At 43.2% G+C, this 130,346-nt stretch overlaps 2 protein-coding genes across 10 annotated transcripts; one reads left to right on the top strand and one right to left on the bottom strand.

Annotated features, from left to right (window-relative positions):
• Window positions 1-13,947: 13,947 nt before the first annotated feature.
• GIT2 (GIT ArfGAP 2) lies at window positions 13,948-93,554 on the bottom strand. 6 transcript variants are annotated; one of them, XM_069961350.1, is made up of 21 exons: window positions 93,333-93,554; window positions 77,003-77,114; window positions 76,756-76,889; window positions 72,982-73,094; window positions 68,701-68,806; window positions 67,764-67,850; window positions 65,444-65,574; window positions 59,352-59,446; window positions 59,228-59,273; window positions 55,832-55,883; window positions 55,665-55,737; window positions 54,693-54,790; window positions 54,405-54,516; window positions 52,623-52,765; window positions 50,907-51,056; window positions 38,754-39,002; window positions 37,864-37,953; window positions 33,194-33,276; window positions 26,687-26,875; window positions 16,088-16,151; window positions 13,948-14,614 (listed from the first exon to the last, which is right to left on the bottom strand). In XM_069961350.1, exons 4-21 carry the CDS (start codon window positions 73,092-73,094, stop codon window positions 14,402-14,404), a joined length of 2,094 nt encoding a protein of 697 aa, XP_069817451.1. In that variant the 5' UTR covers window positions 76,756-76,889; window positions 77,003-77,114; window positions 93,333-93,554; the 3' UTR covers window positions 13,948-14,401. The 6 variants fall into 6 exon arrangements, with proteins under 6 accessions (XP_069817451.1, XP_069817448.1, XP_069817449.1 ...); XM_069961347.1 differs by lacking the exon at window positions 77,003-77,114; XM_069961348.1 differs by lacking the exon at window positions 77,003-77,114 and having other exon boundaries at window positions 55,832-55,880.
• A 10,363-nt stretch (window positions 93,555-103,917) lies between these two features.
• Window positions 103,918-130,121, top strand: ANKRD13A (ankyrin repeat domain 13A). 4 transcript variants are annotated; one of them, XM_069961345.1, is made up of 16 exons: window positions 103,918-103,994; window positions 104,417-104,661; window positions 113,429-113,561; window positions 114,753-114,877; window positions 116,115-116,160; window positions 116,769-116,912; window positions 118,459-118,648; window positions 119,518-119,584; window positions 119,693-119,774; window positions 120,287-120,348; window positions 122,744-122,874; window positions 123,328-123,485; window positions 125,007-125,117; window positions 125,211-125,371; window positions 128,184-128,251; window positions 129,734-130,121. In XM_069961345.1, the coding sequence occupies exons 2-16, from the start codon at window positions 104,563-104,565 to the stop codon at window positions 129,927-129,929; spliced, it is 1,773 nt and encodes a 590-aa protein (XP_069817446.1). In that variant the 5' UTR covers window positions 103,918-103,994; window positions 104,417-104,562; the 3' UTR covers window positions 129,930-130,121. The 4 variants fall into 4 exon arrangements, with proteins under 4 accessions (XP_069817446.1, XP_069817447.1, XP_069817444.1 ...); XM_069961346.1 differs by lacking the exon at window positions 103,918-103,994 and adding an exon at window positions 104,033-104,106; XM_069961343.1 differs by lacking the exon at window positions 103,918-103,994 and adding an exon at window positions 104,108-104,144.
• Window positions 130,122-130,346: the final 225 nt, after the last annotated feature.

The following is a 130,346-nucleotide window of genomic DNA, read 5'->3' as shown; positions in this document are numbered from 1 at the left end:
TTATTATGCCCACTTTTTGGTTCAAAATATTTTTTCCCTCCTCTTAAAGCGTAACTTTAAACAGCCAAAAAATGAAATTGCTCAAATAAAAAGCCTACATGTCACTCTTTTAAAGAGCCCTAAACTGTGTTCCTATCTTGTGCGGTTGCTGAGATATCACCAGTTGAATAAATGAATTTCACCAGAAGCACCAGAGTAATAAATGAATTTTCCTTCTGGCTGACTGATAGTGGGCATGGCCTCCCTATCTTTCTTATCTTGCTGGATCCCTCCATCCTCTGGCTGCTGACCAGCACCTTAGCCGATGGTATCACACACACTGGACTGTGAAATTAGATACAGCACCACCTGCAGATGGTATCACACACAGTGGGATTAGATACAGCATTCCCTGCAGGTTGTATCCCACACAGAGGGATTAGATACAGCATTCCCTGCAGGTGGTATCACACAGTGGGATTAAATACAGGGCTGTATACCAGTAAGGTGTGGGACACTATGAAGGGGAGTGGGGGCTGGGGGACCACAGCACTCTTCCCTCTATGTGCTCTGATACCTGAATAAACTTTAGGCACTGGAGCACATAGAGGGAAGACAGCATTGCCCTCCTGCTTACTACAGGAGTGAGGAGAGCACCAGCACTGAAAGGGTGTCAGACTGACCAGAGGAGGGAGGGGACCAGAGCGCTTCTCTTACTGTGTGCTCCAGTGTACAGATACCACAGCACATAGAAGCAAAGTGCAGGAATCGGGGGAGGGGGCATAACAACCGAGAGGAGAGGTACCTGAGCTGTGGAGGGGGCTGCCGTCCAGTACAGGGTGAGAAGAAACAAGGGAGGGACTCTCCTCATGCTATGCTTCTGTGTGTGCTTAGGTGTTTAGCCGCAGCAGTGATCAGCAGGTCTGGTACAGTCTATTGTGAGGGATGGGAAGAAAAGATGCTGCAGCATTTTACCAGCACTAGACCCCCCTTAACCCCTTAATGTCAAAGCCAATTTTCGTTTTTGCACTTTTGCTTTTTGCACTTTATGTTTAAAAGTCCATAGCACTTGCATTTTTTCACCTAGAGACCCATATGAGCACTTATTTTTTGCGAAACCAATTGTACTTTGCAAGGACAGGCATTATTTTTCCATAACATATGCTGCGAAACCGGAAAAAAATCATTTACGCTGTCAAATAAAAAAAAAAAAAAAGGAATTTGTTTTGATTTCGGGGAGTTTGGTATTTACGCCGTTCGCCCTATGGTAAAACTGACTTGTTATGCATGTTCCTCAAATCGTTACGATTACAACGATATGTAACATGTATAACTTTTATATTATCTGATGGCCTGTAAAAAATTCAAACCATTGTTAACAAATATATGTTCCTTAAAATCGCTCCATTCCCAGGCTTATAGCGCTTTTATCCTTTGGTCTATGGGGCTGTATGAGGTGTCATTTTTTGCGCCATGATATGTTCTTTCTATCGGTACCTTGATTGCGCATATACAACTTTTTGATCAATTTTTATTACATTTTTTTGTGGAATTGATGCAAGCAAAAATGCGCAATTTTGCACTTTGGAATTTTTTTGCGCTTACGCTGTTTACCGTGCGAGATTAGGAATGTGATTAATAGTTCGGGCGATTATGTGTGCGGCGATACTAAATATGTTTATTTATTTGTTTATTTATATTTATAAAATGGGAAAAGGGGGGTGATTTGGACTTTTAATAGGGGAGGGGATTTTTTTATTAACCCTTTAAGGACCGTGCTAACTTTCGTTTTTGCGTTTTCGTTTTTTCCTCCATGTGCTTAAAAGGCCATAGCACTTGCATTTTACACCTACAGACCTACATGAGCCCTTATTTTTTGCGTCACTAATTGTACTTTGCAATGACAGGCTGAATTTTTCCATAAAATATGCTGCGAAACCAGAAAAAAATTATATGCGCAGTGAAATTGAAAAAAAAAACGCAATTATTTTTCTTTGGGGGGGCTTCATTTTTACGCCGTGTGTCCTATGGAAAAACTTAGTTGTTATATATGTTCTTCAAGTCATTACGATTAAAACGATATATAACATGTATAACTTTTCTTGTATCTGATGGCCTGTAAAAAATTAAAACCATTGTTAACAAATATACGTTCCTTAAAATCGCTCTATTCCCAGGCTTATAGCGCTTTTATCCTTTGGTCTATGGGGCTGTGTCAGGTGTCATTTTTTGCGCCATGATGTGTTCTTTCTATCGATACCTTGATTGCGCATATGCGACTTTTTGATCACTTTTTATTACAATTTTTCTGGATTTGATGCGATCGAAAATGCACAATTTTGCACTTTGGGATTTTTTTGCGCTTACGCCATTTACCGTGCGAGATCAGGAATGTGATTAATTAATAGTTTGGGCGATTACGCACGCGGAGATACCAAACATGTTTGTTTATTTATTTATTTTTATTTGTAAAATGGGAAAAGGGGGGTGATTCAGACTTTTATTAGGGGAGGGGATTTTTTATTAATAAAAACACTTTTTTACCTTCGCTTACAGTAATATGAAGTCCCCTGGGGGACTTCTATATACACAGAACTGATCTCCCATTGAGATCAATCCTGTGTATATAATAGAGCAATGATCAATCAGATCGGTGCTCTATTCTAATGGTCTGCTGCAGACCATCTAAATAGATTGCCGAGCCGGGAACAGCTCAGTACAACGGATCTCCCCGCCGCAATCGCATCGCGGGGGGGAGATTCCCCACTAGACACCAGGGAGAGGGGCCACATTCACTGTTCAAATGCAGCTGTCAGCTTTGACAGCGGCATTTGAATGGTTAGCCGGCCGCGGCGGCTAATACACGCGGTCCCTGGCTGCACTTAGCAACCGGGGACCGTGCGCTGCAGAGAGGGCTCACGCCGGGAGCCCTCTCTGTTTACTCTTAACGGCCGCATGACGGGTATACCCATCATGCGTCGTTAAGAGGTTAATACTAAATATGTTTATTTGTTTATTTATTTATAAAATGGGAAAAGGGGGGTGATTTGGACTTTTATTAGGGGAGGGGATTTTTTATTAATAAAAAAACATTTTTACTTTTATTTGTACTTTAACTAGAAGTCCCCCTGGGGGACTTGTATATAGACAGCACTGATCTCTCATAGAGACCAATGCTGTGTATATACACAGCAAAGATCGATCAGATCGGTGATAGATTGCTTTGGCCTGCTGCAGGCCATAGCAATCTATTGCCGAGCCGGGATCAGCGCCATTGCGACGCTGAGGCCCGGCACGGGCAGAAGAACGGATCTACCCCCTGCGATCGCATCGCGGGGGGGAGATCCGTCCCACTAGACACCAGGGACATGTGGATCAAAGCCTCTAAGTGCAGCTGTCAGGTTTGACAGCTGCACTTAGAGGCTTAATTAGCCGGCGCGGCAACGGGACCCACGCCGGCTAATAGAGGGACTGCCCGGCTGCACCTGTCAGCCCGGGATCAGCGCCGTCCAGGGGTCCGGCTACCAGAAGTATGGAAACACAACTGTTTATGACAGAATGACTTCCTGGTATGTGCCCCAGCGTCTGAGCACATAGCAGGCAGAGCGGCCACACACCTCCTCACTGCCTGTCATGTGACTTTATTATTAAAAATACATATATACACACAAGGAACAGGAAAAAAGCAATAAACCACTACTGGAAGAGATGTTAAAAGAAACAACGATAACGGACATACAAGCAGGGGGTAATACAGGTGGACCACAAAGAGTGTATTGTAAATAAAGAAAAAGGATAATACTCTGTCTCCTGTAATCAGACAAACATATACACCTATGTGTTGAATCAGAAATAATAAACATCCATATAACACATCAAACTAATAAAGGTATATTACCAAGGTAGTGCTGGAGTAAAGTGTCCACCGGCAGCCCCCACCCCGACGTACGTTTCGGCTATGCCTTCTTCAAAAGGGGTGCTAGCTAATAGAAAGGCCCCGATATAAATACCCATACTCAACTAGATGGTAACCAATCACTAGATCCCCTAACAGGTGTAATGGATAATTACCCAAACATGTGTCCCTAAACGCGGTTATACCGCATGTTACCGGATCCAGCGCTTGTCCGCCCCCTACTTGTGACGTACAATCGTCACATGGGCACGTAAGTCACATGGCGCGCGTCCAGATGACGTAGGAGGCGCCCATCATGTGATGTGTGTAAATCACGTGACACGTCACGTGCGCCGTGACGCAACGACGTCACAAACGCGCGTACGCAGCATGCCACACATCGCGTGTGCGCACTGCTGCCATCAAGTGGACATCAATGCACACAACAGCTGCAACCTAATAGATGCTAATATGTATTGAACATCACTGCCTTATAATGGAGAAGGAGGTGCCGATTAAATATTGAAGGTGCCTATAAAGCCCAAAAGACTGTATTATATCAGAGTAATGAATAATTAATTAATAACCATAAATATTACACAATTGTATCAATAATATATAATATAAGTGCCTAATTGCATAAAATACAGCCACCCATCATGGAATTTCATAAAATTATATACATTATGTAGTTAAATTGAAAGATCAAAAAATAAATAAAAAATAATAAAAATTAAAAAAATTACTTAATAAATTATTTTATGAATGTGAAGTGATCATCAAGATATCGTATAAATACTATCAAACAATAGATATCAAATGCAAAATATACATCAACCTATCATTGCATAGTAAAAATTTATAAAATTATGTACAATTAATGGGTGTATATACATGATCAAGGTCGACAACAACATCAAATCCTAAAACATGATGATACATTATAATAAGAATGAATATAAGGATGGATATAAATCTATATCAGAATAGTGATAAAGTGAAAACAAAGGTGAAAGTGCAAGTGCTGCCCGCGTGTAAAGTGAAGTGCACACAAAAACCAAAGTGCTAATTACGAACAACAACTGAGTGAGTGAATGAAAGTGCTTACGTGCGAAAATGAAATTCAATGAGTGATTGGCCGTACAGAGAGCGCACCTAAAAAATGTCGCATGCCAATGCTAGTCTATTGAAACTATGATAAGACCATATTACACAGTACAATACAAAAATGCCAATATATAAAATGCAACATTAGATCCATTAGGTGTTCAAATATCGTTGCCGCAACGGTTACATATAGTCCATATAGGCTAGATGCCAAATATAGTTGTTGTATAGAATTGTTGCATGGAACAGAATACTGAAGACGTCTAGAGGGAACTGAGGATCACTTTATGACGGACCAGGGTTACATATCACAATCTAAAGTAAGGGATAGAGAAACAGATAATTAATACATAATAAGATAAAAAAAAGGGGGGGGGGGGAAGGAAAACAGTATAACATACCTAAAAATGCAGATACTATCACATACTGATAAACCTTAAAAGCAAAAACAGAAAACCTGTTACAGGGGCCAATCATGGGCAGAGCGGTCAGATAAACGGTGCAAAACTCAAAGTCTCATTGAGACCATAGGGGGCAACAGTCTTAAGTTTCCATATCCAACGGCTTTCACATTGGGCAAGGCGTTTGGTATTGTTCCCGCCCCTAATGCTCACATTGATTTTGTCAATCCCTTTAACCATGAAACCAGTAGGGTCACAGCCATGAAACTGCCAGAAGTGCTTGGCCACTGGTTTTAGGCCCTCTGGGTTATCAGTCTCGCCTGCTCGCAGAATGTCCCGGACGTGCTCTCGGACGAGTTAGAGAGCACGTCCGGGACATTTCTGACAAGCTTGCTGCTCTACAGTCTTTTTTTTTTGTTAAGAGATAGCAGCAAAATCAGAGCCCCCACAGCTAACTCTGGACTCCTGAGCACACAGACCTCACATCCAGTATGTATTACTGGGAAGACACACCCATGTGATAAAAAGGCTGAAACTGGTGACTGGACAGGCCAAGAAAGTGTTGCAATCTGGTGGATACTTAAAAAAAGTCAGCAGAGCATTAGAACACAGAACAAGCGAAATAACCCTCCATCATGTTAAACGGCCCTTTCAGTAGCCAGAATCCTACTCCACACTGATGAGGGGCAACACTCCAAAACTGCTGTCTGTGGATGGATACCTGGCTTTGGTAATTCCCTTGTCATATCATCATACTCGTAATTAAGTTGGATATTGACTGAAAGGCACACTTAATATGGTGGTCTCTACAGGAGCTATCCCTTTGCTAGGTCCTTCCCTAGAGGGTTACTCCCTGACTATTTCCATGTTTTCAGGTTTGTAACTGAGGCTCCTCTGACTTTTTTTATTTTTGCATATTCATGATTCCCAGGGGGCAATGCATGTAGGATTTTACTGTACTGAGTGCTTTAACTAGCAGCCGACAGTGTCTTCTATCGTTGTGTCCCTGAGATCGGTAATCTGTGTACTGCAGCAATCTGGTAAAGACATTTCTGGGAACACTTGCTAGGAGTAGGCAGGCATGAATGTCTGCCATGCGATGGTATACATGTGGCATTAGGATGTCCTGCATATATCACCAAGCTGTCAGTGTCCCCTGTATCACTATTATGGGTGGGCAGCCGTCATATGTAATGATCCAGAGCATCACCCCAGAAGTTGGGGCAGTTATCGTTTCACACCAAAAGGCAGGATTTAAGCATTCATGAGGCCTACATACTTAAAATCAGACTGTAGTGGGATCCCAGACATAACCAGGATTACGGTTTTAGGGTCGGTTCACACGTACAGACTCACACAAAACTCGCATGAAAGTAGCTGCGTTTGTTGTGTTGAACTTGCCTGTGAAAATCAAAACTCGCATGTAAAAATCGCACCAAACACGCAGCAAGAATACACATACATTGACTTGATAGCAATCAGTATCGCTGTGGATTTATGTGCAAGAAACTCACAGCGATAAATACGCAGCGAGTCTGTACGTGTGAACAGACCCTTAGTCTGTAGCCATCCTGGATTCTTTTTCATGACTAGTGTTAAGTGAACCTGTCAAGATTTTCATGACTGAACAGACTGTATCCATGTTTTCCGGGCAACCCTAGCACTTTAACCAACTTACACAGCCGTGGGGAATCAAACACAGAGCATTCAGGTCCGGCTAATGTTACCAAACGTTGGGACACATGGGCAGTGAGACATCAAACGGTCTTCTCCTAGGCACCTGGAAATGGTCTGAGCAGAGATGGGTATGTAATGAAGGTGCCGTTTGTGTCTGGATGGTGGACAAGAAAAGTCAGAGCTGTTTATGCTACTGGGGGCCTGTCTGTGTTATCTGGTACCTGTTCACTCTATGCATGTGCTCCCAACAGGTAAGCACTTGTAGCAAGACCCAGTGTCTAAGCAGACCATACCTGTAATCAGGTGTGGGCCGCTCATTTGTTCGTTTGTTTTTGTCAATGAAAAGGAATGAATTGTGTTCAAATAAAAATTCAGCCTACAGAAACCATGTTCACCAACTTGATATGAGAGAGAGAGTATAATACCAGTTCACTCAAAATAGTCACTTAAAACAGTTTATTGCACAACTAAAAGTTGAAAATAAAAACCCAAGGTAAAATTCACAAGTAAATTGTACAATAATAAACAATGTATACAATATCCAAAAGGCATGGTTTAATAATACCACATAAATACCGGCCTGAAAAAGCCTTTACATTTCCTATGCCATAAAGAGTAGTATGAAGAACCTTTAAAAAGGAGAAATCCAATTCAGCTTCACAGTGTAAGCTGTCCAGATTTATTGATTTTCCAATCAGTAACCAAGGCAACCACACATCTAAAAAAATAAATTCAATATTTAGACATGTACGACGCTTCATATCGTTTGGCACTGGAGGTAATAACAATGCAAGTGGTTATAGTAGAAAAAGGCTTTTCCATTCAAAAATACACAGTGGAAATGGGAGAAAAAGTGCTAATAATACTGTATAGTTCCACAGAAACCTGCAAACAATGGTTAACCGGCGGCATTCCAAAACATAGAATTTCAAGAGGAAAAATGGAAGAGAATGAGGCTTGTTAATATTTTACCACAGTGGTAACATGTCACGTACCATATGTATTCTACACCAAACATTGACCTCAGGAGAACTAAAGCGAACAATATGCAGCTGTTACTGTGCCAGGGTGAAAGCAGATTATTCCACCACTCATGATGGATGATAAATTATGGTTCTATTACTTTATTTTGTATAATACAATTCTTCCTATCATAGCAGTGGAAGAAGCAATATCTTTAAAAGGGGTATTCTGCTCAAAAATAAGTTTTGATACATTGCTGCCCAAACAATTACTTCCATACTTGTCACTATGTATTCAGTCTCCTTCCCCCAGTTCTGAGCTGCAGCTTTACTCTGCCCCCCCCCCCTCTAACCTTCCGAGACAGCTGGTAAACAAGCTAGCCCCTATCTGCAGCTGGTAAACAAGCTGGTCCCTATCTGCAACTTTGTAATGCAGAGAGGATTTATCACAATGCGGTCATCAGCAACTTGACCTCAGATTAACCCTACCAGCATTACATAGAAACGACAGAGCTGCAGATAAAGCTGTCTTCCGCAGTAAGCAGCAGCTCGGAACTGGGGGAAGGAGACTGAATAGTTAACAACAAGTATGTAAGCAATTGTTAGTCTCACCATGGGCAGCAACATATGAATGAAAAGTTATGTTTGAGTGGAATACCCCTTTAAATATATTTTAGGATAATAATGTACTCAGCAAGAAGGAGCCAACACATCAGCTGGCCAGACCTGATGCTAAAAGCCAAGTAAAATCTTCTAATATATTGACATCTTACAGTGTCGGTAGCCCTAGCTAGTCATTGTGGTGACAATCTCTTCTTTCTTAAAGGGAACTGGTCATTGCTATCTTGCTGCATCAGCAGATTCTCTCCACCCCACCCACCTGATAGATCTTGCCATAAACAGGGAGAGATTTATTGATCAAGGCTGGTGGAGTGCATAGGAGCCACTGGGGATCAACTTACTGACTCATTACACAGGCAGCATGAAAGTGATGGCAGGTTCCCTTTAAGAACTAATGGACAGAAAACTAGACAAGTTCATATCAGGCATTTTCAAAATGGATCCCAGAGAGGGAAGAAAACCTTCAACAGACATTGCTTCTCAAACACATGTGAACTCACTTTTCCATTATAACTTTCTATAAGGAAGTCTTTACCCTTCCTGAGGGTAAGATGTCACAATGCAGAATCTGGTGGGTCATGATTAGAGATGAGCAAATATACAGTAATAACAAAGCAAATCCCTGGGAAACTGGGAGAAGTCCTAGTACTGGATCCAGCTTTTCCAGGCACCCAGGGAGGAGCGGAACGGAGTTAAAAGGTAGGCAGCTGATAAGCTGACTGCCAAGCTAACAAAGCGATTCGCTTTGTTATTACTGTATATTCGCTCATCTCTAGTTCTAATGCAGCTGAAAACCTAGCAGCTGAAGTCACTGCCCTGCAAAATCACACAACCATTATGAAAGAACACCAGCCAAGTCTAAGTCTACTACCAGTCTGTCTTAAAGGTGTTATCCAGCGCTACAAAAACATGGCCACTTTTCCCCCTACTGTTGTCTCCAGTTCAGGTGCAGTTTTCAATTAAGCTCCACTTACTTCAATGGAACGGAGTTTCAAAACCCCACCCAAACTGGAGACAACAGTAGGGGGAAAGTGGCCATGTTTTTGTAGTGCTGGATAACCCCTTTAAGATTATAAATGTGTCTAATTTGACCATAGCAATCAATGGCAGCACAGGTTTCATTTTACCAGACCAATATGGGAAATGAAAGCAGAGCGAAGACTGGTAGCTATGGGCAATCTGGATCGCCATATCAGTTTTCAACTGCATCTCGCTAGCCTGGATTATGCATCTTACCCCAAGACTAAGATCCAGTTTAAGGTGCAAATTTGATGCAGTTCTTTTAAGCCAACAACAGAAACGAATACAGCTGGAACTACTAAGTCCTCTCTTTATATTTCCCATTTGGGGTACATTCACACGTACCATAAAATCTGCTGCAAATCTGATTACCATTGAAGTCTACGGCACTCCATGCTTGCAGCGGGTTTTCATTCCACTGCAGTGTCTCAGAGTCCCCACTTAGTGACAGCCTGCTCAGCCATTTACTGGCTGAGACAAGTCCAACAGCTACTGATTGGCTGAGTGGGCTTTCACTGAGCAGGGGACCCAGAGATGCCACAGGAGGGCACCGGGGTAAGGTAAGAAGGGAGTCTCTATTATTTTTTAATATAGCAGCAGCACAATATCTGAAGTGTTACAATGCTATGGCACTCTATTCTCCCAGTGGAATGAAAATACATTGCAAGAATGGCATGCCAAAGACTTTAATGGTAATCAGATTTGCAGTGGATTTTAGTGCAAGAAACCTGCTGCGATACAGTACGTGTGAACCTACCATTAAGGCTGAAGTCAAAAAAGCATTTTTTGGGTTTCTTTTGGGCGAGGCATGAAGTGGATCATAAAAGACATGTAAAGAAACAGGGTAAAAAGAAATACAGATATTGCAAGTTGAGTTTGCCTCAACTTAACGCATCCTTGCAGTAAGAGTGTACCATAGGAATTACAGGAAAATGTTTGTTTTCCTATGGCACTACACACCATATTATGGCTCCATAGTACATAGTAACTGAGCTCACATTAAAGTGGGCCTTTACCCTAAAGCAAACAAATAGTAGTGGCATAATCCATCACATACACAGAGGCATGCTTCTAGGGGGAAATAGTTCCACATATACAGGAGCCAACGGAGGCTACTAGTCATCACATGAAGACCATGTGTGTGCTCTATCGTGTGGAGCTATACAGCCTCTGAACACTTACATGCAGGCTCTATTTACACTGTTCTGTATGCATATGGCTTCCCACAGTGCACAGGGAAAGGTAAGTAAAAAAGTCAGTTAGACATTATAGACATTAGAGTGATACAAAATACAATGGACCATCATTTGCTAGTAGAGATTAGCGAATTTACAGTGTTAGTGTTCCTGGAGCCTGGAAAAGCTGGATACGGTCCTGGAAGAATTTTTCCAGGACTACATCCAGCTTTTCCAGGCACCTGAAGTGGAGACCAAAGACAGCAGGCTGACAGTAGAGTGTAGCTAAGCGCTTCGATATCATCATCACTCATGTCTATTTGCTAGCTTTACACACCATGGCCCAGATTTATCACTGAGCTGTGATTGGTTGCTATCTGTTTAAATATAAAAAGTGTCCGACTGATAAAACTGGGCCTGTGTGTGCTATCAAACACCACTAGGCAGTCATTCATAGGGTAAATGATACGTAAAGCAGGCTCTCAGGAGTCTGGTAGCTGCTGCTACACCCATAACAATGATTATTTAGTTAGCTTTAGCGAATGGAATATAATTTGTGTTGAGAGGACATTGTCAAACTGTTTAGGTTCTGCAAAGTTCTTCAAACCCGAATGCTCTGCTTTTCATTCCCCGTGGCTGCAAAAGTTAGATGAAGCGCTTGGGCTGCCAGAAAAACATGGATACAGCCATAGGTTGTATCCATGTTTTCCTGGCAGCCCTAGGGCAGCATTCCACCTCTGCAGCTGCGGGAATCAAATGCCATGCGTTCAGGGTCGGAGAACCTTGTCAAACCCAAACAGTTTGACAATATCCGTTTAACACTTAATACTGTCATAACACCAATAATATTGTAGTTCATGTATAGACCAGCTTTCATCATCTTGATTTTTTTTGTCTAACTTCCTTTACATTTTTTAACTTACCAGTTACTTTTTTGACCAACTCATATTCTGGTACCAAGTCTATGATCCCTTAACTAAAGAATAAATTAAAAAAATAAAAAAAAAAAAGTCAGTTACTACCTTCACTTTGAACCTGGTCTTTGTCAGAATTCATGAATGGCCATTTTATACATATTTTGGGGGAGATTTATCAGCAATGGTGTAAAGTGAAACTGGCTCAGTTGCCCCTAGCAACCAATCAGATCCCACCTTTCATTCCTCACAGACTCTTTGAAAAAAAAAAAGGTGGAATCTGATTGGTTGCTAGGGGCAACTGAGCCAGTTTTACTTTACACTATGTTTGATAAATCTCCCCATATGTGTTCTTCTACTACAGTCAACATTGTAGAAAGGTTAATGGATACTGAGAAGAAACACTGTCAGTCTCTGCAAATGTTAGTGGTACAATGGCACTTTATCATAGGCCCGAGCGATGGCTCCTACAGTGAAGCCTCATACTTTGAGCAAAGATAGCAAAGTCAGCAAAGATGGCGTCCCTTAAAAAACCCACTGAAACCCACTTTTATCTACACTCATCAGTCATCACATACATCACCTTTATTTCCTAGCACCATTTATATGTATTCTCAATGCCTTTTAAAAATATGCTCAGTATAAGTCCATTGGACCAAAGCACAAACTTTGTTTTTCCCCTTTCATCAATTGTGTCGATCTTTTTAATATTGAATCCCAAAGAGATCTCAAAAGAGCTGTAACAGAAAACGTACTGTCCGTCTGCAATTCACACACTGTGACAATGTGGCATCTCTGTAGCATGTTGGTGGATGGATTGTAAAGTTCAACTATGAAAAGATGTGACCTATGCTTCATTACTACCATCATCTACATGCTTAGTGCTGAACGAACTGTAGCTCCATATTTCAGTATGTGCAGGACTTAACTACCAGGGCTCCACACCACACTATGAACACTTACAATATACTTCAGTACATTTGTCACAAATACATAAATGCTCAAGCTTTTAATTTAGTAAGTTCACAATAATGTCCTCTGATCTGAACAAGTTAGCTTTTGAGAAAAAGCTTGAGAGATTGACGTCAGTACAGGCACTTATATAGTTAGAGAGAATCTGCCATCTCTCCTGACATGTCTGCAATAGTAAATACTACTATTCCCTTTCTAATAAAATTATCGGACCAACTATTTTAGAACTCTGCGTTGTGTCCTTCATCTGATATTCCTCCTGGAAACTTGAATAAATTGACAACTGGGTGTTACCATGTCCCTTTGTCAATAAGGTGCATCTCTACAAACTCCGACATTGTCGGCATAGATGGGACAGTGTGTAGGGACACCAATCAGGGGTGTAGGGACACCAATCAGGGACAAAGGGAGTGGTAACACCCAGCTGTCAATGTATTCATACATTTCCAGGAGGAATAACACAAAAGGTCTAAGAAGATTCTCTAGCATTGTTATTTCAAGGACTTAACGAAAGACATGACAGGGGATCTGACAGATACTCTATAAAAGGACTGTTTTTATACATCGATAAAACACCAAAAAAGCAAATCTATGGGAATGGAAGTTATACCCTATATCCTTGATGATTATTCTGAATAAAACTCATGACAGCTGGACCAGCAACTGTACAGACAAGCAATGCTGGACCCTTTAGAAGCAAATAAAAAACAACATTAAATTATCAGGGTTACACATGTGAAAATATTATCCATTTTATAAGTTACAGCTCAAATGATAAAAAAACAGGATCACATTGTAGAGTCCCAGCAATATTCTGTATGATGTGCAAACTGAGCCAGAAGTTTGTCACAGTGATGATGATAAAAAAAAAAAAAAAAAAAGATACAAATAGGATTTTCCAGAATTAGGGTCCAATATTTAGAACAGACCATCAAGATCAGATTGGTGGGGCTCCAACTCCTGGCAGCTGATCAGCTGACTAAAGGTTCGACAGCGCCTTTCTAAGTTTACCAGGTGCAGGCGCCATACTATGGTTAGTGGCTGTGCCTGGTACTGCAGCTCACACCGATTCAAGTGAAATTAACTGAGCTGCAGGACCAGGTGCAGCCATGCCTCATAGAGATGGGTGCAACTTGATACTGGTGGCTGAAGAAGTTGGATGCAGCCCTAGGGAGTCCATGAAAACCTGGATATAGGCCATAGGCTGTATCCAGTTTTTCCTAGACTCCCTAGGGCTGCATCCAACTTCTTCAGCCACCAATATTCAAATGACGATTGACCGGACTCCAGCATGTGCTCATCTCCAGTGCATGATAAACTTTAAAGGGCAATTGGTGCTTGTTGTAGCCCCTTCTACTAGCTGATCACTGGGGACCCTCACCAATCTGACATGTGATAACATAAGCAAAGAAAGGCCATGAATTTTGTAGTCTCAGAAAACCCACTAAGGTTCTCTGACTCATGGACGGAGTTCAATACTTTTTCAACTGGCAGAAAAGTTTAGCTATAAGGCAGTGGGGTAAATTAAGATAGTCTAGAGAAACACTTACAAGTAAAACATGCAAATAGTAATACTGATAGTCTTAAGATGAACCTGCCTAATTATCAAATAAAACTTTATGAAAAGAAACAAAGTTCCATGTGTCCTTCAGTTAAAACAAAAGGTGACCACAATTTCTTAGTTTGTGTTTTCTTTGGTTGTAATGGTGACCAATTGTTTAGCTGCCTTGGCGATATCGTAGGCGCACTGAATGACTTGCTGTGTCACCAGTTGGATGTCGGTGCCCGGACTGGACTCTATGGGCAGGGTCTTTTTGCACTCTGTTTGCAGCCGATAAGCACTGCACGTAAGAAGTCGGAGCGCTGTTCTCACCATGTCAGACTTGGGTTTCTAATAAGAGAAGGAAGCACAAAATGTTATAAACAGAAACGTAAACCTGTGGAAATGTATTCGTAGCCTGGAACCAACCAAAAGCTTGTTCTGAATTATCCTCAACTCTTCTCACAATAGCAACAGCATACTCCCCAGTAACGGGGGTAAGTAGGTGGCCAATCCATGCTTCTTTTTGTACCCGTGTCTGCACTACCCGAGCTGTACACCAGGCATAACACAATTTATGGTAAACAAACATAGCAAGGAATTGCTCAGGGTTAGAAAAACTTGTCTGCTTTATGAGATATTGAAGCTCAGCCCCATTCACTTCAATAGAGCTGAGCTGCAATGCTAAACACGACCCTCTGTTTTTGTGCTATTTGGGTAGCAATGCTATAACGTACATAATAAAAATATATCAAATGACTTTCTGTCACGATAATGGCACACCTGAATGCACTGCATTGTTTTTCACTTGACGTCATTGTTCACAAGAATAGTGCACATGCAAATGGCCGCTTTTATCCCCTAGTGATCATCTAATGCTGCTGATCACAGAAGGAGAAACAGGATGCAGAAGCGGTGTTTCCTGCTCATTCTGTAGGGCGTTCATTGACTGCGGTCACAGTGAGAGATCAAAACTGGGAATGAACCGTATTTGTTCTGGTTCTGGGCTACAAGGAGTTAGAAAAATGTACGTGTACTCACAGTTTTCTGCAGAAACACTTAAAGGGTATTCCGGCAAAAATCGAGAAAGTTATATAGATTTGTAACTTACTTCTATTAAAAAAAAAAACAAAGACACTCAAATCTTCCCATACTTATCAGCTGCTGTATATCCTACAGGAAATCGTTTTCTTTCCAGTCTGACACAGTGCTCTCTGCTGACAAGTTACTATTTTTAAATAGAAGTAAATTACAAATCTATATAACTTTCTGAAACCAGTTGATTTAAATTAAGATTTTTGCTGAAGTACCCCCTTAAATGGCTGCTGTCACCAAAAACAAAAAAACAAAAAAAAACAAGTGTTCGGGCCATAGCTGATAAGAACAACAAGCGAGGAGTCGTAGTCTGAACACTCAGACTCTGACCAATAAAATTTTTGACATTTCTCTGACAATTTTTTTTTTTTTTTAAGGTGAGCTTCATCATTGAAACATTGCTTAAAAGGGGTACTCCAGCAAAAAATAAAAAAAATCTTTTAAAAAGAGGAGAGCAGTTCCTGTCACTGACAGAGGCATAAGCAGAGGGGCACAGTGTCAGACTGTAAGAATACACCCCTTCCTGCAGGACATACAGCAGCTGATAAGGATCTGAAGAATTGAGATTTTTAATAGAAATAAATTACAAGTTTCTGACATTTTTTGGCACCAGTTGAAAGAATTTTCTGGAGTACCCCTTTAAGTTGGTCTATAACCTGATTGCTCTGGAGGGACATATGGATTTCATAATAACATCCTAAGGATTCAAGTGCACAGCATGAAACTTACCTTTGGAAAGAGCGCTGCCATTTCTGTCACTGCAACGTGTATTCTTTCTGAACATGGTAAATAGCTACAAAGGATAAAAGAACAGAAACTATGAAAACTAGGTCTCATTTATGTAATAGATATCCAGTCTTTTCTTTGGACCTGTGCTATCTGCAAAGCATTTTTGATCCATTTTTTATTACAATGGAAGTCAGGCGAAACGCAGACCCAAACTGATTAAACACAATTGCATCTGTTTTTGTATCAGTCCCACCCCCATAAAAGGTATACGTTAAATGGACTGCAAAAACAGTGTGAACCTCGCCTTAGTCTGGATAAACCCTCTGGGACCAACAAATACCAACACGAAAGGAACGTTTCAATATTTGCTTGTGACTACAGTAACAAATAGTAGGCTTTCTGGTCATATACAAGACTAAGGCTGGGTCCACATTGCAGTCCATTTAACGTAAACGTTTTATGGGGAAAAAAAAAAAAAAAAAAAAACGGATGAAAGATGCGATCTGTTTTTCCATTGACTTCCATTAAAGAAAAAAAAAAAAAGGGATGCATTTTTCTTTTTCTTTTTTTTTTTTTTGCGTACACAAAAACATGGTTGACCACGTTTTTGTGCATGTTAAAAGTAACCATTAGAGATGAGCGAACCGGCCGAGGTTCGGGTTCGTATAAACCAGAACTCTCAGCTTTTGTTTCCCGCGGTCTTCCACCTCTGTGGAGAGGGTGGATACAGCCTGAGAACGCCTAGAAAACTGAGATACAGCCATAGCCATAGGCTGTATCCTAGTTTTCTAGGAGGTCCTCAGGCTGTATCCACCCTCTCCACGGAGCGGGCAGACAGCGGGAATCAGAAGCCGAGAGTTCAGGTTCATACGAACCCGAACCTCGGCCGGTTCGCTCATCTCTAGTAACCATATAGAAACGGATCCATTAAATGGACAGCAAAAGTGCAGTGTGAACCCACCCTACCTATTTTAATCCTCCTATACAAAACCAGCACTGAATAGTAACACACTAGATGCAAACACCTCAAACACACACAATTAAAAGCACAATACCAAGAGCAGCACTCCAGAGCAACAACATGTCACACATTATTTTCACTGGGATTATTATTAATATGCAAGGCAAAAACATATATACTATTAAGACACAATCCCTTATTCGTTTCCTAGAAAATTAACTTTCTATATAGTCTTTCCTAAAAATTGTACACAGCAAGTGTGCACAGACGGGAGAGCATACAAGGAGGGCAGCTTACACAGGATATGGAAAGCAAAGAAACAAAAAAGGCAATTTGCAGTGGAGACGAACCAACATGAGAAAAATCTGAAAACAGTTTTGGGAATCTAAAATGAATAAATAAATGGAAATGGCAGGAATATAGTGCAACATTTTAACTCAAGGTGCCTATTAGAGTGTAACCACCCTTTTAAAAAACTTAGCGACATGTCAGAAGTGTATCAGTCAGGGTCCGGCTGCTGAGAATCCTGCCAATGGCTAGAACAACGGGCCTGCCGCCCGCTCCTGCTGATACAAGCAGTCTGCGGACTTCAGCTCCTCATAGCAGAGATTTAGGGGCATAGCCTGCACATCAGCCCCTTCGTTCTAGCTATCAGCGGTGTTCTTCACAACCAGACCCCGACCGATCAGCACTTCTGACATGTTGATATGACATGTCAGAAGCTTTTTTTAAAATAGTAGTTACAATTAACCTGTAAAAAAAACATTTAATTGGAAAGTGGTCCATTGCCTTTAAATCCTAGCTTCAGTCAAAATCAAGAAATTCAGATGAGACTCGTAACCTCAGTCCTCCACGCCTCATATGACAGTTATAGAGACTCATAGAGGGCTTGTTTGAGAAAGTCAGGCCTGACTCACACATCCATAATGATGTCCACGGCCACACACCTGCAACTACAGACAGGACTGCAAATGTGCATCCGCAGTGGACTGCATTAGAGATGAGCGTATGGCATTTGAATACCAGTGGCTGTATCAATGTTTTTCCGGCTTTTCTAGGGCTGGATCCTACTTCTTCAGCCACTGGTATTCAAATGCAAAACAATCTGACTCCAGCTTGCTCAAACTGCACTCTTCTCTAGCGTGGACCCATTAATTTAATGGGTGAATCCTGATTGTCACCCCCACACTGATCTGTAACAGTTACGGATGTGTGTATGGAGCCATAAAAAAAACATATGGGTTCTTATTCTGTCTGCATGTGCAGACAGAATAAATGGGCGTGTGAAAGGTGCCATTAGGAAAATAATTTTATCAAAAAACATCATTGGAAAGTTTTGGCTTAACAACTCAACATTCTTTTTTTTTTTTTTTTAGCTAAGTCGACCTGTAATTCTCTGTACGTAGTGGCGGCAAGATACTGTGAGTCACACTTGATTTGTAGGAGCATGAATTTAAAGGGAATCTGTCCCTAGGTTTATGCCACCTTAAATGTGGGAAGCATTAACTAGTGATATAAATGCTGAACAGATCGGTGTATTACTTACATCATTCTGTTCAGTCGTTCTCCTAATATGCAGGAGAATAGGATTCTTGCCACACCCCTCCCCCCGCCCTCCAGCTGCTGATTGACAGTTGACTGCCTATACACAGCATGGATAGATAACTGCCAATCAGCAGTTGGTGGGCGGAGTTTTCTGCTTCTTATGAATATCAAGGACTACTGGGCTCATGCACATAATGAAGAGGACTACATATTGTCCATGTTATTCAGGAGGAGATCTCTGGATCAGCTGCACAGAACAATGTAAGTGATACATCATTCTGTTCAACTTCTCTTAAACATTCTGTACCAAAACTGCCAGTTTCATGGTTAATTTTGGAATATGTCCAAAAAAAGGATATACAGTATTGTCATACAGCGTCCATGATTGGGAATAACTGTCTGTATTCTGTGTATACAGGACCCGTATGTAGGAAGCTATTTATTAGTATGTCACTCCAAACGATGCATGACACTTCCCTTAACTACTATATATAGCAAAACAATGCAGATAGGAAAAGCCTGAAATTAGTAACCATGGGGAATAGAATGTCAGGAAACACTGTTATAGACATGCAATGAGTGTTTAGAACAGAGGTACAAGGAGAAAAAAAAAACAGGACACACATCATTCATTCTGCCAGTGTGAAAAGCAAGATGAAAGCCTGCTATCACACACAGAGAGGATGACTGTCATATTACAATTCCATATAACAGAGTGTAAGGTGTATGGGCGTTATGGGTTAATATTTACTTCCACCAATGGGCATGACAGCTTGCAGCAAAGAGAGACAGGCAAAAATAAAGAAATAAAGTGGTCACTGTGCCTGGGAAACAGGGACAGAGGCCGGAGTACCAGGAGGTAGAGTCTGGCTGCTGGAGGGTCAATGGCTGCAGTGGGGCTTTCTCTGCCCAAGGAACCAATGTGCTAAAACAACCAAGGCTATGCCTCAGCCTACGCACACTCTCACGTTCAAAGGGCCTGTGTCAGAATAAGCGGAGGACAGCACAGAAAAACAAGAGGTCAATATAGTAAGGCAGATATTCTTCTAGGATGAAAAGGAGTTAGTAGGAGATAGCAAAACACTAATAACATGGCTCATAAATACAATATATGAACAGTATATGAGAGTATCTGCCCTATCTATTAAACAGATATAGGGTAGCTTTACACGTACTGACTCGCAGCGTTAATAACGCTGTGAGTCGGCTAGGTCCTGGCAGATCACTGTCACTACATATACGCGTGTATGTAATTCTGCCGGCAGCTTAACCCCTTCAGCTGCCGCTCTGTATACATTACCTGTCCTCACTGCACAGGGTTCCAGCATACTGCTCTCCCGCCCAGCCAATCAGTGGCTGCGGCAGGGCAACACACTGATTGGCCGGGCAGGAGAGCAGGACGCCGGGACCCCGTGCAGCGAGGACAGGTAATGTATACAGAGCGGGAGCTGAAGGGGTTACGCGGCCGGCAGAATTACATGTATGTATGTAGTGAAAGTGATCTGCCAGGACCTAGCCGACTCGCAACGTTATTAACGCTGCGAGTCGGTACGTGTGAAGCTACCCATACTGGTAATTACATATATAGTACATAGTATTCTATTCAACACAGACACGTATTCAGCATGTTTTGGCCATATTATATAATCCTGGATCGAGGAACCAGGTAGACAATTGTATTGCCAGAAGTGACTCCAAATCAGCTGTTTCTAGAAATGTGCTTTACTTCTATTAAAAAAAATTCTCAAGTCTTCCAAAACTTATCAGCTGCTGTAAGTCCTGCTGGAAGTGGTGTATACTTTCCAGTCTGAGGAGCAGGAGAGGTTTTCTATGGGGATTTTCTGCTGCTCTGGGCAGTTCCTGACATGGACAGAGGTGGCAGAAGAGAGCACTGTGTCAAACTCGTGAGGATACACCACTTCCTGCAGGACATACAGCAGGTGATAAGTGCAGGAAGACTTCAGATTTATTTATTTTTTTAATAGAAGTAAATTACAAATTTCTGGCACTTGCTCTGGCCAGTTGATTTGAGAGAAAAACACTTTTTAGTTTGTAAAAGGGAACAGAAGATTCTTAGACCACATTTTGATCAAAGTTTGCTAAACAGCAATCAAGAAATCTATTTCTACAGTGCCACAAATAATATTACACTGGACAGATTACATTATGATCACTATGTTAAAGTGGTTATCCAGTGCCTTCTTAAACAAACAGCATTACACTTGTTCTTAGGTTGTTTGCGGTATTACAACTCTGCCTCATTCACTTAAAGGGGTTATCCAGTGCTACAAAAACATGACCACTTCCTCCCAGAGACAACACCACTCTCGTCATCAGTTCAGGTGCGGTTTGCAATTAAGCTCCATTCACTTCAATGGAACTGAGCAACAAAACCCTGCCCCATCTGGAGACAAGAGTGGTGCTGTCTCTGGAAGAAAGTGGCCATGTTTTTGTAGCGCTGGATAACTCCTTTAAGTGTAACAGAGCTGCAATGCAATATACAAACTGAGGACAATAGAGGCGATGTTTCTGGAAGAAAGCAGCTATATTTCTCTAATCCTAGACAAAACTTTACAGGTTTCTCAGGTGAAACCTAAAGGAAACCTACAAACAAAAATTTGCTGTCATTCCAATTTCCATGAATTTACATTAACTCCCAACTTCACATTGTTTACTTATTAGGAATAGAGATAAGAGAATCATTTAAAAACTTTTTACCCCCCAAAATTGTGACCTATGGAAACCAAACATAACAAATCTATACATACCTGTCCGCGCTCCACCGGTCACTGACAGAGACAGAGCAGCGACCAGTGACTGGCTGAGAGGGTTGTCACTCTCAAGTTACAAGACTGACAGCCAGCTCTGCCAGTCACTGGCCAGGGCGCTGTCTCTTCTCAGTCAGTCAGTAATTGGCTGAGTAGGCTGTCATTCCCCACTCAGCCAATCAAAGACCAACTGAAAACAGACAGTGCCGTGTCAGTGATTGGCTGAGCAGTCATTCTTGTCTCAAGAGTGACAGTCCTCTCAGCTAATAACTGTGTTGTCCCTCGGTCAGTTTTAGCTGGATCAGCTTTGCTCAACTCTAATTAGGAACATATACACTCTCAGTCAGCTATACAGATTGTCCAAAAGAGAAGGAAGAGTGTCACAAAATATCTCCATTCTGCTCCCCTTTTGCTCATTTAAAAAAAAAAAGTGAAAGTTTTGGAGCTGCCTTCCACTGGTGAAAAAAAAAGCTATATTGAGAGTGAAAATGATTGAAGATATATTAAACCTTTTCAATTTGGTACATTTTGCTCTGTCTCTCTTTCTGCTCGCCGTGTCAGACTATACAAATGTTGACACTTAAGTGTGAAAACTGTAAATTAAACAGGTGGGAACCAAAACTGCATTCGATAAGCAGATCTAAAAAGGCAAGTCACTTATGCACGGATGTGAAATGTCAGTGGTATACACCTCAGTACAGCATCACTGTCCATGCATTTTTAATAGAGATGAGCGAACCGGGTTCGAGTCCATCCGAAACCAAACTTTCACCATTTGATTAGCGGTGGCTGCTGAACTTGGATAAAGCTCTAAGGTTGTCTGGAAAACATGGATACAGCCAATGACTATATCCATGTTTTCCACATAGCCTTAGGGCTTTATACAACTTCAGCAGCCACCGCTAATCAAATGCCGAAAGTTCGGGTTCGGATGGACTCCAGGTTCACTCATCTCTAATTTTTAACAATACTTTCTAAATACTTAAAGGGGTTGTCCAGGGTAAAATTAACTTCCACAGGATAGGGGATAAGTAAGATTGCAGGGTATGACATGTGACCCACGGTTCTTTTCATTTCTACAGAACCGCTGGAAAGAGCCAAGTAAGGGCCCTATTACACGGGACGATTATCGCTCGAAAAATCGTTAGATCGTTCGGATTTGAATAGTGTAATAGCAGACAACGATTAAACGACCAACGAGAAATCGTTGGTCGTTTGATAGAATTTGAACCTATTTTTATCGTTGATCGTTTGCAAATCGTTCGCATTGAATAAGACATCGTTCACAGTAGCGACGAACGCAATAGCGACAACAAGACGACCGCAAGAACGATCATAAGTAATGATCACCGTTCTGTGTAATTGAGTGAACGATTTCAGGTCGTTCGCGACCGTTTATCGTTGAAAAATTGCTTCGTGTAATAGTACCCTAAAGTGGAAAGTGCTTACTCGGCCCTTTCCAGGTGCTCTGTAGGAATGAATAAAGCCACGGGCCATGTGCCATACCTGCAGGTCTATTCAAAACAAAGAAGCCAAGGGCCCGATATGGATATGAACGGGGGTCCAGGGGTTGGAGCCTCCACAATCTTTTACTTGTCCTCTATCCTGGGTATTGGGACAAGTTAATTTTCTCTGGACAACCTCTTTAAAGCGACATAGGACAAACCCCAGTGACCATGTTATAATGGTGCCACGGGCACCGCAATGCGGATTAATGCCGTAGTGCCAGTTTATTTGAATCGTTATGGCGGTCAGAAAATCAGCCCTGATGAATGGATTTTCCATGTCAGGAATTTAGCTGCAAGTTTCTTCCACCCAGTGATAAATTTAGAGAGTTGATGCGATCAATAACTGCCTCAAGTGCCATCATTTCCTGCTGAAAAAAAGGACTCTGTTGGCAGTCAGAAAAATCACATGACTGTCATACAATGACGGTGTACCATGCTTCTGATGCCAGGCACATATAATCACAGTGGTCTGTACTCATCCTGCATAGTGTTTAGCAAACTTGCTTTAAAGTCCAGGTTCTGCAACATTTTTCCAAACGCCGAACGCTCTGCATTTGACTCCCTGGGTCTGGAGAAGTTGAATTCCACCTTAGAGCTGCCAGGAAAACATGGACACAGTCTATAGATCTCTAGGGCAGCATCCAACTTCTGAAATGCAGAACGTTCGAGTTTGGATAAATGTTGCTGAACCTGAACTTTCAGCAAGTTCACTCAATACTACTCCTGCATCATCCCTAGGGAAAGCCTAGACTGAAGCAGAATGCTACCTAAAATATCCTGCAATAGGCTTTAACCTCCTGGCAGTAGATGATGCATTATGTGGATACACAAATGGAAGGTCTGTAACCGGGGGGAGTGGAAGATCACTGACGTTTTAATGTAATTAGGGGGGGGGGTAAGGGGGTTGCAGTGACTACTATGTTGTTTTTTTGTTTTGTTTTTTTAAATACTGGTCTAGAGGAGGGTGTTTTGAATCAGGTGATGTGTACATCCTGCCTAACATTGCTTTGCCTTTTAGAACTGGTGAGTTAGAATCGGAGTGGATTTTAAAAGACTCAAGTACACTAATAGAATGGATATTAGTTTTACTTCGCTTGTCACAATGCATCAGGCTTAAGATAGATTTAAAAAAAAAAAAATTCTAATCTGGCTTACAATGACTACTGAATATTAACGGGGACATGTCTCTCCAGCACTAGTGGTCTTAGACTTTTACCTATGACAACACTGACTGCACCGTGCCAACAGTCTCTCAAAAACGTAAGGTGGCCAATACACATTTGACATTGACGCACAGTCATGCAGCCCCGTCAGCTGGCTGTCTAACAAGGATCAGACATGCTAAAGTTCAACATACTACCCCATATGCCCCATGAGATATACTCATCCTCCCCTTTCTATGGCAGTATACCTGCGTGCTCAACAGGTCTTATACAGTTAGGGCCAGAAATATTTGGACAGTGACACAATTTTCGCGAGTTGGGCTCTGCATGCCACCGCATTGGATTTGAAATGAAACCTCTACAACAGAATTCAAGTGCAGATTGTAACGTTTAATTTGAAGGGTTGAACAAAAATATCTGATAGAAAATGTAGGAATTGTACACATTTCTTTACAAACACTCCACATTTTAGGAGCTCAAAAGTAATTGGACAAATAAACATAACCCAAACAAAATATTTTTTTTTTCAATATTTTGTTGTGAATCCTTTGGAGGCAATCACTGCCTTAAGTCTGGAACCCATGGATATCACCAAACGCTGGGTTTCCTCCTTCTTAATGCTATGCCAGGCCTTTACAGCCGCAGCCTTCAGGTCTTGCTTGTTTGTGGGTCTATCCGTCTTAAAGGGAACCTGTCACCCCCCGTGCCGGGGTGACAGGCTCCCGACCCCCCGTTAGAGCCCCCTATACTCACCTAATCCCGCCGGGTCCCGCTTCTGGAGGTGGTCGGGTGATGAAGATCTCAGCCGCTGCAGCCCGGCGCGCGTGCTGAGAGATGAGTCCAACACCCATAGAGAATGACAGGAGAGTCCAGCGCTCCTGTCATTCTCTATGGGTGTTGGAATCATCTCTCAGCGCACGCGTCGGGCTGCAGCGGCTGAGATCTCCGTCACCCGACCACCTCCAGAAGCGGGACCCGGCAAGATTAGGTGAGTATAGGGGGCTCTAACGGGGGGTCGGGAGCCTGTCACCCCGGCACGGGGGGTGACAGGTTCCCTTTAAATCTGGATTTGAGCAAGTGAAATGCATGCTTAATTGGGTTAAGATCTGGTGATTGACTTGGCCATTGCAGAATGTCCCACTTTTTTGCACTCATGAACTCCTGGGTAGCTTTGGCTGTATGCTTGGTGTCATTGTCCATCTGTACTATGATGCGCCGTCCGATGAACTTTGCAGCATTTGGCTGAATCTGGACTGAAAGTATATCCCGATACACTTCAGAATTCAACCGGCTACTCTTGTCTGCTGTTATGTAATAAATAAACACAAGTGACCCAGGGCCATTGAAAGCCATGCATGCCCATGCCATCACGTTGCCTTCACCATGTTTTATAGAGGATGTGGTGTGCCTTGGATCATGTGCCGTTCCCTTTCTTCTCCAAACTTTTTTCTTCCCATCATTCTGGTACAGGTTGATCTTTGTCTCATCTGTCCATAGAATACTTTTCCAGAACTGAGCTGGCTTCTTGAGGTGTTTTTCGGCAAATTTAACTCTGGCCTGTCTATTTTTGAAATGATGAATGGTTTGCATCTAGATGTGAACCCTTTGTATTTACTTTCATGGAGTCTTCTCTTTACTGTTGACTTAGAGACAGATACACCTACTTCCCTGAGAGTGTTCTGGACTTCAGTTGATTTTGTGAACGGGTTCTTCTTCACCAAAGAAAGTATGCGGCGATCATCCACCACTGTTGTCTTCTGTGGACGCCCAGGCCTTTTTGAGTTCCCAAGCTCACCAGTCAATTCCTTTTTTCTTATAATGTACCCGACTGTTGATTTTGCTCCTCCAAGCATGTCTGCTATCTCTCTGATGGATTTTTTCTTTTTTTCAGCCTCAGGATGTTCTGCTTCACCTCAATTGAGAGTTCCTTTGACCGCATGTCTGGTCACAGCAACAGCTTCCAAATGCAAAACCACACACCTGGAATCAACCCCAGACCTTTTAACTACTTCATTGATTACAGGTTAACGAGGGAGACGCCTTCAGAGTTAATTGCAGCCCTTAGAGTCCATTGTCCAATTACTTTTGGTCCCTTGAAAAAGAGGAGGCTATGCATTACAGAGCTATGATTCCTAAACCCTTTCTCCGATTTGGATGTGGAAACTCTCATATTGCAGCTGAGAGTGTGCACTTTCAGCCCATATTATATATATATATATAATTGTATTTCTGAACATGTTTTTGTAAACAGCTAAAATAAAACTTGTGTCAATGTCCAAATATTTCTGGCCCTAACTGTAAATATTCCAGTATATCATAAAAAATAACCAGTGCTACCGAGCTTAGGAAACATCTAAACATCTAGCACTTATTAAGGAATCATGATTCTTTATTCTGCCACTGACTCAATTATAAATAAATATATATATATATATATATATATATATATATATATATATATACACACACATACACACATACATACACACACACAAGTTATCATATATAATTTGTAATTTTTTCACAATCACAAATATAAATGTTCATCGCAATGTTTAAAATAGGTTTCCGTCATCATAGCAGGTATGTCCGTGTTGTATATGGCTACACGTTATTACTGTTAACTAAATGAAGTCCATCTGAAGACAACTTACCTGTCATGTTTGTTTTCCTGTGCTGCCCTAAGCAGCTCTTGGATGTTTTTAGTGATCTGTTCGGTCTTCCGGATTACATCCTCAGTGCTGGGCAGGGTGGAGCTCACGTCTACATCAAGGTCGTCCAACTCGGGAATGGAGCCTTCTCCATGCCAGGGCATGCTTCTCTGTCTCACTTTCCTACCTGAACTGCATAGATAGCAGAGGCTTAGTAAGTTATTACTGCATAATATTATATTATATATTTATATTTTCAGGCATCCCAAAGCGCTCATTTCCTTTTTTCAATTCTCCTGGCTCACTCCCATAGAAATCAGATTATAACAAAGTGGCCAAATATTCATGCTAGATTCTAAATGAAGGCAGGCTATTTTAGGCCCCAATGATTTTTAAAAAAAATTACTCATTTCCTGTGCACAGCTGGCTAAGCCGTATACCGTAAGTGATGTGCTGAAGACTGGCCGTAACAGCTTATTATGGAATCTGCGGCTTCTACACAGACAAGGAAACCATCCCAATATCACTCAACGCCATAGTGAAAATTTACTGATAACTGGTTACTATATTCTGATGAAAAGAAGGAACGTGGCGGATATCCCGAGAATATAAGACTTCTGATGCTTGTTAGTCCTACAAGACTGCAATGGAAGGAATGTAGCAAAGGGTGAAGTGATGAAGAGACAGCCATTGCAGTCTTGTGGGTGTAAGGACCCTATTAAACGGAAAGATTATCGTTCGAAAAATCATTATATAGTTAAAATTTAAAAGGGAACTATCAGCAGGTTAAACTAACCTGCTGATATCCCCTGTATAACGCCAGGGAAGCTTAGGAGGAAGGTATGCGTCTTACCTTCCTCCTTAGCGCTGGTCCTGCGCTGTTAGTCGGGGTAAACTCTACTCCGGTGCACTGTTGGGAGCACTGCTGTGTCATCTGGCCAAGCCCTTCTAATGGTTATCAATGGAGCAGGCAGGCCGGATTCCGCGGCAGTGCTCCTAAGGGTGCTCTGGAGCAGAGTTTACCCCGACTAAGCGCGGGACCAGTGCCAAGGAGGAAGGTAAGACACATAGCCCCTGTATAATGCCAGGGAAGCTGAGGAGGAAGGTATGTGTCTTACCTTCCTCCTTGGTGCTGGTCCCGCGCTGTTAGTCGGGGTAAACTCTGCTCCAGAGCACCTTTAGGAGCACTGCCGCAGCATCCGGCCTGCCTGCTCCATTGATAACCATTAGAAGGGCTTGGCCAGATGACTCAGCAGTGCTCTTAACAGTGCACCGGAGCAGAGTTTACCCCGACTAACACCACGGGACCAGCGCCAAGGAGGAATCTAAGACACATACCTTCCTCCTCAGCGTCCCTGGCATTATACAGGGGCTGTGTGTCTTACCTTCCTCCTCGTTGTCGGCACCACACTGTTAGTCAGGGTAAACTCTGCTCCAGGGCACTGGTGGGAGCACTGCCGCGTCATCCGGCCCACCCTTTGTAATGATAATCAATGGAGCGGGTAGGCCAGATGCCTTGGCAGTGCTCCTAAGGGTGCTCTGGAGCAGAGTTTACCCTGACTAACAGCGCGGGACCGGCGCCATCTTCCTCCTCAGTGTCTCTGACGCTATAGGGGCTATCAGCAGGTTAAATTCGTCTAACCTGCTGATAGTTCCCCTTTAAGCAATAATCTTTCCGTGTGTATGCAGGCAGCGATCAAACAACTAACGAAAATGTGCTTGTATGTCATTGATCACATCTTTTGAGCGGACCATAAAATCATCATTAATCGTTCACAAATCTTTCGTTGTATGTACATCATTCATTCATTTGTTATCATGTTCGCTCGTACACTAGAGTATATGATTGATCATTATTACAATCGTAACTAACTATCGTTCTGTGCATTATGGTGAACGATTTCAGTTCGTTCGCAAAAGCGCTCGTTTAAAAATTGTTTAACGTTAATCAGAGAAAACGAAAAATCACTTTGTCTAATAGGCTGTAGAAGCGATCAGAGAATACATCAGATACAGAGGGAGATTTATCAAACATGGTGTAAAGTGAAACTGGCTCAGTTGCCCCTAGCAACCAGATTCCACCTTTCATTCCTCACAGACTCTTTGGAAAATGAAAGGTGAAATCTCATTGGTTGCTAGGGGCAACTGAGCCACCATGTTTGATAAATCTCCCCCATAGTTTATGACTTATGTATTCATGAGGGGAGCCCTTCTCCTCGTCTCCACACAGTGACAGAGGTAATTGATGGCTGTCAAATAGTGGGAGGACAGTGATTGTGCTCTCTTCATAAATATACAGTATTTATAATTATGTGTCCAGTCTAAAATCTGACCCCCGATATTAAGCAACATTGCAAGGTCCCGGGGGCCTGTATGACAGGTTCTCTTCAAAGATTGTTTTATATGACATAACATACTTTTAAAAGAGACATTCAAAGCACAGTGGGCATCCTATGAAGCATCTGTCCCATTCATGTCTCTTAACGCTCTAAAAACCTCTCTCCTCTCACCTCCCTTGATCACACTAACATGGCTGTGCAAGCTAAAAAGCATCCGCAGATCTAAAACTAACCTGATCTGACCACGGTGCTGGGAAGTATTGTAGCAAGAAGGGTGGGGTAATCCATGACTGTAGTAGAAGACTATACACAAGGTTTGTTTGGAGCCTGTAACTAGTGTTAAGCAAACCTGTCAAAATGTTTGGGTTCGGCAATGTTATCCGAAACTGAATGTTTAGCATTTGATTCCAGCGGCTGCAGAAGTTAGATGCCGTAAAAACACGGATACAACTGGTGGCCTATGGCTGTATCAGTGGCGGAACTACCGCCGTAGCAGCCGCTACGGGGCCCCGCCGTATCGGGGGCCCGTGGCGCGGGCCCCCGGATCTCACATAGCCTGTAGCACCCGGCGGCCGAGCAGGCCTCCCAAGTGCTACAGCTGTTTGGGGTCCAGGCAGTGGCCACGAAGGGGGGCCCTCCCGATCAATCACTCTTGTGACCGCAAGCATTGTTTTGCTTGCAGTCACAAGAGTCCGGCTCAGTCTTCCCCCGGCAGCGCGCGCATCCCATAGCTCCCTGGGCGCCTTGGGCTCTGACTTCCGGTTCCGGCACGCAGGGAGCTCTGGGATGCGCGCGCTGCCGGGGATAAGACGCGACACCCCCGGCAGCCGCGCAGCAGCCGGGGACAGACCAGGAGGAGTGAGGATCAACGTGGGAGCGCGTTGTCAGGTGAGTTAAGTTTTGTTTTGTTTTTTATCAGCCTGCACGAGTGGGGGGAAAGAGGGGAGCATCTATGAGGGTGGGGGGGGGGGAAGGAGGGGGGCATGTATGAGGGTGGGGGGGAAAGAGGGGGGCATCTATGAGGGTGGGGGGGAAGAGGGGCCATCTAAAAGGGAGGGGGGGAAGGGGACCATCTATAAGGGAGGGGGGGAAGGGGCCATCTATAAATGAGGGTGGGGGGAGAGGGGGCCATCTATAAGTGAGGGTGGGGGGAGAGGGGGCCATCTATAAGTGAGGGTGGGGGGAGAGGGGGCCATCCATAAGGGAGGCTGAGGAGAGAGGGGGCCATCTATAAGGGAGGGGGCCATCTATAAGGAGGGGGGGGGGGGAGAGGAGGCCATCTATATGGAGGGGGAGGGGAGGCCATCTGTAAGGGAGGGTTTGGGAGAGGGGGCCATCTATAAGGAGGGCAACATGGGGGGAGAGGGGCCATCTATTTGGGGGGGCAAAATAGGGGGAGAGGGAATACACAGAGGGGGGCATATATTATTAGGGGGTCACATAGAGTCAGGGCTACCCACTAAATGAGGGTGTAAAGGGGCCTAATACAGATGTGCGGTGTGTAGAGAGATGAGGATGGTGCCAGAGTGAGGAGACTAATATGTCTGTCTGGCAGATTCTGTGGATTCGTGGCTCGGAGAAGTTCTCATAACGGCCCAGGACGGATGGAGAAGATGAAAAGGCACTGTAATGTATATGGTGTATAGAACCTGTGTAGAGCTGGGGCCACCTCTATATGACTGGATGAGGTGATTTAGTATACTGGATTTGGTCAGTAACAATATGGTGGTGATGGTTGTGGTGTGGCAGTAATGTTTCCTTCCTATATACTGGTATTACTGGTAATATTGGTCTCAGTATACAGGATTTGGTCGGTAACAGTATGGCAGTAATATGTACGGTGATAATACTTTCTCTTCCAATATGCTGGTGTTATTGGTAATATCTGTCTTGGTGTGTGTATATATCTATATATATTATATATATATATATATATATATATATATATATATATATATATATATATATATATATATATATATATATATATATATATATATATATATATATATACACATATATATATATATCTATATCTATATATATATATATATCTAGTAAAAGAAAATCACTGCGGCACTCCACTACAGCTAGTGTTCAAATCGTAAGGTTTATTTCTCCCACAAAGTGCATTAGCGACGTTTCAGCTCAATCCTTATGAGCTTTTCTCAAGCTGTGCTTGAGAAAAGCTCATAAGGATTGAGCTGAAACGTCGCTAATGCACTTTGTGGGAGAAATAAACCTTACGATTTGAACACGAGCTGTATTGGAGTGCCGCAGTGATTTTCTTTTACTGTATGCATTTATACCCACGGTCCTCAAGGGTATATACTACTGGCACCGACCACACTACTTTCCTCGAGTGCCGCGTCCACTTCTCTACTGATTATATATATATATACACACACACACACACACCAATAGCATCACTTGGTCATGAAAGGAGGTGGGGGGGGCAAGTTGGCCTCTCGCACCAGGGCCCAGGAGACATTAGCTACGCCCCTGTCCCGGGGATTCCCAGGCAGCACAGGTGACAGGCTCGGAGTGGCTTGGCGTCCGCCGGGGGCCAGGGTAAGTACTTCTGGCGCAGGGACTTCAAGCACTAACAAGCGCCCCTGTGTACAGGCTAGGGGCGGACTCTGAGCTCACTGGTACCAGTGCTGCCCCCTCCTTGCCACCGTATTGCTGTCCCGGCAGCACAGGTACCGGTGAGCTCAGCGTCCGCCCCCAGCCTGTACTTACGGCACAGAAGCACTTGTTAGAGATGCACCCTGCGCCGGAAGTACTTGCCCCGGCAGACACTGAGCCACTCTGAGCCCGACACCTGTGCTGCCCGGGAATCCCCAGGACGCCCCCCGGGAGAAGAGGAGAAGACAGCCGACGGGGGAGTTAGGTGAGTTGTGTTTTTTTTTATTTTCTATCTGCTTTGCAAAGGGGGATAATACAGGGTGGGGCCATCTATGGGGTATATACAGGGGGCCATCTATGGGGGATATACAGGGGGGCCATCTATGGGGGATATACAGGTGGGACATCTATGATGGATATACAGGTGGGCCCATCTATGGGGGATATACAGGTGGGACATCTATGATGGATATACAGGTGGGCCCATCTATGGGGGATATACAGGGGGGCCATCTATGGGGGATATACAGGTGGGGCCATCTATAGGGGATATACAGGGGGGGGCCATCTATGGGGGATATACAGGGGGCCATCAATAGGGGATATACAGGGGGGACATCTATGGGGGATATACAGGGGGCCCATCTATGGGGGATATACAGGGGGCCATCTATGGGGGATATACAGGGGGCCATCTATGGGGGATAATACAGGGGGGCCAATCTATGGTAGATTATACAGGGAGGTATATATAGGGGGATAATACATTTATAAGTGGACCAAATGAGAGGGCATCTATAGGGGGACAACATGGGGGACCATCTATAAGGGGGATGGACAACACGGGGGGTAATTTATAAGGGGCCAACAAGGATGGCATCGGTAAGGAGGAATACACAGAGGGGCATATACTATAAGGGGATCACATAGTGTCAGGGCTATCCACTAAACAAGGGTGTAAAGGGGCCAATACAGATGTGCAATGTGTATAGAGATGAGGATGGTGCCAGAGTGAGGAGCCTTATATGTCTGTCTGGCAGATTCTGTGGATTCATGGCTCGGAGAAGTTCTAATGGCCCAGGAAGGATGAAGAAGAAAATGAAGGAAACAACTCCGATCAGAGAAGATGTCCACTGTGAGTCACTTAATATAACTGTACTGTAATTTATATGGTGTACAGAACCTGTGTAGAGCTAAGTGTGTTGATGGCGTAGTAGTCGATTGAGGGGGTGGGGGCCCCAATCAAAAGTTTGCTATGGGGCCCAGCCATTTCTAGTTACGCCCCTGGGCTGTATTCATGTTTTGCCGGATGTTTAGAGCGGCATCAAACGCCAAACATTTGGATTGGATAACATTGTCGAACCCGAACATTTTGACAGGTTCGCTCAACACTACCAGTAACCCCTTAGTAGGAGCAGCATTAGGTTACATAAGTCTGCATAGGATCTGTTTGCACAAAACAGAATTTTTAACCAAAGAGTCTTCCTTTTTGGATTCACTGGAAAAACAATTGGATATAATCTTTAAAATAAAGAGCACCTACCTTGTTTCTTCCAGCTCTGCATCATGGAGGGTATTATCATAGTCGCTTTCCAGTACACTGGTCTGCTTTTCTACTTTTGACCCCTAAAGTGAGTGAGCAGATACTTTACATATTTATGGACTTTAACAGTTCTCAAAAAATAGCTTCCCATCTGCTCTAGAATGCCTAGACAATTATGGGAGTGAAGATCTAAGTACAACATATGTTCAAAACTGACCATTCCTAGCCAAATAAGATGAAATGCACAATGGCTAGAGATGAGCAAACCTGGAGTATGCTCGAATCGATCCATCCCGAACTTTTGGCATTTGATTAGCGGTGGCTGCTGAAGTTGGATAAAGCCCTAAGGCTATGTGGAAAACATGGATATAGTCATTGGCTGTATCCATGTTTTCCAGACAACCTTAGAGCTTTATCCAAGTTCAGCAGCCCCAGCTAATCAAATACCGAGCGTTCGGGTTCGGATCGACAATCTCTAACAATGGACCATTTTCACACTAACACATGACTGTGTGTCACATGTTGTTGCCCTTTTCTATTTTAGTCTAGAAATAATGGAACAGGTTGTAATAACAGTGCTTCCATACTATATACACCGAATGTGTGACCAGATGACAGCTTCAACTTGGCTGTACAAACAATTGCTGTCAATGATGTCATGTTACGTGTACAGCTTTGTTGTCGAATAAAGTAAACGTACCACTTCTCCAGCCACCGGTAAGCAAATGCTGAGACTTCCGGGTTTGGACGGATTGATCATGCTAGAGTTGCACTCACCTCTAGTGATATGTCCTAGCATTATCCTATTACTTTATGAGATTGGAAAACCCCTTTTAAGGCTTCTCTCAGACACCTTTTCTTTTTGTGTGGTTTGATTTTTTTGGCATTTAATTTTAGTATAAATTGCTTTTCATCCTCTGCGTTTTTTTTCAGTCATGTGATTTAATTTTTATTTCTTTTTGATTAAAGTATTAGGAGGAAATGGAAGAAAAAAACACAGCAATATGCCTAAGAATTATGGAAGAACATTTTTTTCTGCCATTTATTCACACACTCTCCCCAATAGAGTTTTTTTTTATGAAAACATGCAGATGTTTCTGTAGAGAAACTCTGAACACAGGCGCTGCCCTTCTGCAATTTGAAAAAACTGAAAATACCAAACTGCCCTGAAAAAACCCCATAGCAAAAAACATACTGTGGCTACTGTAGCATTTTTAACCCCAAAATGGCATGCACCAAGGAGCAGATTTACCAATAGGTAACATTCATTTCCATTAGGCCCAATTCACATCAAGTTTTGCATCTCTAGATGGTCGTCAAGCAATGATTTCTCTGAAACACTGTCAAACTTCAGAGAGCATAAAATAGTTGACAGGTAAGCTGCTATATACATAAGAATACATTTTTGCCAGTACGCCAGTATACCAGTGATCCAAAACGTGCCGTGAATGAGGCCTATCTAGTATCTATTTTCAGAACCACTACTTTTACAAGCGGATGCAGTTCAATTCAAGACCAGGTCTTCAAGTATGCTGCAACTATTTCAAAAGGTGCTGCCCACAAAGAACACTGTTTACAGTTAAATCGAGCCCGCAGCTTTGAACATTTTATGTTTATAAATATAACCGAACGCTCTTATCACCATAAATAATAGGAATATAATTTTAGTTTAGCACCATCTGCTGTTTCTTTTCAATAGCTTCACAGTGTCCACTCTAAGAGAGACATTTACCAAGACATAAGAGAAACAGATTGTTGCTCTGTCGGCTGCCGGTTAAAGCGTTCAATGCAGTGAAATCCTAGGTGCATTGCTCCTTGGCTGGATCCTTCCTGGAGGGATATCTGGCTAGTGCTGTGTTTCAAGACTCTTAAATGAGGCTCCACAGGCTCTTCTTTTGCATTTTCATTTACCAAGAGTGGCAGACTCGTACCCAATCCAAAATAAGGACCCACCCCCTTTTCCCCAGCCGGATTTACTAAGAGGCGCACACCTCTTAGTGCAGAAGGTTTGCCCTGTGCCCGCTCAGAGCAGGTGTAAATTTTTGTCAGCTGAAATGCTAGGCAAACAAAAATCAGTGTCTAAATAAATCTCTGCAATGCAACAAACCAGGAATTTCTTCACATAGCTCTAGAGAAGAGAAAGAAAAGACGACTTGGCATGTGTACTCACCTCCACGCCTACTTGGGTGGGCATATACAAAAAAAAAAGCCACTGAAGAGAAACAGCAAGGGTAAATACAAAAACATGTTTAGAATTGGATTTAACTATAAATAATATTTTTACTGGACAACCCATAGATAGGAAGAGGAATCCTGAGTGAGCACTCTTTATATACTCGCCGATGGCGGGTTAATGTGGAAACCAATACCACATAGAATTTCCACCCCATGGTAAATTAGTAAACTAGCATTTTATAGTGTATTTCTAAAAGTGAAATTACTAAAATGTAAACTAAAATGTAACTTTGCAAAAAGCATCTGACCAGAAGGACGCCTACTTTGGCCTGAGATTGGTGTGTTTAGGGTGGGGACTTAGGATGTAACTTAACGCTCTGTTTTCAGCCAGAACAGATTCTCTAAACCTCTGGCATACAATAACATGGCTTAGTGATTCATAACTGAATAATTTAGACCCTGTGTTTGGGAGATCAGCCTGGGTTTCCATTAAGTCTTCCAGTATTAAGAGAACAGGTAGCCTGCAGTGCACTTCTTGGTGTCAAGTTAGGGCAGTCCACCCATGTCATGTCTCTATTAGGGTACCCCTCGCCCGTTGGTACATGTGATCGGGACCCGATCACTCAGTAACAGGAGCTTCTCCTGTCAATGAGTACCTTAAACGCTGCGATCGCTATAGATCGCGGGCTTTAAGGGGTTAATGAGAGGCAGCTGCGGGATCGCAGCTGCCTCTCATTATCCCTGGCTCCACGGACACTGATGTGTGCTGGACTGCTCTCACTGCATTTACCGAACACCTCTACAGCCCCTTCAGTCAGGAATGTGCATATACATTCCTGCTGCACTTCGTATGTGCAGCATGGACGTAGATCTACATATTGCTGACGTGAAGGGGTTAAGGATATCCCATACAAAGAATACCTGTTGGTGGGTCATGAGGACTGGAATTAAGAAGCACTGCTGTCGACCTCAGTGCACCAATCTGCCTTCTTATGAATATTCATAATGACATTGCACAGTGAGCTGTGGCAGAGTGACATCATGAAGATTGTTATTTATAAGGAGGCGTGCTGCAAGAACCAATGGGCAGAGCAGTGCCAGAAGATGATCAGCCAGGCAGCCTCCCAGACCATGTTTCTTTTGATCAGTTTTTTGAATTATGTCCAGTTCTTGGTAATGTCAATGTTGTAAAGAACTGTATCCACCGTGTAATGATTGTCTTCACTGTGTTCCATGGTATATCTCGATACTTTATTGTACCCTTCTCCTGACCAGGCATTACTCCCACTAACCAGAATCTGGCTCCACACTGATAAGGGGCAACACTCGAAACAGCTGTCTGTGGATGGATACCTGGCCTTGTTTTTCCCCTTACCCCCATATTACATTGACCTAAAGGGCCACTTAATATGGTGGTTTCTGTAGAGGAGCGACCCCTTGGCTGGGTCCTTCTGGGAGGGATATCTGGCTAGTTCTGTGTTTTGAGACTCTTAAATTAGGCTCCAAGGACTCTCTTTTTGCATATTCTTATTTCCCAGGGAGCGATGCACCTAGGATTTCACTGTATTGAGTGATTTAACCAGCAGCCGACAGTTATCTTTGGCTGGTCTCCCTGAGATCAGTGAGCAGTTTCCCGTACATCTCAACAATGAGATCCCTTTAATGTGCTGTAACCAATTTACGGACAATGGCAAGTGCTGTCAGAAAAATACTACCAGTACAGCTGAATGTTATATGTGGTTAATAAAAATCACTTAAAATTATGGCAGCCGCGTATGGGTCCATTTACACAGAAAGATTATCTGCCAAAGATTTGAAGCCAAAGCCAGAAATAGACTATAAACAAGAGTCATATAATCAGGTCATAAAGGAAAGACTAAGATTCCTCCTTTTTTTTAAATCCATTACTGGCTTTGTCTTCAAATCTTTGGCAGATAATCTTTCTGTATACATGGACCCTAAGGAATATTATTTAACATGTGATTAAAAGTGATTGGCTAATTCAGAACACAACCACATCCCCAATTAATAATTCTCACATTGATACAGCTGGCATTGTTACAGGTTTTGGCAGTATTTTTTTTTTTTTTTTTTTTTTAGGAAAAGAGTTGTGGATTGCAATATATTCATATCTTCTACTGAAGAGAAAAAAAGCCTGCAATGAAGATTGTAATTAAACATCATAACTGAAGGAAGCCTTGCAGCCCCCGCTGAAAATAAAAAAAAATATCAAACAGTGTATATATATTTCTTGCAAGCGAGTGAATGAATACAAGACCTTCTGATGTGAAGATTAATTCAATAGAGCATCGTGCCACTAGCATTAAATGGTTGTGAACTGTACATGGGTAGAGGTGAATGAGGTTACAATGAGGCATTGTTGCTTCATGCAGAGAAAGGACTGTTAGCTTGAATGGCAAAGGGAGAGAGATGTGGGGCTCTGGTGGAGAAAGTAAGGTCTCCATAGAGCAGAGCTAACTTAGAAGGTACTTAACCCTTCGTGTGCTTTCATCTCTTGACCAGGAAAGCGTAGAGGGGAAGGAGGGCAGGGATGAAGAGGAGGTCACATATGCACTCCTCCCAATCTGGAGGGAAAAAGAAAAACACTCGAGATACCCAAAAATAAATATAAAATAAAACAAAACAAAAAAACAACAGTATACTTGTGTGGATGGTAACCGAAAAACGCTGAATACAAAATGGTAGTGTACAGAAATATGAAAAACAAATAAAAACCTTGCCATAAATCTAATGTTAAGGGCCCTATACGTTAAACTCCCGCAAGCAAAATCTGAAGGAGGGGATGTGTCACTAAGTAGGTAATCATGGAAGTCTTACAACCCGTGTAAATCACAGAATGGTCAATGCAAAAATTACAATTTGGGTATAGGAGGGAAGTGGATATAGAATGAGCAATTTGCATATAAATATTTTTTTTTTTCTTTACATTTTATATGGATAATCTTGATGCCTTTGTGCCACGACTGCTGGGAAACAATACCCATAAAATTACAATTTGTAATGTATTGTGCTCGTTGAAATGTGCAAATATAAATACGAAAAACATAAGATATATTTAGTAACTTCAACTATAAATATTTTATCAAATTTGTTTTGATAAAATAGTTTACAAAACTTTAAGGGTGAAAATAAAATGGAAAAACACTTAGGTGTATGATGTCCAGGTGTATGTGATGTGGAGCAGTGTCTTTGCACACCTGTAGCTTACCTGCATCGCTTCTGAAATGCTACATCATTCTTTAACAAAGAGTATACAGTCAAAAGCGTAAAAAAAAAAAATCCATATAAAAAAGACATGTATAAAGGTCATCTGGGCGGAAAGGCAAGGCATGCACAGAGCAAGAGAAGCACTGATTTTACTTACATGAGGTGGGAAAGGCTGTAGTCTTTTAATACTTTCTTCTGGGTAAGTGACTTCTCCCATTGGGAGGTAGGGCTTCTGGGCAGATCCTGTCTCATACATAGACATGGGCCTGCTACCTCGTCCTGAAGGTCGCTTCTTTAATGAAGGTGGGTTGGCGAGGTCTGTGTATTCTGACCCAGTTGGGACCTGATATAGGTTAGTTGTGGCCTGTCTCCTGAGGTTGGTGTTCTCACACTGCAGTGTTTGGAGCTGAAAGAAAGTTTAGTAGTGGGACTTTGCTTTGAAATTTGGTTGCAGGGCAAGTAGGGTGACAAACAATCAGCTCTAGTACAGTACTAGTCAACAAGTATTGCTGTACTTCTCAACTCGAAATCTTACTTCGGCAACTTTGTGAGTTATAAAGCTGTTGTAGATCATTGAGACTACAAAATTCCACATTTATATTCACTTTCCTAATTGACCTGGGAAATAAGTTAAGTAGCCCAATGATATAGGACTGGCCAAACGTACAGCCCAGCCTTTGGCAAATCTCAGTTTCTAAGTCTGCTGGTTAAGCAAGCAAAGCATGCTTAATGCATGCGAAAAAAACATCATGCTGAGTGAATTCTTGATCAAACTACGAGGAATCATGGCAATACAGCTATTCTGAGCATTTGACTTTGTATGTTAATGACAGTGTAAAGAGAACATGGCACAGACATGCAAAGCGTAAAGAATGGAGCAAATGGAAAGAACTATTCAATTTGAATGCAGGCAGAAAAACTTTGAAACATGTTTTATTAAAATTTATACAGCTTGAACATTAAAAAAAGTTGTAATTATGTACCAAAATATACATTGAAGATGAAGTTTTTAAAAGCAAAGGAAAAACAGCCACTAAAATGCCTGGACTGTGAGATAATAGTATGGATTTACAGAGTACTACCACTCACCTGCACTTTAACTTGTAGTGGGTGCCTAACAACTCCCTTAGATTCTAGTCCGGTGGGGAACTAAAAATCATTACGGGCAGGAGGTAGGGGGAAAATAAAAAATTTACTAATATTACCCTTCCCAGAGCCCGCGTGCTCTGCATCACGGAGCTTCTGGACCCTGCCGGCTGTCATTTTCTCCCCCGGTTCCGGGTATGTCAACAACCTGGGTTCCACATCAGCAATGGGTGGGATTTACCCCACTCAGCCTGACTAGCTGAGCGGTGCATCCGTCAGCCGGGTCGTGACGTAGCCGGCTGAAAGCTCAGAAGACAGCTGGCGGGGTCCAGGAGCGGGACGTGGCTCTGGGCGGGTTTCAGGACAGGTCATTATAATTAGTTTTTTTTTTTTATTTTCCCCTCCCCCCTTGCCCTTAATGATTTTTCCTGTGAAAAACACACACACATTACATGGCCCAATAATCCAGGGGAAGCAAGCGCCGATCCGTCAGCTTAGCACTAGCTTCCCCTCCTTCCTCATTTGCTGCTTGTGCTATTAGAGCCCAAGTCCTGTTACATGAAGATACGCACAGCAGTCCGTTCGGGTACAAATCGTGCTCTTTCAACATGTTCAAAGACCATAATCGGCCAACATCACGCATTTCAACATGCGCTATTACACTAAACGACTATCAGCTTGAACAGCCAGTAATCGGCCAAGTAAGGCCGATAATCGTTTAGTGTAATAGAGCCTTTACAATAGTTTGTGCTTGGCAGCCCATTTACATTTTGAGGGGACTGAAGAGTTTTAAAAAAGTAAAGGAGAAATAGGAGTTATCTGGACTTTAAATCTGGAGAGCTTATCCTCATGATAGGCTACCAATTTAAGTGACACTGTCACCTCCTTTTTGCATTCTGACATCTCTACACAGGTCTAAAGGGTAAAGTTAGCATTTTTCATACCTTATTTTATACGTCATGGTGCTTGTTCAAGAAAAAAGTCATCTTTTATCAACTGCAGATTGTGTTAAGTGGGCGGGGCCTCACGACATTAGCACCACTTAGCCCCGCCCACGACGCCACAGTTGGCCCCTGCCCCTCTTAGGCCATTGGAACAGGCTGGCCGAAAGGTCTAGACCCCACCCCCTTTACGTCGCCCAACGAGAGGGCGGGGCCAACTGTGCCATTGTGGGCGGGGCTAAGTGGTGCACATGCAGTGAGGCCACGCCCACTTAATACAATCTGCAGTTAATAAAAGGACACTTTTTACTTGAACAAACACCATGACGTATAATATGAAATAATGTATGAAAAACGTAAAATTTACCCTTTACACCTGTGTAGAGATGTCAGAATGCACAAAGGGGGTGACAGTGTCACTTTAAATCAGCAGCCCCACTGGTCAGCTGTTTAACATAGCCATAGCGCTCTTATTAGCCCTGCAGCCTCTACTTATGTTGGTTCTTTTCTGTCTCAGTCAAATGAATGGTAATATATCATACGGTTGGCACTTTGGTAAGATGGGTGATCGGTGGTAGAGTAGGCAACGCTTAATATGGGCTTGATCCCTGTCAAGTGAACAGAACATCGCTGTGGTACCTTACGTTGCAGTTACTAATCATATGGCATTTGCAGGTAAAAGACTGAACAATATACAGCCTTTTCAAACAGCTGATCAGTGAGGATGCTGGTAGGTAGACCCTGATCAATTAAATACTCTATCCTGAGGAAGGCCATCAATTTTGGAAGGCTCGATAACAGGGAACGTGGTTTACACTGCACTATAAACTGATGAAAAACAACAGCTCCAAAGTTCAGTCCACCTTCAGGTTAAATAAGTATTACCATCTAATAAAATGATGGTATATAACTGGGACAACCCAACACTTTATGATGAGTGGGGGGGGGGGGGGGGGGTCGGACCTATGGGACCCACACTGATTAGGAGAATGAGGAGGCCATATAGGCAGGCACTGCTATCCCTTCAAAAGTTTTTTTTCCTAAATAGTCAAGTGGTAAAGAATGCTACCATGCAGGAAAAAAAAGATTGGTGTGGGGTCCAGAGGTCAGGCCTCCACAGATCAAAGTGTCCTAATGATACTCTAATAGTTTATGGACTAAGAGTATCCCTTTAACCTAGCTTCTCTTCATAGGTCAAGATATATTTTTTAGCAGCTGGTGGTGCTTAAAAACACATGAGGAAGATGCTTAAAGCTTACTCTTTGTTCTACGTCTTTAGTTTTTTCATTAATACATGAATCTATAACATGTTATAAAAGAAAAATTGTATCTTTACTTCCCAGCAGCCCGTGTGTTCCCTCAAAAATATTCTAGGCAAATGTGCCGGAAGCTTCTCAGCTGCCACTTGCAACCACAGCCCCCAAAAATAAAACTAAGTGAATTAATGATAGTTGCAGCTATATCTCCCTGTTCTGTGTTTTGAATGAAACTCTATCCTGTCAGATGGAGAAGAGAAATTGGGAGACATTCATATGGCTCAAGGAGGAAACAAAAGGCAAGCCTCCCACCAGGAAAAGCCTGCCCACTCAGAAAACATGTGATTAAACTTTAAGTGATATGTTAACCCCCTTACTCTAGGTGCGGTTCTCCACAACATGCACAAGCTTAGATGCTGCTTATTTGATATATACCTCTATAAAACTAGTATCTTCTCTAAACTAGTGCTCTAAAATCTCTTAGTTTTATCAACGGACAGTGTCACCTAGGTGGGGCTTTACAGTAGTTGGGCCATCTCCCCACCAAGAAGATGGGGCTCAACTGCCACGTAGCCCTGCCTAGAAGGCCCTGTCCACCAATGAAATGAAGTGAGTGTAAGGGGGAGGAACAGAAGCACTTTAATACAGGCATTATAAAAAGGCATGTGTACAGCAAAAATATGCAGCATATGGTGTCACATCAAGGTTGAACAGATGTGGAGATGACGGCACTTCTGTCAGTGAAGGTGCCCGAGGTGGTAGGTATACAGATTAGTAGAGAAGATCCGGCACTCACCTAATAATTCAGATAATTAATTATAGTGCAGCAGGCATCAGGTACAGTAAGGACACGTTTCGGTCAAGCATGGCCTTCATGGCCTTGGTACTCCTTAAAGTGAATGTACCATCGACATTATAAAAAAATTAGCAGAATTATTTGGCGAGTGTCAGGTCTTCTCTACTACATGAAAGCTGCATTTAGTGTACATGCCAGGGAAGCTACACTACTCCCTTCATTCAGTAAAAAAAAAAAAACAAAAACAGCTGTGTAAGGAGCGACTTCAGTTTTGTTTTGTAACTGGTATGCTTTAAACATAAAAAAATATATATACCCAAGAGCAGCAGGCTGAAACTACAACAGAAAAGTGACTGTAGGCTAATGGTGCATTTACACAGGCAGATTTATCTGACAGATTTTTGAAGCCAAAGCCAGGAACAGACCATAAACAGGGAACGGGTCATAAACAGGGAATGGGTCATAAAGGAAAGACTGAGATTTCTCCTTTTTTTAAATCCATTCCTGGCTTTGGCTTCCAAAATCTGACAGATAAATCTGCCTGTGTAAATGCACCATTAGAATATAGCACTTACTGTACATGTATGTTAGATTTTCATCCACAACTCTAATGAAGAATTCAAGGCTATTAGTGTATACATCTTTACAAGCACAAATGGTAACTGCTGAAATGTATATGGGTTAACATAGGCCAATGTAACCAAAACAGGTCATCTACTAATGTCTTTTAGGATTTCCAGTAATATAATGGTGAAATTAGAAAAAATAAAATTGTCCACTTGTTGCCTTTCAAATGTTGCGTCTTCGAAAATATTTTTCCAGGTTTAAAAAAAAAAAAATTAAACAGTCAAATGAAGCAAATGAAAATATTCATGAGAATCAAGCAAATGGTGGACTGGGTAAAACATTTCTATGTGCTCTTTTTTCTCTTTTTTGTGACAATAGGCCTATGTTAGTTGCTTTTGCACTTCTTCTTCCATCCAAAGTTAAAAAACAGTAAAAACTGAGAACTTTTGCCACTAACTCCAGGCTCTATACTCTCCTTTGTGAAGGTTCAGTCTTATTTTTGCCAAATGGAACCACCACTTAATAATTAGACAAGACTCATCCATTGCAGATCATTTTGACAGCAGGAATCATCTTCTTCACTTAGTCTCTTTTTCCAGTAACTGTGAAAGATTAGATACAGATCATGCTACCAGTACAACTGTAGAGTCTGGCTAAACATTCTCATATACATTACATATGCTACTGTCAAATTGTTCTAGTCGTCTCCTACTAATTTTCTTTAAAATATGCTGTATTAGATGGCTAGGACTAGAGATGAGCGAACCGGGTTCGGGTTCGAGTCAATCCGAACCCGAACTTTCGCATTTGATTAGCGGTGGCTGCTGAACTTGGATAAAGCTCTAAGGTTGTCTGGAAAACATGGATACAGCCAATGACTATATCCATGATTTCCACGTAGCCTTAGGGCTTTATCCAAGTTCAGCAGCCACCGCTAATCAAATGCCGAAAGTTCGGGTTCGGATGGACTCGAGCATGCTCCAGGTTCGCTCATCTCTAGCTAGGACCTTTTAGGGTAAGTCCTTCAGCCGTCAGGAGGGGGGGGGGGGGGGGACATAATAAATCATGGCTACTTACCTCTCCCCTTGCCTTTGCAGAGATGTCTCAATGCTCTGGGACTCCCGCCGGGCTCCAGGTCTCCTTCGACTGCTGGACTGCCCCCCTTAGCCAGTCAGTGACTGGGACTGGTCACCGTTGCAGTCACTAATTGACCAATGGGGCAATAACAACATAGGAACTAAAGGAAAAATAACTTCCGGCGGGGGTCCTTGAGCCTGTGACATAGCGCTTTGCAGGCAGCGGTAAGTAGTGATGTCCCCCCCCCTTGCCGACTGACAAATTTTTAATACCGCTGGATTTCTCCTTTTAAAAAAGGTCTACCTGGTCCCAAACGCATACCTATGTGAAAAAAACATAGGATACAGGATGAGAAGACATAGAGCTTGGGGGATATATAGTTTAAGATTTGATTTAGTAACCTGCTTGTTTGTTTATCTAGTGCAAGGAAAGCTGCTGTCCCCACCTCCAAAGAGCAATGGACAACTTTTAAGCTGGGCCTACTAAAATGGGCCAAGCATGCTCAGTTCAACTGCAATCTCTATAAAAAAAAAAAAAAAAAAAAAAAATATATATAATTACTTGCACAACCCTTTTAAGAGCCAACTGAGCAGCAAACAGCATCCTAAGTGCCTGTTTAGCAGCAAATAGATGACGTCTGTTACAAACACGTCTCACAAATCATGTTTATAGATTTAAATATTTTATATAGCACTATAATTTTTGCAACATAGTACAGAGAATGTCATCATTTATATCAGTCTCTGGTCCCATTGGGTATCACTCTAAATTCCCAAATAACCTAGTACTACCTATCAAGCCAAGCAAGGAGAAACCAGGGAAATCCCCTCTTCGAGACTTCACCCAGTGCCATGTCTCGGTCTTACGGTACGTTCAGACGCACGAAGTTTGCAGAGTTTTTCATGGTGCGATACTCAGTACTGTTATGGTCTACAGCAGACATGTCAAACTCTGGCCGGCGGGCCTAATCTGGCCCGCGGTGCCATTATTTTTGGCCCGCCCAGGAACTTAGTTGATTCCTTAGAGCTGGCCCGCCGATAGGACACTGCAACAGATTATAGTAAGGGCAGTGTTCTGGACTGCCCATTCTATAATCGGTTGTGCTAAAGGGAACCTGTCACCCTTGGATGGCTCCCGAACTCGCTCTACCCCTGGATACGACATCCTGCCGGTCCCGCTCCTGATGTCAATCCCGCCGCAGAGAAACTGCCATCCGTGCAGATGAGCGGGCGCTCGCATCTCCTCAGCAGGAACGGCATCAGGAGCGGGACCGGCAGGAGGAGAGGGGCAGAAGCCGGATCTCCATGCGGCCTGAACCTGTCACCCCTGGACGGCTCCCGAACTCGCTCTACCCCTGGATATGGCCCCTATACTTACGTCATCCTGCCGGTCCCGCTCCTGATGCTGTTCCTGCTGAGGAGATACGAGCGCCCGCTCATCTGCGAGGACGGCAGTTTCTCCGTGGCAGGATTGACATCAGGAGCGGGACCAGCAGGATGACGTAAGTATAGGGGCCACATCCAGGGGTAGAGCGAGTTCGGGAGCCGTCCAGGGGTGACAGGTTCAGGCCGCATGGAGATCCGGCTTCTGCCCCTCCTCTCCTCCTGGCACGTGAGCACTACTTGCAGCTGATAGGGCTGGCTGCTACATGGGGCACTATTGTGGGGGCTGGCTACTACATGGGGCACTATTGTGGGAGGGCTGGCTACTACATGGGGCACTATTGTGTTAGGGCTGGCTACTACATAGGGACTATTGTGGGAGGGCTGGCTACTACATGGGGACTATTGTGGGGGCTGGCTACTACATGGGGCCCTATTGTGGGGGCTGGCTACTTCATGGGGCCATATTGTGTTAGGGCTGGCTACTACATAGGGACTATTGTGGGAGGGCTGGCTACTACATGGGGACTATTGTGGGAGGGCTGACTACTACATGGTGCACTATTATGGGAGTCTGGCTACTTCATGGGGCACGCTTGTGGGGGCTGGGTAACTATGGGGCACTATTGTGGGAGGCTGGATACTATGAGGCATTATTGTGGGGGCTGGCTACTATATGGTACAGTATTGTGGGGGAATGGCTACTATATGGGGCACTATTACTATGTGACACATAATATATATATATATATATATATATATATATATATATATATATATATATATATAAAAAAAACATTTTGGGGGGGCTGAGTTCTATATGGGGCACCATTGTGGGGATTTATCATATCATTTATCGTAGTGCAAAGTGCTTGGTGACGCACTCTGACAGTGCCAGGAACACTGCATGCCACTCTGAAAGTTCCACATATGCTGCTTGTGTGTTTCAATGAATATCAAGGTTGGCCCGCGAGTTTGTCCAAGTTTTTATTTTCGGCCCACTGTCTATTTGAGTTTGACACCCCTGGTCTACAGCTTCACATTCTAACTAGCTACCTGCTTTACCTGCCTGCGCTCCCGTCTGCTTCTCAGGCTCCTGGGTCACTGACGGCCCACTCAGCCAATCAGTGCGCTGTTCCACTACAGCCGCTGATTAGCTGAGCGGGCAGTCATTAAGAGCTGGAGAAGCAAGCAGAATCGCTGACAGGTAATGTATTATCTTGTTTAACACCCCGCAGATACAGTAATTAGTTACGTGGGCAGTGGCTACATTCTCACAGCAGAATGGAAATCCCCTGCGAGAATGCAGAGTCACAGGCCATAACAGTACTGAGTATTGTGAAATCCACTGCAAACTCAGGACGTGTGAAGGTCCCCTTAGGGTGGATTCACACCGGATTTTAAGTTGAGAGTACCACGCAAAGTTTGCTGCGATTCCCTGTACTGTCAGTTTGTATGGGTTTATTTGCAGCAGATTTTTCATTCTGCCGAGAGTATGTAAAGCCTGGCCCTCTTAACCCATCAGTGAACACTTTACCCATCCGCGCTCCGGCATGCTTCTGTGGCTCCCACCTCCCTGATGTCCTGCTCGGCCAATCAATGACTGCACAGCGCACTGATCAGGACGTCAGGGAGCTGGGAGCCACAGAAAGAGGCTGGATATGAGCGGGTAAAGTATTCACTAGGCCATTGCGGGTTAGAGGGGGACGTGGTTTACATACTCCCTGCAAAATGAAAAATCTTCTGCGAGCAGGTAAATCCATACAAACTGACTGCGGAACTCGCAGCATGAAATCCGCTGAGATTCCAGTACATGTGAACCCACCCTTTAACTATATTTTCTCTTAAACATGGCAGCTTTGATCGCTCATAGTCTCACCGCTAAGACCCCCGGTGATCAGTTAAACAAACCAGGGGAAGCGCACGGTAGAGCATTTCGCTGCCTAACTCAGCAATGACAAGAGTGGAGGAGAGCAGAATAGCATAACTTTATTTTCAAGCAAGCCTAAGCCCTTAACTAAAAGTTTTGTGAGGTCAAACAACCTGTAAAATGCTGGGGTATCTTACAAAAGACTGGGTTCATATGTATTATTTTCTTTATAATATTTTCATTATTTTTAGCCAAACAAGGTGTGCGGCTAAAACACACAAAAAGTTGCTGATCATTTGATAATAGTTTTTCTCTTGTGTTGGTTCCACAACTGGTTATGGCCAATAAATAGTCCCCAAAATATTACATGTTACCCAACAAACCAGTGAAATACTTAGAGAGTTTTAATCGTGCCAGATTATCAAACTTTGAACTGTCAGTTTTTGCATCTAAGTATCTGGACGCTTTGCTGGGCTCACATGTAGTACAGTATTTTGGTCCGGATTTTTAGCCAAAACCAGGAATGGAACCAAAAGAGAAAAACTATAGCAAAGAGCAAGAGCAAAAACTGTCTAAAACTTCTATGTAAGTAAGTATTTGTGTGTACTAGTTGTGCAAATTTACATGGACCCAATTTATCAAAGTGTTTAATAAATTTATTGCACCTGTGGACTGTCTAGTCTAAGTTTGGACTAAGTAAGTTGAACTATGCAGGGCCGCATCTGCCATTAAGCAAGATAAGAATCTTGTCTTACGGTATGTGCACACTGAGGAAAATCACGTGGAGGTCTTGCAGCAGATTCTGCCACTTGTCCCTGCATTCTCACAATTTACTCTTCACCTGTGCGCACGGGGATGAGCAGCGAAATCCGCCACAAATCCTCCGTGTTTTTTCCTCAGTGTGCACATTGTGCAGTCCCTTAAAGAGGTTATCCAGCGTTACAAAAACATGGCCCCTTTTCCCCTACTGTTGTCTCCAGTTCAGGTGTGGTTTGCAATTAAGCTCCATTTACTTCAATGGAACTGAGTTTTAAAACCCCACCCAAACTGGAGACAACAGTAGGGGGAAAGTGGCCATGTTTTTGTAGCGCTGGATAACCCCTTTAAGGGGTGGCAGTGATGCCTACACAGTGGACCAGAAGCAGGAGCTCTACTGGAGATAATTATAAACTGCCTCACACCAGCACTGCAGCATATATGGCCAGGAATTACATTAGCACAATGTGTGTGTGTGTGTGTGTGTGTGTGTGTGTAGGTGTGTGTGTGTGTGTGTGTGTGTAGGTGTGTGTGTGTGTGTGTGTGTGTGTAGGTGAGGGGGCTAATGCCCCCCCTCCTGTCACATACCTCTCTGCCTTCAACTGTCCAGGCATGATGGGAATTGTAGTTTTGCAAAAGCTGAAAGGCCGAAGGTTCCCCATCCCTGGCACAGAGTGTCTGACCAGTTACTAACAGTGAGCGAGCATTGCCGGTCACATACACAGCACTGTGCAAAGTTGCTATAGTAATGTGAAAGGTTTGGCGCTGGGTATATCTGGTGTATGGAGGGTGGGCCCCTAGAATAAAATATTCCCTGGTGGGCCCAGGGTACCCCAGTCCGACACTGGTTCTAGGTCCTAGTTGCTCATCATTTCCTAGTATCGATGTCCATACAAGAAAGTCACACAGTCACACTCCTGGGGCAGTGGTGACCCACCTGTAACTAGCTACTCCCTTGTGTTCAAAAGGAAACCAAGAAGTTGTAACCAGCAGGGATCATGTCCCATCAAAGAAAAGCAATAGCAGGGAATAGTCGAATGTTGGAACACTTATTTTTTTTAAATAACCTGAACTTCACAATTTAAGCTTTGCACTCTTCTCATAAAAATGACTGTTGATTTTCCATCCTCAAATTCCAAAATGTATTTTTCCATTAACGGTATTTGAGCTGAACAGCAGTTCTAGCAGAAACAAGTTAGAATGTTTGTAGTAGGGGACTGGGCCAGGCATGTAGTACTTATTTGTTTTGTTTAACATTGTCCCATTGTATTATAGAAAGTAAGAAGTCCAAGGAAAACTTTATTATCCAGTAAACATATACCGTACATTGTAGTGTCTTAATAAAAGCTTCACCCACTCTATCACATGGAACAAATTATGTTAAAACATAAGCATTCTTAGCCCAGAATGGAAACCAATGAGGAGTATAGACAGAAATTTACCACTACCATAAAAGCAATGACGCAAAAAAAGCATAAGTTCACTAACATTATGACACTCCCAACACACTACCTTTAGCATGATCGCGAGTTGGCCAAAAAAAAAAAAAACTACCAAAGCAGAAGCAGAGTAGTACTTTGGACTGTAACAATAAATTTCCTGTAGTAAATAAGCCAGTACAAAAAAAAACAAAAAACACCATATATCCAATATACACCAGTCACTAAGTGTTTAATACAACTGGAGAAACTATTCAAGTATGCAAACATATATATATACAGGTATGTATTCATTAAGGTTTTTTACTATCCCTTTTTTTACAATCTAACGTATTCCAGTAACAATGTTCCGTTTGGTTGCAAAAAAGTCTCATTCTTTAAACAAACCTCCAACCCCATCTCTTTGCATTTGACAGATAAGGCTAGGTTCACATTACGTTTTTGCATCAGTTTTTGAACATCTAATTTAAGCGTACACAAAAACTTGGTCAGCTACGTTTTTGTGTATGCTAAAAAATAAAACACAGATCCATTTCTATCCTTTTTTTTTAAATATGGAAAACGAACCCTGACTGATGGCATATACTGCATCAATTTTTACCATCACTTTTTTCCATAAAAAAACGCAATTGTGAACCTAGCCTAATACTGTACTAAAAATCATCATAAAACCCCTAGGGGGAGAGTTATCAAATAGGTGTAAAGTAGAATTGTCTTAGTTGCCCCTAGCAACCAATCAGATTCCACCTTTCATTTTTCAAAGAATCTGAGGAATGAAAACTGGAATCTGATTGGTTGCTAGGGGCAATTCTACTTTACACCTTTTTGATAAATCTTCCCCCTAGTTCTTTAGAGATATTTAAAATGCCTCCTGCTTTAGGCTAAAGGCAGCAAAAAAAAAGTAAAAAAAAATATATATAATTTTTTTTTTTTAAGGATACAAGAATGCTTTCTCCAGTGAGTACATAATCCATGTTAATGGAAATGGAATACCCATGCACATTAGCCACGGTCATGTGACAAACATGAAATAGATGGTGCTTTGCACATGCAATGGACACACATTGTTAGGAATGGATGTGCTGACCGAAATCTTTAAAATTCTTGGTACGTGGCTGTAGTATGTAACAAACTAGTTACCTTTTTTTGCATTATCCGTAGCTCATCGCTGAGATTGCTATTGACCTTCATTAACTGTTGGATTTTGGCTTCTGATGCAGTCAGGGCATTTTTAACCTCTAGAAACTCTTGTACCGTAAAGGTCCCATCGCATAAGTCAGATTCAAAACTCTAGAAACATAACACATGTGGAGGATGAAATGTAGCTGGGTCTTAAACAGTAGATTTTTCTGACATAACTACACCTCCTTCTAAATCACTTGGATTCATACCAGGTCATACCAGAGGGGAAAGGAATGGTTAAAGGGAAGGTGTCATCAGAAAATGACTTTTTCGTACCATTTTTTTCTAATTTTCCATTTCTCTATCTATATTCTAAAATAATCCTGATATCTTGCAGTTTTCATTCTCACCACTGGGGCTAAAGCTAAGCTAAAACTTCCTGTTATGTCTGTGGTGATAAGATGAGGCTGCTGTATAGTGATCTGTACAACATTGCAGCAAAATGTGACACCAGTAGATAGAGGAGACAATAGCAGTTTCTTGTGGAAAGATCTTCAAATATCACAGAGCGCACACAGTAATGTTTTACATTCATCTTAAAGGGGACAGAGTTTGTCTATTGTCGCCTATGTCCATGAGTCTTGCTATAAAGCACGTCACTAAGTGCTGTAAAAAAACAGCTCAGGCAAGATGGCCGCCCCAAAAACAATGTACAAAAAGTAAAATAAAAAAGTGACACATTTCCGTTAAGAAAACCAGGAAAGACTCTCCATTCCTTTTTCATTTAACTAGGACATTACTTCTACCTTTCACAGCTGGTATATACAACAAACGATTTCCTGTCTCCTCCTGAACAAACAACCACAGTGAGTTTTAATGGAACAGTTTCTGCTGTTTTCATCAGCTCTATACAACTTGAATACAATTAGGAAACAAGGAACCCCCACCAATCACCCATGCATCCTGTGGGTGATATAGGTAGATGACTCAAGCATGCTCGCTTCAGACTGCTCGGTATTTGAATACCAGTGGCTGACAAAGTTGGATGCAGCCCTAGGGAGCGCTGAAAAACATGGACACAGTCAGGACTCCATAGGGCAGCATCCAACTTCGTCAGCCACTGGTATTCAAATACAGGGCGATCCGTAATGAGTTGAACTCATCTGTTTTGGTAACCACTCTGAGGCCTCCTTCACACGACCATATATTTCTATCCATATACTGTCCATAATTACACAGAGCATAGAACTTTTTGATTTCTATGGGTCAATACACACATCCTTTTTTGGGTTCTGTATGTTTTCAGAAATTCCTATCTGTAAACTACCCTTTACATGCAAATTCACAAATATGGATGCAATACTGATGTTTGTTTTTTTACAGATCAAAAATGAAAAATGTAAATAAACTGAACTACCGATCTACATTTTTTCCAGTCCGCAAAGCAATTATGGTCATGTGAAGGGCCAGTTCACATGGAGCAAAAGCGTTGGAATCCTGCCTGCCTAAGTCTCACACAGTCTCTCATTGGGAGGGCTTGCGCGCCTCCGCTTCCGTTGGTTTCTGCTCAAAGAATTAACATGTCAATTCTTTGAGTGGAAAGCTGCAGAGAGCAAAGGCGCGCGAGCCCTCCCATAGGGAGACTGTGTGAGATTGAGGCAGATTTTGCTCCGTGTGAATTGGCCTAAGGGTGAGTTCACACATGGAAGCTGAACAAATATATACTTAACATACCTTTTCCCTATTTGAATTGGGAGGAACAGTCTCCAAATCTACTTCTTCATCTGATGCCACACTATCATAGTCTGGCTGGTCGTTGTCTTGGCTTTCATTGCTATGTTGATTGCTTATGCTTTTTAAGACCAATTCCACATTTTCTACAATTAAAGACAGATAATGTAATATAAGAATCTATAAGCTAATGCCCAAATGTAGAAAATGTTAAATTACAGAGAGTACATTTCAAGTAATTAAATGACGTTCAGAATTCAGACCAAACAGCACGGATTGACCAAGGCCTGTGCTGCACACTGATAGTGTGAGCAAGATAAATACAACATGGCCTCCATCTCTGTAGATAATACTGGATCAACTGTTGTAAAGTTCCTTTTATAATCACATGCCCTAAGAATTCTACAAACAAAATAATTGACAGAATATTATATCTTCATTAGTACAAATTATTTTAAAAATTCAATTAAAAATTCATAAAATACTAACACAACGACACAGACAAGAAACAGGTGCGGGACATTGGTGAAGTAAGGCAACAATAATCAGCCCATAACAAATATCCTTACATCTATAGCATGCTTAAAGGGGCACGCTGGGCAGGAGGCCTTTTTTGACTATGGTTGGGGAGGGGGTGGATGAAAGCATTCAACGTACACTTATCTACCCGGTTCCAGCGATGGGGGGCCCGCATCATGCTGCTCTGGTCCCCCAGTCTCCTTCCTGGTCTGAGATGGGGTGGGACCCCACTACAGCCACTGACTGGCTGAGTGGGCTTGAAATGTCGCGTCTCAAGCCGCACCTAATACCAGAAAGTGGCCGGGGACCAAACGACGGGAGCAACATAATGCATGCCCCATCTCTGGAACCAGAGAGGTAAGTGGACATCATTGCTTTCATCCAACCCCTCCTCGCCTATGGTGAAGAAGCTTTACTTCACCAGTGCCAAAGTTACCCTCAGACAGCCCGACGTGTGTTTCGCACCCATGTGCTTCATCAGGAGATTGGTCCTATAGTAATGGAACAAAAAAACTCACACTTTAGCGCTTATTGATTTAAATTAAGAGCTTTGCAACGGTCGATCCTGTTGGGTCTATGTGAGGCTAGGAGTACTCGGTCTTATTTCCATTATGCGAGTTTGCAAAAAGGAAATTAACCGCAAGTTCTGTTTTGCGTTTGTATGATTTTTCTATATGCTTACAAGTACCAATTGAACAATTTCTCTAAGCAAACCCATAAAGATTCACTAGCACAGTTGCAGTTTTTACTTTCCTGTTAATATTCACCTCTCATTCAGTAAAAATAAACAGAAACCTCTTCAGCCTTAGGCCTTATTCATATTTTAACATGATATGTAAGGAAAAACTAGGAGTGGGTTCAAAATATCTTCAGTTATATCTTTATGTAAATTTTCCATTCCGCTCTTTGGTTTACAAATAGAGATACAAAAATATTAACCAAACGATAGGGCCCTGGGGACCGGATAAGTTCCTTTTAGGGTATGTGCATACTGAGGAATTCTCGTGGATAAATTGCCGCGCACTCCCCTTTGACTCTCTGCCCGTGTTATAGACTTCATTCTATGCTCAGTCAGATTCCGCCCAAAGAATTGACATGTCAATTCTTTGGCCAGACGGCGGAATCTGCTCGAGCATAGAATGTAGTCTATAACACGGGCAGAGAGTCAAAGGGGAGTGTGCGGCAAGTTAACCGCTATAATTGCTTAGTGTGCACATAACCTTAGAGACTAAACATAAGTTTCAAGCATGGTATTTTTCAAATTACCTTTTGGTGCAACTACTGAATTTCCCTGTTGTCTTCTTTTGGCATCACTTAAAATGTCTATAACCAGAGTGGCAAATTCATGGGCATTGAAACGGGCCAACTTCTGTCTTCCCTAAAATACAACAAGACATTACAAAAACCAAAAGCACAATACATACATGCGAGAAACAAAACACTGTAAACACATGTACACACAGTTTTGCAAAGTGTAGAAACATTAGAAAATACAGAAAATACATTTTATACAAATTGAATCTAAAAAGCCATTACATGCCACATAAAAGTTACCTGGTTCCGAGTTGAGGAATATTCAGGATTCACGGGAAGGAAAGGTACTACAGTGGTCTCTGTGACAAGTGTGCTATGGTTCTGAGTAGCCAGCCAAACTGTAATCAAAATGAGAGAAATTTCAATCTACAAAGAAAGATGAACACTTTGTTACATCCTACCATAACGCTGACACAAGTGATTCCAATTTTATTTGGTGGATTAATGTATGAAATAAAGGTCTTTAAAGGGCTATTTTCATCTCAACTAACAGCTAAATATGAGAGCCTCACCAAAGTTTAATATTTTTGCAAATACATTAAAATTGGCAAACTTGTCTCCTTCTCCATATCAGTATTTTTCTTCCCATTGTTAAAAGCTCGTTGTCTAGATTACTGACCACCTCTGTGCTCTAAAAACAGTGGTCTGGCTGGTGTGTATAGGACTATAATGTGGACGCACAAAAATATAGATAATAAAAAAATATATAATAATAAAAATATAATAAAATATAATAAAAAAATAATAAATATTAAAATAATAAAAAAAATAATTAAAAAAATAAAAATATAAATTATAATAAAATAATTATTATTTTTATTATTATTATTTTTATTATTATTTAATATATATTATATATTATACACATACACACACACACTATATCTTTATGTACATGTTTTTAGAGCAGAGTGGTGGTCTGTAACCTAGATCTAGTAACCTAGTTTGCTAAAAGAATGTATGTGCAAGACTATTTCACTTGATGAGGCCTATTTGAGGTGAGAACATCCCTTTAAGGGAATCCACAAGTCCCTAGTGTCTTCCATGCACCGCCAATCTAGTCATCGTCTATGGGAGCTGGCGGAGATAGCTCAGTGCAGTGCTTGTGGATAAGTGTTAAAGCAATACTGACTTTGGTGGGTATGTAAACCAGACACTCATCACATCACCGATTATCTACAGGAGTATGCCGTTAATTAAATATACACTTACCTGCATCTGTTTCTCGTCTGTCGACTTCATCATAAACATCCATAGCCAATTCTTCAAATAAGTGATTGCTTAACTAAAAAAAAAAATAAAAAAAAATAAAAAACATGCTTTAGAAATCTCCAATGTAAAACTTTAGGTAATACTAGTGAAAGCTACGTCATACTCACAGACTGAAGTTTTTTCTTTGCAGCTTTGGCCAGTTCTGATAAGTCTAGACTGCTGAACACAATAAAAAGAGCTGCCATACGTAACTTAAACATAGAGTTCCCATCAAAACAAATCTATTAAAAGGCATGTCTAGTGAAATCAATCCCCTGATATATAATTCATGCATGTGAGAAGGTCTGGATCTCAGACTACTTTTGTTTTTCTAAAATGAAAAGGTCTCAAACCATTCTGATGCTGCCGAGAGATTTCTAGATATCCTACATAAGATCCAGAGACATCTATCTATAAGGACCTATACAATGCAATATCTTTATGCACAGAATGTTGTGTCAGATGTCCAGTAACTGAAGGGGTTTTAGATCTATGCAGAACCCATTATTTAAGTAGTGATCTGAGTCAAGATAGTCCTGACTTAACTTCTTTAAAGAGGACCTGTCACCCCCCGTGCCGGGGTGACAGGCTCCCGACCCCCCGTTACAGCCCCCTATACTCACCTGAATCCGCTTCCTGATCCGGCCGGGTCACAGAGATATTAGTGCCCGAAGCGCGCGCTTACAGGAGAGTCCGACGCTCATAGAGAATGACGGAGCATCGGACTCCCCATTCATTCTCTATGAGCGTCGGACTCTCCTGTGAGCGCGCGCGCCAGGCTTCGGGTGCTCATATCTCTGTGACCCGACTGGATCAGGAAGCGGGACCCGGCGGGATCAGGTGAGTATAGGGGGCTGTAACGGGGGGTCGGGAGCCTGTCACGGGGGGGGTGACAGGTCTCCTTTAAACTCCTGAGCAGCAAGTTTAAAGAAAAGTAAAAACGCATCCGCTTTGATCCTTTTTTTTTTTTTTTTTTATAATGGAAGTCAATGGAAAAATGGATCCAAAAAGACAGCACATCGTTGCATCCGTTTTTCTTCCAGATACGGTAAACAGAATACAAAAATGCACTGTGAACCCAGCCTAACATTTAAAGAGGAATTTAGCTGATCAGAAGAACAGGGCATACTTGACTGCCGTTCAGTGTTCACAGGTATCTTACACTGTTACCACCAACAATGGATGAATAAAAACATCCATCCCCAGGAAAATCAATTTCACAGGGTTTTATTTAAATTTGTCAATTGTTCAATTGTGCAGGACATTAGTGGTATTCGTATTATTCAACATTACGTTTTTGTAACGTCTATGTGAAGCAAACTTAAATTTAAAGGGGTTATCGAGCACTACAAAAACATGGCCACTTTCTTCCAGAGATAGCCCCACTTTTGTCTCCAGCTTGGGCAGGGTTTTGCTGCTTGGTTCCATTGAAGTAAATGGAGCTTTATTGCAAATCACACCTGAACTGGAGACAAGAGTCGTGTTGTCTCTGAACGAAAGTGGCCATGCTTTTGTAGCACTGGATAACCCCTTTAAAGTGAATCTGTACCGACCAGTACCCACCACCATACTGCTGGTACAGTTTTGCATGCTTCAGCTCGCCATGTCCCGCCATGAGGTTGGGAGTCGGGGCCTAGGGCATCCATACCCTAGGCCTCAAGCAAGCCCAAGGGCAGGAATAGAGGTGCTGCAGGCTTAGGGCACAGATGATCTAGGCACCACCACCTAAAAAAAACAAAACAAAAAAACAAAATACACTGGCCCTAGGAGAAAGGTCAATCCCCGGGCTGGACATGGAGAGATGAAGGGTACAAAACGTTACCAGCAGTCTGGGGGTGGGTACCGGCTGGTAAGAATTCACTTGAAAACTGTCCTAAAAGAATTGTGAGGGTTAGACTCACGGGATGTGAATATGAGACTTATGAGGGAGCATAAAATAGTCTTGAGGGAAGTGTGAATGAGCAGGATCAAAGCGTGTGATCAAAGGCCGAGTGTAAATCTAACTCAGGGGGTTGAATATAGAGCGGTGTGAATCAGGCTCAGGGGGATGTATATACACGACTCAAGTTCTCACTCCACAAAGCTTTCCACTTCCCCATCTTTATTAAAGGAGAAGAAATATTTTATAAAAGTATTGTATTGCCCCCCAAAAGTTATACAAAATCACCAATATACACGTATTATGGGAAATGCTTATAAAGTGTTTTTTTTTTCCCTGCACTTACTACTGCATCAAGGCTTCACTTCCTGGATAACATGGTGATGTCACTTCCTCGATAACATAGTGATGTCACGACCCGACTCCTAGAGCTGTGCGGGCTGTGGCTGCTGGAGAGGATGATGGCAGGGGGACACTGAGGGACACAGGGCACTGAAAGGACACTGAGCATCCCCCTGCCATCATCCTCTCCAGCAGCCACAGCCCGCACAGCTCTGGGAGTTGGGTTGTGACAATTTTATCCAAGAAGTGACATCACCACGTTATCCAGGAAGTGACATCACCACGTTATCCAGGAAGTGACACCACCATGTTATCCAGGAAGTGAAGTGAAGCCTTGGTGCAGTAGTAAGTGCAGGGAAAAAGCACTTTATGTGCATTTCCCGTAATAAGTGTATATTGGTGATTTTTATAACTTTTGGGGGGCAATATAATACTTTAATAAAAATTTTCACCAGACTTCTTTAAATAAACTTTATACCCACATAACTATTCAGGGAACAAAATAGTAAAATCCCTGTAACTTAGGAATTGGTGGGAAATGGATTATTTTTGAGTGGCTAGTAACAGAATAAAAGCAGCACTGGAATAGGGCACCTGAGGCTACAAAAAAGTATACAATCCTAATTTTTGTTTTTATACTGACGGCAGGCCCTCTCTAAATAAAGGTTAAACTACAATACAATAAGATGCTACACTGGCTTAACTGAATACTTTCTCATAAGTAATAATTAAAAATAAAACCTTATAAGATTCTTTACTTACAGCCTCCTTTTTCCACATGAACAGCCACAGAACAAAAGGAAAATTAACATTATGGATGCAGATTTAAAAATGCAAAGGGAGCAAACCCTTCCACATTACCATGAAAGCAGTTTACACAAAACAAAGATGCCATTTACACGGCTTTCTGCAGCTGCCCCGCAGCTGTCTCTCTTGTGTAACGTTAAAAGAGAAGAAAAAAAGCTTCCAAACAGCTGAAGTTCTAGCTTACAAGGACAGCCGCTTGAGGCACTTTGAAGTTAAACGGTTGCTGATAATTAGTATTACATTATTTCCAAGTATTCTTTAACCTCCAACAATTGGAAAAAATAATGAATGCCCTGTTTTTTCCTATTATGACATACATGAGCGTTACATACCAATCTAAAGTATGTATTTACTTATTTATGTATTTTTAGTCATCATTTACATCTATTCCGATGTATGTTTGGGGATACAACGTTCATGCATGCTGTATGTAAATTACATGGTACCTATACTAGAGAATAGCTTTTAATAGGTAAAGTATAAAACCCTTTCTTACCTATCTGCCATATGGGGTATAATAAAGTGCTGTCCGTTCCGGTGGTCTAAAATAAAAAGAAAAGCAATATTGATTATCTTTAGTTACTTTTCCATCCATTACATTCACTTCAATTGCTGCTTACCTGGTTTCCTCCCACAAAGATAGAATGCTAACCGGTCTGTCAATTCATGCTGTATTTCCACTAGGCGATCTGCTAATTCATGATGGCCGCCTTGCCTATTGAAAGGAACGCAGGGCTTTAAAAGGAACATTTTCATCTTTTTTCCCCCTTAACCCTTTGAGGACCAGGCCCAAAATGACCCAGTGGACCGCGCAAATTTTGATCTTAGTGCTTTCGTTTTTCCCTCCTCCCCTTCTAAGAGCTCTAGCACTCTCAGTTTTCTATCTACAAGCCATGTAAGTGCTTGTTTTTTTACAGGAATAGTTGTACTTTGTAATGGCGTCATTCATTTTACCATAACATGTATGATGGAATTCCAAATATATTATTTATGAAGATATAAATAGGTGAAATCGTAAGAAAGAATGCAATATGGTAACGTTTGGGGGTTCCTGTGTCTACGTAATGCACTATATGGTAACAGCGACATGACACTATTATTCTATAGGTCAGTCCGAACACAACCATATGCAGGTTACACAGATTCTCTAATGTTATATATATTTTTTTTTTATGAAATCCTTTTTTTTGGCAATTAAATAATAAAATGGGACTATTGTGACGCTTATAACGGTTTTATTTTTTCACCTATGGGGCTGTATGGGGTGTCATTTTTTCCGCCATGATCTCTAGTTTTTATTAATACCATATTTGTGAAGATCGGACGTTTTGATCACTTTTTATTGATTTTTTTTAATATATAATGTAACATAAAATCGGTAATCTGCGCACTTTTTCCCCTCTTTTCGTGTACGCCGTTTACCGGTCGCAATGACGCTTGTTATATTTTAATAGATCGGACAATTACGCACGCTATGGTATATTATATGTTTATCTATTTATTCATTTTTATATGTTTTATTTATATAATGGGAAAGGGGGGTGATTTAGACTTTTATTGGGGGAGGGGTTTTGGGGTAGTGTGTTAGTGTTTTTAACTTTTTTTTTTTTACACATTTGAAGTCCCTTTGGGGGACTTTTACATACATTACTTTGATTTATACACTGATGAATGCTATGCCATAGGCATAGCATTGATCAGTGTTATCGGCGCTCTGCTCATTGAGCCTGCCTGTGCAGGCTCAGTGTAGCAGATCGCCGATCGGACCGCATGGAGGCAGGTAAGAGACCTCCAGCAGTCCGTTTCAACGATCGGGACCCCCGCAGTCACACTGCGGGGGTCCCGATCGGTAAGTGACAGGGGACTCCCCCTGTCACTTACACTTAAACGCTGCGGTCGCGCCGCGATCGCGGCGTTTAAGGGGTTAATGACACGCGGCAGCGCAATCGCTGCAGCGTGTCATTACCGGTGAGGTCCCGGCTGCTCACTGCAGCCGGCCCCCACCTCCTATGAAGCGCGCTCCGCTCCGGAGCGCGCTTCATAGCGGGAATAACACCCATGACGTAAGGTTACGTCATGGGTCGTCTGGGGACAGACTTCCATGACGTAACCCTACGTCCAGGGTCGTCTAGGGGTTAAATACCAACAAACTACATGTAACTATTACACGTACAGTACTCGCTTATCTGAATATAGGTTTTTAATGTTGTCATGTAAACTAGTTCCGTGTTGTGTCTTTTTCTCTGCAGATTACCCAACATTTTTCTGGTCAGCCAGCAGTCTGCAATATCCCTGAGGAAGCCGCTAGACGGCGGAACACGTGGGGTGATTTCTTATCCCATCTGACTCTCATTCTGTTGGACTGTATATGGTGATCTTTTCCAATTTTTTTCTATTCTTCATTATTTGTGGTTATATTTTGTTTTACCAGGTCTCTGTCTAGGTAGAGATGTTGGATTTTTGTTATTGTACATACAGTACAGAGTCAGAGTGGTAGATCAGTCCCGGCTGGAACGCCAGCAGGACTTATGGTGACATTTTAGTGTTTTTAATGTAGAGCAGTATTTGGGGTGTTGTCACCCTCATTTTACTACTCCTGTACATTAATATATTTATCGGGTATTTTTGTTTCTATGTCAGCACATCACGAAAATCATTATGACACTACCATTTTTTGTGCATATGCTTTTTTTTCTTTTGAGAGGATGAGCAGTCTGCAATAGACTTTTCACTTTATACTGTATAAGGCTATGTACCCACACAGTGTTTTTGCTCAGTATTTTTCAACCAAAACCAGGATTGGATTGAAAACACAGAAAGGCTATGTTCACACACTGCTAAAATGTAGTGGAGGGTGTCATTTAACGGCAAATAACGGCCGTTGTTTTAAAATAACGACAATAATTTGCCATTAAATGGCTGCCATCCACTCAATTTCAACAGTGTGTGAATATAGCCTGTGTTTTCAATCCACTCCTGGTTTTGGTTGCAAAATACTGAGCAAAAATACTGCGTGGGAACATAGCCTAAGGCTGTATTACAAACAGAGCTCTGACAGGTGTAGTGCGCTAGTGTAATTTAAGAAGGAGCGATAAACAAACCTTGAGCGACAAAGCCGAGTGTGCAGCATTTGATTACCAGTGGCTTAAAGTGTAACTGTCATTTTTTTTTATTGCAGAAATCAGTAGTATAAGCGATTTTAAGAAACTCTGTAATAGGTTTTATCAGCCAAAAAAGCCTCCTTCTGTACTCAAGAAGCAATCTCCCAGCCTCCCCCCCCTGACTTCTTATCTGTGCATTATCAGGCAAACACGTCTTCATTGCAGAGAAGCCAGTGAAGACGGGTTCTGCTCTCTCCATTGTAAGCCTATGAAGGGGGGAGGGGCCGAGGGAGATGAGGGAGCAGGAAGAGGTGACATGAAGGTCAGCTGTTTGTAGACTCTCTGGGCACCTAAAACGCTAAATTCAGGTGTCAGAAAGGTCAGTGCTTATCTATGAACTTACTGAGAGAAGATTGCAGGGTGTTGTGCTGTGCAGAAATCCTCCGTGCTCAGTCACTCCTAACAGCCCCTCCCCTCTCCATAGCCACATAATGGAGACAGAAATCCTGCTTCATTTGATGTGAGGGGGGAGGCTGGGAGATTGCTTTTTCAGTCCAGAAGGAAACTCTTTTGGTTTATAAAACCTATTACAAAGTTTCTTAAAATCGCTTGTACTTTTGATATTTAATGTTTTCAAAAAAATGACCCTGAAATGACAGTTACGCTTTAAGAAGTTGGATTCAGCCCTAAGGACCCGTTCACACTGCGTTAATTCTGAGTAGAATCCCTGCCGCCTCCACTCTCCACTCAAAGAACTGACATGTCAATTATATAGGGCTGCATCCAACTTCTTCAGCCACTGGTAATCAAATGCCACATGCTTGGGTTTGGAGGAACCCGGATTGTGTTCGAGGTTCGTTCATCTCTAGTAAGATATTATGCAGCAGCACTTCGGTCTCGGGGATGACCTCAGACTGCCCTGTATCTCGGTGATGAGTTGTCCTAATGATGAGCGACCATCAGAAAAGTGTCCACGTTTGGCAGCACAGCCAAACCTGAACCCACGGCATTCAACATCCAGCGTTTGAAGAAATTTCATGCCAACCTAGGGCTGCCAGGAAAACATGGATACAGCCTATGATGGCCGAGCCCGGACACTTTTCTTAGCATGTCACGCGTACACACAGCACAACCCAAGAATTCAGGTAGCAAACTGCAGCATAGCAGAGCACACAACTCACACTAAAGGAAAATTCAGCTGCTGCTGTGATTTCCTGGTCATAAAGCGAAGGTACCAGTTGAAGCAGTGAAAAAAAAAAATCAACACCTGGTTGGTGTGGGGATCCCAGTGGTATGGTTAATTTTTTTTATAGCGCTGTGTGGTTCCTGCCATCGGCACCGGTTTAATCAAGTACAATTGCCCACTCTATGCCCTGGACACTGGCTTGGTACCCCCAGTGTAATGATGCCCCCTCCCCTCAGAGACACGCCTACATTAGAATCAAGTCTGGCCATGTCACAGAGGTGAGGGGATATTGTTACACTGGGTGCTGGGCTCGCCACCACTGCACATTAAGAAACCAGTGGGCAGCATTTAAAAAAAAAAAAATTGTCCACGCCACCTGGATCCCAGTGCTGACGCTGACCAGGTGGTGAAAAAAATCACTACTTTCACTGGTACATTTGCTTTAAGCATCATGTGAGGAGCAGCCTGTGAGGAGCTGAATGTAACAGCAGTGGGATCAGCACCATTAGGAAGCAAAGGAGCAGCATATTACATCAGGTATCCGTAATAGCGACCATATAAAATATGGGATGAAACTAAAGAAGAAACGTACACCACTCTTGGCTAATGTGGTCAGGGGGGAGCTGTTTAACAAAATAGTATTTTGTTGCCTGGCATACAGCTACTCAAACAGAAAAAAAATATGATAAATTAAATACAGTGACCACAAAATCCCAAAGCTATGTAAAGGGCTCATTAAATATGCCGATCTGCTGGATCAGCATTCATAATGCATGAGTCTGACCCTTATGTACTGCTTATAATTTACATTTTCTCAATTTATTTGCTCATCATTGCTCAGTCTGTCTAGGTGATCTTTATCTAGGCTGTCATTCTATCATTCCAATTTTAAACCTGGTATAATTAGAATGACTTAAAGAGAACCTTTTCCGTTTGAGATGAACTTGCATGACCATTCAGGAATTTTAGTTCTTTGTGCTGCTAGAGAAGCACAAACTTTTTTTTTTATTCAACATACTGTTGAAACTAAAACAACTAAAATCTATGGCAATGTTCACACTGTTGCTTGCCCCTTCCATTGTGTTATTCTCAATATCAAAACAAGAACCTCAATAGAATCCACTATAGATTAATGGGGTCCCACTGGGCTCTCTTTGAATCCACAGAGAAACGGATTTAGATAATATTTATGGCTTCTGATATAGATGCTGTGACCAAGGCCTTAAGGGGTTACTTTTTTTTTTTTTTTGCTAATACACTCCTTTAATAAAAGTTATATTACTTTGTACAGGATGTCTCAGCTTAATTTTAGGCATTGTAGTCAAAATGAAAACTGCAAGATTTGAGGATTATTTTCATATATAGATAGTGGAATGAAAAATTGGAAAAAGAAAAAAAAAAAAGAAATTCTTAAAATAAGTTTGGGATGACATACCCCTTTAAACCACATCAGTCATTAGGCATCTTTACGCTGTTGCACCTGCCACCGGAAGATCGGGTAACTATGGGTACAAGGACGATGGCAAATTCTGTGCACAAGCTCTTTTCCGATTCAATAGGGTGCAGGGAACTCGCCTGGTTTAGATGTATCCATGTTTACCCAATGTTCCAGGGGCCAAAGCGACTGCACATTGATCGAGTAGATGCCTAATTACAGGTACTCACAAATAAGTCACTGTCATCATAAACTTTTGACACATCAAAAGTTTTAATCTGTCCGGGTCTGAGTGTTCAGACCCGTACTGATCGTAAGAACCAGCGGAGAAAAGGACAGCACTGCAGCGCAGTCCGCTCCCAGCTCTGTGTCTATAGACCTACCTTGAATATCAGTCGGACCCAACTGATCATGTGACACACAGCCAGGAGAGTACCGCGCTTAACGCAATCTTCTCCCGGCTCATTCTCACCATCTCTACAGGTCTAAACACTCAGACCGCCACTGATCAAAACTTTTCATATGTCTCTATGACATGTAAAAGTTTTTTAATGGTGAAAGTGACACCTAAAACTCTAAAATGAGCAGCGTATTCATGTGATCTATCGGTTCTAATGTGAAAAAAAGAACAACTATAGGATAGAGTAGCAGGTGAGAACAAGGTCAAAAGTCAAAATTTCATCTGGAAGCAGCAACAACATAAACTAAAGGGTATGCGTCAAGAAGAATTCCGGTGCAGATCTGCGTGCAACCAAAGCTGACACTGGATTGGTATTGTGGATAAATGACGACACTACGACACTGTCGTAAATACAGTTCCGTGCGCGAGGCCTACTGTGAACGCAACTCCACAACGTCTGGTGTGGGACGTATCTGCAAAAACACAATCTTCTTGTGTCAGCTGCAGTTGCATGCTGTTCTACATTGGGATTCTTCATGACAGGTACCCTGGAGCAAACTTTTGACATGAAACAACTGTGTAACCCTGACCTTGCATAGTCAATGGGTGTTTTCCCAGCAGAATCAGGTGTGCCTGGATCTGCGCCGTAAACTGTCAGCAGCTCAGCCTGTAGTATCTGCCCTGCTTTTGCTGCCACATGAAGGGGTGTACTTCCCTTTTCCTAGAAATATCAAAGAAACACACAGAATGACCACGGTTAGTATTCATTAAAACAGACTACATTTACAACATACATTTACTGTAGAAAAGCAAAAACAAATCACAAAAAGCTGAAAACTGATCCCTCCTGATGAGTCCTTGACATTATTTACAGTAGGCAATTCTCTAAGAGAGACCTTAGTTTTAATAAATTAGTCTATCTAAAGGCCGTATTACACAGCCTGACTGAGGAGCAAATGAGCGCTTGGCAGTGCTCGTTTGCTTCTCGTTCCCTGCTCGCTGCTGCCGCTATTCCACGCGGCGGCAGCGAGCGGGTGAGTCCGGGGAGGGCCGCCCGGGTGATCGCTGATCGTCCGGGCAGCCCAAAGGATATAGCGGCGGTCCGCTGCCGCCGCTTCTGTTACACGGAGCGGTGGCAGCAGATCGCTGCTACATAAGTCGTTTGTCTTTCACCATGTTGAAAGACAAACGACTTCAACGATCAGCTGACATGAACGATGTCGGCTGATCGTTGCCTCCTATTCCACGAGACGATTATCAGCCATAGCGGCCGATATCGGCTGAATACGGACGATAATCGTTCCGTGGAGGCCTTAAGGCCTAATCCACACATCTGTGATTCTCCAGGAACCAGGATGTCCTGGAGAAACCATCACTGTAGCAAGTGTTTATACAACTCTGAAAAAACCAATAGGTGGTTAATAAAAGGCCACAGGGTGGAGCCTACCTAGGGCCAGCTTGGCAATGCTAAAATGAAAAACGGACAAAACACGGATGTTGCATCCCTGTGTTGTCCATCAAAAATGGTCTCATTGACTTCTGTTGAAGCTTTCGTTCTGCAAAAAGACAGACTGTATTAGTGAAGGTCCCGCTTTTTGCGGAACACACCAGTGGTCAAAAACAAATCAGTTTTCATAACGAACTACTACATTGCAATTCATAGCTCCTTTTTTAGTCCGTGAATCAGGATCCTGATTCACGGACAGAAGAAAAACTGATGCGTGGATGAGGCCTAAGAGTAAGAGCAGTACCCAATCACAGTCTTCACTGCAGTGAAAGAATTAATGTGAACTTTGACGTCTTGCTTAGGACTCCAGGTTTGATAAGCAAGGTTCTGCATGTTTCTTTCGGAGATTTAAGAACTTCGTGAACAAGCAGAATTGTACAGGATGTAACACGTTACGTTGTGACAAATATGTTGCTCTGCTATACAACAATGTAATAAAAAAAAAAAGTGTTTTGATTCATTTAGTATCTGACGATTTTGCCCCTCAATAGGGTCTCTGTTTGTCATGATCACAATACACACCCACATGGCTACCTGGTCCAGTTAGTCAGTTGTGGCGCAAGCAGCAAGAAAAAAACAAAACAGAGAACTGTGACATCAGTGGGGCATGTAGCTTCACAGCAGCCCTGTCAATCACGTCTAGAGTAGACGGTGGCTCACTGATATAACAAATGGAAACATTATAGTAGAAATAACTTCAAAACGAACTAATTCCTTAAAGCGACTCTGTACCCACAATTGGTCCCCCTCAAACCACTTGTACCTTCGGATAGCTGCTTCCACGATTTGTCCTAGGGTCCAGTCGGCAGGTGATGCAGTTATTGTCCTAAAAAACAGCTTTTAAACTGGCAACCCTGTGCCCAACGGCCGTGGCCTAGAATATCTGTGCCCTAACTTTGCACCAGCCCTCTGTCCCTCCTCCCCAGCCTCTTCATCATTAGGAATGCCCCTAGAACATTTTCTCCTGTCTGAACATTGCACAGGTGCCTTAACGATCCAGCCCATGTGGCGTGCTCACACAGCTGAGGAATAGGAGACAATCTGTCTGGAGCATTCCTAATGATAGGGAGGGTGAGAGGAGGGACAGAGAGGGTGTGCCAGCCTAATGCATACACAATCTAGGCTACGGCCGTTGGGCACAGGGTTGCAAGTTTAAAAGTTGTTTTTAGGACAATAACTGCATCCCCTGCCGAACGGATCCCAGGACAGATCTTGGATTAAAAGGAGCTATCTGAAGGTACAAGCGGTTTGAAGGGGGTCAGATTGTGGGTAAAGAGTCGCTTGAACTATTATAAAGAATACTAAAGCATTAGCCGCCAGGATGCATAATCCTACTTTAGTCCTGGCTTCAGTACAAGCGACTTGAAAACAAGCAACACATTAGTGTACAAGAAGTAACTTACCGGATTAAAAAAATTTGCTTGTGCCCCTAGGGATAAGAGCCGCAGACAGGTCTCCAAATTACCAGTCCTAACACTTGAATGAAGTTGCTGGGCAGAACGGGGAAAAGAAAAAAAAAAAAAGTCAATCAAAGTGATAGGCAGATATGGTACGTAGAGTCAACTCTATGCCATTATAACATACATGTCTGGTATCTCTAACTGAATGCTGTACTCATACTGAACACATATTGCAGGCTACATTTCAGAACACATCTGCTTCCTAAAAGTGAGGCAGCAGAAGGCAGATGACTAATCTACCACCTACAACACATTATTGTATGAGAAGTACATGTTGTTTAGGACATGAAGTGTAACAGAAAAGCTAAGAAGATTAGCACATTAACTACTCAAAATTGAAGAAAAAAAATATATGCGTGAATGTGTGATATCTGGCAGATCTCGTCTCTGGCACCTACTCCTATCTTGATATGGTGGACGTACTGTAACTATAAAAGTAACTATAAACTTTAGAAGAAGGCAACAGGATACGCTGTCAAAAAAACTACTTCTACGCACCGATGCAGGCACCCGCCGGGTACGAATTTCTTCCAGTAGTGCAGTGATTGTAATTGCATTGCATGCAATTAACTGTGTTGCTGGAACAAATCTGTATCCCGCGTGTGCCTGCATTGGGTGCACAGAAGCAGGTTTTTTGACAACTTACCCTTTAAGTTGTTCTTTTTTCTTTATTGTTTCTAAAAATGGTGAAAAAGGTACATTGCCCTAAAGGCTCAATGGAAAAATCGGAATCTATTAAGGTCACATAGTTACATATGTTTAGTATATAGTCATGGAGCATAGTTTTTCTTCACATACCACCAAGCCAGAGATCAGTATATTCCCTATAAGATAGAACTGGTGAACAGAAATATGCTAAATTAGGTTACATATTTTTTACCTTACTAAGATCTTTGGCTGTAACACTATCATCATCTCGACATGGTAAACGGTGAACAAATGCCAGCATTTGATATTTCGCTCTTATAAACTCAGCTTTGTTTGGGCTGTAAGGAAAATGGAGAGAAGGGAAAAAAAAAGTTAGGTACATCTTCCAAAATAAATCTATCTATTCATCTCCTCTGAGATGAAAAAGTGCATGCCAACTTGCTGATAGTTACCCATGCCCGCTTACCTCCCCTTACTGGCATTGGTCTTCTAACGATTGTGAGTGCCACCATTTTCTTGATATTTTATGAGACTGAATATCACAAAAATGGCGGGACTTTTTTTTTTTTTTTTTTTTTTTAGCAGAGTTTGCATTATTTATACAATGACAGATGTCAAGCTAACTGGCCTGTAGTTACAGGCCTCTACTTCTCTTTTTGGGTATGACATTGGCCATTCTCAATTCAACATGAACATCTCACACAAATATATCTGTGTGTATACTGAACCCCCAAGGCAAATACCTCTATGCATTCCTGGAATAACAACTAGCTTGGTGTCTTGAAATGAAACTGAACACAATAGAAAGCTACTGAATAATCAGTATATGTAACAAGCATCTGTTACCATTTTCTGAAGACATTACATTTTTCAGTTTATGTAAACCAAGCTTACTCCTTGCAAAAATTGCTGAGAGAGAATGAAAATATTTTGTTCATGTGCTTACCTATCTTGTAAAGCTAAATAATGACAGACACCTGCCCACATGTGAGAGGCAAATACTGTTGAATACAGTACAGACATTGCCCTCAGTCAAGGACCCTAGTCTCTAGACCGGGGCTTCCCAAACGTTTTCTACCTGCACCTTACTAGCCGATCAGTGTTGATGCTGACAAAACATACTACCGCGCAGCACCAGATACTACTGTGCTGCACCTATATTACTCCAAGCAACTCTGGCCAAATACTACCATGCAGAGAACATAATAGCTAATATTTATCAAAGTGTGTAAAAAATAAAAGATTGTAAATTGCTCCCCCCTGCTCGTTCTCAGGATCGGTGGGGGACCTAGCAGTGAGACCCCAACCAATCAAAACTTTTGACATGTTCCAGCAACAGTGGAAAGTTTACTTTAATTCACAGGTACACTTTAAGGACATGACCAGTTTTTTCAAATCTGATCTCTCTCAGTAAATGTCATTTTATGTTTCAAGATATTACATTTTAAAAATTTTAGCTCTAAGGGTCTGTTTACCCTGAGTAAAAGCAGCGGAGCCTCCGTTGCGGAATCCTATCTGCCTCACTGTATCAATAGGATGCCGTGCGTGCCTCCCCTCTAAGAATTGACATTTCAATTCTTTCAGCGGAGGCGCACGGCATCCAATTGACACACTGAGGCAGGCGGGATTCCGCCATTTTTACTCAGTGTGAACATTCCTCTAGTCTATTTTTCTTTTTTTAAGGACCAATTCATTTCTGCACTGTATTCCTGTATACTATAAAAAAAATGCACCCCTTAGAGAACTCATGACAGGATTTTAACTTTGTTAACACTTGGAATTACAGCTAATTGGAAATGTTAAGTTTTTAGAACTATCACATACATTTTATATGTAGATTTTGGTCATTTTTTTTAATAGAATGTTTGTTTAGGTTTTTTTTGTTTTTTTTTACCATTCAGTTGAGGTGCCAAACCCCACCTCCTTAAAAATTAATGAAGAGGCTACTGAACTTTTAATGGTTGAAGGGGTTATTCAGCATTTAGAATTATACACACATAATAATATATATATATGCCCTGTTGGTAAACATACCATTATGCCTACCTTACTGCGCCTCCCCTTCAGTGTTCCCTTCTGACTGCAGCTCCGCTACTTCCAAGACAAACTTGTTTCTAAAGTGACAGCCCGCTCGGCCAATAACTGGGACAGGACCAGCGCTGTGGCCAGTGATTGGCTGATTGGACTATCACTCCCGCAACTAGCTCATCTCGGAAGTAGCGGAGCTGCAGTCAGCAGGGGACATCAAAGAGGGCACATCGGGACACCTGGGGAACTCATATGAAAAAAAGAGCCTGTGGAGCCTCATTTAAGAGTCTCAAAACATAGAACTAGCCAGATATCCCTCCGAGAAGGGCCAAGCCAAGGGGTAGCTCTTCTAGGGAAACCACCATATTAAGTGGTCATATACGTCAATGTAACGACAAAGGAAAAACCATTGCCAGGTATCCATCCCTAGACAGCTGTTCCAGGGTGTTGCCGCTTATCAGTGTGAAGCAGGATTCTGGCTAGGTGGGAGCAATGCCTAGTAGAGCCATACGGGACTAGTGATGCATGATGCATTGAAATGTCGATACTACTACTACCGGGCCAAAAAACAGTTCAATACCAGGATTTCCTGGTATCGAAACTTTATGTTAAACTGCGCTATTGTGCAGTTTAACAAAGTAAAGCGGAGAGAACACGGCCAGCGACTATCTGAGCGCCGGCCATGTTCTCTGTGTGCCGCCCTCTGCTCCCGCCTGTCATCTCCTTAGCCCGCGCACACTCTTCTCCCATGGGCGCAAAATTCAAATAGCCGACACATAGCTATCGCTTGTGTCGGCTATTTTACAATGTGGATGCCGCTGTCACACTGACAGCGGCATTACCCCCCTCCTGAGCCCGCTCCATATACAGCAGGGGTCGGCTACTGTGTGTAGCAGACCCCAGCTGCTAATGACTGTGGACAGAGCAGGGTCACGGCTGGAGGAGAGCTGCGTGTCCGGCAGAGGAGAAGGCAGGAGGAGACGCGGCCACTACATCTGGACGGGAGCACTATGAGGTGGGGGCGGCAGGAGTGTGAGGAGGGGCGGGAGGCTGGGGCCGTCAGGAAACTCCTGAGGCAGACATTAACAATGAAGGGGGTTTACAGTCGGCTGACTCTGACTGGGAAGGGAAGGGGGGAGGAGGGCTGTAGCCTGCAGATGTACCCTGCCGCCCAAATCCAGGTCACCCTTCTGGGTCAGCATGCCCTGACAGCAGGAATAGTGAAACTACCACCCCCATCATCCCCCTGCTAGCTGGTGTGTGTTACATGGCTACAGCCCCCATCATCCCCCTGCTAGCTGGTGTGTGTTACATGGCTACAACCCCCATCATCCCCCTGCTAGCTGGTGTGTGTGTTACATGGCTACAACCCCCATCATCCCCCTGCTAGCTGGTGTGTGTTACATGGCTACAGCCCCCATCTTCCCCCTGCTAGCTGGTGTGTGTGTTACATGGCTACAATGCCCATCATCCCCCCTGCTAGCTGGTGTGTGTTACATGACTACAACCCCCGTCCCCCCTGATAGCTGGTGTGTGTTACATGACAACAACCCCCATTTCTATTCTTGTGTTTTCGTTTTTGTTTGTTTTTTAAATATAATTTATTAAAGGTAACCAATCAGCCCGTTTGAGCTGATATGGTTCCCTTGAGCATTGTATAAAGCACCTGGAGCGGCCCCTGCACGTACCGGCCGCGGCCGCAGCAGATGCTTTATAACGGAGAAAATGACTTTTATTCCCCGGCTCGTGACTAGATACGAGCGGGGAAGTAGTCATGGTGGGCGGCTCCCCGCTCGTATCTAGTCACTGCGCTCTGCCTGTCAGCGTGCTCGGCGGGATGATTGACAGGCAGAGAGGCCAGTAACGGACCTCTCTGCCTGTCAATCATCCCCTCTAAGCCCGCTGACAGGCAGAGCGCAGTCACTAGATACGAGCGGGGAGCCGCCCACCATGACTACTTCCCCGCTCGTATCTAGTCACGAGCCTGGGAATAAAAGTCATTTTCTCCGTTATAAAGCATCTGCTGGGGCTGCGGCCGCGGCCGGTACGTGCAGGGGCCGCTCCAGGTGCTTTATACAATGCTCAAGGGAACCATATCAGCTCAAACGGGCTGATTTGTTCCCTTTAAGTATCGAATTGGTTTCGAACATTGGAGAAAAAAAGAGTTGGTATTGTTATCGAACTCAAAATTCTGGTATCGTAACATCACTATACGGGACACAGATCACAAATCTCAGGGAAACCAGCCAAAGATAACACTGCTGGTTAAATCCAATACAGTGAAATTCTAGGTGCATCCTAGGGCTAATAACTTGGATTACATGTGGCATGAATAAAACAGAATTAGGATGATATCATCAAAAATATATCTTTACTCATCCTTGGCAGATACAAACAGTAAGACTTAGAGGAAAAACGTTATTTATAGAATACAAGACATCATAACAGAGGAGCTAAAATAAGGTAGAAAATAGATTAGACTTACTGTAATTTATCCTGGGGATTGGCTTTTCGCTTTCCACTCATTATGGATGCTGGGTCCAGCAAAGAGTGTTCCCATATTGAATTTGCCCCATTGCTATATAAAGTCTGAACCATCTAAATAACAGCAGAAAACACTTTGTAAGTACACTTCATTAGTGCAATACTGCTTGAGAATCTGCCAAAATAAACTATTGCGATTTTATAAAAAAAATAAATAAATATATATATATATATATATATATATATATATATATATATATATATTTATATTGGATGAAACAATGATTTACATTACCCTATCACAGGGATTGGGAACTTTCGACAATCCATGTGTTGGAACCTGTCACCGTGTCCCCGGTGACAGGTTCCCTTTAAGGGTTTAAAGCATGGGTCTCCAAACTGCGACCCCCCCAGCTTTTGAATTACCACAAGTTCTTAAGTCAATGAACTTTTAGAGCAGAAAGAAGACACAGACAAGCTTGTGGATGGTACAAGGAACACAGAGTGGTGGTGGGGTTGACGGTATCCCTTTAAGGGTATGTTCACATGTGCTGGTTTGCTGCGGATGCGCTGTAAAAGATCTGCAACTAATTTCAAAGACATTTTTGATTTGTTTGTGCAAACTTTTGTGCACGTGTGAACATACGCTAAAAGGGTGTTCAGTTCTTAGATATTTATAGCATATCCTGTGGATATCGCCCACCAAAAGAACAAGATGTATACCTATATACAGCATAAAATAAATAAAACACAGGATAAGTACAAGGTTAAAAACATCTAAAAATACATCACAGGAGAAGTCACTACACGTGATGGACTCCAACCCCTAATCCTCCTACCCTAACACAATGGGTGACATTTATTCATACTTTTGAGCGCTGTATCTTGCTATTGAACGGTTTATTTCTTGGATTTTGCACTTTGTCAAGCACTGTCACTTATAACAGCATATGACATTTTCTACTATTGGATTTGCTATCTTTAACATTTATTATTTATCCTGTTGGTGGGCGTTGGAGTGCTGACAGATACAAGACTCTTATACCCCTCTTTTTAAATATTTTTAGATGTCTCTAACCTTGTATGTATCCTATGTGGTGTCATTAATAAAAATATATATAATTTTTTTTATCCAATGTTGAGTGCATCATTTAATTAACAGCGTACCTGGAGTGATAGCACAGATTTGATTTGGATGTACCCATACTTTTACTGTGGTTTCTGTGAATGTTATGTTCTCTATGTCATGTCATAATTGTCTAATATTTAAATTAGAGATAAGCGAATCTACAGTGGGAAGGAAGCAAATCGCTTTGTTCCTATTGGTATTCTGCTCATCAGTCTGCGGGCTTTGAAGTCTGCTCCACTCCGTGCCGCTCCTCCTTTGGTCCTGAGAAAATCTGGATCCAGTCCTGGGAAACTGGGAAAAGTTTTCCAGGACTGGATCCATCTTTTCCCAGCACCTGGGGAGGTGCGGCGCAGAGGAGAGCAGACTTCAAAGCCCGCAGACTGATGAGCAGAATGCAGATAGGAACAAAGTGATTTTCTTCCTTCCTACTGTAGATTCGCTCTAATTGAAATACATCTTTAATAGTCCTCCAGTCCAGAAACACTAATAACATTTATCAATGTAAGTTAAATGTATTATTCTGCTATCAAGGCTTCTAAAGGGAACCGGTTAACACTTTTACACTGCCCAGTCATCGGGGTAGTCCCCAGTGGCTTCTGCCCACCCAGCCATGAAACAACCTCTATATGCAATCTCTCTCTATATGGAAACAGTAGGATCAAGGCAAATGGGGCGAGGAGAAAAGGCCGGGGACGGCCCTGATAACTCGTGTTTCCAGCAGAACGAAAGTTCCCTTTAAAGAAAACAAAAAGGCCAGAAACAACTATAAGAAACTTTATGCTATATATATGCTGTGAGAAGTAACATATTTACACAGAACACTAATGTTCCTATTTACTCAGAAGAAGAGGAGATCTTGACAACAGTAAGACATTAAAACAAAAAAATGCATATTATTTTATTACATGAGGGTTATGTTGTATTTAAAGGGATACTTTTAGCCCCAATTATGCTGCCCCTGCTAAAAGCAGCATAATACCGCATAATTAGCAGGGATCTGTTGCTTGTGCATACACCATCACTAGGAGTTTAAGAGAACTTACATACTGAAGCCTGCAGTGTGTGCCCAGAGATGTAAGTGATGAATTGTGTATATTGATTAGGCACAGCTGCCCCTGCCCGCCAATGATTAACAGTCTTCTCCCTGCCACTGTGCATCGGCAGAAGCTGTCAATCATTGGCAGAAGGGGGCTGCAGCTCCTAATAAAAACAATGAACTGACCGCAGGCTCCAATATGCAAGTTCTCCTAAACAACTAATCATATTTACACAGTTGACAGACCATTGGAAAGAGCGAGTCTGTCGCTATATCACGCTGCCCTCAAATGGGGGAGGCATAATCAGAATTACAGATTCCCTTTAAATAGAAACAGAATGAAATTTAAACACGTGTAAACACTTACTTTGTGATAAACCCAGGGACAGCACGGTCCCACAGTGAAGGTTATTCATTAGTACAGAAAGCATGCACATTAGCTTAGCTGTAAACATGTTATTACATAAAAGTAAAAGATGTCCTGCCCAGATGGTGGTTGGCCCATAGCCAGACATTATAATGACAGATATGGAGGGAAAAAAACGTCTCAGCAAAATGCTGTCATCTTTGGGTAGATGAAACCCACACGCTCTGAGGATACAGGACAATATACTCACATGGCCTTCATGACTTTAAATTAATTTATTATTATTATTTATTTAGAACGTAGATGAAGCATATACAAAGGTTCAAAGCTCACAGCCGATGCCAACATGAGGAAGGAGGAGTTTGTTTCCTCTGAAACGTCCGTGAGAAGTACGTAGCTGGGCGTCAGAGTCTGATATTTGCATCAGCTGTGAGCGCTGAACTTTTGTATATGCTTCATCTTCGTTCTAAATAAATGAATTTAAAGTAATGAAGACGATGTGATAGTCACCAGGGTGGTCCTAGCTGGCTTCTACCCAAAATCTAACAATCAAACCTGGCAGGGCTGAGAGAAGTCAATGGGGACTGAGTAAATCGTAAACCGTTGTCTGAGATTCATGCACCACGAATGGTCCCATAAGGCTCCCTTTAAAACGCTCATGCTTGACCAAAAAAAATGCATCATGTATAAATATGGTTGCCACAGTGATGGGCGCCCTTCTTGTACAGTGATGACGCATCAATAGGATATGCCATCACATTATGATAGGTAGAAGTCCAACCTCTGGGACCAACAATCCTGAGAATCAAGGGGCCACAGCACTGTGTTTCCTAGGTATACCATGTAGAACGGTGCTCTCAGAGATGATCGAACAGTGCTGATGTTCAGGTTTGTACGACGTCGAACCATTGGTATTTGACTTCCGCAGTCTTCCTGTTCTGTGAAGAAGGTGGAGTCCCGGCCTAGAAAACAGGAATACTACCTATGACCATGGCTGTATTCCTCTTTTCCAGGCGGGACTCGGGCTGTCTCCACCTTCCCCACGGAACGGGAAGGCAGCGGGAGTCAAATACCGATGGTTCGAGTTCATTTGAACCTGAACATCAGCGCTGTTCAATCATCTTTACTCCCAGACACCCAGCTGTGCAAGGAACTTCAGCCAGTCCCATACACTATTGCTCACACAGACGAGCACTATCTGACCAGACCAGAATACTACTGTGTAGAAAGCTTGAACTTTTACCTGTAGCAGGGTAGGCGGCCATGGCGTGTGTTTAAGATGCCTCACTTGTGAGATATGACGGCCCAAGCTCCGGTGTACACTACAGCATTCATCACATATGAGAACTCCTCTATTAACAGACGCCCAGCGCGGATCTGGAAATAAAAAAAAATAAACAAACATGTAGTAGCATCAGACTTTCCAAGCAAAATGTCAGAAACCAATAAGTAGTCTACATTCAAAACCCCTCTTTCATCACAATACTTGCTTATGCTCCAGAGCTGTTCTTTACAAAGCTAGTTTTTTTTTCACATGTCGGGTTTATTTTTTATTTACTTATTTTGCAGCAATTCTTACAATCTGAACCGAAATGCTGAAATCTAGAAAAAAAAAAAAAATAAATAAAAAAATATGAAGCGCTGCATGCCGTCTAAGTTTGCTCTCAGCAGGAAATCGTGAACCCATATTAGCAACTGTACGTTTGCACGTGTTTCCCCTTATACTTGAGAATATTATGTAGCAAGAAGTGAAGAGCAAGAGGAAGTTGACATTCAAGGACACTGAACAAAAACACAAAAATATAACACAAGAAAAAACATAATAAAATAAAGCTTAATCAGAGTAATAAATTGTAAAAAGTTTCCAATCAATTTCACAGCATAACACAGGTTATACATAGGAAACCTTAAAAGGATAGATAGATAGATAGATATTGTTTATGATAAACATCTAACATTTCTGCATAAGACCTCAGTGTCTAAGGGTCCTATTATACGGGCCAATAGGGGCCCAATTAATACTGTAACCAAGCGCCAATCTGGTAGACTGGCGCTTGTTTACTGGGCCTATTACATGGCACGATAAACATTTAGCAAGGGCTGCACAGACATTTTTACCAATGTCCTTGCATCCCTTGCTTAAACAGTAGACATTACCTATCCACGCTGCTTTTTCCTGGGTCCCTGAGCTGACAAGCCACTCAGCCAATCACTGGCCGGGAATGCTGCGGCCAGTGATTGGCTGAGCGGCCAGTCAGCTCAGACAGGCAGCTTTGAAGTTGCAGCGGGTGGGATCCGGAGAGAAGCAGACCACAGGAGCAGCCCTGGAGCGAGGATAGGTAATGTCTACCGTTTAAAGAATCGTCAGCGGCCAATGATTTTAGGTTTGGGCCTAAAGCAACAATCAGCCGATGATCGTTTCACAGGCTGATCGTTGTCTCTATTACATGGAGCAATAACCCGGCTGAATCTGGCCTATTTGGGCGTTTATCCTTCAGTTTAATAGGTCCCTTAGCACTATGTCTCTGCTGGCACTGAAAGTCTGGTAACTCTATGAATCATGTACTAGTTATAGCGGTGGTGTCCCTGCCATGCAATATGTATTCCATACGGAGCCCTGATATTTATGGTCAGCTGCTGAACTGATGGAAATGACCACAGGAAGATGGGAATTACAGTGGTTTCATATGACAGCTGCCTGATAACTAGAACGCGTACACAATTTCAAAGAAGAGGATTTTATGGAGCAGTTTCAGGCAGTATGGCTGAGAGCCAGAAACTGCACACAGGGATAATATACCAATGGGATACAACAAACAGCAAGTGTAATTGATTTGGACTGTCCAAGGACAACAACAAGGAGGACAAGGACAATGAATGAGTCATTCACCATCACCGCCCTCCCTTACTAACAAAACAAGATATTTAAAGCGCTCACACAACACATCAAATCTGTACAAAACAAACAAAAAAAAATATCCCTTTAAAGCGACTCTGTACCCACAATCTGACCCCCCCCCCCCCAAAACTCCTTGTACCTTCGGATAGCTTCTTTTAATCCAAGATCTGTCCTTGGGTCCATTCGGCAGGTGATGTAGCTATTGTCCTAAACAACAACTTTTAAACTTGCAGCCCTGTACCCAACGGCCGGGGCTTAGAGTATCTGTGCCCTAACTTTGCACCACCCCTCCGTCCTTCCTCCCCACCCTCTTCATCATTAGGAGTGCCACTGGAACATTTTCTCCTGTCTGAACATTGCACAGGTGCTTAACGATCCAGCACATGTGCCGTGCTGACACAGGTGAGGAATAGGAGAGAATCTGCCTGGAGCATTCCTAATGATGAGGAGGGCGGGGAGGAGGTACAGAGAGGTTGTGCCAGCCTAATGCATACACAATCTAGGCCACGGCCGTTTGGCACAGGGCTGCCAGTTTAAAAGTTATTTAGGACAATAACTGCATCACCTGCCGAACGGACCACAAGACAGATCTTGGATTAAAAGCAGCTATCCGAAGGTACAAGCGGTTTGGGGGTGAGATGGTGGGTACAGAGTCGCTTTAAGGGTAGAGTTAACATCACTGGACAATCAGTATAATCCTCAATCAGTATAATCCATATTCATGACTGTTGATAAAAATTACGTAGTGAAATTAGGAATAATGATTATAATGCAGAGGCATCAGCTATTTAAAATACCAAAAAATATTGAGGGAAAACCAACAAGGAGGTCTTTTTTACGTAATGCTCTACTGGCCAATTCCTTCCATCTAGTATAACTCTCCCCCCTTTATTTCCTAGCAGCAATGGTCAAACTGACCATTTGTTAGAACTGCATTACTGCTTTTCTAGCTACATACACAGTCTGTCTAATACATCCTGAAAATGAGGGGGGGAGATATGACTTACTGGTCACTAATGGGGCTTAAAGGGGAATTCTGGGATACCAGGATAAACATAATCTAAAAATGCAACACTGTAATTTGCTTCTTTTACCTTACCGTATGGCATTTGGAGATGACATAGCATGTAATGTGACCCCACTTGCGTGGACATCCACTGACAAGTTCATTGTGCAGCAGTGCAATGCTCTCTAGTATACTGTACTGTGCCTGCGTCCTTGCTGTGATGCAAAGTAGAACAGCAATAATATAGTGGCGCATGGGTGAAGAGCATAGGCACCTAGGGGACATAAGAGAGCTGAACCCACGGTTCCGTGGCAGCCTGTGACATTAACATACACAGCGGAAAGGGAGGAGAAGAGACATAATCATGTGCCACAATAAGTGCAGTCAGACAGCAGAGAGCCACCAAACCTAAATAGAAAGTACTTGCTGGCTATAATCACTAAGCAGTAGGCAATATTGACACCTTAAAGGAGAAGCCCGGCAAAATTTTTTATTATTGTATTGCCCCCCAAAAGTTATACAAATTACCAATATACACTTATTACTGGAAATGCATCAAGGCTTCACTTCCTGGATAAAATGATGATGTCACGACCCGACTCCTAGAGCTGTGCGGCTGTGGCTGCAGGAGAGGATGATGGCAGGGGGACACTGAGGGACACAGGGGACTGGAGGGACACTGAGCATCCCTCTGCCATCATCCTCTCCAGCAGCCACAGCCCGCACAGCTCTGGGAGTCGGGTTGTGACCACCATTTTATCCAGGAAGTGGCATCACCATGTTATCCAGGAAGTGAAGCCTTGATGCAGTAGTAAGTGCAGGGAAAAAAAAGCACTTTATAAGCATTTCCCGTAATAAGTGTACACTGGGAACTTTTGGGGGGCATGGGGAAGGGGCGTGTGTTCAGCATGACCAATCAGGAAGTGAGAATCACAGGAGGAGGGCAGTGACAGAAACTTTTCTAGACAGTAGTGTGAAAGGCTGAGTGTAAGTGCTAGCATATTATAGCAGCAGTGTGTATAGCCGAGTGTAAGTGCAGGCACATTATAGCAGGAAGGGAGAGGATAGGAAACACAAGGGCTGACAGTGACTGCAGGGAGTATGAAGAAATGAGCAGGGCAGATGTGAACACATACTTGCAGCGCTCTCTGTCCGGGGAGAGAGGGGTTACAGCTATGAAAAGATTACCTCCACAGTCCTGTCCCCTGATATAAACCCCAGCCTGAAGTGGATCTGCTATGATTTGGAAGGTGAGGGAGACTTCCTGGGTCAGAGTACAGTGTTGTAGACCCAGTTATGCAGGCCATGCCCCTCCCCTGCTCCCCCTCCCACCCAGTATAGGGGGCTCTTAAACCAAAGCAATGCTCTTAAACCAAGTTACAATTTTAAATAACTGTGATCTCTTCTTCCAAAACGCTCTTTAACCAAGTTACTCTTAAACCAAGGTACCACTGTACAACCATGCACTTCGTTTAACCAACTTAAACTCTGACAGGTCTGATTTAAAGGGAACCTGTCACCTCCCGTGCCGGGGTGACAGGCTCCCGACCCCCCGTTAGAGCCCCATATACTTACCTAATCCCGCCGGGTCCCGCTTCTGGAGGTGGTCGGGTGACGGAGATCTCAGCCGCTGCAGCCCGGCGCGCGCGCTGAGAGATGAGTCCAACACCCATAGAGAATGACGGAGCGCTGGACTCTCCTGTCATTCTTTATGGGTGTTGGACTCATCTCTCAGCGCGCGCGCCGGGCTGCAGCGGCTGAGATCTCCGTCACCCGACCACCTCCAGAAGCGGGACCCGGCGGGATTAGGTATGTATATGGGGCTCTAACAGGGGGTCGGGAGCCTGTCACCCCGGCACGGGGGGTGACAGGTTCCCTTTAAGCTATTAATGAAGGAAATAATATAAAGGCTAGATGGACCAGGTAGACGTTTTATCCCGACAATGTTCTAGGTTTCTAGAGTCTGAGGTACCTAAAGCAAATGAACAGCGGTAGGAGCCAAAGGATATTGTATCTACGACACATGAGAAGTTCTCTATAGCACGAGGTACACCAACATGTCTCTCATTTCACAACCAAGCCCCTGGTAAGCAACATGGATTTAACAGGGCTTTGTCCAGAATTTTTTTTCTTCTTTTCTTTTTTTTTTTATTATCAAGATGACTTCAAAGAAAACTTTAACCTACAGTTCGCTGTTTTTGATAGAGGCAGAAAAGTCCTATGCATCTAAATGTATACAGGTTAATGTGATTTATTTAGAAAAAACAAACCATAACCAGCACCACTATGAGTTAATACACTTAGCTTAGCATATTACTATTCCAGATGATATTACATCTATTACATCAACAGGAAATGATATTACTGTATAAAGAGCTCATATCAGATGATGGGAAGATTTTGCAGGGAATAATAATTGTTTTAACCAGGTCTACAAGCACAATGAATCAATTTTTATGACTTTTTTTTGTTTGTTTTTTTGGCACAAGAATTTTTGCAAGAGATGATGGCAGGAAAAAATACAAGACAAAAAGATCACAGTCAGGACATGATATGCTTTAAAAAAAAAAAAAAAAAAGTGCCATGTAACCCAAAAAGCCATTAACGAAAACACTGGCCCAAACATACTAAAACTAAAACTGTATGTGCAAACTTCAAGTGCCACTGTGGTTACAACTTTCTAAACCTAAACCAACAGTACATGTGAGTCTGCAATATACTTATTTTTTTATTTTTTTTTTTAGTTATCATGGAAAACGCAGCACTTCCTGTTTTCTGACTTTTTTTTTTCCTCAGAAAACAGGAAGTCCGTGTTTCCCAGGCCATCTGAGTGCTCACAGAGAGAAGGCAGTCATGTGATTGACAGACACTGAGCCGTGACTCTCTGTACTGGCCGGAATTCCTGTGTTTAATCTGTTTTTTTCAACCAGCAAGAAAATCTGCCTTCAGGAGCCTGGACATTGATTTCTGGTAAGTTCAGCTTTGTTTTACAGCATGATAACAACAACAAAAATAATGAAATGTATACTGCAAACTTGCTTTATATCACATCTACTGTTAATTTAGAACGTTATAACGACAGTGACACTTTAAGGGTGGTATTACACGGGCCGATGGGGCCCGATAATACCTGTAAACGAGCGCTGATTTGCTAGATCGGCGCTCGTTTACTGGGCCTATTACACGGCCCGATACTCGTTTAACAAGGTCTGCAAGGACATTGTTACTGATGTCCTTGCAGCCCTTGCTTGAACTATATACTTTACCTATCCACGCTCCAGGGCTGCTCCTGCGTTCCGCTTCTTCCCAGGTCCCGCCCGCTCTAGCTTCAGAGCGGCCTGTCAGCTGACAGGCTGCTTAGCCATAGGTAATGTATATCGTCAATCGCCGGCCGCGCATCGCTATTACACGTAGCGGTGCGCGGTCGGCACCTGCCAAATATAGGTTCTAACCTATATCAACGATCAGATCAATGTCATCGGCTGATCATTGTATTTATTACACTGAGCGATAATCGGCTGAATCGGGCCGAGTAATAGTACCCTAAGGCCCTATTACACGGAGTGATAATTGACCGAATCAGGCCAATTTGCCCCATTATCGCTTTGTGTAAGAGACAGCAATCAGCCGATGAAACAATTGGCTGATAGGACGTCAAGCCTGCATGGCTACGCGTAGTAGCAATGCACGGCTGATGGCTAACGATCGACTAAACAGTTCATACATTACCTCTCCACTGTTCCGGTCTTCTCCTGCCCCGTTTGCTTGCCGACACCGTGCACTGCAACTCCTCTGAGTTGAAAGGTCGTTCAGCCAATCACTGGCCACCGTGGTCCTGGCCAGTGATTGGATGAGCGGCCTGTCAGCTCAGAGAAGTGGCTGCGCACGGTGCTGGGAGGCAAGCAGAGGGCAGGAAAAAACCAAGAGCGTGGAAAGGTAATGTATGAACTGTTTAGGGCAAGGACTACCCCGCCATCGCTAATGATGTCCGTGCAGCTTTGGTTAAATGATAGTTGCGTGAGGAAGGGAGGAACACTCCTGAAACGTCCATCCGGCTGCATGGTTGCACAACTATCTGTCCCCGGTGAAGCAAATGGTGGATCAAGAGCTCCGAGAGGAGTGAATCGTATCCAGATACCAGATGCTGTCCGCGTCATGAGCACTATTGGTGATATGCTTTCTATGTACAACGTTATTTAAGTTGTTTGCAAATGAAAAGAAAGGAGATTTTTCAGTAAAAAATCCTAAAAAGAAGTTTTTTTGTAAGCGTGATGAATTTCTACTTGGACTGTATATGTGGAAATAGCCCTATATGTGCATTTCCCATAATTAATGTACATTAGAAATTTGTATAACTTTCCGTAAGTAACATTTAAAAAATTAATTTTGGCTGGACTTCTCCTTTAATGCAGCATCTGGCCACAGTGTTGACTTTTTTTTTTTTTTTCCCCATCTCCAAAGCACAGCAATTTCAGTCTCAGCTTCCCAATTACATAATGATATGGAAATTTAGCTGTTGTCGAAATGATGTATCTTAATTTTTTTTTAAAGGGATATTTCCTTTATCTAAGCTACATTAGTATAGCACATGCAAACTATTTCTCTTACATATTCATAAAAGACAGATGTTTCTTGACTCCTGTCAAACCTGTATTTTCAGGTTTGGCTGGACTAGTCTTCTAACTATGTGCCTGGCTTTACCTCCCTGGTTGGATTTTAGGAGTGTACACGGAAAACGACTGACACAGAAAGAAGAAATCTCATGGATCACACAGATCAGCCATAACTTTAAAACTGCAGTACTCGCCTAATATTGTATAGGTCTCCCTTATGACAACCTGTAGTGGCAAGGACTCCGCAAGACCCTTGAAGGTGTCCTGTAGTATCAGACACCAAGATGTTAGCAGCAGATTGTTTAAGTTTCTACAGGGAAGCAATCATGGATGGGACTTCTTTTTCTATCACATCCCCCAAATATTCAGTTGGGTCGATATTTGGGAACTTTTGGAAGCCAAGTCAACACTATCCATGCTCCGTCATGCTCTTTAAAGGGGTTATCCAGCGCTACAAAAACCATGGCCACTTTTCCCCCTCTCGTCTCCAGTTCAGGTGTGGTTTACAATTAAGCTCCATTTACTTTAATGGAACTGATTTTGAAACCACACCCAATCTGCAGACAAGAGAGGGCGAAAAGTGGCCATGTTTTTGTAGCGCTGGATAACCCCTTTAAAGAGGCACAGGCATTAACCCTTAGGCAACCCTGGACGTACCCGTATGTCCAGGGCTGCCTCACCGCGTTCAGAGCAGGGCCGCACGGCGGCCGCGCTCTGAACCGCCGCGGTCCCGGGTGCCGCTCGTAGCCGGGGACCGCAGGTGTTAGCGGGCACGGTCCGATCGCCATGCCTGCTAATACAGTAATCGGATGCAGCTGTCAAAGTTGACAGCTGCATCCGATTACCGAATGCAGCCATTCCCTGGTGTCTAGTGGGGAGGATCGCTCCTCCGGGACGTTGCCCCGGAGGAGCGATCCACACATCTTACCCTTTCCGGGGTCAGCGACGTAATGTCGCTGATCCCGGCTCGGCACTCGATCTCTGTGGTTAATAGAAAAAAGCCCCCTCCCCTAATAAAAGTCAGAATTACCCCCCATTTCCCATGTTATAAATAAAAATAAACAAATAAATAAATAAACATGTTTGCTATCGCCGCGTCCGTAATCGCCCGAACTATTAATTAATCACATTCCTGATCTCTCACGGTAAATGGCATAAGCGCAAAAAAATCCCAAAAAGCAAAATTGTAATAAAAAGTGATAAAAAAGTCGTATATGCGCAATCAAGGTACCGATAGAAAGAACACATCACATCATGGCGCAAAAAATGCCACCTCACACAGCCCCATAGACCAAAGGATAAAAGCGCTATAAGCCTGGGAATGGAGCGGTTTCTAGGAACATATATTTGTTAACAATGGTTTGGATTGTTTACAGGCCATCAGATAAAAGAAAAGTTATACATGTTACATATCGTCATAATCATAACAACTTGAGGAACATATATAACAAGTCAGTTTTACCCCAGGGCGAACGGCGTAAAAACGAAAAAACCTCAAATTAAAGAAATGCGTTTTGTTTTTTCAATTTCACCACACTTTGAATTTTTTCCTGCTTTTGCAGTGTACTTTATGCAAAAATTCAGCCTGTCATTGCAAAGTACAAATAGTGACGCAAAAAATAAGGGCTCATGTGGATCTCTAGGTGAAAAAATGCAAGTTCTATGGCCTTTTAAGCACAAGGAGGAAAAAACGAAAACGCAAAAATTGAAATTGGCAGGGTCCTCTAAGGGTTAAAAAAAACAAAAAACGTTTTTGATATGCGACTGATTAGGAAAATAAGTCAGGAGAAGTTTGCACACAGCGCTTTTACTCCCAGCTCTTCCTACTTACATATGGGGCCATCTAGGCTTCAGACACAGAACGGACAGAGGAATACGGCAGCGTGGTCATCTCCCCACCTGTTGTAACGAACGTTCAGACCCTGACCAAAAAAAGGTTTATATATGTCTGACATATCAAAAACACACACACACATATTATATATATATATATATATATATATATATATATATATATATATATATATATATATATATATATATATTTTTTTTTTTTTTTTTTTTTTTTTTTTTTTTTATGACAGGTATTGTTTAAAGAGGACCTGTAGCCAACCCCAAAAAAGAAATATTAAAGGAGAAGTCTGATGAAAATTTTTATGAAAGTATTGTATTGCTCCTCAAAAGATATACAAATCACCAATATACACTTATTACGAGAAAATGTGCTTATAAAGTTCTTTTTTCCCTGCAATTACTACTGCATCAAGCCTTCACTTCCTGGATAACATGGTGATGTCACAACCCGACTCCCAGAGCTGTGCGGGCTGTGGCTGCTGGAGAAGATGATGGCAGAGGGATGCTCAGTGTCCCTCCAGTGCATCCCCGCCATCATCCTCTCCAGCAGCCACAGTCCGCACAGCTCTAGGAGTCGGGTTGTGACATCACCATGTTATCCAGGAAGTGACATCACCATGTTATCCAGGAAGTGAAGCCTTGATGCAGTAATAAGTGCAGGGAAAAAAAACATTTTATGTGCATTTTCCGTAATAAGTGTATATTGGTGACTTGTATAACTTTTGGGGGACAATACAATACTTTCATAAAAATTTTCGCTGGACTTCTCAGGCTGTGTTTCCACATTTGTGTTTTTGCTGCATTTATTTGTTCCGAAAATCAGAAGCTAAGCTGTCTGTCAGGACTCCAAAGTGTATTGTATGACATGGCATGTCAAATATACATATCAAATGTTTTGATCGGCCGGCCGAGTGTTCAAACCATGACCAATCAGCCCGCCCATAGCACATTCTCACCAGACTCTATATCAAATAACCTGGACAGGCGCATAATGTAATTCTATGGGCCGTTCAGCTCACATAGACACAGAGCAGGGAGAGGAACAAATGGCGGTGCAGTCACCTCCCCGCTGGTCGCAGACTGAACATTCAGACTTGTCAGAAGTTTCTTCTAATGACTGGTATGCTTTAATTTTAACACCTTCTAGCACCAGCACCACGATGTACAGTTACATTGTGGTGCCAGTAAAAGTATAAAGAAGGGTCACTGACAGCCGCAGGCCCTATTTATATGTTCCGTAAATTTGTCCGTAATCGCGGATCCGCAATTACGAACAAATTTAAGGCTCATTGATTTCTAGAGGGCTATGCACACTATCCTGCATTTTACAGAGCTGCAATATGTACTACAAACAGCATTGTAGTTAAAGGGCTACTCCAGCGAAAATATTTTTTTCCTTTCTAATCAACTGGTGCCAGAAAATGCCAGAGATTTATAATTTACTTCTATTTAAAAATCTCCAGTCTTCCAGTACTTATCAGCTAATGTATGTCCTGCAGGAAGTGGTGTATTCTTTCCAGTCTGGAAAGCAGGAGAGGATTTCTATGGTGATTGGCTACTGCTCTGGACAGTTCCTGACATATACAGAGGTGGCAGCAGAGTCCTCCCCTTAAGCAGGTGCTCTGCAGTGATGAGCAGCTATAGTATACCACCCCGTGTGCACTATAGGTCCTACGGGAACAGGCAGGTAAAGGGCCTTTCAGGGCCAGATCCAGGTTTTTGTGGGCCCTTGGGTGACAGAGCCTCAGCGGGCCCCTCATTTACACACTATGCACAATGACACCACTAACATGTACAAACAAACATTGACAGACCCTGACTGACATTGACACAACACAGCAGTTACAGCTCAGTCTTCTCCCTCTTCCTCTCTGTCATATGCTCTCCACACTGTAAGGTTGAGGACCTTTAGGTCATGTGATCAGGTCCTTATCTCTCTTCTCTCTCTGTGCAGGTCCTGCTCCATCTCCTGTGTCTTCTGATGTTCAATTCTCACCCTGCACTACAGTGAGCGGGATGATCATCAGAAAACCGGGCCCCTCTCCCTCTCTGGGCCCCTAGAGATGCTGTGGGCCCCGGCACTTGCTCAGGTGAGCCTTGGGCTGACGCCGGCCCTGGGGCCTTTAACACGGGCTGAAACACTCCTGAAGCCGATGATCGGCCAGTGTAGAAGTGACAGCGATCAGTGGAAGACCGGACCCAATATTGGCTAACTGTCTGTTAAGAATCAGCTTTAAAATGTATCTTTATCACTCTCACATCTTCCTGTCTAAACAGGGTTTTGCAGTCAATCATGATAAATGGAAACTGACTGCATGGATATGCATATATCTGTGCTGTCAGTTTTCAGATCATAAGTAGTGTATACTTACCAGCCACGCTGCATGTGACCTGGCATCTGGTTCTCTGTTCCTCTGGCCACTGCTGTAACTTCAGGCCACTGCCTTCTTTGGAATGATTGACAGCCAGAGGAGGCGGAGCCTGAAGATACAGCCAGAGGACCAGAGAGCCAGGTATCGGACATATGACAGCACAGATTTGTATCGGTGTCGTCAGTTCCAAGCGGCACTAACGATACAATTATCATTTGTGCGGCCCATTTGCTTGATTTCTCGATGAACATCGATCATTTGCTGCTGAGAAATCACTTTATGTATAAGGACCCTAAGAGTGCATTCACACGTTCCGTACGGAACACAGACGTGGAATGCCTGTAACAGACTCTCTCCCACCCAGGAAGCATCTGTGATAAGATGCTGGGAGCGGGGGAACTGTACAGATATGCACCGTGCTGTAATGAATCAGCCGCGCGGCTCTGTCATTACAGCGTGGCGCATATCTGTACAGTTCCCGGCTCCCAGCATCTTATCACAGATGCTTCCCGGGTGGGAGAGAGTCCGTTACAGGCATTCCATGTCCGTGTTCTGTGAGGAACACGGAACGTGTGAATGCAGCCGTAGTCTTCTAACCCGCTGTTAGTTTTGCATCTAAGAAAGAGGCTCTGTTAATACCTTTTACTGTCGACAAATTTATAGATTTCCTAATAAATAATAAATCATAACAATAATAAATAATAATAAATAATAATAATAAGTATGCTGAAAATGTTTCCAGGTATTGTATATGTAAATCAAAGGTATATTTTTTATTTTTTATTTTGACACTGACTCCACAGCCCTGGACAACACAGTGCAATTGAATACTAGATAAGGATCATTCTATCTTGTGGAAGAAGAAGAAAAAAAAAATCGCTTATGGAGCAAAACTTCTGCAATCTTCTTCCTGTCTTGACCAACAATGTAAATGCCACTTTTATCTGAAACTAATAAGCGACTGACAAATACAGCTACTTGGGCGTCGGGCTACAGACTCTGCTCACTACCGACCTACCTAATGCTGCATGCTGAATATAAGACAAACCTAAAAAGGGCATTTCTGTGACATATGCCGACAGGACATGAAGAAAAGACACAGCACTACAACAGCAAGACAGGATGTCGCTATCTCACCAAGATTTCTGGTGCGCACTAAGCAGACGTTACATGTATCCTCTCTCAGCAGGGCTTATATGTACAGTGCTACACAGTATCTGTCCCCGTACTAGATACACAATCCATGCTCATATGTGAAGGGTAAAAATAAAGTAATAAAGTCACCGCATATAACTGTATAAGGGTTTTTATGCCACTCATAAAATCAATGTTTTGCTTAGGCTAGGTTCACACTGCGTTTTTAGTATCCGTTTAACGGATCCGTTTTTATTTGTGGTCAAAAAAGTAGTGTCACCAGTACTTTATTGTGCGTCAAAAAAAAAACGCATCCGTTTTGATCCGTTTTTTTTTATAATGGAAGTCAATGGAAAAACGGAGCAAAACCGGATGCACACAAATGCATCCGTTTTTTGCAATCCGTTTTTTGCAAAAAACGGATCCGTTAAACGGATGCTGGAAACACAGTGTGAACCTAGCCTTAGGGCAACTCTGCGCAGCCGGTACTGACCCACATCTTCACCTTGTGCTTTTGAGTAACAAAGCTTCTATTTAATAAACGGTTTCCCATAAAGTAACAAGAAAATCCACAATAAAAATAAACCAACACCTGATAAAATTGTGAATATCTAAAGGTGATAGGTGATGACAAAAACTGGCCTCCACTGATGTTCCAGAACAGCTGTCATTCAGCTTTCCCAGGGCTCTGAATGCAAATATGTCTAAGGCCTGTTTCACACAACAGTAATACAACTGAGTACAAGCCTGACCCAAACGGAGAGCGGCTAGAAATGGATTGGGCCAATAGCCATACGGATACAAGAATGTGTCATGTTACGTCCACGTGAAGCCGGCCTAAGGCTGGATTCACAAATGCAGTATTGTTTGCCATTTTTAGCCAAAACATAGAATGGAACCAATAGAGAAATAGGAGATGTCCGATGCCTGATGTTTTTTTCAAAAGGGTCGGCAGGAGGTGGCTGAACCTAACTACATGCACCTACCTCCCTGGCTCTGGGGTCCGCTGTCAGCCCCTCCGGGTCCCGATCCCTCAGCTGCTTCCTGGGCTAAGCGGGGACATGGGTCGTGACATGTTAGCCCATGTTAGCTGAAACTCCTTTAATGTTAAGATCTGCACGTTTTTCGGATTTGGCTAAAATACTGTTCAAAATAAGAACCGAACTATATGTGTAAACTGGGCCTAACTGCATCCTAAGCTTCACTTTTACATGGACAAATGTCAAAATGGGATGCTGACATTTATGTACATGTACTGGCAATGGGTCTGGTTGACTTTTATTGCCCGATGGACTAGTTTAGGTAATGAATGTAATGTATGTATGTATGTAATGATCCCATTTTACAAGCTTGCTAATGTATACGGGAAGTGTAGGGCAGAATAATGATGTACAGAGAGTCTTAAAGGAGAAGTCTGGCGAAAATTTTCCTTAAAGTATTATATTGCCCCCCAAAAGTTATACAAATCACCAATATACACTTATTACGGGAAATGCTTTTTCCCTGCACTTACTACTGCATCAAGGCTTCACTTCCTGGATAACATGGTGATGTCACTTCCTGGATAACATGGTGATGTCACGACCCGACTCCCAGAGCTGTGCGGGCTGTGGCTGCTGGAGAGGATGATGGCAGGGGGATGCTCAGTGTCCCTCCAATGCCCTGTGTCCCTCAGTGTCCCCCTGCTATAATCCTCTCCAGCAGCCACAGCCCCCACAGCTCTGGGAGTCGGGTCGTGACATCACCATTTTATCCAGGAAGTGAAGCCTTGATGCAGTAGTAAGTGCAGGGCAAAAAGCACTTTATAAGCATTTCCCGTAATAAGTGTATACTGGGGATTTGTATAACTTTTGGGGGGCAATACAATACTTTAATAAAAATTTTCTCTGGATTTCTCCTATATTCCTACATCTATGTAAAAAGATTGTTCTAGAGTAGGGATGGGGAAACTTCAGTCCTCCAGCTGTTGCAAAACTACAATTCCCATCTTGCCTGGACAGCCAAAGCCAGCTGTGATGGGAATTGTAGTTTTGCAACAGCTGGAGGGCTGAAAGTTCCCCCATCCCTGTTCTAGAGCCTAAAGAAACTGACTGGTAAACCTACAGGAGCTGTAGTGGTAGCCATATTGATAGTAATTGAGCTGTCCCAATAGGCAATACTAGAACACAGGTAAACAGAAGTTGAAGGAGCCGTTCACAGGTTGGCACTTTTATTTTATTTTTTTTAGACTACTGAGAGGAAGCGGTGCCAGGCCATTGTGATAGGTGACATCCCCCAATAACCACTAGAGAGAGACTTCCGAACCTTCCTGCCTATTCACACCAGTACCATAACACTACAGGCCATGTGACTACCTACACACATGCTCACAATACTTCTATTGTAATGACAGCAGAAACACATAAGAGTCTCTGATAAATGTCACATTTCTTCTATCAACGTATTTAGGATTTATCCTATGGGCACAAACTGTAAGTGAACACTGCACCAAGAAAGTTCAGTGACCGGGGGAAGAACGTCTGGGCGAGCTTGGGAGCATCAGGGGAAGAAAACTGAGGTTATACTACATGTTGTGGTAGGATAGAGCTACTTTTATTACATATATGCAGAGAGGGGGTCTGTGCCGGGGATGTAGATAGGGGGGGGTCAGACACACAGGGCAGCAGTCTGCGTCAGGGGTGTACATAGAGGTCAGACACAAAGGGCAGCAGTCCGTGCCAAGGATGTAGATGCAGAATCATACACACAGGTCAGCAGTCTGTGCCAAGGATTTAGATAGATGGTCATACACACAGGGCAGAAGTTTGTGCCAGGTATCTAGACAGAGGGTCAGACTCACAGGGCAGCAGTCTGTGCCAGGGATGCCATGGTATTTGGGCAGTGCTTCTCCTATTATACATACATACATAGTGGGCAGCAGTCTGTGTCAGGAACGCAATGGTATTTGGGCAGTGCTTCTCCTATTACACATACATTCATAGTAGGCAGCAGTCTGTGCCAGGGATGACATGGTGTTTGGGCAGTCGTCATATTACACATACATACATAGTGGGCAGCAGTCTGTGCCAGGGATGACATGGTATTTGGGCAGTCCTCCTATTACACATATAGAGTGGGCAGCAGTATGTGCCAGGGATGATATGGTATTTGGGCAGCTATTCTATTACACATATATACATAGTGGGCAGCAGTCTGTGCCAGGGATGATATGGTATTTGGGCAGCTATTCTATTACACATATATACATAGTGGGCAGCAGTCTGTGCCAGGGATGCCATGGTATTTGGGCAGCTATTCTATTACACATACATACATACATACATACATACATACATAGTGGGCAGCAGTCTGTGCCAGGGATGATATGGTATTTGGGCAGCTATTCTATTACACATACATACATAGTGGGCAGCAGTCTGTGCCAGGGATGATATGGTATTTGGGCAGCTATTCTATTACACATATATACATAGTGGGCAGCAGTCTGTGCCAGGGATGATATGGTATTTGGGCAGCTATTCTATTACACATACATACATAGTGGGCAGCAGTCTGTGCCAGGGATGATATGGTATTTGGGCAGCTATTCTATTACACATATATACATAGTGGGCAGCAGTCTGTGCCAGGGATGATATGGTATTTGGGCAATGCTTCTATTACACATACATACATACATACATAGTGGGCAGCAGTCTGTGCCAGGGCTGGAATGGTAAACAGGGCACAGCTGGTCTGCATCCTGGCCCAGCTCACTCCCCATGTAGTGCAGCCCCCCGGTGCCCACGTATAGTATGAGCAGCCCAGCCCCCCCAGTGTCATCAGCATGGAGCCCCCCAGCGTCCTGCTGGAGCACAGCCCCGACATACATCCCCCCGGCCCTGCTGCCCAGCACGGTGACCCCGCCGCCCCCCAGCCGTCAGCTGACAGCCGCCCGCTCACCCTGCACGCTGCAGTCCGCGCAGACCTCCAGGCTCTTCAGCCGCTTGGACATGATGGTGAGAGCCGAGGGCCCGGGCCCGCCTTTCCGCTCGGAGGAGCGATGCAATAAACGAGGCGGAGATGCTGACAACGACGCTGCGGTCCCGGGACACAAAGCCGGGCGTAGGGCTGAGCGACACTAAGCGGCGCTACACAGCCCGGAGCCACTGACTGACGGACTGCCCCGCCCACGACACGCCCCCTTCCACTTGACGCGCGTGCTGGCGGACAGGCGGCGGGGGCGCGCACCCCTCCCCCCCAGTGGGCGCAGCGCAGGAATGTGGAGCCGGTGTCTGAGTGTAAATATAGTGAGTGACGGCAGGATGAGAGGGTCCCGTCCACCCGTGTCACCTCACACACATCCGCTCCAGCACGGGGACATCAGGAGCCTGGACTGATGGCAACTACCAGCCCCCTATAGACACAAATTACACAACCAGAAGCCTTAAAGGGAAACTCTGGCGTATTTTTTTTATTTTACTTCTATCTAAAAATCTGAAGTCTTCCAGTACTTATCAGCTGCTGTGTGTCCTGCAGGAAGTGGTGTCTTCTCTTCAGTCTGACACAGTGCTCTCTGCTGCCACCTCAGTCTATGTCAGGAACTTTCTAAGGGCGGGTCCAGACTACGGAATTTGCGCGGATAAAATCCGGCAGATTCCGTTGCTAATACGTGCTTACGGCCGCACTCCTCCTCACCCGTGCCATAGACGCCATTCTATGCACGGGCGGACTCCGAGTTCCGCCGAAAAAATTTACATGTCAATTCTTTTGACGGATATCGAATCGGCCGCCCCATAGAATGGCGCACGAATTCCGTAGTCTGGCGCACGAATTCCGTAGTCTGAACCCGCCCTAAAGCAGTAGAGGTTTTATATAGGAATTTGCTTCTGCTCTGGACATGGACAGGGGAGGCAGCTGATTTTTAAATACATGTAAATTACAAATCTACTGTATAGAACTTTCTGAAACCAGTTGATTTGAAATAAAAAATAAAATGTAGGAGTACCCCTTTAAGTAAAAGTGACATCTTAATTACTAGGACTATTACAGTGACAGTAACCTGACTGTCTTTCAGAGATGCTATTATCACCAGTGTGGTTAACTGACCAACCTCCCGTCTGGATTTGTAATTTTTACAGTACTGTAAAAATCCCCATAGAAAATCTCTCCTGCTCTGGACAGTTCCTGTCACGGACAGAGGTGGCAGCATAGAGCACTGTGTCTGACTGGAAAGAAAGCACCACTTCCTGCAGGACATACAGCAGCTTATAAGGAAGATTTTTCAATAGAAGTATTTTACAAATCTACATAACGTTCTCACACCAGTTGATTTGAAAGAAAAAAAAATCTGCCAAAGTACCCCTTTAATGTAAACTTAAAGGATAACTCTGACCAAAAGTATTTTTTAATATGTTATAACTTATGGAAAGTTAGACAAATTCCTAATGTTCATTAATTATGGGAAATGCACATATAGGGCTATTTTCCCTAATTTAGTAGATCATGGAGTGTTAAAATCCTAAAACTGTGACGTCACAAATCAGGTGTAATTCCTGTGGAGTGTCCAGCAGGGGGCGCACTATATGTAGAAGCCTATGAACTGTATTGAAGTATATGGAAGATGTAATATAATGTAAAAACTACACTTTATTGATAGACTATGTTTATGGAAAAATTTGGGGAGCAAGGCACTTCCCAAACGGAGGGCACCGAGCAGGGAGGGAAAGAGGTGCCGGTGCATCTAACTAGTGTCCTTGCTCCCCAAAGTATTCCATTAACGTGGACGGCACTGAGCAGGGAGGGAAAGAGGTGCCTGTGCATCTACCTCCCCCCTCTCTCCCTGCTCGGTGTTGCTGCCACATATACACTGTACTACTCCTCCTATCATCTGCTCATAGTATGAGCAGATGATGGGGGAGTAGTACCAGGGCTGATCACCAGCATCCCCCCAACCAGCCCCCCTGCCGCCGCTGCCTCCGCATGTCCCCTTACATGACCAGCATTTCCCCAACCAGCCCCCCTGCCTCCGCATGTCCCCTTACATGACCAGCATCTCCCCAACCAGCCCCCCCGCCGCCGCTGCTGCCGCATGTCCCCTTACATAACCAGCATTCCGCAAACCAGCCGCCGCCGTTTCTGCTCCAAGCTCACTGCTGCACCTGCCGGATGAGGAGAGCTGCCGGGGGGACATCAGGGAACAAGTTGGCAGGAGCTGCAGTGATCTTGGAGCAGATGTGGCGACAGCAGGTTTGGGGAATGCAGGTAATGTAAGGGGACATGCGAGAGCAGTGGCGGGGGGGGGGGGGCTGGTTGGGGGGATGCTGGTGATCGGCCCTGGTATTACATCCCCATCATCTACTCATTCTATGGGGAAGTAGTACATTGTACTGTATATGTGGTAGCAGCACCGGGCAGGGTGGGAGGGGGGAGGTAGTTATATGCACAGGCACCTCTCTCCCTCCCTGCTTAGTGCCATCTGCGTTTATGGAAAAGTTTGGGGAGTAAGGATACTTGCTCCCCAAAGTATTCCATAAACTTAATCAATAAAGCAAAGTAGCTACTGCTGTTAAATCAGTTTTTTATGTGAAGACTTCAATAAAATTTTTGTGGATGATATCCTGGATTGCTGGCTTTCTACAACTATTTCTGGGTGAAGCTTGCACTGCCGACCACCGGACAGGTGAAAGGATTGCAGGTGTGGTGAGCTGGATCTCCTTTTCAGTACAAAAACATAACACTCCATTACTTACATACAGCCCCATTGACACAATACAATCTATAGACTTCTATCCCCCTGCTGGACACACCATAGGAATTACACCCTGATTCGTGACGTCACGAATTTTGAGAGAATTTCAACACTTCATGATCTGCTAAATCAAGGGAAATATCCCTATATATGCATTTCCCATAATTAATGTACATTAGGAATTTGTATAACTTTCCATAAGTAATAACTGTCAGGATTGTGAAGTAACCTGGTGTGAACTGGGCCTGTTTTTGCTTTTGTGTGACACACCCGCTTTCTTCTCAGCTTCCTGGTAATGCAGGAGTTAAAGTGACTGTACCACCAGGCCCAGGCTGAAGCACTGGAGGCGGGTCGACCCACCCCCAGTGGGAAGAAACCTCAGCCCCTCCATGACGTGATTCCATTAGAATCAATGGAACCCTATCATAGAGGGGCTAGGGTTTCCTCCCACTAAGGGTGGGTCGGCCCGCCTCCAGTGCTTCAGCCTGGGCCTGGTGGTACAGTCACTTTAAGCTAAGAAGCTGCTGGGCTTGATTATTGCAGCTGATTAGTCTGTGTGATGGACTGGTTTCTCTGTCTATCTGGAGCCTGAGAGATCAGAGCGTCGGTCCAATGAGGATCCGGACCAAGCTCTTGGTCAGCATAAAAGAAACCTGAAGCCAGTCTTTCTTTGCTGGCTAATTAGGTTTATACCCTGATCCCAGCTCCTCCTTGTCTACTCCTGCGATCCCCGTTGTAACTCCCTTTGTTTGCTCGACTGTGTTACCTGACCCCTGGCTTTGGCTTTTGACTAGCCGACTGCTACTTGTTTTTGTACTACGCTGCCCATTTGGTTATGACCCTGCCTGTTTGACTATCCCATATTGTGTTTGTTTGTCTGTCTTGTTCTGTGTGCACATATCCAGCGCAGGGAACATCTTTGTGGTTGTCCACGACCGCCTAGGGCCGGTTGAGGCAAGTGAGTAGGGATAGTTGATGGGTTCAGCATCAGGGCTCACCGTCATGTCCGGTCCCTACCTGCCCCGTCCTGACAATAACATATAAAAAAATACTCTTGGCCGGACTTTAATCCAGTGCAGTGGGTGGAAGCAGGATTTCACATAAGAGTCACAGAATAAAGCAGAGTATGGCTATGTTCATGCTGTATAGAAAAAAAAAGGCGTACTTTTTTTTTTAACCCTTAGAGGACCCGGCCAATTTCAATTTTTGCATTTTCGTTTTTTCCTCCTTGTGTTTAAAAGGCCATAGCAAAATTGAAAAAATTCAAAGTGTTGTGAAATTGAAAAAAAAAAACCCGCATTTCTTATATTTGGGGGGGGGGGGTTGTGTTTTTACGCCGTTCGCCCTGGGGTATAACTGACTTGTTATATATGTTCCTCAAGTCGTTACTATTACAACGATATATAACATGTATAACTTTTATTGTATCTGATGGTCTGTAAAAAGTTCAAACCATTGTTAACAAATATGTCACTTAAAATCGCTCTATTCCCAGGCTTATAACCCTTTTATCCTTTGGTCTATGGGGCTGTATGAGGTGTCATTTTTTGCGCCATGATGTTTACTTTCTATCGGTACCTTGATTGCGCATATATGACTTTTTGATCGCTTTTTATTACAATTTTTCTGGATTTGATGCGACTAAAAATGCGCAATTTTGCACTTTGGGATTTATTGCGCTTACGCCGTTTACCGTACGAGATCAGGAATGTGATTAATTAATAGTTCGGGCGATTACGGACGCGGCGATAGCAAACATGTTTATTTATTTATTTGTTTATTTTTATTTATAACATGGGAAAAGGGGGGTGATTCAGACTTTTATTGGGGGAGGGGGCTTTTTACTTATAACATCACTTTTATTTTTACTTTTACACATATACTAGAAGCCCCCCTGGGGTTAGGGTTGCTCCCCCTGGGGGACTTCTAGTATATGCACTCAGATCTCTCATTGAGATCTTTGCTGTATACTTATACAGCAAAGATCAATGAGATCGGCACTCGTTTGTATTCGGCTGCTGCAGCTGAATACAAACGAATGCCGAGTCGGGGACGGCGCCTTCTTGGAATGGTCCCCGGCCGGCAGCAGGTACAGAGATCGCTCCTCCGGGACAGCGATCTCCCCACTATACCATCACCGATCATCTGCAGCCGGTAATCGGAGGCAGCTGTCATCTTTGACAGCTGCCTCCGATTACCTGATTAGCGGGCACGGCGATCACACCGTGCCCACTAATAGTCGCGATCCCGGGCTACATGCAGCACCCGGGATCGCGGCGGTTCAGATCGCGGCCCCGCTCTGAACGCGGGGAGGCGGCCCTGGACGTACAGGTACGTCCAGGGTCGCCTAAGGGTTAATAACGTCTGTTATTACTAAGTTGTAATTAAAATCAATGGAATGACGCTGCCCTATACACATAGGGGGACATTTATCAAACTGGTGTAAAGTAGAATTGTCTTAGTTGCCCCTAGCAACCAATCAGATTCCACTTTTCATTCCTCGCAGATTCTTTGAAAAATGAAAAGTGGAATCTGATTGGTTGCTAGGGGCAACTAAGACAACTCTACTTTACAGCAGTTTGATAAATCTCCCCCATAATGTATCGTGAACATAGCCTATGAGCGGCATAATAAAGCCATCTCTACAGCCTTTTTCACTCTTCTCGTCATTAAAATTTAGCTTTAGGGTACAAACCCACAGGTGTGCGCATTGCTGCCTCTTTTACTGTTCTATGGCACTGCCGAAGATAGCCGAAGTAAGGCTCCTGTTGATCTATTATTGATCTCCTATTTGAAGAATAGGTTCGGGCGCCTGGCCGGCTAGATTCCCTGAGAGGCAAGCACCTCTTAGTGAATTTGGCCGTTAAGACCAATGTATGAGTAAGCTGGTCTTCATAAAGTGCTCAGACAGTGACCATTTAGGAGAAAAAGCCAGGAGAAGTCCACATTCACTATGTTCTCTCCTGTTCCTGTTCAAAGACAGAAAAAAAGCACATGCACAAAAGAGCTGCACATCCAAACAACTTTTTATTTAGTCAAAGTATACAAAATTAATAAAGAAAGCAGGCAAATGGAGACGAGTCTCCTCACACGCTGCGAGTTTGCAGCAAAATCCGCTGCAAATCCTGGTACAGTGAAGTTGAATGGGTCACATACCCGCAGCGGAAATTTCATTCCGCTGCCAGTATGTTACCAGGCCCCTTTAACCGCCCGCAGCATATATTACCTGCGTGCTGGTCCCCATCAGCCAATCAGTGGTGCCTGTGCACTGATTGGCTGATTGGGACCGACGGGAGCCTCACATGCACCCGGGCAGGTAGTGTATGCTGTGGGCTGCGGGGGGTTAAAGGGGTCTGGTCACATACTGTATATGTGTGTGTATGTCAGCAATGTCTGTAGCACTGGTGTATATGTGTGTGTTTGCTCCCAAAGATGTTCTGCAGCAGCTTCTATTAATGCTGGGCTCTAATAAAAGAACCCACCACTAATATCTGCAGCATTTTCTTTTATTTCTGGTTGAGTATTTCTTATTACACTAATATGATTTCCCTGTATACAGTCTACTCATGGTGTATACATCAGCACTAGTGTCATCACATTACAGCGTATATATGTTAATGGTGCCTCTGTGTGTGTATATGTGCGTCATTGTCTGTGTTTGGCGGGGGGGGGGGGGGGCATACAGGATTTATGGGGCCCCATACAGTTTTTTGCTATGAGGCCCCATGAATCCTAGCTACGCCCCTGCTCAGACCCCTTGTGGGCAATAATTTAGACACAGAAAGTCTATTATAATTTATATACAAGATATAAAATATACAGAAAGAAGAACATATACATAATTTCCTTGAAGTGTGGGAAAAGCTTTATTCAATTGCTGACACCAAACAAGCAATACAAAGTTTATTGTTTGTAACACATTGGTTTTACTGAGCTCTGTCCTATTTATAACATTGTAGAGATTTTTTAAAAATGTATTTATACATCTAGTGTAGTGTTCATTGATCTTGTAAATGTAAATAAATACAGTATGTTCTTAGTTTTCTCCCCCTTGTGGCAATTGGGGCTGCACGGGGGGTGGCCGGGACTGCAGGGGGGCGATCGGGCAGCCGGGACTGCAGGGGTGCGATCGGGCGTCCGGGGCTGCGGGGGAGTGATCGGGCGGCCGTGGCTGCGGGGGTGGGAGGAGGTAGGGCGGCCGGGGCTGTGTGTGGGGGGGGGGGGCGATCGGGGCTGCAGGGGGGTGATCAGGCGGCCGGGGCTGCGGGGGGGGGGGACGATCGGGGCTGCTGGGGGGTGATCAGGTGGCCGGGGCTGCTGGGGGGGGGGTGATCAGGCAGCCTGGGCTGCGGGCGGGTGATCAGGCAGCCGGGGCTGCGGGCGGCTGGAGCGAGCATACACTTTACCTGATCCCGGCTCCAGCTTGCTGAAGACACCGGGAACCGCCGAAGCAAGCCGGAGCCGGGATCAGGTAAAGTATATGCTACGGCTACAAACTCGCTGTACATCCCTGCTGCGATTTTGTCTGCCATTGAAAGAATAGGGCCGGGATCCGCAGCGAGTCTCCCTGCAAATACGCAGCGAGAGGACTCGCTGCGGATCCGGCAAGTGGGTACAAACACACACACCGTATACGCAGCGTATTTTCTGCTGCGATACGCAGCAGATACGCAGCAGATTAGATCTAAATAACTGAACACAGCATCAAATCTGCTGCAGATCTGCTGCATATACGGTGTGTGTGTTTGTACCCTTAGGCTACTTTCACACAGCAATATTTTAGGCAATGTTTTGTAAATGAAAATTAGTAATGGTTTCAGAACATAGAGATATGCAAATCTTTCCAAATTTCATAATTTTGGCTTACAAATGTAGCACAAAATAGCATTATGGTGGCTCAGTGGTTAGCACTGTAGCTTTGGACTGGATCCAGCTTTTCCCAGCACCTGAGGTGGAGCGGCACAGAGCAGCAGTGAGTTAAAAGGCAGCCGGCAGATGAGCGGATTGCAGAGATAATGTGCTTCATTTTGTTATTACTGTAAATTAGCTGATCTCTAGTTATTTCCATCTCACTGGCAGGGAATAGCGACTGATCACTGGGGGTCTGACTGCTGGGACCTCTAACAACCCTGATTGGGGAGAAAATTGTCCCCAAAATAAATGTAGCGCACTATGGGGCTTCCAAGCATTACCAAGCTCAGTGCTGGTAATGTACACAAGCCCCATAGAGAATGAATAGACCTCTGCCTGCACATGCAAGGTGCGCTCTGTTTATTCTGGGGGACATTTCACCTCCATTCTTGTGATAAGAGGATATCCCACTGATTGGACCCCTACTGATCAGCGTGATACCCCCTATCATGTGACTAGGGGGATAACTTCTTTGGATGGAAATACCTCTTTATGCTGTACAAATGTGTAAGATATTGCCAGGGGTTTGCCACCAGACTGATAGACATGACCTGATCGCCTCAAGACAGGATTGACAACGGAATAACAAAAGGTAAAAGTAGCTCAGCATTTCTTATACCATCCCATTCCTCATCTCAGGCTATGTCAACCATCATCGTCATCTTACGGGGAAGATCTTCCCTATATGCACCATCTTGTAAATTGCCACTAGGGGGAGAAAACTAAGAACATATTTATTTACATTTACAAGATCAATGAACACTACACTAGATGTATAAATAAATTTAAAAAAAATCTGAAAATGTTAAAAATAGGACAGAGCTCAGTAAAACCAATGTGTTACAAACAATAAACTTTATATTGCTTGTTTGAATAAAGCTTTTCCCAGACTTCAAGGAAATTATGTATATGTTCTTCTTTCTTGTATATAAATTATAATAGATTTTCTGTGTCTAAATTATTGCCCACAAGGGGTCTGAGGGTACGAAGTTGCCTAGGCATCTAGTGGTATAAGGGTATACCTTTTGTTAAAACAGTTTAGGGGTAGTTTCACATGTAGGATTTGCTGCAGATTTCACACTGCGAGTTTGCAGCTAAATCCGCTGCGAATCCTGGTACAGTGAAGTTGAATGGGTCACATACCCGCAGCAAAATTTTCATTCCGCTGCCAGTATGTGACCAGACCCCTTTAACCCCCCGCAGCCCACAGCATACACTACCTGCCCGGGTGCATGTGAGGCTCCCGTCGGTCCCAATCAGCCAATCAGTGCACAGGCACCACTGATTGGCTGATGGGGACCAACACGCAGGTAATATATGCTGCGGGCGGTTAAAGGGGCCTGGTAACATACTGGCAGCGGAATGAAATTTCCGCTGCGGGTATGTGACCCATTCAACTTCACTGTACCAGGATTTGCAGCGGATTTCGCTGCAAACTCGTAGCGTGAAGTCCGCTGCAAATCCGGTACATGTGAAGCTACCCTAGGGAAGACTTTTTTAAACAGGCGGTGGCGATGATGGCGGAACGCGTGAGATGCTGTGTGCCATTGCTGTCTGTTTATGTATGTCGTTTGGTATGGAGTATTGTGTTTGGTACGGAGTATTGTGTATTACAGGGTTTTCAATGGAAAGGTGCTTACTACTTTTTGGCCACAAGATGGCACTATTTCTTTACAGTAATTACACTGAAGGAAACTATGGGGTTAATTGTTATGTGCTAATTTTATGTGCTTGAGAGCAAGTTGTCAGCCACCACACTAAACTCTGGGCCTATCACAGGCACTTCTAGAAGTTTCTCTCCAGTTCTGTCCTAACAGGTGTAGAGTTACCATACATCCTGCCCTCCTAACAGAAAACTTATCCCAGCCTTGAGGCATATGTTTGGTGAGCAGAGCCCTGCTCTCAGATTAGTTGGAGATCAGTTACTGGTTTAGTTCCTGAGCAGATCCACACAAGAGCAAAGTAGGGAGGGAGGGCGTTCTTTCCAGGGTCTGGCCCTGTGGCCTGGTGCCTAAGTAACCGAAAGACTGAAAATTTTCTTCTAGAAGGTCCTGCCAGTCAGGCTACTATAGAGTAGGGGGAAATCTCCGCAGGTTAGGGGATCACACACGTTCACACTTTTGGGGATTGTCACTAAAGTCGTCTCAAGATTTTTAGGTCCATTCAGTCTACGTAAGGACAATTGAAAAAGCGGATTGGAAAAGTTGCTGTAAAGGTGACGTACCCCGCTGCCTGACGCTGGTCCCTTACCGGCTTAATTCGAGGAACTGGCTCTGCCCAATCGTTTAGATCAGGAGCCTGTACTACTGGATCTGGCACTCTGATGAGGTTGTTAGAATACCCACAGCAGAGTGCGGTGCTGGACAGGTCCCCCTCACCTCAACTAGATTTACCTTTTGAGGTAACTATCAGACTTTCCAAAACTCTAAAGTGCCACCTAGATCACTTAGGGTGCATTTACACAGAGAGATTTATCTGACAGATTTTTGAAGCCAAAGCCAGAAACTAGAAAATCCTGATGCTAATTGGTGAGTGAAGATGGGGCGTCTGCAAGTGTAGCGCCTAGGGCAGCAGCAGCTGGTAATACGGCCCTGGGCACTGTATATATGGGGGGTCTGCAGGTGTAGTGCCGGAAGCTATGTGACTGAGATTAAAGGGCGTTTCCAGTGATGGCAGGTGTAAATAAAACTATTTCGTCCATCCCCTATATCAACCTTAGTAGTGTAGAATGAAGTCACTCTATAGAGTACAAGCCTCCATTCTAATCACCACAGAGAGGGGGAGGCGTAGGCGTGATGTGAATACTGTACAGGCGCAACGTCACAGCCGCAATATGTCACGCTGTAGCCCCGCCTACAAGCAGCGGACGCACGTACAGCAGTGCGGGGGACAGAGACGTGAAACGCAAGTGTTGGAACGCAAGAGGTTTACTCCAACTTCCGCATGTGTCTTTGCTGTACCAGGTAGTAGAGACGTTTGACGGTTATAACGTTAGATCACTGCGCTGCTTCTAGGAAGTGACAGTTGGTGGGTGCTGCGGCGGGATTCTCGCGCATGGGACCGCTCCATTAGTAGGTAGGGGAGAAATCACATGCTGGCCTTCCTTATTAAAGGTAACGCTAGAGACTATGGACGCTTAGGGGATTAGGTGCTCCTCCCCTGCACTGTGACAATGGCCGCGTCCATCCCACGGATCGCACCATCTGCAGCACCTCCCAGCGGGGGCTTCCAGCTGCTGCGCCAGTGTGCCGGCTGATGGAGAGTGACGGTGGGGTGTGGCGCACTCATGTGTGAGCTCCTCAGCATCCTGCTCTCCGCGCTCTGTGCGCCTGCGCCGCCGCTAGGGCCCTAGAGTCATGTCCCTGTTTTTGTGTCCCCCCTGCAGCTGTCACTTGTGAGCCGCCCGGCACTTCCCTGTTTGGAAAAGTTGTATTGGAGAGAGCGGTGTTCCCAGGGCGGCCTGACCAAGTGTGTTATCCAGGGGGGGGGGGACGAAGAGACGGTGACCCAAGAGCTCAGCCTCCCTGTAGGATGAGTACCGGGGAGGAGACGCCGCAAGCCGACTATCCGCTGCACATACTCGTCTGGAAGAATGACTTCCGTGCCCTGGAGAGGGAGCTGGAAGGGAGGGTAAGCATCCTGCTGCTGCTGCTGTCACTGGCCTGTGTGTGCTGTCATGCTGTGTCTATTGTTCTCTGTCCTAGTCCTGAGATTATAAGGTGACATATATATATATATATATATATATATATATATATATATATATATATATATATATATATATATATATATATAATGTGTGTGTGTGTGTTTATCTATATAATTGTGCCCATCCCCCGCTGTAAGAGATCCCTATTATTCACCCCTTGACAATAATACCATGTTTTGTGTTTAATCCTGACGTAATCCCTTATTGTTTCCCTGGAGCATATATCCTTATGGGTCTGTATTTTTTTCTATTTTTTTTTTTTATTACCCTTAAAGGGGTACTGTGAGCTGGGGGGCTTTTTTGCCTATGGCCAGGGAGGAGGTGGATGAGGGCAATGACGTCCCCTTACCTCCTTGTGTCCCGGTTCGCGCTGCCCGGCGGCTTCCTGGTCTCTGATGCGGGCTGGAGACGTGACGTTTCAAGTCCGCTCAGCCAGTCAGTGGCAGAGGAGGGATCCCACCTCTGCCACTGACTGGCTGAGCGGACTTGAAACGTCATGTCTCAAGCCCGCGTCAGAGACCAGGAAGCCGCCGGGCAGCACGGAGCGGAGCGGATCGATCCAGGACGCGTCACTGGAACCAGGGAGGTGAGGAGACATCATTGCCCTCATCCACCTCCTCCACGGCCATAGGCGAAAAAGCCCCCCCAGCCCGGAGTACCCCTTAAATTTACCAGCATAGTTAAAGGGGTACTCCAGCAAAGAAAAAAATAATAAAATCAATGGGCCAGAGATTTATAATTGCTATTTTAAAACAAATCTCCAATCTTCTAGCACTTCAGGCTGCTGTATGTCCTGCGGAAAGGGATATATTCTTTCCAGTCTGGAGAGTAGAAGAGGTTTTCTATAGGGATTTGTTACTGCTCTGGAGAGTTCCTGACATGGACAGAGGTGGCAGCAGACTGGAAAGAATACACCACTTCCTTCAGGACATGCATTAGCTGATAAGTACTGGAAGACTGAAGATTTTTTTTTTATAGAAATAAATTAAAAATCTCCGACATTTTTTGATACCGGGTCATTTAAAGGGGTTTTCCGGCGTTAGGCAACGTTTAATATCTTGCTGCTGTAATGTAGAAAGTATGAAAGAGCCTATGCTTACCTATCTGCACTCCCCTGGTTTCCTTTTGTGGTGTCTCCCACTGACTGCAGCACCTCGTCTTCCCAGCCAATCACGGGCTGTTGCACTGTCCCATCTCAGTCAGTGATTGGCTGAGCGGGCCGTGACTGAGGAAGCGATGCAGTCAGCGGGTGACACCCAGGGAGCACAGACAAATAAGCATATACTCTTTGTTGTTTTCTATATAACAGCAGCAAAATGTTAAAAAATGCCTAACGCCTGACAACCCCCAACAAGGCCTCATTTACATCAATTCTTTTTCGTATCATTGGTAACCTGTCAAAATGGATTTCCAACATATGCCACCATATGGGCCCATTGACTTTAAAGGGGTATCCTGACAGCAGGTAAAAGAAATGCAGAAGCATATAGCATTGTTTGGCTGTCTGCTCCAGTTCTGAAGTGACCAAAAATCCATTTGCTTTATGTATCTGTAATCTTCCTCCCTACCATGTCCTCTCACTACTTCCTGGTTGAGCTGTTACTCTGTACTACAAATCCCAGAATACATTGCTTTCTCTTCATCACAGTCCTCCCACCCTGCCTACTCCCCTCCCACAGCACCACTGCCAATTCCCTGCTTAGATCTTCTGCAGAATATTGCTCCATGCAGCAGACTAAAGGCTGTATTAGATGGCCCACACCCTGATATCTACTTATTATTACTTTTTTTTAACCAACATGGCAGATCACATAGCAGCACTGAAGGTCCCTATACAATGCTTGTGACAGATATATGCATATCTGTACTGCCAGATTCAATGCTTTTTTTTTCACACAAAGTAGTACATTTTTTGTCACAAAATAATTAGAACCTCTATTTTACATTAAGTTAAACACATCTTCACGACGTCTTCTGCTGGCTGGACAACCCCTTTAAGTTCACCATGACCCTTCCTCAGGCTCCATAGTCACCCTCTGTTTTTTTATATCGGAGCCAGTTATCCACACATTTTTCCCATAATTTTATGTACCAATCTTTTACCTGGCACAGTATTAAGATATAAATGACTTCCAGCGATTTCCCCCAATCCAGTCTTGAGCTCGCTTCCTCATAAAAAATGATCTGGTTAGTTTGACAGGACCAATCCTTCATAAACCCATGCTGATCAGGCATCATACATTTATACTCGAGCGTAGCATGTCTTAGAAAATCCTCAAATAATCTACATACAAATGCAAGTAATAATGTTTAGCAACAGCTATGGGACTTGACTATGTAAAAATTATGGATGTTCTTGTTAGTTCACCCAAGCCCTGTAGGTGCCAGATAAACTGTGTGTGTGTGGTAAACATGTCCATTAATTACAATTCCCCAAAAGAAGGTAAAAAAATAATAAAAAATGCAGTTTTAGCCTCCACTGTTAGGGCCCTATTCCACAGGAACGATAATCGTCCGGATCAGCCCCATTTGGCCCGATTCGGACGATTATCGTTCGGTGAAATAGAGAGAACAATCAGCCGATGATCGTGTCATCGGATGATTGTTCATTTAGGGCCAGACCTAAAATCAACGTTCCCCCACCACGCATCGCTACAGTTGAATAGCGGTGCGCGGCGGGCGACCGACGATTTGACAAGCAGCAGCATACATTACCTGTCCAGGCTTCTTCTCCGCTCTGTCTTCATCCCCGGGTCCCGCGCGCTCTATCTTCAGAATGGCCGGTCAGCTGACGGAGCACCCAGCCAATCACAGGCCGGGACCGCCGCGGCCTGTGATTGGCTGAGTGTGGCCTGTCAGCTGACCGGCCATTCTGAAGATAGAGCGCGCGGGACCCGGGGATGAAGACAGAGCGGAGAAGAAGCCTGGACAGGTAATATATGATGCTGCGAGGGCTGCAAGGACATCGGTAACAATGTCCCTGCAGCCCTCACTCAACGATCATCGGGCTGTGGAATAGGCCTAGTAAACGAGCGGCGATCTAGCAGATCGCCGCTCGTTTATATAGTTGATCGGGCCCCCATCGGCCCGTGGAATAGGACCCTTAGACTCCATTCATATGTTTCCATATTCTGTCTGCTATTGCGGACAAAATGTGGATCCGTTCATTTGTATGGCCCCCATACACACAACTGTAGGTGTTATGGCCCTATTCCACGGAACAATTATCGGCCGTATTCGGCCGTTACTGCCGATAATCGTTCCGTGGAATTGACAGCAACGATCAGCTGACATCGTTCATGTCGGCTGATTGTTGCAGTCGTTTGGTTTTCAACATGTTGAAAACCAAACGACTGATACAGCAACGATCTGCTGCCGGCGCTCCGTGGAATAGGAGCGTCGGCACCAGATGCTGCTGTGTCCTATGGGCTGCCTGGACAATCGGCGATCCTCCGAGCAGCCCCCCTGCAGCTCCCCGCGGCCCCTCCTGCACTCACCCGCTCGCTGCTGCCGCGTGGAATAGCGGCAGCAGCGAGCGAGGAGCAAACGAGCGCTAAAAGCTCCTGTCAGTAGCCTGTGGAATAGGGCCATTAAGGATCTATGTATCTATGTTGGCGCTGTGAACCATGCCACAAAATGGAACGGATAAGCCATTGTGTGGCACCTAATTGTACTGATCACCTATCCTCAATAAATAGTCAGGTGGGTGGATGCACATGCGTAATGCTGTCCGGAGCTGCGGGTCCAGTGTATACTGGACTGATACAGTGTGAATTAAGGCCCTATATCACTAAATGATTATCGGCCTTAGGGTCCATTTACACAGAAAGATTGTCTGTCAAAGATTTGAAGCCGAAGCCAGAAACAGACTATAAACAGAGTTAAGTTCCTACAAGAAAGCCTGAGGTATTTCCTTTTTTCAAATCCATTCCTGGCTTTGGCTTCAAATCTTTGGCCTCAAATCTTTGGCAGATAATCTTTCTGTGTAAATGGACCCTCACTTGGCCAATTACTGTCCGTTTAAGCCGATGATAGTTTAGTGTAATAGTGCATGTTGTAAGGCAACATTCAGTCATGGTGGTCTTTCAACATGCTGAAAGGGCACAATTTTTTGCTGTGGTGGACGACCTGCCCCTACTCACCTGTGTTTTGGATGAAGTGGATTGGAGTTGTGGTTGCTGTTTCTTCCTATTGAGGGATAACAGGAGGGCTGCGGTCCCATAGCCCCACATACGCTGTAGTGAGAGTTGTGCCTCGATCTGCACAACTCCTCCAGGTGAGGGAGTCCTCCTTTACCTCTGTATTTTTCCTCTTCTACACCATGGAGCTCTATCTTTGCTTGTTCTTGCAGTGTAAATAACACAGGTAGCAAGGGGGGATGCCAGTGCTGAACTGACAGGACACTGACAGGTCTCTGCCATTTGGACTCTCACAGCTTGGTATTACTGTTAGTTTCCATTTTTGTTTTGTTTTTTTGTTTTATTGCTGTACACTCTCTACAGGCAAGCTGCCGAATTCGCAAGTTTTTGCACCAAGACGCATCAAAAGACCAGCATAAATTATATGGTGTGTGAACACTGTACAAACACTATGCTGTGATAGTTATGGGGAAAGGGGAACACAGTGATCCCACTTAGGGTGCGTTCACACCTACAGGATCTGCAGCAGATCTGCAGCAGATTTGATGCTGTGTTCAGTTATTTAAATGAAATCTGCTGCAGAAAATCAGCTGCAGATCCTGTAGGTGTGAACGCACCATTAAAGAAAATGCTTTCAGTATACACATGGGATCTGTAGGAAAAAAAGGGGAAAAAAAGTTTATAAAAAGCTTTGAGCATGTGACATGGCCAGACTAATCTCAGGAGCCATGGTGGCTAAAGAATTCTCTCCGGTGCCCATGTTCTTGGAGTCATTTCAGTTGTTTTGAATGTACGTTCTGTAGTCCAATGTTCTTATAATTAGTATTGGCTATTTTATTATTTTTTTCATACAACAACCAAGAGTTCTTTTGGCCCTTAAAAGGTCACTGCCATCAGAAAAAGAGAGAGACATGTCAGAATTTTTTCTTGGTCGTAGGAATGAGCTGGGAGAACACACTGCTAAGCGCAATCCTCTTCCGACTCTGTGTCATCTGGTCAGTCGGGCTCCTAATGTTAGGGCCCTATTCCACCGGACGATTATCGTTCGCATAATCGTTAACGATTAACGATCTCAAACGACCACTATTGCGAAAGACCTGAAAACGTTCACTCATTCCCATGGAACGATAATCGTTACTTATGATCGTATTTGCAATCGTTTTTCTTCGCTATTGCATTTGTATCTACTGCAAACTACCGAACGACGTCTTATTCAATGCGAACGATTTGCGAACGAGCAACGATAAAAATAGGTCCAGGTCTTATAAAGCGATCAACGATTTCTCGTTCGGTTGTTAATCGTTAATCTATCGTTTAGATTCGAACGATTTATCGATAATCGTTCGGTGGAATAGGGCCCTAAGGCTGTGGAGCCCGACTGATTTCACTTACACTTCTCCCCGCTTGTTCTCACGATCAGTACGGGTCTGAACTTTCAGACCCGGACTGATCAAAACATTGGACATGTCTCTCTAACGTCAAAAGTTTCTTTATGATGACAGTGACACTTCAACTAATAAACTTGTTTATTTTTAGTCTACTAGGACTAATCCTTACTTAACTTGTCGCATACACTTCTAGTCATAGGCTGAGGGGAGTCAATATGCATAGCTATGCATCGTTGCCAATATTTTTGGGTATGGTTTTGGCCACATACAGCTATTGGCCATGAATAGAAGACGTATTTGTCTCCAATCTTCCCATGTCTGTATCTCAGAGCATGAGATGGAGCTGAAGTTATAAATATATAGATTTGTAATTTACTTCTATTTAAAAATCTCAAGCCTTCCAGTACTTAGCAGCTGCTGTATGTCCTGCAGAAAGTGGTGTATTCTTTCCAGTCTGGCACAGTGCTCTCTGCTGCCATCTCTGTCTGTGACAGGAACTGATTTTTCTACTGCTCTGGACAGTTCCTGACATGGACAGAGGTGGCAGCAGAGAGCACGTTGTCAAACTAAAAAAAATACACCACTTCCTGCAGTACATACAGCAGATAATAAGTACTAGAAGGCTTGACATTTTTGAATAGAAGTAAGTTGTAAATCTATATATAATTATCTAAGAACAGTTGATTTGAAAGATTTTTTTTTCTTCTGCCAAAGTACCCCTTTAAATTAAGACCACCATTTAATCTTTTTTTTTCAACCTGATTGCTTATAAATAGCTCAAGTGGAGCCGTCAGTAGCTATTTTTATTCTAACCAACCTATCAGTGATTTTTCCAGTAATAAGAGAAGCATTGCTTGGCAGTAGGATCATTTTGCACGCATACATAGTGTTGTTTTTTTTTTTATCATGTATGTACGGGAGCACGTTTTTTGGATGACGTCAGTATGTTATCGACACATTGGATGGAGTATTTTTCTTTAAAGATTTGCTTGAAGTTTTTTTATAATGTGGTAGGTCCCACGTGCCCAAAAACCCAGATCAGTCTTGCATCTTAGGCAGAATAACATACTGTAGATGCGATCAGAGTAGAAATGTCTGGAAACCTACCGTATATTGTAGTCCGTACACTGCATTTTAATAAATAAGCATTTTTTTTAATTGATTTTATTTGCAATATTTCCATTACTTATGCAATACTTTATCCATGTCAGTATTTATTCTTCACTGCTGCATTGGAGGGATCCTGACAGGGTTTTATATTGCAGCTGTGCTGCATACTCCTGGTCACTGGATTGGCAGAATCTCTGTAAGTGTTCATACCAGTTTACTCATCCGAAAGGGGTTTTCCTCTAAAATCTTCTTATGTGTGATATTGTAGTAATATTCCTGATTATAATTATTATAATCCTCTTATTTTCAACAGCCTTAATTGCATCGGATTAACGAAAACGAGTCCTTCCTTATGTTGTATGGTGCTGGATTTCATTATAGCTCTGGCTACTAGCTGTTTATCAGTCACCAAATGAAACAAACATAAATTGGACACATGCAAAATTTTCACAATCCCTAGGTCTAGTAGATAAAAAAAAACAAAAAACGTTGTATTCTACCTCTCCAGTGATACCCTTGAGTTGTAAGATTGGGTACCTAATAAGTTTGTAACTCGCTGTCCTGTGACATTCCCTGCTTCAAACGCTATAACCAACAGTGAAAGTCTTTTATTTTTTTTTTTTAATTCTTTGGTATTCCTTGGTATTAATAAATTCAGAAATGTAGGATTAAAAAAAAGCGGCACTCACCGTAGACAATCCCAAGTGGTTTATTAACAAGCAAAACCAGGATAGAGTGTGAATTCTAAGGCCTCAGTGGAACGTACCTAATGTCTAAAACTCCAGCTCTCCCTCGGTTTGGCTTGTTTGCAAATAAATGACCACTTGGATTGTCTATGGTGAGTGCTGCTGTTTTTTATAATCCTTCATTTTTGCATCTAAATTTGTTCGCCTTGAAACAGAGCACCACCCAGGTCAACCGATTCATGTCCATTGAGGGAGAATGATGCCTGCCATGGGGTTGCCAGAAAAGTGTTGGGATGCTACAGTAGCGGTGGCGGATTTTACTTCTCTGTTATGCATTCCTTTTAGTAAAGAAAATGTATTAGGCAGGCTTATGTGTCTTGATGGCTACAAAGCCATTATATATGAGAGCCAGAAAAGGAGGCCCCGTAGGAAGTGGTTTTCTTAATAGTCACACTATTGTCCAGTGGATTAAACAACAGAACTAGATATGAATTATTCATACTTAAAGGGCAACTATCAGCAGGTTGGATGAATCTAACCTGCTGATATGTCTCTATGGCTCAGGAAACAGAGGAGGAAGGTATGTGTCTTACCTTCCCCCTTTGCGCCGTTCTGGCGCAGTTAGTTACATGGTCCAGTGAGACCAATAACAGCACTGGGGCACCCGTTAGGAGCACTGCCCACCCCCACAGCGCTGATCTGTCCCTAGCCGGCCAGCCCCTTTCTAATCATAATGGATGGAGTGGGCTCGCCGGGGGCAGGCTGGATCAGTGCTATGTAGGCAAGCAGTGCTTCTAGCGGTCTCACCAGATTGTAGAGCACACAACTAATTGCATCGGGACAGCGCAGAGGAGGAAGATAAGAGACATATTTCCTCCTCTGCGTCTCCTGTGCAATAGTGACATATCAGTAAGTTAGATTCATCTAACCTTCTTATAGTTCCTCTTTAAAGGTTTGATGGCTGATGATATGGTTGCGAAGGTCAAATAAGTCAGCAACTGGTTTAACTGCATTCTAATATATACTTAAATAGCCAATATCCCCATGGATGTTTAGAACCTAGGGACCCACGATAGTCTGCAGAGCCCCCTACACCTTTGCCTTTTAGTTCCATTCCATTCAGTAAAGCATTATTGTAAATGCACATTAGTTACATTGAAATCAGTACAACTGCTGTCTGTATAGCTCTGACGTCCAAACTGAAGTGGTGGCAATAGATGGGTGTCCCTGCTGTCTTCTCTTTTCTCAGCGAATGGTTAAATAGTTTTCACTTAGTGTATTGTTCACATGATTTAGTGACATAATGGAAAATTTCATAAAAATATTAAAGCTGTTTTAATTTCTCATTTTTATATTCCACAACAGGATATTGAAGAGCTGGATCCCCGGGGCAGGACACCATTGCACCTTGCTGTTTCCTTAGGACATCTTGAATCTGCTAGGGTGCTTCTCAGGCATAAAGCAGATGTCACAAAAGAAAACAAGGAGGGCTGGACTGGTAAGACATTATATATTGCATTGTATTGCATTGTATTGTATTGCATTGTATTTTCTGTTAACCTGAGCTGAGAAGGTGCCCTTGCTTTAACGCAGTTGGTGCTTGATAATGGAGTAGCGGTTTAAACACAGGCTAAAAAAATGGTCACATAAATCACATCAGGAGACACTTAAAGAGGCTGTGCTATGAAGCAAAGTTAGTAAAATCAGACGTGTACCATGTACATATGTAAAGTAGTACAGATTTGCTGTTTATAGTAAAATACCTTACATCCCTGTACTGTTATTCTCCCCCATGGATTTAAAGTAATACTTACTTTTTCTTTATTAGTGGACAGTGTCACCTAGACGGGGCCTTATGATGGTTTCTAAGCTTTGTGGATGGTGTAGATAACTGCACATAGAGTGTGTGTGTGTGTGTGTGTGTGTGTGTGTGGGGGGGGGGGCAATATAACTTTAATCACTCCCTGGTTTTCTCTCTAAACTGTGATCCCGCGGTTGCCTGTCACAGTGCAGACACTTTCCTACAATCCCCCTTTGCTCGCAGGCTTAGTGGAGACCAACTGCCGGTACTTTCTGTAGATTGCAGTTTAACTGAGCATGCTTGGTCCACCTTAGTGGGTCATAACCAAGGGCAACAAGTTATCAAAAACAATGCAGAATCATAGGGCACTAGGTAAGTCTAGATCTCTTAAACAGTACAGAATACGAAATGTTTGTACATGTGAGTAGTAGATGCTTGGAAGAGACTTCCATTATATGTGGTTGGTAACAGAATTTGAACTGGGATAAACATAGATCTATCCTTAAATAAAAAGAAAATAAGGACATACTAGATAGACCAGATGTTGTTCTGCAGACATTCTACTGTTGTTCCCTGTATGTTCAATTAGCATCAAATCCATAGCCGTATTCTGACCATGGCAGGTGTTTCCTATATATTCTCACTATCAGTGGACGTCCTGGTGATAAGCTGTCAATTGCAATGGCCAATGGCTTATAAATGTAAAGGGCCTTTAACATCATTGGACAATGACCCTTTCATTTCAGGGCATTTCTAAGATGGTGTACAAATGGACACGTGTAGCACATACCTTTTTTTGAGATTTTTTTTTTTTTTGGCTTGTGAAATGATCGTTGTTCATTGTTGTGCTTGTATGCTGTATTTATGGTACATTATTATCTCTTCCAGTTTTGCATGAAGCAGTCAGCACGGGAGACCCAGAGATGGTGCAGATGGTTTTGCAGTATCGAGAATTTCACAAGGCATCTACAGCCCTTGGAGGAGTACCTGAACTCCTTAACAAGACATTGCAGGTAACCTCATATTATTCTTGCAGCTGCATCCAATAGGAGCGGTCTTACACATGACTCTAAAGCTATACAGTTGCTTTCCTGCAGATTTTACCAGCATTTCTGCTGCCATGATGCTTTAAAAGTACAGTTCTTTTGGTACCCAAAAATTGTGTACCAAATTAGAAATGGTGAGGAATTAAAATGCAATCACTGAGCTCAGGGAGATCTAATCTAATGGAGTACTAATAAAGAGTCTCCTTTGCAACACTGCCCCCCTATAAAATTTGAATATGCAAAAAAAGTGGGAGGGAATTCCCTCCCCTCTATGACGCGGCTCCGTTAGAATCAATGGAGCCACGTCATAGAGGGGCAGGGGATTCCTCCCACTGCGGGTGGCCCGGCCCGACCCAGTACCCCTGGAAAGAACCTGATGGTACATTTGCTTTAAATAACTATTGTTTTTCAGTAACTAACCTTTGTTTACATAAAAGCTCATTGAAGTTTTTTTCTAGAAACTCTGCTTTACCTAAAGCCTGATTTAGGGTACCTTCACACATACCGTATTGCAGCTGTGATACTGATTACCATTAAAGCCTATGAAACTCCATTCTCACAACAGATTTTCATTCTGCTATGAGAATGGAGTCCATAGGCTTGTAAAACCTAAGAGTTCTTGCTGTTGTGATATTAAAAAACAAAAAAAAAAAAACACCCTGTTGTAGCCGAGACCTGGAACAGCGCCAAAGGGCATCGGGAGAGCGCGAGCAGGTAGGCATAGCTGATTTTTTTTTTTTTTTTTTTTTTTTTTTTTTTAACATTGCAGCTGCAATTAAGTTTTACAAGCCAATGGACTCCATTCTCACAGCGGAATGAAACTCCTACGCTTTAATAGTAAACAGTATTGCAGCTAATTTTACTGCGGAATTCGAGCAGAGCTGCGAATGTGATATGTGTGAAGGTACCGTTAAGATGAATCTATCTGCTCTATGGATTGCTGTTAAGGTGTAAAGGTATGTTCACACTGAGTAAATCAGGCAGAATTCCACAGCAGAACTTTCCACCGCGGAATCCCGCCTGTCTATGGGACAGCGCACGCTCCTCTCCTGCGCCACTCTTCGCTCAGAAGTGACATGTCCGCCTGATTTACTCTGTGTGAACATACCCTTAAAGTAAACTAGAAAAACATTTTTAGATTTATTAACTTATGTATATATTCATCTGTTACTTATCTGGACTGATGTTTTTTTCCATTTGTCAGGCTTCTGATTTTTATGTGGAAATGAAGTGGGAATTCACAAGTTGGGGTAAGCTAATACATTTTGTGTTCTATGTAAAATCTGTAGTCACTTTTAATGTTTATTTTGTCAGTATACTCTTCACTTCTTTAGAATCACTGGGTACTTGGTTTAAAGTGTTCCATTTCACTTAAAGGAGAACTCCCACAAAATGGAAAACTCACCAGAAAGCGGGAACATAATAAAGTATACTTACTGATCACTGTGGCCCCATAGCGCTGCCTTACCAATATCTCCCCACCTCTTGCCTCTAGCGGCTCCTGCTGCTGCAACATCACATCCCCTTTGATGGAATGCTTGTGCAGCCAATCAGTGACTAGGGTGGGACACAGCTGTGAGTGGCTGAACGGGCAACCCACCAACGGGTATGTGACGTATCCAGACGAAAATAGCATTGGACATCTGCCCAAGAGACGTCTATTATCTATATACTGGTGTCATCTGTCACGGCCCTCCTCACTGTCTGTGTTGATAAGAAGGCCACTGCTTCTCTGCCGCTAGAAATTGTTACATAAATTAAGCATCCGCAAAAAAAGACATATTTTTAAATTCTGTGAATGTTGAGATGTTAAAATATCCACACTAAAAGGCAGACATATTTGTCCCTTCTCTTACAGTTCCGTTGTTGTCCAGAGTGTGCCCCAGTGATATTTGTCGAATATGGAAAAGTGGTGCCAAGCTTCGTGTTGATGCTACCCTGTTAGGTTTTGAGAACATGAGTTGGATCCGAGGCAAACACAGTTTTATATTTAAAGAGGAAGGTGAGATCTTACATATTCCTTACATGCTTTCTGTTTCTTTACAGGTATAAACTTTAAACTTCTGCATGCAAAAGCAGATGACAGCGAAAGCTGGGTTTGGTGTGGAAGCGTCCCACGTGTCATCCAGTTCTGTGCACAAGCCCTATTCTATTTTTCTGCACTGAACTGGCCCATGCGGTGGACAGTCGCATGGCAACTTAAACTTTCGCCATCACCTGGGACTGCACCCAAAGGTTTAAATCTAACCTGCTGATATGTCCCTACTGCACAGGAGAAGCTGAGGCGGAAGGTATGTGTCTTCCCTTCCTTCTCAGTGCCATTCTGGTGAAGTTAAATCTTTTGCTTCACGGTCCAGTGAGATTGTTAGGAGCACTACGGCACCCATTAGGAGCACTGCCCGCCCCCCATAGGGCTGATCCGGCCAACCCCCAGCTGGACCACTCCATTTACTATTATTAGAAAGGGATGGGCCGGCTGGGGGCTGATTAATGTTATGGGGGCAGGGAGTGCTCCTTACTGGTGCCCCAGTGCTCCTAATAGTCTCACTGGACCGTGGAGCAAAAGATTAACTGCACTGGGATGGCGCTGAGGAGGTAAAACACATACCTTACTCCTCGGCGTCTCCTGCAGTAGGGACAGATAGCCTGCTGATAGTTCCCCTTTTAAAAGGTTACTTTGTCCCAACCACTCAACACTTCAAAAAAATTTTAAAAAAAGGTTAGTTCTTCCTTCCCCCCCCCCCCTCTCCTTTCCCTCTCTTAGGCTCCGTTCCCACTGAGGAAAGGTAGCGGAATTCCGCGACGGAATTGTCCGCCGCGGAATGCCGTTAGCCTCCCGCTCATAATGGGAGTCTATGGGAGGCGCGCGCTCCTGCCCTGTCCGCGCTGAAGAATGAACATGTTCATTCTTCAGCGCGGACAGGGCAGGAGCGCGCGCCTCCCATAGCCTCCCGCTCATAATTGGAGTCTAACGGCATTCCGCGGCAGACAATTCCGTCGCGGAATTCCGCTACCTTTCCTCAGTGGGAACGGGGCCTTAGTGGGAAAGTTAGGTGACAACTGGCATGGCGGCTATAAATAGGATTTTATAACTCTTGACAGAATAGGACATCTGAGGGACTTTTAAATGCTCGTGAATTTTGGAGGGAGAGATAGGGGGTTCATTTTTAGTATAAATGTCTGTAATGGAGATGGATGTAGCAGTGGTCATATCAAAGTTGAAGAATTAAGACTCAGACAGGTAAGTACTATTGTTACATTGTTGGTGTGTCAATGTGTTACCCTGCAGTGTGTCAGTGTATGGAGACATTTGTTTCGCAGTAAGTACTCAGTTTCCAGTGAATAGTTAAATATCGCTGCTTATGGTAACTTGTGCGTGCTGGAATCATTGATTGCTAAGCTCGTTCTATAATATAAACCAGTCGAATAAGCTTTTCAGGGCTGAATAACCATCCTAAGGATAAGGCTTCTTTTCATGTTGAGAGCTTTTTAAATCTAATTTCCCAGTTAATGCTATGAAGAAACAAACAGACTTCCAATGTCCACAGATAACTGGGCAGAGCTGATGGAGATCAACCATGACGACAGGACTGTCACAAAAGAACGCTTTGACATCTCGCAAGAAATAGAGGGCATTACTTTGGATTCTATGCAGCCAGCAGAGCGTGAAGTTACCAAGAGACTCACCTCCCCTGTTATTAACACTTCCTTGGATACAACTTCAATCGCCTTTGAAAGGTAATCCAGTGTATGACACCACACCCAAGTGTATGACTTGTAGGATACCAGTAGTAAGGGGGTTTCATAATTGTAGATAATTGTGTTAAGCTTACATACTTTTTGCTTTTCATTGGGTTGGGTTCAGTCATTTTCAGAAAAATGGGTACTACTGCCACTTTTAGAATGGAGGAGATAAAACTACCCTTATTCCCATCATCCCGTGTGTTAGGGCCCTATTACACGGGACAATTATCGTTCTAAAAATCGTTAGATTGTTCGGACTTGAACGATAATTGGTTAGTGTAAAAGCAGACAACGATTAAACGACCAATGAGAAATCGTTGGTCGTTTGATAGAATGTGGAGCTATTTTTATCGTTGACCGTTCGCATGTAATAAGACGTTATTCACAGTAGCGACAAACGCAATAGCGACGACAAAACGACGCAAGAACGATCATAAGTAACGACCATTGTTCTGTGTAAATGGGTGAACGATCTCAGGTGGTTCGCCGTAGCGGTCGTTTGAGATCTTTAATCGTTGATCATCGAAAAATCGCTTTGTGTAATAGTACTCTTAGAGTCTCTTAACCTGCTGTTAGTTTCCCTTTACATTGACATTTTCCCATTTAAGGGGTAGTGCGGTGTAAGACATATTTTCACAAAATAACACACATTACAAAGTTATACAACATTATAATGTGTGTTATGTAAGTTATTGCAGCTCGGGTCATTTGTAAATGGGAGCATAGTATCCGTGTCGCACAACCTCAGAATAGGTGTGGTGCTGTTTTTGGAAGTAAGCAGCTATGTTTTTTTCTAACTCCATTAGGATGGAAGAATGTTTTTCCATATTCTTGCTCTTTTGTAATGATACCTTTCTTTTTAGAACAAGGTCTGGATTCTGGGGTTGGAGGACAGACAAAGCAGAATCCGTAAATGGTTATGAAGCAAAGGTAATTCCAGTGTGTATTGTATGTGTGGTGTCCATGAATAAATCTGTATTCTTAGTCGCACGCCTTCCCTTACTTTAGTTTGGTAAATGATCATTTCCTTTTCATTAGGTTTACTCAGCAAATAATGTAAATGTTATTACAAAAACGCGGACAGAACATTTAACAGAAGAAGAAAAATCTCGGTATAAAGGTAATGGTAAAGGTTTTTTTGTTTTTTTTTTAATAACTAGGAAATAAGTCTATACTGAACTGAAATTTATTCCTCTGGTTTATTTAATTACTGATTTCTCTTTAAACCTGGATACAGTTATTAATGACGCAATATGATATAAATGCGTCTTTAGTTAAGAAAATACAGTGGGGTTCTGCAGGACTTGCTAAATTGATGGCCTTTCAATTATCAGTTTTTTGTTTTGTTTTTTTGCTGTTAATAAAGACCTATAGACTATAACCTTTATTGACAGCCTTAGCGTTGGAGCCTCAACTACAGATTTCCAATAATTGAGACACCTAGTGGCCAATTTGTATAACATTATATTTCATATAACAACAGGCAAAAAGCTGGAGACAAGAGTGGAGCTGTCTGTGGAAGAAAGTAGCCATGTTTTTGCAGTGCTGGATAACCCCTTTAAGGGCTTAATTTGTACTTTTTGTAAGTGTGTGTATATAATATATACATATATTTTTTCTATGATCTCTTAGCTGACAGAAACTTCTTGGAGTCCTTATTGGGGACTGTAGAGCACCAGTTCGGAGCACAAGGGGTGAGTGGTAGCGTCACTTTTACTTTACATTGTTGATGTTGTGATCTGGATTTTGTTATGGTATGATTCTCCTGTATTTGTATAATTTCCATTTCCTGATAACGGAGTTATCTGTTTTCGCCCTGTTCACACATCCCGTAAAATTGTCAGTGGTTGCAGTTCTGCAGCCACGGACAATTTCAGAGCCCATTAAATCCTATGCTAATGCTGTAAAAAAAAAAATAGAACAGGTCGTAGTACGTATGGCGGCACGGATGCCTCCCCCTGCCCCTGTCACTGCTTCCATCTCTCACCACTCCAGCCGGCACCGGTGGAGTAAGTGAGTAGTTCTCGGATGCCATGACAGGAGTGCACATTATGCGCTCCTCTCATCTCTGCTGCCGGGCAGCTGCACTCCTCTTGGGGGATCCTTGCCGCGATCCGATTACGGCACGGAACATGTGAATGAGGCCTTCAGTGATGTTCAACTTTAACTGCAGTTATGTGACTATTTTTTTTTTCTATTGATGCTTTTCGAAGTCTCATTCATGCTGAAAGTATCAGCAGCTTGTCTTAGCCTTTGGAAAGGTCAGCTTATTTGTCACCCTTTGTGTAATTCTAGAGAACTCTGTGTAAGCTGTAACGTTACATCAACAGGAGCTGTCACTATGCTCCCTCTGTGACTACAAGGTTTCAAAAGGAAAAGTGTGTATTATATTTCTAATAGGGGAATAAAGCAGTGTATGCTAAAAGCAGGATGTAGGTCCAGCTGGTCTTGTAATAGAATCCTCACATTTGGCTAATGGAACATGAGTGATGAGAAGGGAGGAGTTCTCACAGTCCTTTCTCTAAAAGGATTGTGTCGTCGGAAAATGACCTATTGTTTGAATCGGGTTTTTATGTTAAATAGACACTGTCCCTGCAAATAACTTTTGACACGTCATCAGACATGAAAAAAGTGATTGATCACAGCAGGTCTCAACCGAAAACGGCTCTGATCAGAAGATATAGCTGTGGAAGGATTGTGATAGCGCAATCCACTTCACGGCCAGCTGCTCATTCTACCAATATTTTCTCATAGACTTACATTGAAAAAGACAGAATGAGCAGCCGGCCTGGGAGTGGATCACGTTGCTGCGATCTCTCCACAGGTATATCCTTTGATCAGAGCTGGTCTGAGTTGAGACCCAATGTGATCAATAACTTTTGACTTGTCTGATGACATGTCAAGTTATCTGTAGTGACAGGTAATCTTTAAACATATTTTTTTACTTAAATTTTTTGCTGATGTTTTTTCTAATTTTCCATGTTACTATCTGTTTTATAAGATAAGTGAGCTGTACAGCATTACATTGAAAGGTGACACCAATAGATAAGTATAAGACAATAGCTGCTCCCTGTGGAATACTCTCTTTAAAGTGTCACTGTCGTGAAATTTTTTTTTGCAGAAATCAATAGTCCAGGCGATTTTAAGAAACTTTGTAATTGGGTTTATTATCCGAAAAATGCATTTTTATCATGAAAAAGCAGTCTGAAGCTCTCCCCCCTGTCTTCATTGTTCTCCTATGGAGAGAGCTAAACAAAAGACCAAAACAGGACAACAAAGAGTTAATCTACAAATCCCTCGGGATATCTCTACTGACCATCACCAGTGACCTGTCTGAGCTCGGATTACAGCTGTCACCCAGCTCCATGCCTGTAATCCTCTGTTATCTGCTTTCTGCTGCCGGCTAACTCCCTCCTTCCTCCTCCCCCCTCCCCTCTCCCTAGAACAGACAGGGTACGTCTCCTGCAACAAGTCACAATTTTCAGATTTTTCAGAGTGGATGAAAAAGAGGAAGGAGGGGGGGACCTGGGAAAAGGCTTTTTACATGCAGATAATGGCAGATTTGGCTAATAAACCCAATTACAAAGTTTCTTAAAATCGCCTGGACTATTGATTTCTGCAAAAAAAAAAAATACGACAGTGACTCTTTAAAGGTCACAAATTATGTTCAGTAATGTCTCACATTCATCTCAGGGACAGGTCCTGCCTATTGTCCTCTATGTCCTTGGGACTTGCTCTGAAGCATATCACTAAATGCTGTTAAAATAGCTTAGGCAACATGGCAGCCTCTATTACAATGTACCATTTTTTAAATTTTTTTTTTTTTTATTACAATCAGAAAATAGAAAAAAAAATAGATAAAAAAAATCAGTAAATCTAATCAGTAAAAACAAATATATGTTCATAAAAGTAAATGGGGTCTACAGAAACTGTATTAAAGATAGTTACAGGTCCCAAGAGGTTGGTCCTGTGTCTGTAAAGTCCTTTGGACTTACAGTAAATGTTAACATGTCGGTACCCTCTTAATTGAGCTGTTCTTTATTTGTAAGTCATAACTCCTAATTTATGTACATTACTGGCTTTTTTTAGGATCTTACCACAGAATTTGCAACAGCCAACAATCCAACGGCTATCACACCAGAGGAATATTTCAACCCTGATTTTGACCTTAAAAACCGGGACATTGGAAGGCCTAAGGAATTGGCCATAAGAACCCAGAAGTAAGTAGAGTATGATTGAAGATCCGCATTCTCCCATCTTTATGTGTTGGTTAATAACAGGATGAGTTATTTTTTGTTCTTTTAACTTTATTCATATTGATTAGAGATGAGCAAATTAGCTCTGTAGTTGGTTTATCAGCCACCTGCCTTTGAACTCTGTGACTCTGCGACCTGAGTACCTGGAAAAGCTGGATCCAGTCCTGGGAAACAGTTCCCGGGATTGGATCCAGCTTTTCCAGGCACCCAGAGGGGCACAGAGTTCAAAGGCAGCAGGCTGATAGGCCGACTGCTGAGTTAACAAATCGCTTGGCTTTGTTAATACTTTGAATTCGCTCGTCTTTAATAATGTTTTCTGAAATATGCCTCACTGTTAATATTACGTGTGCTTGTCGTTATTTGTTTTACTATTATTACTATGCTTGGTGGAAAACTTATTAACTGACTGATTAACAGATTTAAAGCCACGCTGTGGATGTGCGAAGATTTCCCTCTTTCACTAGCAGAACAAGTCACTCCCATCATTGACCTAATGGCCAGAACAAGTTCCCATTTTGCTCATTTACGGGACTTCATAACACTTCAGTTCCCACCTGGCTTTCCAGTGAAAATAGGTATGACTTTATATAATGTGTACAAAGTTTTGTCTCTGCAACTAAATGTATAAGTGTGCAAACTTTTGTCTTGTCCTAGTAATTTAAAGTGGATTTGTCACGGTTTAATGTCTGCATCTACCTTCTCCTGTCAATAGTAGATGATGAGGAACATGATATATATAATATAAAAAAGTGTGTGTATATGTATATTAACTGTGTGTGTGTGTGTGTGTGTGTGTGTGTGTGTGTGTATATATATATATATATATATATATATATATATATATATATATATATATATATATATATATATATATATATATATATATATATATATATATATATATATATATAATATAAATAACAAAGGTAATCCGAGGCGGCACTCCAGGTATAAAGTGAATGAAAAAAAGTTTTATTCACCCATAAATGTGCAACGTTTCGATCTCTTGTTGAGATCTTTGCTTGAAAAAGATCTCAACAAGGGATGGAAACGTTGCACATTTATGGGTGAATAAAACTTTTTTTCATTCACTTTATACCTGGAGTGCCGCCTCGGATTACCTTTGTTGTGGATCTGGAAGCCTAGGTCTGGCTACCAGAGGTTGTGCACCCACCTGATCCTTGAGCCTGCACAGTGCCGTCCTGCAACCTTTTCTTTTTACACAGGAAAGTGTGCAGCCCATAGCAGTATATTTTAGTGGGGCACAAAATATGTGATCAGCCCAAGGATCAGGTGTTTTTCTGTTCCTCGGCTGATGGCTGACATTTTTACACAGGCACAATTCTAGCAGTGCTTCCCTGTAAAGGGCCCTTAGTTAAAAAAAAAAATGAAAGCTACAGCTGTGAAACTAATGATCTGGAAACAGCTGAATTCTTTCTGGTTCTGACGGTCCAAGAAGTGTGAATGCTGAGCTCAGGGCGGTGTGAGTCACATCCCCTCCAGCTCATATTTACATTCTCTCAGTCACATCCCCTTCAGTCTCATTAATAACCGTCCATCTTAGGGAAAAGTGCAGATAGTCAACCAGATAGTAAACTCCCTATATCTCCACAACCTGGGAGAGAGCAGAGATATGAATGCTCTCTCTTCCGGTGCGTATTTAGCAATGTCAGCAGTTTTTGCTAGCTCAAAACTGCTGAAAGATTTGCTTAAAAATAATGCACATGTACCCTAAAGCAACAATACTTTATTAGTTCCCTGATATTACCTTTTTTAATTATTTTTCCTCACTCTATGAATAGGGTTTTGTAAAAAAGAAACAGTGATAAGCGAACTTGCCAAACATTCTGGTTTGTCCGAACCGACTCTTGGGGGCTGGAAAATTTGCATGCAGCCCTAGGCAGTCCTATATTCCTGGCAGCACTAGGGCTGCATCCAACTTTTCCAGACACCGGGAGTCAAATGCGGAATGTTTGGGTTCAGTTGAACCCGAATGTTCAGCAAGTTCGGTCGTCACCAGTAAAAACCCTATAAACATATTATACACAAAATTTTACTGTATCACTGTAGGGTAATGACCCTGTTTCTTTCCACAGAAATCCCGTTATTTCATGTGCTGAACGCAAGAATTACATTTGGGAACGTGAACATTTGCACCACCGCTGAGGAGAGCTCACCATCCACTCCAAGAGGAACGCCAGATGAAGGTGAAAGTTGATAGAAAACATTCTTCTGTATGAATTTACATTTAATACTCATATGGTCATATTCCTTATAATTAGTTTGTTTGTTTCTTTTAGCCACTGCTGTTCCCAAATTTGAAGTAGACCAATCGGTGTTTGAGATTCCACCATCCTACCATATTCAGGAGAATGGAAGGAGTCTACACATTCGTGATGAAGATGATGAAATAATGCAGTTTGCAATTCAGCAGAGTCTTCTGGAATGCAGTGGAAATCAGGTTAATTCAACATATACACCCAGTTAAAATCTGTTAAAAAGTTGTTGACTATACAGTGGTAAAACAGATTTATCATCTCCAGTAAGGGTCCTATTGGATGGGCCGATGACAGCCTGATAAAGAATTTCAACGAGCGCCAATTGGCTAGATCAGTGCTTGTCAGTGCTCATTTACTGAGCCTGGTTTTACAGCTTGATGATCATTTAGCAAGGGCTGCATGGACATTGTTAGCGATGTCCGTGCAGCCCTTGCCCTAAACTGTTAATACATTACCTCTCGACGCTCCTGGTCCTCTCCTGCCAGCTGCCTTTTGTCCCGGCGGCGCGGATGCAGCTTCAGAGCGGCTAATCACTGTCTGGGACCGCTGTTGCCAATCATTGAGCTGACAGGCTGGTCAGCCAGAGACCGCTTCGAAGCTACAGCCGTGGCGCCAGGAAGCAAGCAGAGGGCAGGAGAAGACCGGGATCTTGGAGAGCAAATGTATAAGTTTATTCAATCATTAGAGCGATGCGTGGTTGGCAGCCGATGATTTTAGGTCCAGACCTAAAGACGCGATCAGCCGATGATCGTTGTCTTCGGTTCATCGTTTTTTTTGTTACATGGAGCGATAATCACCGTAATCGGCATGACTCAGTCAATTAACGCTCCATGTAATAGGGCCCTAAAACTCACTAAATAAAGATATAATTTTAACTACTCTAAAAGTGACACTGTCACCCCCAATAATCATTTTTCAATCTTTATAGGTGTGTGTAATTGTTTTTCTATTTCATGAGGTGGCTTTGCCTGAAATTGTAACTTTGCCGAGTATCTTCTAGCGCCACTGGGCGGGGCTTTGTCCCTGAAGCGCCACATAGCCCCACCCATTACAGGGCCGTTGACCCCGCCCCCTTGGGCACGTCATATGTCCCGGCGGCCGCTCCCTGTTTTGAGGCCTCCTTGACGTCGGTGACGTGCGCGTCCACATCCCCCACCGTCTTCCGTGTGCGGGAGCATCATGTGGCGCACAGGTGCAGAAGGTGACCGCCGGGTCACCCACAGCCGGGCTGTGCGTGCGGTCGCACAGCCCGCCAATTACACCGGCTGCACCGTTCCTTGTTGTTTGGGACTCTCCGGAGGCCTCGCTGCGGCTGTGAAACCCTCCTCACAGCCAGCAGCGAGGCGCAGGCGCATGCGCAGTGCGCGGCAGACGCCGCAGTGCGCCAGCGCACTATGTCTGCGCTTCGCTGCTGGCTGTGAGGAGGGCTTCACAGCCGCCGGAGAGTCCCAAACAACAAGGGACGGTGCGGCCGGTGTAATCGGCGGGCTGTGCGACCGCACGCACAGCCCGGCTGTGGGTGACCCGGCGGTCACCTTCTGCGCCTGCGCGACACATGACGCTCCCGCACGCGGAAGACGGTGGGGGATGTGGACGCGGACGTCACCGACGTCAAGGAGGCCTCAAAACAGGGAGCGGCGGCCAGGACATATGACGTGCCCGAGGGGGCGGGGTCAACGGGCCTGTAATGGGCGGGGCTATGTGGCGCTTCAGGGACCAAGCCCCGCCCAGTGGCGCTAGAATATATTTGGCAAAGTTACAATTTTAGGCAAAGCCACCTCATGAAACAGAAAAACAATTACAGGTATGCAGAGAGATATAGGCGGGTTACACACACCTATAAAAATTGAAAAATGATTATTTGGGGTGACAGTGTCACTTTAAGTATTAATGTTAAGACTTAATTGTAAATCATGTCATTTTTAAAGTGACCCACTTACCTAGTACTCACTAGACAGTACTAGAGACTTTTGTAGAGTTTGTATAAGCAGCACCTTTACTACTGCTGCAGCTTCAAGTCCAGAAGCTGAGGATGTCATGAACCATTCAGGTACCAATACAGAGAATATCTCTCTGCCTGTGCGTGGAGTGAAGGGAGTTTAATGTACGAGTCCACAGGCAGCTCATGACATGGATTTCCAGTATAGTAATGAAAGGGTAAACGCCCTTTTACACTGGCAACGAGCGTTGCTAGGAACGCTTATTCATTTGAAGGCACTACAAACAAATGCTCGTTTGCCTCATTGGGGGCCGTGTAAAAGGAACCTAAGTGTAAACATGAGGTCCATCCCATTTTCATATTTTTCAGGCAAGCTTGTAGACCACAATTGCCCCCTCTTAAGATCCAGTGCTTTTTAACTCTTAAAAATAATGTGCACACTGTTTCCATAGGATGCACACTATTTCCACAGGATGTATTTCTAGTTTGCAGGTTTCGCTAGTGGTATAATCAGCAAGTGTACATTAACCATGTAACGCCTTAGCCATTTTTTAATTTGTAGGCTTTTGTTTTCTCATCATTACCTTTCATTTTTCCATTTGCAGAACTACATGAGTTTTTTTTTTTGTGGACCAATTGTAAAAAATGTAAACTTTAAAAAAATAGGGGACGACTTTGACCAATAACTAGATTGCTCATAAAGATTAAATGCAGTACCTATGTGCTGCATTGATCCACAGCACGGAGATCGCCCTGTGACGGCTATTTGCAGCGGACCCCAGCAGATTATAGCATCCAGTAGTCTCCATGTATTCATACCCCCTTAACAGCACAATCATGTACATGTATGTGATTTTGGGTTAAGGGGTTAAGTAATATGCAACCAAATACAGTTATGTGCTACGCAACATACAAGAGTTATTTCAGCTAATAGCTGTTTGATATGGCAGACTAGCAATGCTCCCTCATGTACTTAGATAAAGGGCTTCTGTAATTTACTAATTACCAATGTTATTCCTGATACGCTCTTAATGTATGTGCCTTTGTTTTTATAGCAAATACCACAAAGCCATTCAAACGGAAGTATTTCTTCAAATCAGGTGTTTGATGCTCAGTATGAAAGGTAAAGTAATGTATATGCAACTGCTAGTTTATTGGATGATAGGGGTCTTTTTACATTTATTGCATACAGGATACATTGTAAGTGGTTGATAGGTGGAGGACCTACCTCTGGGACACACACACACACACACACCTCATCAATGTAATGAGTAAAAACTATCATGTTCTTTTTTTTTTTTTTTTTCATCTAACTATTTTTGGTTCTGGAAAATATGCTGAAATGACCTGATGTCCCACCACTGCCATTCTGAGGGCACCTGACATGCTGTGCTTTTTGCTTTTTCCTGTTTACTGTTATATCCCTTTTGTGCTGGAATAGCTTGCTTGGACAGTCACTGGTTTAGGTGGGTCACCACTGTGGCCAGTAATTGGGTGTGCATGCAGTTCCTGTACTGGTATTACAAGACTGAAAAAGTGCATCAGGCAGCGGGTGCAAGCAGAACAGCAGTGACTGAGATCTGGGCAGATGATTATGGTTTGCTTCTTTTTGACAAATTGGGGGGGGGGGGGGGGGGTGAAAAACTGCCGCTGGAGAACATCTTTAAGACATGTTGTAATCGGTTGCGTTTCATAATAGTCGCAGAAGGCTATAACCACACAGAAAATAGAAAAATAAGAGATTTATTACATAAAATGATGCTTAGCTGAAGTTTTAGGTGGTAAAGATGCATAGTTGTTCCTGTTCCACAATGAAGACAATGGGGAGCCCCATTGTATATAATGCTCTAATATACACCCATCCCCTTCAATGAGCACCTGGGCACTTTCCATCATCCCAGCTGAGACTGACTAGAAGCTACATACCCCCGGCTTTTATAGTAAGTTTGGGTGGGGGTTGATGTGCTTCTACAAATGTCTTTGTAGACCATTGATGACCTCAAATGGAAGTTTCCCAAAATTTGCACATATTATCGGTCACAATGTGGTTTCACAATTACAGTTACATGCATTTTGACAGCTGAACAACTGTACCCTCCAGTGTTGACACTGTTGGGGAGGTTTATGGCTGGACAGTTGACATAACAATGCTTCTACATACGGATTCCCATACACATAGCTAATACAAAGCCATCCTACACAGCCAGATAGATATAGATTATATATATATATATATATATATATATATATATATATATATATATATATATATATATATATATATATTAACAAATAAGATATGAAAAGAATACATTCCTTTCTATCACATCAACAAGACACTTTAATTTTAGCAAATAAGTCCATCTGGTTGCACATGTATACTGGCCCATGTATGTTTGTGCTTGTATTTGTTTCTATTTATTTTGTTGGCTAAAAGTAAAACTGCCCAGAACAGGTGAGCAAACGTTACTGAGCCAAGTTTTAATGGCTCCGTGCCACATGCCAGTTTACTATAGCGACAGATAAGTGACAAATGTATATTTTGTATGTTGACATTGACTCTTATTTATAGAATACACAAATGTCTTTCATCTACCCCCACTAGAGCTCTGCAGGAAAGCCTTCTTGCCAACTCTCAAAGTGCCCACTCCAGTCTTAGCAGCCATTCTCAGAGCTATGACAAAGACTTACAATTTGCTATGGAACTGTCTGCCAAGGAACAAGAAGAACAGGAAAAGATTCGTCTCCAAGAAGAAGCTGAGCTGGCGGAGATTCTACGGCTCTCGCTTACAGAGAAATAAACTGTGTGAACTACTGGCTCGGGAACCTCTTACGATACGGGTCTAGCCTTCACTTTTCTAATGCCAGCAGTGAAGATGCCATGCGTGAGGGCATAAGGTCTCTCCACAGACTCTGTATCTACCAAAGAACTGTACATTTTTGATACTTCTAATGTTTGTTATTTCTTTTGCTTTAAAGAATTGCAAACCAGGGACTCTGCCTCCTTCTTTTCAGATATTCAGTAGTCTAAAAGGCAGTTTGTATTGATCAACTATCGATAGAGATCTAAAATTCAGGATGTAAATGGAATAGTTTTACAGGTTTTTGCTTTTCAGGAAGCCGTACAGCAGAAGTGTCCTTTTTAAAAAAAAATGATCAGTACAGATGTAGCGTATGTGAATGCAGAGTCGTGTAGACACCTATGTGACATGTCACTG

Source organism: Dendropsophus ebraccatus, chromosome 3 (genome assembly GCF_027789765.1).
Source record: "Dendropsophus ebraccatus isolate aDenEbr1 chromosome 3, aDenEbr1.pat, whole genome shotgun sequence".
Lineage (NCBI taxonomy): Eukaryota > Metazoa > Chordata > Amphibia > Anura > Hylidae > Dendropsophus > Dendropsophus ebraccatus.
The sequence above is the reverse complement of the archived record's forward strand: the minus strand, read 5'-3'. Positions and strand labels throughout refer to the sequence as shown.

Bases quoted from the DNA above. Each gene is read 5' to 3' on its own strand.
- ANKRD13A (XM_069961343.1), top strand. From the start codon at position 104,123: ATGCTGGCCTTCCTTATTAAAG. The intron at 113,562-114,752 runs GTAAGACATTAT...TATCTCTTCCAG, and splicing joins AAACAAGGAGGGCTGGACTG to TTTTGCATGAAGCAGTCAGC. The intron at 120,349-122,743 runs GTGAGTGGTAGC...GGCTTTTTTTAG, and splicing joins ACCAGTTCGGAGCACAAGGG to GATCTTACCACAGAATTTGC.
- GIT2 (XM_069961347.1), bottom strand. From the start codon at position 93,384: ATGTCCAAGCGGCTGAAGAGCCTGGAGGTCTGCGCGGACTGCAGCGTG. The intron at 73,095-76,755 runs GTAAAAGTTCAA...GCTGTTATTTAG, and splicing joins GGCCGCCTACCCTGCTACAG to ATGGTTCAGACTTTATATAG. The intron at 54,791-55,664 runs GTAAGTGTATAT...TTTTGATTACAG, and splicing joins CAGACGAGAAACAGATGCAG to TTTGGCTGGCTACTCAGAAC.